General features: G+C 32.0%; 5 protein-coding genes across 8 annotated transcripts in view; 3 read left to right on the plus strand and 2 right to left on the minus strand.

The window, feature by feature from the left end:
* Window positions 1–9,188, minus strand: part of LOC143059447 (fibrinogen C domain-containing protein 1-like) — a 20,505-nt gene extending 11,317 nt beyond the window's left edge. Inside the window, exons 1-4 of the mRNA XM_076232948.1 lie at window positions 8,778–9,188; window positions 8,212–8,299; window positions 4,933–5,040; window positions 2,643–2,747 (exon numbers count right to left, since the gene is read on the minus strand). Coding sequence (XP_076089063.1) covers window positions 2,643–2,747; window positions 4,933–5,040; window positions 8,212–8,299; window positions 8,778–9,083 — 607 coding nt within the window. The 5' untranslated portion in view covers window positions 9,084–9,188. The remainder of the gene's footprint in view (window positions 1–2,642; window positions 2,748–4,932; window positions 5,041–8,211; window positions 8,300–8,777) is intronic.
* A 9,707-nt stretch (window positions 9,189–18,895) lies between these two features.
* Window positions 18,896–57,122, plus strand: LOC143059452 (innexin unc-9-like). Of its 3 annotated transcripts, none has more exons than XM_076232953.1 (2): window positions 18,896–19,082; window positions 51,924–57,122. In XM_076232953.1, coding segments are annotated over exons 1-2 (1,260 nt in total). In that variant the 5' UTR covers window positions 18,896–19,080; the 3' UTR covers window positions 53,182–57,122. The 3 variants fall into 3 exon arrangements, with proteins under 3 accessions (XP_076089068.1, XP_076089066.1, XP_076089067.1); XM_076232951.1 differs by lacking the exon at window positions 51,924–57,122 and adding an exon at window positions 26,225–31,009 and having other exon boundaries at window positions 18,906–19,082; XM_076232952.1 differs by lacking the exon at window positions 18,896–19,082 and adding an exon at window positions 40,200–40,323.
* An 11,837-nt stretch (window positions 57,123–68,959) lies between these two features.
* LOC143058097 (angiopoietin-related protein 7-like) lies at window positions 68,960–86,653 on the minus strand. Its single transcript, XM_076231560.1, has 6 exons — window positions 86,196–86,653; window positions 82,833–82,889; window positions 82,414–82,565; window positions 80,665–80,761; window positions 79,817–79,981; window positions 68,960–69,216 (listed from the first exon to the last, which is right to left on the minus strand). The coding sequence occupies exons 1-6, from the start codon at window positions 86,563–86,565 to the stop codon at window positions 68,969–68,971; spliced, it is 1,089 nt and encodes a 362-aa protein (XP_076087675.1). The 5' UTR covers window positions 86,566–86,653; the 3' UTR covers window positions 68,960–68,968.
* Window positions 86,654–125,693: 39,040 nt separating this feature from the next.
* LOC143059194 (innexin unc-9-like) lies at window positions 125,694–127,054 on the plus strand. The gene has a single exon (XM_076232684.1). The coding sequence runs from the start codon at window positions 125,725–125,727 to the stop codon at window positions 126,856–126,858; it is 1,134 nt and encodes a 377-aa protein (XP_076088799.1). The 5' UTR covers window positions 125,694–125,724; the 3' UTR covers window positions 126,859–127,054.
* A 6,370-nt stretch (window positions 127,055–133,424) lies between these two features.
* LOC143058200 (innexin unc-9-like) lies at window positions 133,425–135,903 on the plus strand. Of its 2 annotated transcripts, none has more exons than XM_076231661.1 (2): window positions 133,425–133,514; window positions 134,691–135,903. In XM_076231661.1, the coding sequence occupies exon 2, from the start codon at window positions 134,693–134,695 to the stop codon at window positions 135,872–135,874; it is 1,182 nt and encodes a 393-aa protein (XP_076087776.1). In that variant the 5' UTR covers window positions 133,425–133,514; window positions 134,691–134,692; the 3' UTR covers window positions 135,875–135,903. The 2 variants fall into 2 exon arrangements, with proteins under 2 accessions (XP_076087776.1, XP_076087775.1); XM_076231660.1 differs by having other exon boundaries at window positions 133,442–133,510.
* The last annotated feature ends 8,276 nt before the right edge of the window (window positions 135,904–144,179 follow it).

The following is a 144,179-nucleotide window of genomic DNA, read 5'->3' on the forward strand; positions in this document are numbered from 1 at the left end:
GAGCACCCTAGCAACAACGAGTCTCATAGCAACCAAGGATAACGGGATGATTTTCATTTAATTTTCGTTAACGTATTGTTCAAAGATCTACGAACGGTTTATTTATATTGATTTACAAATAAACAAGGAACTACAAATATTGTCTTACGCTTCAACTGCTTTTTTTGTCACAGTTACAGTTCACATTGGTGCATGGAGTATCTGAAGGAGAAAACCCACTTATTTTGAATCATACTCTAACTTATCTGAAGTATCTGTTTACACAAAACCACAATTTTAAAAGATTACAAAACAGCTTTGAAGTTCTTGGAATTATAAACCGAGTGAAACTATTTCAGTAGGAAGATACAATGAGTTATTCTAATGCAATTTGTCATGTAGCGACAATTTTGATTGGATGACGTCTGCCGTAGGTAACAGCTCTATTTACTTTCACAGTTAGTTCCATAATATCCGGCCTGGCACTGGCAAAACCAAAAAATCGATCCATCAATTACACAAAACCCACCATAATAACAGATCACATTGGTGCATGGAGTATTTGGACAACAAGAATTGAATTCATTCCAAGTTACAATTAATAACATGGGAAGTATATGTCTCGGTTTCAAAATCGTGTCATGATATGATATGATAAAATTGAGAATGGGGATGGGGAATTTGTCAAAGAGACAACAACCCGACCATAGAACAGAATTGATACATGTATTAAGGATTTTAACAGTACAAAAACACTTGATACTAATAATGAGTTAAGTGTTAAACTGATATGGTTAAAATCAATTTTCTATTTAGTAAAGAAAATTGTAACAACAAACCGAAATAAAAAAAGGCAAGCTGTGAAAATAGAAACAAAATCATTTGGAAGTGTATAATACGGATTGTTGATTTAAAGAGTTAAAATTTTACATCCTTAAAAATAAGTTGAATTTTAAAAGTCGATGAACTATAATGAGCAACATAACGGGTAGCATTTGTGGAGCTCGCCTACCCGCAAGCACATGAGTTCACCCCGAGTTTTTCATTGCTCAAACTTTAGTTTTCTATGTTCTGTGGACTTGCTCGGTATTTTAGGTGTATTCCGTTTTTGACATGGCGTTGTTTTTTCAAAGACTCTTCGTTTATTAGCCGCCTTTTTTCTTAAATGCGGTTAGGTCAAATAATTCCAAGCATATAAAAATCCTTTCTAATTGTTCTTTTTTATCTATCAATATTACAATTTATGACTAAAATTTGCTATCGAAAACCGTACAGTTGCCTATAACTGCTTATATTCACTTCATTTAAAATCTAGTGGATAGTTGTCTCATAAGCACATCTCCTTAATAATTTTCATATTAATGCTTTTTGATTTTTTGCCTTCCTTTTGTTTTGATTCGAGCGCCACTGACGAGTCTCGTATAGATGAAAACGAACGTCTGTCGTTCTACTCCGTTCCTGTTTGGATCATGATGTTCTTTTGTCAACTTCTTACTGTTTGTCTACTCCCCAACATCTGATTGACGTTTCAATAAACGTTATCTATCATCATGTATATCTATTATATGTTTGTTAATAGAGCCTGTAAATTTAGATTCCATTTGTATACACTTATTGGTTCTTTGAATAAACCTAATCTTAAAGAATATCAACTTAACACTATAGTAAGATCCTTAAATACAATAACTGTCTTGATCAGTTACTGTCATTCATTTGTTTTTTTTACAAATTAATCACAAAACCAAAATTAATATTTATTAATGAGGGTCTCGAAAGGGGTCCTTCATTTCTGTATCCTTTATTCTTTAAGCCAATTTCTATATTTTTTATTATTTTTCCGTTTTTCTGTATTCTTTACATTTCAGCACCCCATTATTCTCTATTCTTTATTTTGTTTTTTTGGCCTATTTTTCTCTATCTTTTAATTTTTCTGCCCTTTATTCTGCCCTTTTTGACCATTATTCTCTATTCTGTTTACCCTACCCAGACCCTCATAAACTGTAATTACTCTTATTGTCTTTTGTCTTTTTGTTATTTTTTTTGTCCTTCATGATGATCTATTATGAGTCAATTTAATTCCAACTGATAACGTTGTTCAAAAACCTTTTTTTTTTCAAAAAATTAACAGTCAAAATAAAAAGCTGAATTTGTTTGCAAAGTGAAGCATTTTATGCATGTTGACCTGAATTAAACATGGTCCCCATGACAAAGGGAATTTACTAAAACTCAAGTTAAGGCAATCGCATCATATGCTGATTTATTTTTATTTCTAGATATATAAAATATTTCTTACTCAGAAAAAAAACCATAACCCCATCCCCCCCCCCATTTTTGAAGTTAAATGGTTGCTCCCTTATGCCAAAAATGTAAGATACTGAACATGAGTACTACGATAAGTAAGTGTTTCAGAATCGAGTGCATTCTGGGTAATATTTTCAACAAGTGTACACCAGAACGTCTTGATTGGTTAAAAACGTCCTAAACAATGGAATTCAACCAATGACGTGACGTTATTTTCATTTTGGGGGTACGAACAATGTAATTACCCATAGTCCTTTAGATTCTGAAACGGCCAAGTGTAGAGTCGGTACCTTCTATCGTGCGGATTGTCACCAAAATTTAATATTGTTCCATAATAAGCATAACATTACATCTTTACTTACGTTCACAGTAAGTTCCATGATGACCGGTTGGGCACTGGCAACGCCAAGTAGATCCATCTATTACACATGACCCAAAGTTACAGTTCACATTGGTGCATGGAGTTTCTGAATGAGAAAACCCACTTATCTTTAATCACACTCTCAATTATCTGAAGTATTTGTTTACACAAAACGGTAACCACAATTTTAAAGATTCCAGAACTGCTTTGAAATAATTAGAACGCAAAAAGAAAAGGCAATACGTGAACCCCCCAGAGCGTCAAAAGTCATCTTTAGATATGTCTACTTATGAACCGCGTGAAATCATTTCAATAGGAAGATACCAGGGGTTATTCTAATGCAATTTGGCATGTAACGACAATTTTGATTGGATGACGTCTACCAATTCAACGGTTGACAATCGGCGTCATTGGCATTGGCAATAATGGTTGCGCAATCACAATCTACGTTTACGAGATATTTGAAATGTTTAATTTTGAACATTTTAAGAGTGTTGCATTAGAATAGGAATACCAATAATGTACGTATTCGAAGAGATATCACCGTCAAATTTGGATTTTACGATGGCAACTCTTCAAAAACAGTGCTATTATTCCTTAATTGAAAAAGGTAAGTTGTTAGGTAAAATAATTGCATTGATTTTTAAGGGAAATGACCTGCACTTAAATTGTGATTACCCCAAAAATGTCCATAAAATGTGTATATATTAAGAACGTAATTAACTAAGTTGTAAAATTTTAAAGGATAGAATTTCTTGAATCCTCAATGCTCTTCAACTTTGTACTTGTTTGGCTTTATAAATATTTTGATATGAGCGTCACTGCTGATTTATTTTTTAGAACCTGAATCCACAGATACTTTGAAAAGATATCCACGACGACTCATAGGTACCGAAATTGATCGTTTTCACTTGCAATGTTTGACATATCAGCGAGGTCCATGTCCAATGATCATCAATTCCAGATACAATTACACGTGCACGACGAAAAGAATGACGGAGTTCCTTTCTTAAAGTGTAACTGTCTTGACTTCGTAACAGTCTTTTTATCGTGGATCGTCCAACATTAGTGATTTTTTTTCACATCAAATGATAACCAATGTTACTGATCGGTGTGTTTTTAATTAATCTAATTCGTCTGTAAATCTTTCTTCCAACAACACCAATCGTTTGCACTAGTGTAACACATTTTTGGTACTTGGTTTATGTAGAATGCACCAATCCTTTAATGTAGATAAAACGTCATTTTTATAGTCATTTGGTACATCCATGAGCTTCACTTGATTGGACATCTTCCTAACCATGTCATTCTCCGCTATCTGTTTATACGCAATATCGAAATAAGTTTCTAAATGTTCCATTTTTGTCCACATTATATTCTCTATTCTGTTCACCCTACCCAGACCCTCATAAACTGTAATTACTCCTTAAGTCTTTTGTCTTTTTGTTATTTTTTTTTTGTCCTTCATGATGATCTATTATGAGTCAATCCAATTTCAAACGATAAAGTTGTTCAAGAACTTTTTTTTCAAACATTTAACACCAAAATACAAAGCTGAATTTGGTTGCCTAATGAAGAAACTTTTCCATGTTGACCTGAATTAAACTTGTCCCCGTGGCAAAATAAATTTAGTCAAACTCTAGTTACGTCAATCGCAACCTATGCAGATCAATTGTTGTTCCTTTGATATTCAATAGACAACGCTCTATGACAATGCGAACACCATTCAGACCCTCATCAACTGCAATTTCTCTTAATGTCTTTTGTCTTTTTGTTAGTTTTTTTTTTTGCCCTTCGTGATGATATGTCATTGGATAATCCCATTTCAACTGATAATATTCAATAAGCGAAGTTGAATGAGATATCTTTTATTTTCATTAAATATAAAAAAAAAAAAGAAGATGTGGTATGATTGCCAATGAGACAACTGTCCACAAGAGACCAAAATGACACAGACAACTATAGGTTACTGTACGGCCTTCAACAATGAGCAAAAACCCATGCCGCATAGTCAGCTATAAAAGGCCCCGATATAACAATGTTAAACAATTCAAACGAGAAAACTAACGGCCTTATTTATATAAAAAAAAATGGAAGAAAAACAAATATGTAACACATAAACAATCGATAACCACTGAATTACAGGCTCCTGAATTAAAGCTTCAAAATTTTTTTAACTAGCGTTGCTTACATTCACAATGATCGCCATAGTAACCTTTCGGACAAATACATCTGTAATCGTTAACTTTGTTTCTGCACACACCATTGTTATAACAAATAGAGCTACTTACGTTCACAATGATCACCAGAGTAACCTTTCGGACAAATACATCTGTAATCGTTGACTTTGTTTCTGCATACACCATCGTTTTGACAAGGGCTAACGTCGCAAGGTGCATCTAAAATAAAATAAAAATATTGGGCTCTTCAAACGAATATATCTTAAGGTTTCAGATTCTCCAAAGAATAAATAAAAAGAACCACTTAAGAGATTATTTCAGAGGCACTTGTCTCCAAACAAACAAGTTGTTTTTCTTAAAAAAAGGAGGGCAACATGTGAACCCAACGCTGATTCGTTACCTAAAAAACAATCCGTGTATTTTTGTTTTTTGTTTCTTTTATGTTTTAAATTTGACATAATTGACTGTAAATAGAATAAGTGATGATGTTTTACATTTTTAAATTGCTTGACTATTTCATTTATGACTTTGAAATGTATTTTTTTCTTCGTGTTTAATAAAGAAAGTCCCAAAAATGTAATCTTATTGCAATTTCCAGTTTCTACAAACCGGATGCATGTCTAAGGTTAATAGACTATTTTCATATTTCCAACTTTTGACTCCAAATTATATAATGTTTTGACAGGTTAACTACTCTGTGGTACATGTAGGACATCCTGGTACTCGGTCAGTCAGGAGTAAACAAAAGAAGTAAAATCAAAACAATTTGTGGGGAAAATTTTAATGTTATCTGAAGACTTTGTCGTGTATAGAAAATATGAATCAGAATTTTTGTCCCTGAAATTGTACGCTTGATTTTACTCCTTTATGTTGCTCATATTTGCGCGAGTACCAGGATGTCCTACCACATAGTAGATAACCTGTCGAAAAATATAAACCACGGAGTCAAAAGTCGTTTACATGAAAATAGTCTATTGCACAGAACAATCGCTATATAACTATAAGCACACAGTTCGCTTTATAATCTGGGATGTATTTATTTCATCTTTCATATCTTCATATTTTGTTTCCTGGATGCTTTCAATAATTCATCTACTCATTATTGAAACTATCTGTACTCGTGGTTGATGTGTTCATATAGAGTAATTAACAGTCCAATTTCAATGTGAAATGTTACTCTGTGGCATAAAACTTATTAGGAGGTTTCGTATTTTGTTCTGAAAAGTAAAACACCAGCTTCAAGAGGACCTCGTATATGCTGACAATTATATTGGTTTCATAAAACATAACAAAGTTAAAGGATTTCCTAAAGTCACTTAAATCAAACATTCTACAGGAAAACTAAGTCTTGAAGAATTCCTAGTTTTCACAAGTTTTAAGAATACATGAACATGCTCTCAAAAGAACCAATCTATTTAAAAAGATATGTAGATATTAGTAGTTATATAGTGTGCTAGTGAACTAATACGATATATATGGGGTCAGTAAATTCCATATGGGATGAGAGCGAAGCACCATGTTGTTTTTATAAAGGACCGTAACACAACTACTAGCTGTGTCTTGAAATAAGCCCCGCCAACTAACCCCATATGACATATACACGGTCTCCACGCGGTTGCTTTTAGCCAATTATATTCCAAGATTTGTATAGGAGGTAAGATAAATATAGATACCAGGATTGAAATAGTTTTTGCGCGTTTCGTCTACAAAAGACCCATTAGTGACACTCAAATAAAAAAAAATGTCCAATTTCAAAGGCCAGATAAAGTACAAAGTTGAGCATTGGTAACCCAAAATTTCGACACACAGGTGAGTTTTTGCCAAATACGTCTCAGATAACATATTCCTAGGGTAGAAAATACTTAGTATTTCAAAAAATTCAAAGTTTATTATAGAGCAGTCACTCAAAAAAGGACAAGAGAAACAGCTAAAGGTCAGGAGTAACGAGGCTACCATGCTTCAAAGTCACATGTCCAGCTCTTACTGCCGTGGCCTCAATTTAGATACTAAATGCCAAAAATAAATAGATATAAGAAGACGTGATATGAGTGCCAATGAAACAACTCTCCATAACTGATATTGATCCATGCACGTGGGGTTTTTTTTTTCTCGCAAGAAATAGTAATTAGAAACCATACGTACTGATACTCTGGATTAGAATACGCAATTTCGTTATCACGTATATCTATTCTAGGCTCAAATTTAATGTTAGTTGACTATTGGGGGTGGAGTGAGATGTAGGCTTTTAAGACTCTTTCGACCTAAGTTTGGCCTCTGATGAAGGCAAACCATGAGTTGTCCCACCTGGGCCTTTTGACCTAGTTTGTAAAAAAAGTATTGCAGTAGGGAATTTTTGACAGACTTTGAAAGATCGGAGATGGGGAGGTATCTTGTACTTTTTAAACCTAAGTTTGGACGAATAGTGAAGACAAACCATGAGTTTTTCTCTCCTGAGCCTTTTGGTCCAGACACCTACGAGTTTGTCAGCCTACGGTTGGGGAGTGGGTTATCTTGGTATATCACATAGTGAAAATTAACCATTGCCGGCTGGCCAAACTAAGAGTTTCTTCACGTGGGAAATTATACAAGAGGTAGTGGTATATATGGCCTCTAAAATGGCACATAACACTTATACCCTAGACTCGTACGAGTTTGTCAGTATAGTGTGCTGAAGAGGGTTATATATCACAAAGTCAAAATTAAGTATTGCCGGCTAGCCAAACTAAGATATTCTCAACGTAGGTCCTTATACCAGAGGTAGAGGTAGATATTGCCTTGAAAAAAGCCTCTTACATAAATGAGTATAAGTTCTATGAGCCATTTAAGAGGCTATGCCTACCTCTACCTCTGGTAGTATGTCCCACGTAAAAAATCTCTTAGTTTGGTCAGCCAGCAATAGTTAATTTTGACCGTTTTATATACTAGGTGCAAATTAAAATTAAAGGTCTAAGCTCCATCAGACCAAACGGTCCAGGTGGAACAACTAATGGTGTGTCTCCAACACAGGTTTAATTTTAGGTTTAAAGAGTCTACCTGTTCAATCCCCTATAAACCCAATCTTTTAAAGTCTGTCAAACATTCCCTACGGCAATATTGTTTTAAATACTAGGTGTAAATCATAGGTTAAAGTCTAAAGTAACGTCCATTGTACCGTAAGGCCCAAATGGAAATTCCCTACGGTAATACTTTTGTACATACTTAGATGAAAATGATAGGTAAAGGCCTAAGGTCAATTGGGCCAAAAAGTATAACAAATTGAGAAAAATGACCTTTATAAAAATAAAGACTATAAAAATGAAGGATCCCCAAACCAGATCCTCTTATAAAAGAAATTGAAGGTACTTGAAGAACTTCCAAGACATTATCTAATCGAATGAATATGTAACTTACCAAATTCTAGGCAGATATGATTATTGTACATGGCCAGGATACATTGTTCTCTAACATCACATGGGTTTGGAGTGCATTCATCTTTATCCTATAAATATACAAAATATTTTCTGCACTAGGGAACGACCGTCATAGATATTTCATATAGACTTTAATACAATTTGAAATTTAATATAAAATTTATTAAATACAAGGTACATATACAAGCAAAAACCTTATCCGAAAACAAATCCGGTATATACGTTATATATAAGAGTGCTGTGGATTGTGTTTACTGAATAGAGCATAATGGTTAAAATGTGCATAGAATAGGGGAAAAAAGTAGTTGGAATAAAAAAGACACAAAAAAAAATAAAGAATAGAGAAAAAAATGGTAGATATCAAAACAAAAAACACACAAAAAAAAAACCACAGACTACAATTTAGCCTTCAGTGCTAGCGAACGTTCCACGTTCACACGTCCACGTGACAATGCTACCACAAGAAGAATTTAATATTTTTATAATTCGTGTAATGTCTTCATATCCTGCAAAAATGGCAAGCCAAGAATATTTAAAAAGACCTACCTTTTTCCAACCACCTATCTCTGTGTAATAAGAACTGTCCATAGAAGTAATACTGTCACCCGGATAGGAAACGGCAAGCAATTCACATTCTAGTTTATTTCGGTTAAAATTCACTGCGTTGCATTCCTTGTACAGCAAACAGTCACTAACACACATCAATGGACCAGTATTGTTAAAGGCCAAGATAACATGAGAGTCACTATATTTGTTTTTAGTGAACGAACTACCAGCTATGTTCAGTCGAACTCCCTCACTAACGTTTATAATCAACAACGAAATGAAAATTTCAAATAATTTTAACAACATTGTATCCCTCAATTCAAATAATTACCTGGACCTATTATTCACGCGGAATTTTATCAAGAATTCATGTGTTTTGTTGATTAGACGAAGTTGTATTGACTACAACTGTGTCATTGCGCTGTAAAAATGTAGATGCCTTGTTTTATCCTGGTTTTTTTTTTTTAATATAAGGCATGTTCAATTTGACGACAGTAATATTAAATACAATATTGAAGTTTTCGTGACTTGGTTTTAACCAATAGGAATAGTTTAGCTGAAACTACTGTTCATTGTTATTTATAGACCAACCGTTTCAATATTTCCAGGAGTTTGATTTGTTAAGCTAATGTGTGATATGAGACATTACAGAAATTCAATAATAAACATAATGCATTTGTTTGCTATAAATTCTTGTTTTATATTTATGGGTTTTTAGAAAAAGGTTATGTTTTTTTATATATTTGTATCATTTTTGTGCTAAGACTTTTATAAGAAAAAATGTTATCCCCTTTTAAGGAGTCAGCACTTTTGTCGTGACATGAAACATCATCCTTTGTTTGTTTGTTTGTTTTTTGTTTTGTTTTTTATTAATTTTATATCTATAAAATGTTAAAATAATCGAACGGATCATGTTTTCTACCATTTTTCAGAATATTCAGTTAGCATGGTTCTTTTTTTCAAGACATTTACATTTCGTGAGAGAGTATGGCTAATAGCTAATACCTGGAACGTAATACCGGAAACCAGGATAGTTCTACTGCTATATATTCAATGAAACTATTCCTGTAAATTGTATGATCTAAAAAACCAACACACACAATACGCACAGTAAAACTCAGTTCAAAAGAACTCCGAGTCCGATGTCAGAATAGGTAACAAAAGAAACTAAATAAAATGACAATGATATTAATTAACAAAAGGGACAACTAGCAGTTACTGACATGCCAGCTTCAGACCTCAAATAAACTAATTGAAAGATTATGATTGTCTTCATCATATGAATATCAGGTATAATCCCTCCCGTTAGGGGTTAAGTATTATACCATCAAAAAAAATATAAGAAGAGTCTGAACATAACCCATATCATGGATTTTACTTTCTTGTATAAAGTTAGTCTCTTTAAATGTGTTTGGCTAATACTAGAAGTTTTATAAAAGCGCGTTACATCTTTATACGCGAAGCAGAAGTGATACTCAATGGAAATAGTTGGAAGGCTGAATCAAGAATGAGGTTAACAATGTACTCGGGTAAGGTTTATGAATGTTTGTCAAATGTTCGAACTACTTGAGTTGTTTCCCATCAAAAACTATTTTACCCCATTCATTGAAGACTTCACCACATCAAAGAAAGGTCATTACCAAATCGGTGATATTCATGTTAGCATATGTGCTATCCGAAAATCTCCTCATTCCCACTTTTTTTTCAAATATTTATCATTACGTATTGTATTTTTATGTTTTTCGAAGTTGAAACTGAATATTAAATTCGACAATACATAATATAAAAGAGCACTGTCGATGCTTTGTGATCTCTTAACAATATGTTTTTCGTCTTGCTCTAATAGCTTTCAATTGAATACATTTCACAACAGATGATTAAGATAAGGCTTGATTGGTTATTTTAATTAATTATTTAATAATTAGTAACATGGATTTCAAAACAGATGATAAAGATAAGGTTTGATTGGTCATTCTAATTAATTATTCAATAATTAGTAACTTGGATTTCTAAGGTAACATGGCAGATTTTTATCAATAAACGACGTAAACACGAAACTATTCAATATTTTTCAAAGGATAAACTTTTATGTGTTAATCCAGCTAGATCAGTATTGTTTTGGCTATTTTATCACTTTCATTGTAAAATTGAAAATATCATTTTAATATCATAAAATAAGCATTCATGTGTTAATCCCACTAGATCAGTATTGAGTTCGGTATTGTGTCACTTTCATTGTAAAATATAAAATATCATTTTGATATTATTAAATACATCTAATATTCCAAGGCCTACAATTACAGTGCAAATGTATTTTTCTAATCGTCACGATTTTGTTTTTATTTGAATGTTGATTGATTTTAACTAAATCTTTGAGGGTCTCTATATAGGGGGTCCTTCAATTCCATATATTCTTTAAATTTTTTAAGCCATTTTTCTTTTTTCTATATAATTTTTTTTCTCTATTCCTGATGTTTGATGCACAATATTACCAAGTCTTCATTTTCTTGTTTTAATGTTATTTATTGTTTATTTTTATATTTTTGCCATGTATTCTGCATAATTTATATAAACTTTCATGATCTACTCATGAAACCCCACCCAGACCTTCATCTATAAAAGACAAACTGAATAACAAATCAAGCAAACATTCCATATTGTTTTTCTTTTCTTATAAATATCTTTACACGATGGAATGTCGCATTTTTTTTTTTAGAATTAATGCTTATAACTTTTTTTTTAATGAATCATTAAATACATGTAGTTGACATTTAATTTCATCCCAACTCTTAAAATAAATATGAAACTTAAAATTAAAAAAAAACGATGCATATATTTTTATAACAAGATGGATAGTTTTCATTATTAAACTTATGTACATAATTATACTTTTTTCTGAAGAAAATTCTTTAAGTTGTCCACATTTAGAAAAATATTGCTTTTTTGTAATAATTATTGCTTGCTTCCAGGCAGCAATTCGCCGATATATTGCATTTGCAATTGCATTACACAATAAAATTTATCATTCGTGATGACACGAGGTCTCACAATAAAGTGCACAGCTAAATTAAATAAAAACTTAATAAAAATCGTGTTTTCATAATCCTAGCTAAAAAATGTAATTATAAGTATTGAATGCTTCTTTTGTAACTTCATAGGGTTGTAAAAGCGTTGGCCATGCGCACATTTTTAGAATGAAGCGCTTCCGCGCTTCATACAAAATGTTCTTTGGTCAACGCTTTTACACATAAATAAAGTTACAAAAAGAAGCATTCATGTTAAACACGTTCCCAATATTCATGCTTTTTTGTTTTTTGTTTACTATAAGGTGACACTCGTTAAACTTCGGAGTCAAAACACGGCATTTAATGAGCTACCATATTCGTTAAATCATAACAGACAGACAGGCAGACTGAATTTCATATACATATGAAACATGGGAAATTTGTAGTCTAGAACTCGAAAGTGGTCTAACACATCAACCATTACTGAAATCTGCATTCTTCTGATTGACTAATAATTTCGCCTTTTTAGAATCTGAAGGACTATGGGTAATCTCATTGTTCGTACACCAAAATGAAAATAACGTTACGTCATTAGTTGTATTTCAATTGTTTGAAACATTTTTAACCAATCACAACGGTTTGGTGTACGCTTGTGAAAATATTACCCAGAATGCATTAGATTCTGAAACGGCAAATTGCTGAACCAAAGTAAACGAATTTTGTTTAAAAGAAAAAATATGTGACAGAACATAGAAGCATTATGAAATTAACCAAAAAATCTATCTTCTTGAATGAAGAGCTATATGCATACGAATTATACTAACATCTTATATACATGAAATTCAGCCCGTGGAAAATCTTAGCCTCGCAGTTTCAACGAATAAATCACAGTTATTCTTCTTCTTAAACTAGCTAGCTGGACCACTGTTGTGTTCACTTTTCGGTACACTTCGGTGCGGAGAATACATGCTTAGTTTACAAGTTAAGAGTGATTATTCCCATGGCAAGCCGGAAAACAATTTGACACATCTCGGCAGAGGGTATATATAGCGGAATCTGCTGGACTAGGTTTGTCGATTGCAAGAAAGCAGCAGCTTTTCTGTTCCATTTTTTTTATTCGTAATACATAACAATGTTTTTTAAGTTCGGTTTTTATGGCAGCATCCCTGTAGTGGAGAATACAGAGTAGCAAAAATGATTGCCATGCAAAAACTAATGTTTGGAACTCTCCAATGTTTTTCAGCAAGTTCACTGCAAGGACGCCTCTGAGAATGAGTTTCGGAGAAAACCATTCTGGAAAGTTTTATAATGAAAGAAACTGAAATAAAGGCTGTCTAACGATATTAAATTGTCATTTCTTAAGTAATATAGCCATAAGTAATTGATTGATTGGAGGTCAACGCCGTTTAGCCCAATTAGTCATTTCATGTCGGTCATTTTTTATTGGTGGAAAAAGCCGGGTGACGTATTTATCGTTGGTGGGGCAGCAATGGTTAACTACAGGCCAACAAGATTGATGATTATGCAAATGATGTCATATTACCTTACATAAAATCTTGCATCTATAAGTATCCGAGAGTAGACATTGTATTTGATGTTTACTAAATAAATGATTTAAAGGCTGTGACAAGACAGAGGCAAAGTTCTTGTGCTAGACGAAAAGGTGTTGGTTCTGATAGAACACCAAGTTTCTTGCCGACAGAATTGCTACTTTAGAGACTAAAAAAAATGTGTATGTTACTCACGGTGAAAATATTCTTTGCAATTTCAATAAGGGAGCTACCATTTGATTTTTATGGGGGGGGGGCTAGGATGAAAAATTTTGTCCTGCATTTTTTTTTAGCTGAAATCTCTGTCCTGCCTTTTTATTTTTCACTCTGTTCGGTCCTGCCTTTTTTTTTAGTTTATCCTGACTTTTTTTTACCTAAATTGTCGTCCTGACTTTTTTTTTTGTAAGTGTCTCATCCTGCCTTTTTTTTTTACTCAAAACTCCTGTCCTGCCTATTTTTTTCAAATTTCATCCTAGGCCCCCCCCCCCCCCCCCCCCATAAAAATCAAATGGTAGCTCTCTAAGGATACTTCCCATTTATCCTCTTGTAATCATGAAGAAGCAGATACACAAATGTTTGTCCGTGTTCGTGTTAATTGGCAATCTTACCACATCCTCTTTTTTATATGATTATGAAAATTGTTGTAAAAAGTAATTTTAGGTAGTACTGACACAGATGTAGTAGTATTAAGAATTGCAGCACTCTCAAAATTAGGTGGAACAAATTATGGATAGATATTGGAAGGAATAAAGACTTTTGATGGCGTCCTGTACGTGACATATCTAATGCGTTTGGTCCTCGTGTAGTTGCTCTTCCTTTCGTCCATGCATTCAGTAGATGTGACACTTTGTCGGATTTTCTTGGGGAAGAGAAGAGGTCAGTTTGGCTGCCATGGGAAGTATTTCCAGATGTAACGGACGTTTTTTTTTTTTTTTTTTTTCTCGCTTAAGTATGAAGACACAGACATGGACATCATAAAAGCATTTGTTTGCATCACGTAAGATAAAACAACATCACCATTTGCTGTTCAAAAGGCACGATGTGAATTGACTGCCAGGAAGCATTCCGCCTACAAGAGTTTGTTTTTCCGGAGCAATTCAAAAGAGAAACTATTAAAGAGAACATGTTTGGGCTTAACCTTATTCATTTATTCGACAGGTACATGTACCAAGTCATGAACACTGGGGTTGGATTCAAGAAAACATCAATGACAGTTGAAAACCAAAAATGGACTCTTTGGTTGCAGTTTCATTCTCGTGTCAGGAACTTTTGCGATGCGGAGGCTAAAAATGCCGCTGTTTTTGGTATAGCTGTAAATGCTACCGTCCTGGCCTTCCTCGTTCGGGTTTTTGTATTGGCAACTGTCGGATAATTATAAGATAAGCAACGTGTCTTTCGAACCAATCTATGCATTTAAACTTAACAAAGAAAATGATACCACTTGTAAAGTTGATTGTTTTAAAAAAAAAAACGTTTTTGCCGCCATTTTGGAACAGGAAGTCACCCTTTTCTTCACTGTTTATGTGTTGTGTTGTCGTACTTTAGGATTTTTTATTTACGTTTTATCAAAACTTACATTGGATTATACCTATAACACAGCTTTCAAGGATTTACGAAATGTAGCTAATTGGATATGACGCCATTTGCAAAATGAGCGGTGGCCATCTTGAAAAATGGAATTTTTATATGGCCAGCAGCTGATTTTTTTTTTAAATATCATTTAGTCAACCTTTATACCAAATATCATTCTTGTAACACGATTTGCACAATTATTTCCGTTATATCTCCCACTAAAGGAAATCATGGTTATGATGTTTCATGATGAGAGAACAAATTGTTTGACAAATATGTTAACATTTACAACCATGAGTTTAAGGATCCTTATTTGAGACACATCATTACACGATAAACTGCTTCATAACGTGTGTGGTAAAAGTTGATTGATATGCATGGCTATTCTGTATGCATTAATCTACAAAGCGAGAATACTTTCAACTTTCATCAGCTAAGAGACTGCTAGCTTTTTTTCGAAAAGCTATTATTTGTTTCAACAATTAAAAATTTCCGGATCGAACCCGATACCGATACCAATAGTATTTCTATTCGTCACAAGTAATTTCCAGTAGAAGTTACATGTTACTTCTGTAAATCCCTCCACTATATAAGGAGAACCTTGAATTATTCCAGTATATATCTAGGTTCCAATTTACGGGTACAGTTTTGAGCAAGTCTGTTTTCCTCTATTTCAATACCACTATCAATTTTGGTTAATTAGCTAAAAGATGAATTTAGTATATTAAATTGTTTACTCATGTTTATTGTAGTAAGAAAACCAGGACGGGTTCAAACAGAAAGATTCCGAAAGCAGAAAAACTGAATACCTTACAATTTAGTAGTTCCTCAGAAAAATGATACCAACATTTTGAGTTGGCTATCCTGACTTGTGTAAAATGATAGAAGTGTTCGGGAAGGGGGGAGTAGATAATAAATAAAGTTTAACCCTTAAACCAAATTTAAAAAATCCTTATATAGTAGTTCCTCAGAAAAATGTGACAAAAATTTTCAACTCGGCTCAGTATCATGTATAAATTGATACAAGTGTTCGGTAAACAGGAAGATGTTGAGTGATGTATCTAAATTCAAAGGCATCACACGGTATAACTGACTTTAATAAACCCTGACCAAATGTCAGATATCCTTGTAATGTACTTCCTGAAAAAGATGCGACTAAAATATTCCGTGATGGGACGGACTGACAAATGGATGGATAGACTGAGTGACGGATGGATGGACAGACGACATGGCCCTAAAAGGCTTCCGTAACAGACTGAGGTAGAACAGTATACCCCCACTTTTTTAAAGCGGGGTATAATTATAAAATATAACAAGCATGTGTCCATAGTACACGGATGCCCCATCCGCACTATCATTTTCTATGTGCAGTGGACAGTTAAAAAGGGGGGAAATTGTTAATTGGCATTAAAATTAGAAAGATTATATCATATATAGAATGAAATTCAAAACAGTGTGGCTAAATTCATCCATTGACTGGGACAATTTACGTGAACGTTTGTCTGTAACGACCACTGTTCACGACGTACCTACGATAGACATTTAAACTGTGAGGCAACCAAAGGTTTCTTAACGCCTTTAATTATAAAATAATTCGAAAAATTAATCAGGAATAACCTTTATGTTTTGATTTATATAATTGATATAAAATAAAACATCGTGTTATTTCTGATTAATTTTTCGAATTACTTTATTAAGGTGTTGAGAACCTTTGGTGACCCCATAGTTTAAGTGTCTTTAAAAGTACATAGTGAGCAGTGGTCGTTACATACAAACGTTCACCTAAATTGTCCCAGCCAATGGATGAATTTAATGTGTCAATCAATGGCCACAACCACACTGTTTTGAATTTCATTCTATAGGGAACATGCATGTTTACTAAATTTCAAGTTGATTGGGCTTCAACTTCATCAAAAACTACCTCGACCACAAATTTTAACCTGAAGCAGGACAGACGGACAAACGGACGAACTAACGAACTAACAGAGACACAGACCAGAAAACATAATGGCCATTAATAAGACATAAAAAATCTCGCTACAAAAGCTCACGTAAACTTATGATACTTCGAAGAACTCATACCTGAGGGGGAGGACAGGGGTAAGGGAGACAGGGAGAAAGGGGGTAGGAGAAAGGAGAAAGGGGGTGGGAGAAAGGAGAAAAGGGGTAGGAGAAAGGAGAGGAAGGCTGGGAGAAAGGAGAAAAAATAAAATATCTCTCCTTTTAAAAAATGATCTAATATTTCAAGAAAAAATATCTCAAAAGGAGATGTTTTATTCTAATGGGAGAAAGGAGAACGGGGGTAGGAGAAAGGAGAAGAGGGGTGGGAGAAGGGAGAAGGGTACCCCCTGTCCTCCCCCTCATACCTTCTTAGAAAAGAAACATTTGTATACTACTACTGATGTCGAACATTTGCCCAGGATGGCCAACATTATTTTGAATCAAATTCTAGGTATTTATCGGCTAGCCGGAAAAAAAGACACTCTGATTAGGATGGTCTTATTAAAGCGTATCACATTTGTGTGTACGCAGAAGAAATATATAATTTTACAAAATATACACATTTTTTCATGATAAATTTCAATTTGAAAAAATACAAATTATTTATGCAGACGATATCGTATATATACATGTATACTATGTAGATTATACTGGTCATTAAACTACTGTTTTCTCACCATGGTTATGAAATAACCGTTTTACAGATGATATCCGTATGTCGTAAGTACAATTCCTTTCCCTTTTCAAGAATGTGACCTACATTTACAGTATTCGACTATTTACGGGGTTTGTAATAACATGAGTAACACGACAGATGCCACATGTGGAGCAGGATCTGCTTACTCTTCCGGAGTACTTGAGATCGCCCCAAGTTTTTGGTGTGGTTCGTGTTTCTTAGTCTTCAGTATTCTATGTTGTGTCTTGTGTACTATTAATTGTCTGTTTGTCTTTTACTTTTGTTTAGCCATGGCGTTGTCAGTTTATTTTCGATCTATATGTTTGGTATATTTCGCTCCTCTTTCATAAAATCACCGACAAGTTGGAATCTCAAACCCGATGTCTTGTTTTTTTTTTAAATGCTGAAAATCAAATAAAACATGAAAATTTCAAGCAACTATAACATATAAGTTTCTTAAGCTTATGAACTCTACCAACAAAATATTGACAATAAATGACGCAAGACTAAAAAATTAGAAGGCAAAAAGTTTTGGATACCTTAAAATATTGGGTCCGAAAAAATTATGTAGACTTTGAAATGTCTATAGAAACTCTCTAGGACTACATCAAAGATATAAATACATGTATACCCAAACTCCGTGGAAACAGGAGCTAATTTTAAAGAATTATCATTTGCCAGATGATAAACTGTTTATTATATCTTCTACGGTATAATGGTTCAGAAAGGCTCGAAAGCAAAGGAAACAAATTATAGATGTGTAACATTAAGACTATCATGGTTTGGAAAAACTTTTTCGCCATCAGTCATAAAAGTTATGTGTTGTTGTACTTTTGTGGGAGATATCATTGAGTTGATTCTTTAGGATTTTTTTTCTCATTTGTAGATATATATAAAATATACATTATTGTTTTACATATGTCATTTCGGGGCCTTTATAGCTGATTAGGCGGTATGGGCTTTGCTCATTGTTGAAGGCCGTATGGTGACATATAGTTGTTAATTTCTGTGTCATTTGGTCTCTTGTGGAGAGCTGTCTCATTGACAATCACACTACATCATCTGTTTTATATATGGAAAATTATAATGTATTATTCATTACAGAACCTTTTTCTCCAAAATTACATTTCCTTTTTAAAAGGGGGAATGTCCGGTTTTTGTTTTTATTTTCCTTTTTAGGGGGAATGTAAGATCTAATTCTCTTTTTTATAGCACTTTTACAAGTAATTGTGACTTCAAAAGAACAAATATACACATTATTTAGCACGTATATCCTTCTTATAATGACTCGACGGCACTTGAGATTTCGGTGGTCACGTGATGTTTGTCAGCTGTTGAAGCAGTTTGACATCCCATCGTGTCACGAAATTTGATCCTCCCACTGGTTGAGCGTAAACAAAGGATTGTGAAGAAATTTTATAAGAAAGAAATCATCAGTAATTATAGATTTATACATCAATTAACACGTGGATTATTAAAAGAAAATATAAATAGATGAAATGTAAGTAATGTTTTTAATATTTTATATAATTATTATACATAAATCATATGATAGTTGTGTATGTGTAATAAGGTACTGGTGACGCTAGCAACTCGTGGGAAATTATTTCTTAGCTTATTTACCATGTTTACAGTAGAACAAAATCATTAATAACATGTTGACTCGTGTTATCATTTTTTGTTGAGAAACGAATAATTATGTTTATTATACGTTGATTTTTGGCGGCAACGTAATATTCAATGATTTTTATGATTATTCTGATTACAAAGTCAATTGTACATCTATGAGGGGAGATTAAAACGTAAAATCGACGTGTTTTAATTTGTCTAAAATATATCTATTGATTTAATATAATTTTTTTTCTTGATTTTTAAAACAAATATTGCTTGAATTTTATTTATAAATGATGCAAATCAATTTTTCTGATGAAATACTTGTTAATATCGAGAACCCCCATCATGAGAAACGTTAATTATATTATGTAATCGCTCCGTTTCGTTGCGATAAAGTTTATTTTACGTTGATATACTGTAAACTGAATATTTAATGACCTGTCCTGCCTTGAAAGACTATGATACGTCGCTAGTTTGAGAAAGAAGTGAGGGTGTATAGGGGCGTATATTCTTATTTATGTAATACTATTTTTATTGAACATTGTTCGCATTAGTTTTCCTTCTTATCGATTTCCTGTTAAGATTATTTATGACACTAATTCGTATTATATTAACACTGACGATGCAGAACACAATTTCCTTATGTGCAAATGTAAAGATTTGAATTAGAAAACATAATAAAAAAAAGTTAGATTGAAAATATCCCTTTGTTTTGATATCAGCTGTTGGATAATTTTGTTAAAAAAACACTTTAACCATGTAGTTTACTGGTTCATGTTAAACACGTCATCAAAATAGGTACATGATTGTCTCATGCACCTTTTTAACCTATTAAAATTGAAAAATATTTACTTATTATTAGTATTACAAAATTGGGATAGATTTTCGTCAAATATGGATAATGACAAAATGAATGATATTCCAGAAAGGATAAAATATTTAAAACCAAACCAAGATCTTAAGTTTTCTAGAAATTGTATATACATGTATGTAACATTAACTTATTTTGTTTCCGATAGTCCGTATGTTTCCGATTGACCTAAAACATAGTATTGGTCATTTGGTTTTAATAAATAAAATCGCATAACTACCATCTTTATAAGGAGAAATCCGTACTGAATAAATAAAGTTTATAAAATTGGAAATACGCCCAGCTTTTCTAAACTCGTGTATTTACACAGAAATAGAAATAGAAATCAAGATTTATATTTTCAATTGCATAACTACCATATTTTCCAAAAAAGAAAACCCTTAACAAATAAAGTGTGTAAAATTGGAAATACGGGCTTTTCTGAAGAAAAAAAATGTCTGAACTCATTTTCACACAAATAGAAATCTTGATCTATATTTTCACCTGATCATGATAATGTGACATTTTTGTTAATCTATAATTGATACAATTTTTTTTGACATTCTATCCCTAATATGGCTGATTAACCACAAGTACTTGGAAAACATATACGATTTCCAATTACTTATATATTGACAAGTGCATTTCGTATGTTTGTTAATGAGTGTATTTGTAACTATATATATATATCAATCCTTAAATGGTTAGAAAAAGTAATTAAGTGCTTTGGACTTTAATTCATGGTTACAAAGTGTCCTACACATGCATGACATGCATGCATTTGTCATGTCAAGAAGGTTTATTCTGAACAAAACTTGTTTGTCATGTCCAAACTACACGGTACTGTCGCGCTATCTTTTATGTAAAGTAAACTGGAAACCTGTTGTTGTTACTGATCGCTTTAAATGGCTAACGGTGCAGTTTTTAAATGGAACAAATACCCCCAGAAAAGTCGTCCTGAAAATGCATGAAATATTTGCCACTGGACGTTAAGCAACCAACAACCAACCAAATACCCAAAATACATTTAGAGTGTTGCAACAGATAGATGTGTATGCAATACACAAAGTTAATTGTCACGAGTCTGCACTAAAAACGAAACGGGAACTATTAAAAATACGACAAAGTACCAGATCAAAATGATGCATGAAGCACCAACTATTCTTCTGTTATAAAGGTGGTTATTTTTTTCAGTTTGATTATAAAGTTCTCTAAAAAAAATTTATTAAAAACAAAAAGTTTTATATAGGAAGTTAGGAAATAGTATTTTTTTATTTAAAACAAAATCGATTTAGACACAATTCTTGTTCCTGTTTTCATAAAATAAAAATTCTGAAAAAATAATTTAGTTACCAGCAACACGAAACATCAACACTATGTAAATTATGGGCGATGCCTAAGACGTCTACAAAAACAAAAGTGTTACATCTGGCATAAACATGATAAAAACTCAACTGAAACATGTGATTAATTAAGAAGTCATTTGAAACATCGAATTTCACAAGTGTAAGAATATTATATTACTCAGTCATACGCGTAAGAATTTGCCGATGCAATTTAAGAGGGTGGTAAAGGGTTATTTTCGTGCAACGTGGTCGCCGTTTTTTTTTAAATGGATTCAATTTTGTTTTTTGATAAAGCGGAAAGGCCTTTGATGTTGTTCCTTATCAAAGTCTTTATTTTTCGTGCAACGTTCATGACAGAAATTGTTTCACTTTCAACGTGAAATTATGTCTTATTTCACGTTTTTTTCGTGCAAGCACCCCCACTTTACCACCCTCATTTAAGTGAGGGTCAGTGTGGTTTAGTATTTCCAACAAAACTAGCAAAAAAGTTCTGTGGTTTGGTTTATGCAAACAATTTGTATCGACTATCGATATAACTGTAGATGCAAATTTGAAAATACTACACACATGATAAATTAGTTCAAATTCATTCTAAACAAAAAATTGAGAACAGAATAGATAACTCAGTAATCAGTAATTAAAATGTTACAAGGATGTGTTTACATATTCGTTCAACACGTGTACATTCGTTCAACACCTATGAAAATATGAAAATTCGTTGTCTTTTTAATTTGAATACTGAATACTCTGTTGACCATTTTAACTTAGTTTCTCTAAGACCTAGATAAATTTCAGTTCCTGACCTCTTCCAAAAGTTATACAATGACTGTAAAATACGTTCTCTTTCAACGTCCGAATTTGTTTTCATGGAAATACATAGTACATGTAAACATGTTTAAATGATCCCCAAACTGTGTTCGTCACTTACAATCCCGGTACCGATTTAAATGACCAAGGCTGTGAATGAATTGTTACTGTATATCACATGCAGCTGCATTAATTGCAAGTTAAGATTTTCTGTCTTATCATGAACTAGTGGCTGATGTACAACTTCAAATTTTCTATGTCTTATCATGAACTTTACAATTGGGACTAGTTGTAATGTTCTGTTAATCAAGACATATTTTCTGTGTTACCAATTATAATTCATCGATAGAGTAACTGCGGTTACTCTCTCGGTCTTTTGTTTTCGTTTCTCGCCAGCTCGCGAGAATGTATTCATTGCAGAGCGGCGGAATATAGACACTGGTTTAATTGGGTTTATCACTGTGGTTGGGTTGTGTATTAAGTAAAATGTGGTTAAGCTTTGCATAACTGCATTGTATTTCTCTTGATTTTGCACCAATCTGGAATATCGACAACCAATTCGTCTCAAGTGTCAGGTGTTTTAGAAAATAATTAAATAGAACAAAGAACACATTTATCGATCGAAAGGCAATCAAAATAAAGGAGCTCATTGTTCTGATTCATTACATGGTCAATCTGTCCAGTTAATGACCTCTTGAATGTTACCAGGGTTAACATCTGCTTATTAGATATCCATTGAAATAATTAAAAATTGCGCCTAAAATAATGGATACCATAAGGGCTTAAGTATGCATGACGGGTAAATGAAAATAAGGGTATCATTCTTGAAATAGAGGCTCTGTTTGGGGTTCTTATAACTACACCATCGATACTCTTTTTATCTCCCGCTTAGCATGCTTAGCGGCCGGAGGAATTGCAATGCATGACGAATAAATTAAAGCAAGGGTATCATCCTTGAAATAGAAGTATGATGCTAGTAAAAGAGGCTCTGTTTCCGGTTCTTAAAATTACATGATACATGCAGATACTCTTTTATCTTCCGCTTAGCGGGCGGAGAGTATGCATGACGGACGGTAAATTTCTCCGACCAGCATCCGTCCGGATGGCTTCTATTATTACAACACCTATACCTATTGTATGTATTATTAACTTGTTCCCGTCCTGTGTTATGCATGTGACACCTTAACGGTGAATATAAACCAGTATTACATAATATTTAATGGTATATTTAAATGAAATTAGAAGTGGTGAGACTTTAGTAAAACATTGAATCCTATAAGTCGGTTTAATAAGCTGACTTTTCGGTATGGGTTAGCTCATCAAGGAAGGCCGTATGTTGACCTATAGTAGTTTAAAACTTCTACGTAAGTTGGTCTCTCGTGGAGAGTTGTCTCATTGTCAACCATGCCACATCTTCTTATTTCATTAAGTTTAGCATTCTAATAATCATAAATGCCGTAAACATTGTAAACCGCCACAGTGGTCTCGTGGTAGCGTGTTCGCCTCGAGTGATGGTCCTCAGTCCCATTGGCCGTTTTAAAATGGAACCTAGATTGTTTACCTGTTGAAAATTTGATTGATTGAGTACACCTTACAGCTTTGTATTTTTGGAAAGTAATGTTTTTCCCATTTTATTATTTTTGCAATGGAAGATGACATGAAATTCATAACAGACATCCAGAATAGAGCAAAAATTACATGGTCTCTGCTGGTCTATTGGTATAGTTATGCTCATTGTTGAAGACCTATAGTTGTTAACTTCTATATATATACGTCAGTTGGTCTCTGGTGGAGAGTTGTCTCATTGTTAATCATACCACATATATTTAGGTCTCGACAGATGTTAATTTTATAATTTGTTTTATTATTATCTAGATCTGTTTCATACGTTCATTGCCTTGTTATCCATCTTTTAACAGGTATACCGAATGTAAAAAATACCATTGCAATTTGGAATTTCATTGCCGATAACTGTCAGCATACCTATAGTTTTAACCAACAACAATTTTTCTAAAAGTCAGGAATGTAACTCCTGTATGCATAGCTCTAATTCCTAGTATTGGTTTGGCTATACTTTTTTCCCTTCTTGGTTGTATCAGCTCTTTAACGTTTCTTTTAGATTTTAGATGTTATGTAAGCAGACAATGAACTTTTAACGGTATTTTTAAACGCATTGTTGCGTTGCTAGTTATACACCAGCTCCGTAAGAGGGTATACTTTTTTTTTATCCCAACCTGTCAACGTCCGTATGAAAGTACGTCCATTTAATCCCCGTTGAATTCTCAAAAACTACAAATAATAACTTCCTAAATTTGTATGCCCCCGCCGAAGCGGAGGGGGCATTAAGTTTTACCCTTGTCCGTCTGTACGTACGTACTTACATACGTCCCAAAATTGGTTTCCGTTCTTTAACTTAAGTCTGTCTCAACCAAATGTTATCAAACTTATACACAATGATTATTACCACAACACATAGATCAAGTTTAATTTTGGTGGCGTCACTTTAACCGTTCTAGAGTAATGCCCCTTTTTGCAAAATTTTTCATTTCCGTTGTCTAACTTAAGTTTGCCTCAACCAAATGTTATGAAACTTATACACAATGCTTATTACCACAATACACAGATCAAGTTTGAATGTTTTTACTGTTCTAGAGTTATGGCCCTTTACAAATGGAAAGATTTAGCAATTTTTCATTTTTTTTCTAAAAATAACAATGGTGTCATTGTTCAAGTAATTTTTATAAATATATTGTTAAAATTGGAGTTATCTTTCTTTGTCCATGATTATAGTTGAATCAACTACAATCAATGATTTATACAATGCAATGTTTAATTTTGCCTTCCACTGATAAAACACAGATCAAGTTGAATTTGGGTAGTGTTTCTTTGACCATTATTGAGTTATGTCCCTTTATAAATAGAAAAATTGCAAAATTTTTAGTTTCCGTTCTGTAACTTAAGTTTGCCCAAACCAAACATTATGAAACTAAACACAATACTTATTACCACAAAACTAAGATCAAGTACAAATTTGGGTAGTGTCACTTAAATTGTTCTTGAGTTATCATGTCTCTTTATAATGTTGTACAGATGTAAGCGGGGCATCATCTGTGTCCATGGGGACACATTCTCCATTTATTTTATCAGGCTTCATGTCGACATGCTTTACCGAATGACGAAGTTTCAAGTTCTTCAATCATCATTTTCCTGTTGACCAAATACTTATACATTCTAAACGTAATGGTCATATAAGTTTTTGTGGTATTTTTCTAGGAAAGTACAAATAGAAGCTTCCTAAAATTTGCTATTTAGGGAGCTACCATTTGATTTTTATGGGGGGGGGGGGGCTAGGATGACAAATTTTGTCCTGCATTTTTTTTTAGCTGTAATCTCTGTCCTGCCTTTTTATTTTTCCCTCTGTTCGATCCTGCTTTTTTTTTTAGTTTATCCTGACTTTTTATTACCTAAATTGTAGTCCTGACTTTTTTTTTGCAAGTGTCTCATCCTGCCTTTTTATTTTACTCAAAACTCCTGTCCTGCCTATTTTTTTCAAATTTCATCCTATAATAATATTATTAATAATAATAATATTATAATTATTTTAAAGAAACTACTACGTTCCTATCATAGGACAGATATTGTCATGATTATGATGAGTGACTGTAGTAGTTACGGTTGTTTAAAAAAAAAGAGTTTAATGACGAGTTAACTCGACTGATTCACTGAAACTGGTTGTTTTTCAAGGGAATGGATGAGTAAACACGCCAAGTAACGCTGTACAAATAACCTTTATTACTTAAAAAAGTATTATGCGCTAAAAATAATTAAATAAAAAAATATATCAACACTTACAATCTTATACTCTTTTCGCCATGAAACGGGTTTAATATACGTTGACATGTTTGCAATGAAATAAGATGACCAACCATTAAACATTGGAATAATGCGACCTTGAATCTAATTCAATCGTGGATCAGTCTTTACTTTTTGATATTTTTATTGATTTTTAAGTGTTTATTTCTTCAGGATTGGGGCATTGGGGAGTATTGTATCTTGGAGCAGTGTCTCGGGATCTGCGGACGATGATTGGATCGATAGAGTGAACCATATATGGACAGTTCTATTATTAGCCCTCTTTGCAGTTGTAGTAACTTCCGGTCAGTATATATTAGGCGATGCTATACAGTGTTGGACGCCTGCACAATTCACAGGACAATTTAATTCCTACGCAAAATCTATATGTTGGATTTCAAATACATATTACATTCCCCAAGGTGATACTATTCCAGAAAACATCGCCACAAGACAGGATGCAGAAATCACTTACTACCAGTGGGTACCTATTATACTATTGTTTCAAGCGTTGATGTTCAAAATACCAAATATAGCATGGAGATTGTTAAATGGATATTCCGGCATAAATATGGACAAAATTTGCACTTTGTCAGAGTCTACTCTTATGGCGGCACCTGACGACAGACTGAAAAATATATCGCACATTGCAAAGTATATGCACCGATGGATTGAAAGCCAAAGAGATTTTCATGACAACGCACTCGTGCGTATGCGTCGGCGTGTTTCCAGCGTCATAATTTTCTGTTTAGGAAAACGTGATGGCACTTTTTTAACTGGATATTACATTTTTATAAAGTTTTTATATGCAGCAAATGTAGTTGGACAGTTCTTTCTTCTAAATGCCTTCATGGCAACTGACTACAATGTGTTTGGTTTCGAAGTAATGAGCTACCTGTTTACAAATGGAGAATGGACACCATCACCACGTTTTCCTCGCGTGACTTTGTGTGATTTTGTTATTCGACAATTGAGCAATCACCATCGCTATACAGTTCAATGCGTCCTGCCATTAAACCTTTTCAACGAGAAAATTTTCATTTTTCTTTGGTTCTGGTTGTTTCTTATGGCCTTCCTCACATTCTTTAATTTCGCTTCTTGGTTATATTATACTTTATTCAAAGAAAACAGAACTCGCTATGTGAAGAAATACTTGAATCTTTGTAACGAGATTTCAACGGGATTTGACAAAAAGTTAGCTAGAAAGTTTGCTGACGATTATTTAAGAAATGATGGTATTTTTGTCTTGCGTGTGATAGAAAAAAATAGTTCCGGCATGGTGCTCTGTGATCTTGTTATAAGTTTATGGAAATTGTTCAAAGAGGAATATGGAACTGCAAAGAAACCGGAAGTGATAGATACTGAACCCGTAAAAAATGGAAAGGTAAACAACGACGGTTATATATCAAAGACCCCTTATGACGTTTCATAAGACATTGAGAACAATCGCTGGAATGTTGATGAATTAACAATTTGCCATCTTTAAGATTGTTCGTGGAATTAGGAACTCCGTTGTAGATATAGAAAAAAATACGTTCGATGAAAATTGTTGATGTTTTATCAGTTTGAAGGGAAATCTTCAAGTAGTTTTTTTAAGTATAATTGCGCATTAACTATAAGACTATAAATTGAATTAGATAACCCGTAGAAAAACAGTTCAACACTTGTCGGTTATTGACCATTGAAACAGACACTTGTTCCATTTTCACGTTAAATACATAACCAATTGTAACCTATGTTTATGTGTCATAGATTTAATAGAAAAGTTGTTCATTATATATAACAACTGTCAAGTATGGTAAGAAGAAGATATTTATTTTGTTTGAATGGTTATAACTGTTTTAGGAATATTTTAAGGAAGCGATCTCAATTTTTAAAATAGCTGCCATTTTTATTTTATGAAGCCGGGGACCACCAGACCATGTTAAATGTGAAGGAAAGGAATGATATATTTAAACAATACTTTACGAACAGTGTGCGTTCAAGCATTCATGGAATTCATTAGCGATCCTACTTAACCATGTTAACAAAAGTATTCTGTTCTTTATGATTTTTTTACATTTTCTAAACATTTTTTTTGCTTCAATAAGTGGATATTATGAAAAATTGCCAATGTCTGGTCATTAAGAAAACAACAGATAAAAGGTTCAATATATCTTTTCTAACATGAAAAGAAAGAAAAGAAACCCATTGAATGATTGAGATTCATTAGAACTCTAATTTAACTAGTATAATTTTTTTTTATAATTTCTATGGACGATTCTGTCATTGTGTGGAATTAACTTTTAAAAGGGATAAGATGCCATTTATCAATGATAAGGTTTCAAATTAAACTTTTTTTTTGTAGAAAATCCATTTTGGTCTGATGGTCTAATGCTTAACACTTTATAGATTCTAAAATGTGCCATGCGTTTTCTCATATACTTACACAGTCCTGAATAATTTGTAATATTCATTCCACATCACACAAATCATGCGCATAATTCAATCGGATTCAATATGCCGGCCATTTTCTGGCCTTTTTTTAATTTCATGTTCATCCAATGTTATTAAGAAATCGACCATTCATGTACAATGTATATGTTTGTGTTTATATATTGTTTTGTATGTACATATATTTAGGAATAATTCAACCTGACCACAATTTTTATTTTTATAACAAATTTTAGCTGGAAAGGGACCAATCTTTTTATACTTTTACAATGTGTATTTCATGTGTAGAGAAGTGTATTTTTTGTATTTTTGTATATTTGTATTATTTTTGCATTTTGGTTTAAAACGGAAATTTATTAATGTTTTTGCAAACTTTTATGGGTAGTAATGGTAGTGACCCCCTCCATAGAAGTAGTCGCAAACAACAAGCAGTGGGTATCCCGATCCAAAATCCGCGGACGGTTCCGAAATTTCGCGGAGAGTTCCGAATACCGAGGAGCAATTTCACGAGACTGCAACACGGCAGGTACATAAAATCTGAATCCGATTCCAACGGAGCATAATCTTTCGTAGAAATAGGATTCAGATTTAAAGGTGTAACACCACTATTTCGGGCCCGGCCAGAAAGCACATCAGAAAGTAGTACATATTTAACACAAAATAGTTCCTTCGCATGGGTGTAACTTTCATAATATGTAGAATATTTAGGTAATTTTGGTATCAAATGTAAAAAGCTGAATGACTGGTGATCATTGTAGAACACTTTTTGACTTATAATTTTGAATAAAAAAAAAATTGCATGAAATTTAAAAAAGAGGGTACATTTTGCCCGTTTGCCGTCAGATCTGAAGTATCCGAAGTTCCGGGAACCAGTTATTTCATATATGCCATTAAAGGAATGTTATTTTTTTTTTTCAGTACAAGGCACCTTAAAGTGTGTTTTGACATGCAATGATTGTCACTTTATTTGAACTAAAACAAAAGAGTTGTGCCTGCTTGAATTTGAGAAATTTAACATAGAAAGCAATGGGGCCACAAATTAGTGACATGCACTTCCTTAATTACGAATTGCACTAAAAATGTGTAATGTCTCCTCTGGTTTCAATGATTGGTTATGAAAATTTCGCAAATTTCGGTTCATTTTTTTTAACCTTTACGAGTAATGGGAAATGTTAAACGTCATTTATAAATACGGAACACCAATCACATCTTTTTTATCATGTTTATGTTTGTTTTATTTTTATGTGTACTTGATTGTTTTCCAGCTCAAATGCCATGATAGTGGGCATTGTGTTATATTTTTACAAGTACCTTGTTAGTTCTACTCTTTTGTTATAAACGATAATATTACAGATTTTAAATTTGTTGAATTATTTACTCGTACCGTGTAGAGAGTTGACCACTGTAAGTGTTGAGTTGAGAATTGACCACTGCCATCGTGTAGAGAGTTGACCACTGCAATCGTGTAGAGAGTTGAATACTGCTACCGTGTTGAGAATTGACCACTGCCATCGTGTAAAGATTTAATAACTGCAATCGTGTAGAGAGTTGAGCACTGCTACCGTGTAGAGAGTTGACCATTGCCATCGTGTAGAGAGTTGACCGCAGCCATAGTGTAAAGTGTTGACCACTGCAATCGTGTAGAGAGTTGAGCAATGCTCCGTGTTAAGAGTTTACCGCAGCCATCGTGTTAAGAGTTGACCACTGCCACCGTGTATAGAGTAAGGCACTGCAACCCTGTTTTGTAGACCGCAGTTATCGTGCAGAGAGTACTGCCGCCATATAGAGAGGTCGGCACAGCCGTCATTTTTAAGAGAACATTAAAATTTGCAGATCCGGTAGTTTTAATCCATCATTATTTCAAAATCAACAAAACTATGCTTGAACACCCCTAGTTTGACCTTCCCCTATTTTAAATGAAACAATCCTGAACCTCGCGGAGAAAAGAGGAAAATGATAAAGATGGTTTATTAATTCAAGCAAAATATATAGGGGGTAAATAATTGCTAATTTTCTATCTCCTTTCAAAACTGTAGTAATACAGATTTCTAATCATTGCTAATACCTTAATTGTCCATATGACCTAAAATCATGTTTACTTTTTATAACCAAAATTTACCCTAAATTGTTCAGATAGTACATTTCATATACTTCAATGATTAAACCTACATGCTCTTACCCGACGTTAAACAATCAATCAATCAATTAATCATTTTGGTTTTTTTATATATAAACTAGCTAGTTTTCGACATCTAATTTTTTTTTCTTATGTCGCAAAACCTTACTCAATTATTTATTTTCAGAATACAATCGTACTATTTGTTTATGAATATTAATTTTAAACGTACCGTATCTCCGAATTTTTTATTTTTACGTTTCAATTACAAATGTTCTTGTATGATTTATAATTCAGTTGACTCAGGTTTAAGTTCTGTGTGGCATTAAACCAAAATGTGATACTGATGTATACATGCAGTCATTTTCTATTATTTTGTTATATTTTCCCATTACTTGCACATGCATAGCTTGTTGATAAAAAAAATGTTGATATGTGATTTTTTTATATTGTTTAATTGTTTTGTTTTAAATGGACGCCGGAGCGGAGGGGGCATTAAGTTTAACCATTTTCCGTACGTCCCAAAATTGGTTTCCGTTCTCTAACTTTAGTTTTCTCAACCAAATGTTATGAAACTTATACACAATGCTTTTCAAGTTTGAATTTTAATGGTGTCACTTCTACGCTTCTTGAGTTATGTCCCTTTATAACATTATATGCAAGCGGGGGCATCATATGTGTCCCATGGACACATTCCCCATTTTTTTTTTATTATTTTTCCGATTTTGGTATGTTACATGAATCTTATTTTTTCTATACAACTGGGATACATACTAGTCTCCTGGTGTTCGATGTAACAAGAAAGCAAAAGTTCAGACAGGATGCAGCGTCTTCAAAATGCACCGTGATAGTTGAAGCCTCAACTCATTTGTTTTTATACGACCGCAAATTTTGAAAAAATTTTCGTCGTATATTGCTATCACGTTGGCGTCTGCGTCGTCGTCGTCGTCGTCGTCGTCGTCGTCGTCGTCGTCGTCGTCGTCGTCCGTCGTCCGAATACTTTTAGTTTTCGCACTCTAACTTTAGTAAAAGTGAATAGAAATCTATGAAATTTTAACACAAGGTTTATGACCATCAAAGGAAGGTTGGTATTGATTTTGGGAGTTTTGGTCCCAACATTTTAGGAATAAGGGGCCAAAAAGGGCCCAAATAAGCATTTTCTTGGTTTTCGCACCATAACTTTAGTTTAAGTTAATAGAAATCTATGAAATTTTGACACAAGGTTTATGACCACAAAAGAAAGATTGGGATTGATTTTGGGAGTTTTGGTTTCAATAGTTTAGGAATAAGGGGCCAATAAAGGGCCCAAATAAGCATTTTTCTTGGTTTTTGCACAATAACCTTAGGTTAAGTAAATGGAAATCTATGAAATTTAAACACAATGTTTATGACCACAAAAGGAAGGTTGGTATTTATTTTGGGAGTTTAGGACCCAACAGATTAGGAATTAGGGGCCAAAAAGGGACCCAAATAAGCATTTTTCTTGGTTTTCGCACTATAATGTTAGTATAAGTAAATACAAATCTATGAAATTTAAACACAAGGCTTATGACCATAAAAGGAAGGTTGGAATAGATTTTGGGAGTTTTGGTCCCAACAGTTTAGGAAAAAGGGGCCCAAAGGGTCCAAAATTAAACTTTGTTTGATTTCATCAAAATTGAATAATTGGGGTTCTTTGATATGCCGAATCTAACTGTATATGTAGATTCTCAACTTTTGGTCCCGTTTTCAAATTGGTCTACATTAAGGTCCAAAGGGTCCAAAATTAAACTTAGTTTGATTTTGACAAAAAATGAATCGGTTGGGTTCTTTGATATGTTGAATCTAAAAATGTACTTAGATTCTTGATTATTGAAGTTTTTTTGGTCCAGTTTTCAAATTGGTCTACATTAAGGTCCAAAGGGTCCAAAATTAAACTTTGTTTGATTTCATCAAAAATTGAATCCTTGGGGTTCTTTGATATGCCAAATCTAACTGTGTATGTAGATTCTTCATTTTTGGTCCTGTTTTCAAATTCAAATTCTACATTAAAGTCCAAAGGGTCCAAAATTAAACTAAGTTTGATTTTAACAAAAATTGAATTCTTGGGCCTCTTTGATATGCTGAATCTAAACATGTACTTAGATTTTTGATTATGGGCCCAGTTTTTAAGTTGGTCCAAATCAGGATCTAAAATTATTATATTAAGTATTGTGCAATAGCAAGTCTTTTCAATTGCACAGTATTGTGCAATGGCAAGAAATATCTAATTGCACAATATTGTGAAATAGCAAATTTTTTTTTAATTAGAGTTATCTTTCTTTGTCCAGAATAGTAAGCAAGAAATATCCTATTTGTGCAATAGCAAGAATTTTTTTAATTGGAGTTATCTTTCTTTGTCCAGAATCAACTTAAATCTTTGTTATATACAATATACAATGTATATACACTTTTTACTACCAACTGATAAATTTAAATAATCTTTACCATTCAGTGATAACAAGCAGTTTTTTTACATCTTAATATTTTATGATGTATTTAAATGAGTAGTTATTGTTGCAAACTCCATTAGAAATTTGAATTGATATCAGTTTTGAAAAAGGGAAACGGGGATGTGAAAAAAAAGGGGGGGTTAAATTTTTCTCATTTCAGATTTCATAAATAAAAAGAAAATTTCTTCAAACATTTTTTTGAGAGGATTAATATTCAACAGCATAGTGATTTGCTCAAAGGCAAAAAAAACCTTTTAAGTTCATTAGACCACATTCATTCTGTGTCAGAAACCTATGCTGTGTCAACTATTTAATTTTAGATTTAAAAAGTTTGAAGAAGAAATCTTTAATTGATTTGTAAAATCTTGGCATTTGTTTTGTGTAAAAAAAACACCATGTAATGTCAAAAATTTGATCACAATCCAAATTCAGAGCTGTATCATGCTTGAATGTTTTGTCCATACTTGCCCCAACTGTTCAGGGTTCGACCTCTGCGGTCGTATAAAGCTGCGCCCTGCGGAGCACCTGGTTGAAACATGATTAAAAGCAAACTTTTTCTGTCATTTTTTAAATATTTGTGCCAAAAATTCATTATTCATAGATCATACAATATAGCATCAAATAATCATCGAAGATGGGAATATATTTTTATTGATTTTTATTACATTTTTATAATTAAGGATGTTTGATCCTCTTGTTTTTGACTTTTTGTCAGATATTCAGAATTCTGTAGTTTTATCCATGTAGGGCTATTAAAAATTTTGCCGGCTAACCCCTACTTTTCTTTTGATAATTTTATAACGTAAACTTTGAAAGGCCATGAAAATGTTATATAATCCTAGTCATTTTTTTTCAGTTTTTGAAAGAAACAAGATGCAATTGTTAAATGTATGAAAACTCTAGAGAGATTCATTACCCGGCAAATTTTCAATAGCTTATACCTCAAAAACAAGATCACGAACCTTTCATATTTTTATGTTCTTAAAGGTTCTGTTATTTATTATACTACCAATCGATATTAGTCTTTTGAAAAGCTTGTTAGCGAGTAGCGAACATCCTTAAGACATTGTTATGCTTTTTTATGCAATACATTACTGTCTTGTTTGAAACGTCATTATATTCACGTAGCTCAATTTTCTTTTAAAGATGTAAATAAAATTTATTGGCAAATGTGTGTTTCTTTTTCATATTGACGCATGAACCAATTAAATAAGTAACGAAAAGACGCATGAACCAATTAAATAAGTAACGAAAAGACGCATGAACCAATTACAAGTAATTGAACAGAAAGCAAGGGACACGACATTCACAATCAACAATCGGAAAACCTCGGCTGATTTCGGTACCCTACGTTAGAGTGTAAGATCGACCGAAGTGTGCCGAATGACAAACTTGCAAGTTGAAGAAGGACAGATAAAACTCATGACAAGAGAAAAGGCTGAAGAGCAACAAAAAAACATGTTCACAAAACAGAAAACACAAAATTCAGCAACAAGAACCCCTTCACAAATTGTCTGATTGGTATGATTCGTCATATAATTATCTCGCACGACAATTCGAAACAAACCCGGATGTTGTTAAATAACACAATTTCATCCAGTTAAAAACAAATCCGGATGCTGTAAAGAAAATCCAACTTCATTAACATTACTACATAAAATGATACAGGATAAACACTTCAAAATGACGCATATATATGATTAATACTGAAACAAAAATAGCCATTCTTTCCCCGTTGCGTAAATTTAATATGACCAATTCTTTTCATTTGTTAGTTGAATAATGATTGAAGGACATATTTCACTTAAAAGTGAGAAAAAAAATCTGATTGCAAAATATATCATGTGTCCGCTTTGCTTACCAGGGTCTGGCAACACTCAATTATTACATCAGCCAAACAAATGTTTGCCTCAAATGTTTGAAGGTGTGTATCATTTAGACGAATCAAGAGGATCCCGAAATGAAAAATAGAGCGGAAATAGGACCATCACTGACAAATCCAATTTTCAACTATCTCTTGACAATCGACAATCCTCGGATGAATCCGCAACTCTCCATCTATCGGTAAGATGGAATGGAGGAGCGGAATCTACCGAGTTTATACGAGTTGATTTATTTGCGTCGTTTATTCCGCTCGGTAGATAATGATAACCAGTGTTAAATGGAAAGTTCAATTTGTTTAGTCATGATTGTTGAAATAACTTTGTACTGTTTATTTTGTTCATGATAATCTATATACATAAAGTTTAATAATTCACATTGGAAACTTGATTGCTCTTGTTTAACGTCCATTGACAAATTTCTCATGCGTATAATAATTCATCTTATCCTGCAATCAGCCAATCATTGTACAAATAACAAACAAACTTTTGTTGTATTGGCACTTTAACAAATAATGTGACCTGTTACTGCGCTTCCATATGCTAGTATTGAGCAAACGGTAATGTGAATATTTCTTTGGCTTAAATTGATAGTTCATTTCAATGTCCTCTTCTCGGTCCGCACTTAAACTATGTCGATTTCTTTTTAAAATCAGAGACAACTATTTGAATTTATTCAACTAAACATTAAAGTGTCGTGTATAAATTGTAGTATAGAACAATACATGTACTCGCTACTCATCAGAAGAAAAGCTGGGCAAGCAAGCCTTGCTTTTCTTCCTGTCTCTAAAGCTCGTACAAATAATTGTATAGTATACATTGTGTATATTTATGTATGGAATTAAGAACCATTTTATTTCTCCATAAAAAGCAGGAAAAAGAATGACGATAATGACAAGAACTTCAACCCTAGTAAGCTATTTCCCCATGTACGTTTTTCCTTTTCCTTGTGAACGTTTTCCTTTCCCCTTTGAAAGTTTTCCTTTTCCTTGTGAAATATTTCATTTTCATTTTCCTTGTAGCAATCAATATTAAACATGTTAAATATACAAAAGAAGATGTGGTAAGGTGGCCAATGAGACATCTCTTCACAAGTGATTAAAAGACACAGAAATTAACAAATAATAGGAAAGTATATTAATATGATTTCCAGTTTTATCCGGTTCGGACGTACATGTAGATAACAATATATGTCCTGCTTTTATAATTCTCAAAAAATAAAGTAACTTTCGTTTTCTCGTTATCCTCCGCTTAATTTGAACTCGATACCTTCAACGTCTGCAAAAACGAGTGTTACATCTGGCATGAAACCTCAACTGAAAATTGTGATACATTAGAAAGTGATTTAAATCATTTAATAGTATGAATTTCACAAGTATAAGAATATTATGTTACTAAATCATACGCGCAAGAATTTGCCAATGTACTCTCAGTTAATGTAGTATTGAGGGTCATTGTGGTTTTGTACAGAACATATTTATCAAAGTGGGTTTTTGTTTTTGTTTCTACAAAAACACTGTATAGGGTCGATATGGATGCGAATTGATGTACACATGATAAATTAGTTCAAACTAATTCTTAACTAAAAAATAAAAAAGAAAATATGCTGAATAATACGGTTATTAAAAATGTTACGAAAATACGAAAACGTGCAATGAATGTCCGATATATGGGTCCGGATTGGGTTGACAGACGATATAGAATAATGGACAAAACAATAAATATAAAAAAAAGAAAATAAAGAATGGAAAATAAACATGCTAAATAATAAAGAATACGAGATCATTTGGTTCTGAAATATACAAAATAAAAAACAATATATCCAAAAAGTATAAAGAATAGAGAAAAATGGGGTTAAAAAATAAAGAACAGCAGCCAGACTTTTATGGATATCGGCTGATCTCACGGATGATTCCAATTACAATTAATTTTGATGTTCAAGTTGTGAATAACTTGCTAGTTGCATTTTGAGCACTCGATATATCCCAATCTTTGCTAGCCAAGTTTAACGATCCGGTCCCTCTTGTCTTCTTGCATGTCTGGAGATGACTGGGTCGTAACCCTTGGCTTGCGAAGATGGCATATCACTAGTGGCTGATGGACAACTTCTAATTTTCTATGTCATATGATGAACTGACAATTGGGACTAGTTGTAATGTTCTATTAATCAGGACATAGTTTCTGTGTTACCAATAATAATAATTCATTGATACAGTAACTGTGGTTACTCTCTCGGTCTCTTTGTCCGTTTCTCGCACGCCCGTGAGGATGTAGACGTTGACAAGCAGCGGAATATACGCTGATTTAATTTGGTTATAAAACCGAAGATCATGAAGATGTGGTATGAATGCCAATGAGTCAACTCTTCTCAATGACCAAATTACACATCTATTGAGACCTATAGGTCACGGGACTGCCTTCAATAATGAGCAAAGCCCATGCCGCATAGTCAGCTATAAAAGGTCCCGAAAAGACAAAGTAAAACAATTCAAACGATAAAACTAACGGCCTAATTTATGTACAAAAAAAGAACGAGACTCCTGACTTGGGACAGGCACATCTATACGGGTTTAATATGTTATGACTGCGTATGTGGTTACAGTTCTTGAATAACTCCATTAAATTTATCATCATTTTGCACCAATCTGGAGTGTCGACAATCAATTGGTCTCAAGTGTCAGGTGTTTTGGCAAATAATTAAATAGAACAAACAACACATTTATCGATCGAAAGGCAATAAAAATAAAGGAACTCATTGTTCTGATTCATTACATGGTCAATCTGTCCAGTTAATGACCTCTTGAAGGTTACCGGGGTTAACATCTGCTTATTAGATATCCATTAAAATAATTAAAAATGGCGCCTAAAATAATTGATACCATAAGGGCTAAAGTATGCATGACGGTTAAATGAAAATAAGGGTATCATTCTTGAACATGTTGAAATAGAGGCTCTGTTTGGGGTTCTTATAACTACACCATCGATACTATTTTTATCTCCCGCTTAGCGGGCTGAGTAATTACAATGCATGACGGGTAAATGGAAGCAAGGGTATCATTCTTGAAATAACCCGTATATTTCAGTCCCTCTTTGTAATCGATCGCTCCTACTTGTTGATGTAGTAATCTTAGATCAGCGGAATATATCATAAAGACTGAATTATTCGGGTTATTCTTGAAATGAAGTATTATAGTTACAGTTGTTATTAATTCGTTTGATGTGTTTGAACTTTTGATTTTGCCATTTGATTTGGGACTTTCCTTTTCCTCGGAGTTCAGTATTTTTTGTGTTTTTACTTTATACAAGTAAAAGAGGCTCTGTTTGGGGTTCTTATAATTACACGATTGATACTCTTTATCTCCTGCTTAGCGGGCGGGGGAATTACAATGTATGACAGGTAAATGAGAACAAGGTATCATTCTTGAAATAAAAGTATTAAATTCGTAAAAGAGGCTCTGTTTGGGGTTCTTAAAATTACATGATACATGTAGATACTCTTTATCTTTCGCTAAGCGGGCGGACGGATAACAATGCATGAGCGGTAAATTTCTCCGACCATCATCCCGGATGGCCTCTATTATTACAAATAAACTCCTGTTGGTGACCTTCTGTTGTTGTCTGTTCTATGGTCGGGTTGTTGACTTTTTGACACATTCCCCATTTCCATTCTAAATTTTATCATCATAGATACAACACATACCTATTGTATTAAATTTTATTATTAATTACCTGTTTTCGTCCTGAACATAGTTACATGAAATATTTGATAGACGTAAAGCAACCAACACTCAATCAATCAACCATGATGATAAATGTTTAAACCTATCCTAGAGATGTGTGGTTGAGCTCCATTCTACTCCAGAGTCAGACATCTTTGTATATAAGTACATGCAGGACAGTTTAAACAATCTCAATATATAGTATATACCTATGTCATTGTTTATGCCAGGAGACAGGTATTAAACTCTTCTAATATGAAACCAAGTGAAAAACAGGTTCCTTAATAAAACAGTCTTTAGAGCTGACGACAAGAGACTCTTAGTTAGTTTTACTTGTATATATATAGATATGTGTGTGTTCAACTCAGTTATTTTATTGTTGTTGTTACTTTTGTTTATGTCACAAGTATAATGTTACTTATATGACAAAATAAAGATTATTATTATTATTATTAAATATGTATTTTTTACCTTATTTTAAGAAACAGAAAAAGTAGTGGCGTTTAGAACTGATCACTGGGTTGTTATATAATACAATATAATAGAACATATTTTAAGAGTTCAAATTATAAATTGATGTATAAATAAAACACAATCACGAGCTTGTCTGACATGGATCTGACCCCCTCAGTTCTAAAGACTGCTTAATGAAGACTCAAATATAACAAACAATATAAAAAAGATGTGGTATGATTGCCAATGAGACAACTATCCACAAAAGACCAAAATGACATTAACAGCTATAGGTCACCGTACGGCCTTCAACAATGAGCAAAGCCCATACCGCATAGTCAGCTATAAAAGGCCCCGATAAGACAATGTAAAACAATTAAAACGAGAAAACTAACGGCCTTATTTATGTAAAAAAATGAACGAAAAACAAATATGTAACACATAAACAAACGACAACCACTGAATATACAGGCTCCTGACTTGGGACAGTTTAATACAAAAATAATTACACGGACATTATCGAGTGCGTATTCCTATGAAAAATAAGGATAAAGTTAAGTGGTTTTCCTTTAAAAATCATTTTAAATAAGTACCATTTCAAAACACGAGAGGAGTAGTTGTCTAAACCACACTTTGGCACAAACATACGTTATAATTAAAATCCTTAAATACATGTATATTGTAGGAAGGATTAATTAAGTAATCTTATTTAGAACCGTGCAATCGAAATTTATTTTAAGCGTAAATAAATTGAACCCCCGCTATGGCAGATTAGCGCTTTGTTTTACAAGGGAAATACACAAATCTATATGATTTAATCCGTATTAATCTTAATAGAACCAATTATTTTGATTCTTCTATGTGAGGGGGAGGGGGTATCTGGAAGACAGACATTTAGATTAATTTAGTGTAAAAAAAAATTGTATAATTAGATATTTTAGACAAGTGCCAAATCTGAATCATTTAAAAAAAAAGAAGAAATTGAATAATATTTTAATACAGCTTTATGGTCAGTTGACACCTAATCTAAACTCCCACGACGAGCCTCATTTACAGATGCCTATGAAACATAAGAATAAAGTTAACTTGTTCTCCTTTAAAATCATTTTCAATAAGTACCATTTCAAAACACGAGATGAGTGATGGCCTAAAACAATAAATATGCTTGACTATTGGAAAAAAATAGTTAGAGTTTGATAATGTAAGTATACATTATTTCTTTTACTTATCTATGTTGTTACAATTACAAGATCAAATTTGAAAGCCGGTTTGACGTTAAAACGCAAATCAAAGAATTCAATTTCATATAACAGCAACCTCGTTTACATGGATAACTGGGACGTCATAAATCTTTCGCAGTATAAATCACCATTTCTATATTTGTTTATACATTTGTGTATCTTGAGATAATTATGAAAATATTGCCTCTTGTAAGACATGATATGTATCTTAGTGTTCCTAAAATCAATATTAATACAATTATTAATATTATTAATAATATCATATTAGCATGTTGTCGGCCTGATCTGCCCCAAATATTTGCTACTTGACAAGAAACAACAAATTCCATCTGCATCTATCTCTATTTCTTTGTTGTTGTTGTTGTTGTTTTAGAAAACTGTTACTTGATTACGGAATCAGAGGTAAACGTTTTAACGAAATAAATTTTGGAGTTTTTAGTTTGAACCTAATAATTTGGCTCATAAATGTTCATTCGGTTTGATTCGTATTTCGGTCAAACAACATTTCGACATTACACCCTAACACTTGAGACAGATCATTTATAGATTCACGTATCTAAATTTTAAGAGATTTGTCGTGTTATTGTGTAATATTTTTAAAATCTGATCTCAGGAAAAGTACATACACTAGCTATAAAATCATCACAGTCCGTTTTACCGGAAGCTGTCGATTGCCTACCGGAAGCTATTAGTAGTCACAAGTTTAAGTAGTAACATGTCGTATTCAAATAATTACAAGCTGACTGTTATAAAGTTTAAAGTTTCAAGTGATAAATAATATTAACATTAGTCAAGTTTTTCGATCCTAATTATTTATAGGGCAGTTTGAGGTAAACACTTTCAAATTGCAATTGACAACATACTTTTAAGTGCGTTATGCACTGAATCCACTTCAACTAACCGCCGGTCACTCAGTCTGTCCTTTTCTTTTTGCGTAAACCTCTGAGGGTTTACGCAGTATATATTGGACGATGTCCGTAGTCTTTCGGAACACCGGATGTTATTCGGAATATATCTGTTCTTTCTATGGCCATCTTTCATGTACATGCGCAATAGCTTATTAATTGACCTACGCATTAGCATCTTTAAGTTGCTATAGAGATATGTTACAAATGATGCGGAATTCATTATGACAGAAGCTACTTTAATGAGCATTTGAATACTGCCTTGCACGCAATTACAAGCTGCTATAATATTTACCTTACATATATGCGTAGTTACTTCAATTAGAGTCAAACGTTTAAACCAGCTGATTTTAGATATGAGATAAGATTTCATGTAAACCATTTGATTTATATTCGAAACGAGATTTGTCAAAACTAAAATCTATAAAAATAGCATTACTAACATTTCATTTAAGATTCTGAGTCAAGGGAAGATGTACATGATATACAAAGCAGGCTATTTCAATTTTTTATACGACCGCAAAAATTGAAAATTTTTTGGTCGTATATTGGTATGACGTTGGCGTCGTCGTCGTCGTCGTCGTCCGAAGACATTTGGTTTTCGCACTATAACTTTAGTATAAGTAAATAGAAATCTATGAAATTTAAACACAAGGTTTATGACCATAAAAGTAAGGTTGGGATTGATTTTGGGAGTTTTGGTCCCAACAGTTTAGGAATTAGGGGCCAAAAACGGCCAAAATAAGCATTTTTCTTGGTTTTCACACAATAACTTTAGTATAAGTAAACAGAAATCTATGAAATTTTAACATAAGGTTTATGACTACAAAAGGAAGGTTTGGATTGATTTTGGGAGTTTTGGTCTCAACAGTTTAGGAATATGGGGCCAATTAAAGGTCCCAAATAAGCATTTTTCTTGGTTTTTGCACAATAACTTTAGTATAAGTAAACAGAAATCTATGAAATTTTAACATAAGGTTTATGACCACAAAAGGAAGGTTGGGATTGATTTTGGGAGTTTTGGTCTCAACAGTTTAGGAATTAGGGGTCAATTAAAGGTCCCAAATAAGCATTTTTCTTGGTTTTTGCACAATAACTTTAGTATAAGTAAATAGAAATCTATGAAATTTTAACACAAGTGTATGACCACAAATTATTGTGCAAAAACCAAGAAAAGGGTCCAAAATTAAACTTTGTTTGATTTCATCAAAAAATGAATTATTGGGGTTCTTTGATATGCCAAATCTAACCGTGTATTTAGATTCTTAATTTTTGGTCCTGTTTTCAAATTGGTCTACATTAAGGTCCAAAGGGTCCAAAATTAAATTTAGTTTGATTTTAACAAAAATTGAATTATTGGGGTTCTTTGATATGCTGAATCTAAACATGTATTTAGATTTTTAATATTTGGGCCCGGTTATCAAATTGGTCCACATTGAGGTCTAAAGGGTCTAAAATTGAACATTATTTGATTTCATCAAAAATTGAATTCTTGGGGTTCTATGATATGCTGAATCTAACCATGTATTTAGATTTTGGATATTGGACCATAATAGGTAAATGTCCAATTTAAAAATTTTAAGTTTTTAAGTTTAATTCTTAGATTACATTCATTCTGTGTCAGAAACCTATGTTGTGTCAACTATTTAATCACAATCCAAATTCAGAGCTGTATCAAGCTTAAATGTTGTGTCCATACTTGCCCCAACTGTTCAGGGTTCGACCTCTGCGGTCGTATAAAGTTGCGCCCTGCGGAGCATCTGGTTTTTCATGCTGAAATTAAAAGGTAGTCTTTCTTGCACTTTATCAAAATTTTACGTCTAGGATAGACCAAGGACGTATATAATCTAATATACTTCCTTGAATAGATGTTAAAAACGAAGATTTTTCAAAACAAAATAATCGTTTATTGAAAATAACGTTAAAATGCAAATTGAAATACAGTTATTTTCTTTGTTTAAATATTGCAACATTATTTCCTTTTTATTAAAACAAGGAGGTAATATAACCTCCTTGATTAAAATAAAAAATCTGGATCCTTTTCGTTATCAAAATATGAAGCCTCGGTCACACCTTAACGGATAGCTCGAACGGATGCCTAACGGATAACTTTTTTTCAATCCGTTTATGTCCTTTAGACGTCCGTTCTTATCCGTTAGACGTCCGTCAATATCCGTTGCATGTCCGTTTAGCGAACGTTTTATCCGTCGACGTCCGCTCTGTCCGGTAGAAATTTTCGAGCATGTTCAAAACTTTGAACGGACGTCCAACGGATTAAATGTCCGTTGAAAGCCCGGTAGCCGTCCGTTTTGTACGGTATTCGTCCGTTTCGTTTCCGTTTTGTATCCGTTACGTGTCCGTTATACATCCGTTGGAGGTCTGGAAGATAAATTCACCAACGGACTTCTACCGGACGTTAAACGGACAAAACGGATGTTGAAAGAATGAGAAACGGACTTCTACCGGACGTATAACGGATAAAGCGGATGATGGACGGATCTGAAACGGATAAATGCCAATGGAAAACTTTGGGTCAGAATTGTCAATTATTGGTACGTCAGATTTCTTAAGGTTCGTGAATTCTTATTATTCATAATCGATCTTAGAGTAAGGGCACGTCTTCACAATCAATCATCTTTTTCAGGCCAGACACTGCCCTTTGGTGGCATTCTAAAGAACAAACAAAAAACAGTTACACAGAAACATTTTGAATATTTATGCGATTTACATGTGTTATTATTGTCGCCTTTAATTTTTCCGTATATCTTGTTCATCCGTTTTATCAGGTACGCTTCCGTTATGTGTCCGTTTTATGCGGTACTCGTCCGTTGGATGTACGTTCGACATCCGTTCTGCCCGGTACGTTTCCGTTTCTCGTACGTTATATCCGGTGTGTGTCCGTTATGCATTCGTTACACGTCTGTTTTATTCGGTCAGTACATCAACGGACTCCCAACGGATAACAAGTTTGTCAACGGATAACTTTTATTTTCACCCGTTAGCCGTCCGTTCGTGCTATCCGATAAGGTGTGACCGAGGCTTGAATAAGTAGATATTAGATATGAAGAAAAAAAAACTAAAACTGAAATCTGAATCTAAAATATATTTTAGAAAAGTACATTTTACTATGCAGATGAAAGAAAGAATACTTCAAGCAATGAAATAACGAATTGAATGTGCCGCTTTTAAAAAAATTACGATCGATAACCTTAAAATTAATCAGGCATGCAATTTTAGCAGACTTGACAGGGTTAGCGATAGCTATCAAATGTCTATTTATAGACACCGAGTGATGACAGATGCAGACAGAGATAAGAAAAAATAATTTCTATTATATAGGTATATGGGTCAAGGAACAGATTATCTAACTATATGTTCCTGCAGTAATTAAGGCTCTTCAAAATGTTCGTCAAACAAAAATAAATAATTATTCTTCCTTGAAGACGGTCAGATGATGGATTTTCGGCTTTAATACATTAAGGCAGCAACCATTTGATTTTCGGGGGTGGGGTATGCATTTTTTTTCCCGGACAAACTGTTTTTCGACTGCAATCTAATTTTTTTTCGGTTTTTGGCGACAAGTCGAAAACAATGTTTTTCTTTCAATTTGAGCATTACATATAGTGGCAGCTGAAGGTGAAACAAACATTTTTTTTCTCAGATTCCAAAACAATTTTTTTTTCTCCAAAAACTGGAGAGAAATTTTTTTTCCAAGAAAATCCAAAGCCTCCCTCCCCCAGAATATCAAATAGTTGCTGCCTAAGTTCGAAAATGAAAAACAGTGGAAGGAGATTTTTAGCCATCTCACTGATCAGTAGGCCACACAGTGCCCCCAAATTACCGGTATAAAACTATCCAACAATCTAATTCTTTTACCACGAAAATAATATAAAACAATACATTTTTATTAAACAATTATCTAATATTTAATGCCAAACAAGCATTTGATTTGGGTTTACGATTGCATTTCTTTTTTTAAAGAAAGCAACTTGTCTTTTCTTTTTGCATGTCATTGTGCATTTTATTCGTTTAAAAAACATGTAAATGGTATGATGCATACTTGAAAAGCAAGATGGACTTTGGATTTTTGAAAGTTGGGCGGTATCATTTTATGACAATTTTATACTAAACATTTTCACATATCACCATGATCATGGAAACATGAATTTTTTGTTGTTTTTTTTGGTGATCAAACGAGGAGCGTATCGCCTTCTACGATTCCCCTGGTTCCGCTTCAGTGTGGCGTGATTTTTTTTTTATTTAATAGAAAATATCGTTAATAGGGTGCTTAAATTTAAAGAATAAAGAATAATGAACCAAAAATACAAAGAAGAAAGAAAAATTGAGAAAAGAAAGAATTAGAAAATTGAAGGCCCCTTTTAAACCCTCAAACACAGTGTCTTTACTAAAGAATACATGGTTGCTCAGTTGAAAATCAAAACAGGTTGCTGTGAGAATAAAAGTATATTTAATGTGTCATGCTACGGTTGATAGTATAAACATATTTTTCAAGAGTTACGTAATATTTTGCTGATAAAGTGAAACAATGAAAAATGTAAAACAGATTTTAAATCTCTTATCGGATGACGATAACTTTGTGCATGTATTATATAAACTAGAACACACCCGCGAAATCGCGGGCATTCAGAGCGTAGTTTAAAGTATGTAAAGTGTTGTTGGAAGAATTTTGTAAAATATTGAATGACTGGAGAATTTCAGCAAATGTATCATAAGTCATAGGTTATTGGGGACAGGAAAATGTTTTTTTTTTATCCCTCCTCCTTCATTTCTAAAATTCCCAATTTTTGGTTTTCTATCAATTTCAATATGAACATACATTTAGTATGTTATGAACATTTAAGTAAGGAACCTGTAATTCAGTGGTTGTCGTTTGTTTATGTACGTGTTACATATTTGTTTTTCGTTCATTTTTTGTACATAAATATGGCCGCTAGTTTTCTCGTTTGAATTGTTTTACATCGTCATTTCGGGGCCTTTTAAAGCTGAGTATGCGGTATGGGATTTGCTCGTTGTTGAAGGCCGTACGGTGACCTATAGTTGTTAATTTCTGTGTCATTTTGGTCTCTTGTGGAGAGTTGTCTCAACATGGCAATCATACCACATCTTTTTCTGTTGTTGAATGATAATAAATGAATTTTGTAAAAGATTTAATGACTGGAGAATTTCAGAAAAGGTATCAAAAGTTCACATGAATAATTTTAGCGCTTATCTGTATATTATGAACATTCATCACTATATAAATTCAAAGTTACTAAGGCTGCAACCATTTGATTTTCTGGGGGGCTATGGTTTTTTTTTGGAAAAAAAAGTTTGTTTCCAGTTTTTGGAGAAAAAAATAATTTGTTTTTGATTCTGAGAAAAAAAAAAAATGTTTGTTTCACCCTCAGCTGCCACTATATGTAATGCTAAAATTGAAAGAAAAAAATTGTTTTCGATTTGTCGAGAATAAAATAGATTGTTTTTCGCCGCAAATTTGTCTAGAAAAAAAAACCATAGCCCCCCCCCCCCCCAGAAAATCAAATGGTTGCTGCCTAATCGATCCATGGTGGTCAATTGATATAGTATACAGACCCTCTCCATTTAATAAACTCTGTGACCGCCGTGGATAGTAAACTTGAAAATGATAGCAGATAGAATTAAAATACACTTTATTCGTAGTATATGTATGTTCAAAGTATACAGAAAAACGAATTAAAATACACTTTATTCGTAGTATATGTATGTTCAAAGTATACAGAAAAACGCAAACCGGAAGTCTAATCTGACTTAAAATTTCGTCCAATGACGGGACAATATCCGGATGCCTTTTTTCTCGTTTTTCTCCCAAAATAACTCAATCTGAATAATCATATAAATGGATGACAAATGCGACTATGCACTGTACCTATAGGACACAGAGCCGTGTTGATTAATTTATTGTGGAAAGAAGAGAAGCGACACCCAAAATGAGGTCTTCTCGTTTAATAGTATAGATAACAAGTATTGTGGTCAGGTTGACAAAACCTGCTTCAGATTTTAAGGAGGCTGCATACCTTTAAACAATCTCATCTTGAAATTATTTTACACAATGTTAAGTTTTCTGAGACGATATATTAAGGTGGTACCAAACACCTTGTTTAATTTTCATAAAAACTTCAGACATTTTACAAAAATATAAAATAATCAAAAAAACTTGAACCACATATTTTTATTGGAAAATGTCGTTGGCTTTAGCAGTTTGTCAAAAACTTGGTCATTGAGAAGCTTAATATTTCCTTAACAATAGAACGTGATTATAACGTTTGACTGATTTTTACTAAATGTAGTGTTATGTACACCTAAACAGTATTACAAAATATTTAATGGTATCTATTAAACATTATATCCTTCTTTATTGTGTTTTTTTTTTAAAGCAATGATAAGTGGTGAGACTTTTTAAACTTGGTTAATAAAACATTGGATCCTTTAAGTCTGCTAAATAAGTTGCATATGCGGCACGGGTTTTGCTCATTGTGGAAGGCCGTATGGCATGTATGGTCCCCAATAGTTGTTAACATGTGACAATTATACTATAATAATCCCAGTGTTAACATATACACAAGTTCATTTCTGGTGGAGTGTTGTCACATTGTCAACCATGCCTCATCTTCTTATTTCAATAAGTTTATCATTAAAAAAGGTCGTTATTGCTATAAACCGCCTCTAAGGTCTCGTGGTAGTGTTTTCGCCTAGACTAATCATGTCGTCATTCCAACTGACCGTTTTAAAATGGAACCTAGTTGTGTACTTAATGTGATGGATTTAGTACATATTAAAGCTTTGTATTTTGGGAAAGAACTTTTTTCCCATATAATATTTTTCGCAATGGAAGATGACATGAAATTCATCATTGACATCACAAATAGAGCAAAAATTGCATGGTCTCTGCTGGTCAAATGGTATAGTAATGCTCGTTGCTGAAGATCTATAGTTGTTTACTTCTATATATAAATAGGTCTGTTGGTATCTTGTGGAGAATTGTCTTATTGTCAATTATACCATATAGAATGAAATTCAAAACAGTGTGGCTAAATTCATCCATTGACTGGGACAATTTACGTGAACGTTTGTCTGTAACGACCACTGTTCACGACGTACCTACGATAGACATTTAAACTGTGAGACAACCAAAGGTTTCTTAACGCCTTTAATTATAAAATAATTCGAAAAATTAATCAGGAATAACCTTTATGTTTTGATTTATATAATTGATATAAAATAAAACATCGTGTTATTTCTGATTAATTTTTCGAATTACTTTATTAAGGTGTTGAGAACCTTTGGTGACCCCATAGTTTAAGTGTCTTTAAAAGTACATAGTGAGCAGTGGTCGTTACATACAAACGTTCACCTAAATTGTCCCAGCCAATGGATGAATTTAATGTGTCAATCAATGGCCACAACCACACTGTTTTGAATTTCATTCTATATATATATGGTATAATTGACAACAAGATATATATAAGTCCCTACAGCTGTTAATTATATAATTTGTTTTGCCATTATCTAAATCAGTTTCATACGTTCAATGCCTTTTCATCCATCTCTTAACAGGTATACCGAATGTAAAAATGCCATTGAAATTTCATTGCCGACAACTGCCAGCATACGTGTAGTTTTAACCAACATTTGTTTTTCTCATGTTAGGAATGTTACTATGTATAGCTTTACTTCCTTGTAATGGTTTGATTATACTTTTTTCCCTTTTTAATTTTATCAGCTCTTTAACGTTTCTGTTAGATCTTAGCTGGAATGAACGCAGATAATGAACCTTTAAACGGTATTTCAAGTTAAAATACATCAGCTATGTAAAGAGATATACTTATTATCCCGACCTGTTAACGGCCGTATGCAAGTACATATTATCAAATCCTCGTTGAAACTACAAATAAAAGCTTCCTTCTGTCGGGCTTCGTGTAGACATGCTTTATCGAATGACGAAGTTTCAGGTTCATCACTCATCATTTTCCTGTTGACCAAATACTTATATATTCTAAACGTAATGGTCATGTAAGTTTTCGTGGTATTTTTCTAGGAAAATACACATAGAAGCTTCCTAAAATATGCTATCAATTTTCACGTGAATACACCTTATTACCCTACCCTGTAACGCGTTTTCCGATTCTTTTCTTTCATCAACTTCCTGTTTACAGAATACTGAAAGCGAAGGTATCATTTGTAAGCAACTATAATCATGATAATCAAGATTATAGTTCACAGTTTTACATGTTCTTGTTTTCACTCCACTTGTAAATTTATAAATTCAAATTCAAATATTTATTGCCATATAAACTTTAAACATTAAGTTTGTGACATACAAAATAATAAACAATATATAACTATATTTCACACAATCATTCATTTACAGTAAATATTCCTCAGTGTTAATGATCTTTTGATGTAGGACCCCAATTTATTTACTTGTGATGGTGTTGATGGATTGAGTATAAAAATCAACTGTTCTTCATCAGATAAATCTTTAACAGAAAAATTTAAATCCAGATTGTTAAAAAAGTTATTTCTTAGTTCCATATTTAATTTACAATCTAATATAAAATGTTTTTCGTTTTCTAATGTTTTACATTTAAGGCATAATCTCTGCTCTCTAGGAATATTAGTATGTCTGCCTTTTTCTATATTTAAATTATGGTCACTAATTCTTAGTTTTGTTATTAATTTTCTATAAGTAAAGTTTGGTGTTCTTAAATAGTCTTCAAAACATAAATTTTGTTTAAGATTCTTATATAAATAAAGTTTACTTTTTTCATCAATGTTTTGCATCTTATCATGTATCAAATTTTCAAAGTATTTTTTATACGACCGCAAAAATTGAAAATTTTTTGGTGGTATATTGGTATCACGTTGGCGTCGTCGTCTGCGTCGTCGTCGTCGTCGTCGTCGTCCGAATACTTTTAGTTTTCGCACTCTTAACTTTAGTAAAAGTGAATGGAAATCTATGAAATTTTAACACAAGGTTTATGACCATTAAAGGAAGGTTGGGATTGATTTTAGGAGTTTTGGTCCCAACATTTTAGGAATAAGGGGCCAAAAAGGGCCCAAATAAGCATTTTCTTGGTTTCGCACTATACCCAAATAGTTTAGGAATTAGGGGCCAAAAAGGGGCCCAAATAAGCATTATTCTTGGTTTTCGCACCATAACTTTAGTATAAGTAAATAGAAATCTATGAAATTTAAAGACAAGGTTTATGACTATAAAAGGAAGGTTGGGTTTGATTTTGGGAGTTTTGGTCCCAACAGTTTAGGAATAAGGGGCCCAAAGGGTCCAAAATTGAACTTAGTTTGATTTCATCAAAAATTGAATAATTGGGGTTCTTTGATATGCCGAATCTAACTCTGTATGTAGATTCTTAATTTTTGGTCCCGTTTTCAAATTGGTCTACATTAAGGTCCAAAGGGTCCAAAATTAAATTTAGTTTGATTTTGACAAAAATTGAATCCTTGGGGTTCTTTGATATGCTGAATCTAAAAATGTACTTAGATTTTTGATTATTGGCCCAGTTTTCAAGTTGGTCCAAATCGGGTCCAAATTAAACTTTGTTTGATTTCATCAAAAATTGAATAATTGGGGTTCTTTGATATGCCAAATCTTACTGTGTATGTAGATTCTTAATTTTTAGTCCCGTTTTCAAATTGGTCTACATTAAAGTCCAAAGGGTCCAAAACTAAACTAAGTTTGATTTTAACAAAAATTGAATTCTTGAGCATTTTTGATATGCTGAATCTAAACATGTACTTAGATTTTTGATTATGGGCCAAGTTTTCAAGTTGGTTCAAATCAGGATCCAAAATTATTATATTAAGTATTGTGCAATAGCAACAAATTTTCAATTGCACAGTATTCAGCAATAGCAAGAAATCTTCAATTTCACAGTATTGTGCAATAGCAAGAAATTTTCAATTGCACAGTATTGCACAATAGCAAATATTTTCAATTGCACAGTATTGCGCAATAGCAAGAAATATCTAATTGCACAATATTGTGCAATAGCAAGAAATTTTCAATTGATTGGAGTTATCTTTCTTTGTCCAGAATAGTAGTTGAATCAACTTAAATCATTGTTTTATACAATATACAATGTATATTCACTTTTACTACCAACTGATAAATTAAAACAATCTCTACCATTCAGTGATAACAAGCACCTTTTGTTACATTTTAATATTTTATGATGTATTTAAATGAGTAGTTATTGTTGCAAACTCCATTAGAAATTTGAATTGAGATCAGTTTTGGAAAAAGGGAAAGGGGGATGTGAAAAAAAGGGGGGGGGTTAAATTTTTCTCATTTCAGATTTCATAAATAAAAAGAAAATTTCTTCAAACATTTTTTTGAGAGGATTAATATTCAACAGCATAGTGAATTGCTAAAAGGCCAAAAAAATATTTTAAGTTCATTAGACCACATTCATTCTGTGTCAGACACCTATGCTGTGTCAACTATTTAATCACAATCCAAATTTAGAGCTGTATCCAGCTTGAATGTTGTGTCCATACTTGCCCCAACCGTTCAGGGTTCAACCTCTGCGGTCGTATAAAGCTGCGCCCTGCGGAGCATCTGGTTGATATTTAAATCCATTTATGTTTTTTTGTTTCAGGATTGGGGCATTGGGGAGTATTGTGTCCTGGAGTAGTGTCTCCGGGTCTGCGGACGATGATTGGATAGATAGAGTGAACCATATATGGACAGTTCTATTATTAGCACTCTTTGCAGTTGTAGTCACTTCCGGTCAATATATATTAGGCGATGCTATACAGTGTTGGACGCCTGCAGAATTCACAGGACAATTTAATTCCTACGCCAAATCTATATGCTGGATTTCAAACACATATTACATTCCCCAAGGTGATGTTATTCCAGAAAACATCGAAACGAGACAGGACGCGGAAATAACTTACTACCAGTGGGTACCGATAATTCTTTTGTTTCAAGCGTTGATGTTCAAAATACCAAATATAGCATGGAGATTGTTAAATGGATATTCCGGCATAAATATGGACAAAATTTGCACTTTGTCAGAGTCTACTCTCATGGCGGCACCTGACGACAGACTGAAAAATATATCGCACATTGCAAAGTATATGCACCGATGGATTGAAAGCCAAAGAGATTTCCATGACAACGCCCTCGTACGTATGCGTCGGCGTGTTTCCAGCGTCATTATTTTCTGTTTAGGAAAACGTGATGGCACATTTTTAACTGGATATTACATTTTTATAAAGTTTTTATATGCAGCAAATGTAGTCGGGCAGTTCTTTCTTCTGAATGCTTTTATGGCAACTGACTACAATGTGTTTGGATTCGAAGTAATGAGCTATCTCTTTACTAATGGAGAATGGACACCATCACCGCGTTTTCCTCGCGTGACTTTGTGTGATTTCGTTATCCGACAATTGAGCAATCACCATCGCTACACCGTTCAATGCGTCCTGCCGTTAAACCTTTTCAACGAGAAAATTTTCATTTTTCTATGGTTCTGGTTGTTTCTTATGGCTTTCCTCACATTCTTTAATTTCGCTTCATGGCTATATTACACTTTATTCAAAGAGAACAGAACTCGCTATGTGAAAAAATACTTGAACCTTTGCAACGAGATTTCAACGGGATTTGACAAAAAGTTAGCTAGAAAGTTTGCTGACGATTATTTAAGAAATGATGGCATTTTTGTCTTGCGTGTGATAGAAAAAAATAGTTCCGGCATGGTGCTCTGTGATCTTGTTATAAGTTTATGGAAATTGTTCAAAGAGGAATATGGAACTGCAAAGAAACCGGAAGTAATAGATACTGAACCCGTAAAAAATGGAAAGATAAACAATGACGGTTATATATCTAAGACCCCGTATGACGTCTCTTAAGACATTGAAAACAGACGCGGGCATTTTTAATGAATTTGCCATCTTTAAGATTCTTCGTGGAATTATAAGACATGTAAAAACTTCGTTGTAGATAAAGAAAATATACCTTCTATAAAAATTACTGATGATGATAAATTTGCCATAGATTGTACGTGGAATTAGGAACTCCGTTGTAAATATTGAAAAAAATACTTTCGTAAAAATTACTGACTTATGATTAATTTGCCATAGATTGTGCGTGGAATCAGGAACTCCGTTGTAGAAACAGAAAAAAAATACTTTCGGTGTAAATTGCAGATGTTTTATTAATTAAAACATGTAAAAGGAACATTTCAAGTACTACATGTTGAATTAGGTGACCCGTAGAACAAATAGTTCACGAACCTGTCGGTTATTGACCATTGAAACAGACACTTGTTCCATTTTTCAGGTTAAATTCGTAACCTTAAATTGTAACCTATGTTTATGTGTCATAGATTCAGTACTGAGAAAAGTCTTTTAAGTCGAAATGTTCATTTAAGGTTATAAGTATTACTGTCAAAAATAGAGAGGCGAAGATTTTTATTTTTATTTGAATGATTATCAGGTTTCTACATTTTGTTAAACTATTTTTTTAGATAATTGTAAGGAAGCAATCTCAATTTTTAAAATTGCTGCCATTTTGTTCACTTACGTTTAACAGAGAACACCAGATATTAGCCATTTTTTTAAATTTTGACGGGAAATATTCTCTCTTGACTTTTCATAGCTTTATCATTGACAAGTTTAAGTTCTCAAAAACTATTAAAAAAATAAAATTCTATTATAAGACGTTTACAGATGGCTTGTCATTTCACATGTAAAAGATTTATAAAAAGAAAAATGGGGGTCAATTGGCATTTTTTTAAGGCATTCAAATGGATAAAAACAGAGAATTCCGAAAATCTGATAAAAATCCCAAAACATGACAAGCGAACTTCCGACATCACACACGTTACTTTACGAATTGTTTTGCATTTAAGCGTTCAAGGAATTTATTAACTATGGAAAATTAACATGATTTAAAAAGAATATACATGATTTATTTTTATTTTCTAAAATAATTGTTTGGCTTCAACTTGTAAGTAAGTCAATATTATTAAGATATGAATGTAATATTTGCCACTGTCATTGTGTGGTATTAACTTTTAAAAAGGGAAAATAAACTATTTGTTGAGGTTTCAAATTGAAATAGCTTAATGCAGAAAATCCTATTTGGTCTGATGATTGAAGGTTTAACACGTTTATGACTTTATAAATTCTAACATGTGCCATGCGTTTTCTCATATACTTACACAGTCCTGTATAATAATTTGTAATATTCATTCCACTTCACACACATCTTGCACATGCATAATTCAACGGGGTTCAAAGTTTAATCCCGGCCATTTTCTGGCCTTTTTTTATTTCATATCCATCCGATGTTATCACGAAATCGACCATTTATATACCATGTATATGTTTATATATTGTTTTGTATGTATATATATTATATATTATATTTAGGAATAATTCAAGATGGCCAAACATTTTATTTTTATAACAAATTTTTGCTGGAAAGGGACCAATCTTTTTATACTTTTCAATGTGTATTTCGTGTGCATTTAAGTGTAATTTTTGTATATGTGTATTATTTTTGCAATTTGGTTAAAAAAAATTGAAATTTATTTATGTTTTCGCAATTTTTATGAGTAGTAATGTTCGTTTAGTATCCTCTATAGTCATGTAATAGTCGAAACAACATACAGCAGGTATCCCGATCCAAAATCCACGGAGGGTTCCGAAATCCGCGGAGAGTTTCGAGTACTGTGGAACAATTTATTGAGGCTGTTTCACGGTGTGTACATTCACTCTGGATCCGATTTTCATTGACAATAAACCTCCGCGTGAATCGATTTCAGACTAAAATTACGAATTGCGCCAAAATGTGCAATTTCTCCTCGGGATTCCAAGGGAGTTTAACCAATTTCGATGAATGGTTATAAAAGTTTAACCAATTTCGGTTAAGTTTATTTTTAACTTTTACGAGTGATGTGGAATTTTATACATCATTTATAGATATGGAAACGTATCTTATCTTTTATATCATGTTTTTATTTGTTTTATTTTTAAGTGTATTTAATTGCTTCTAGCTCAAATGGATAGTTGAAGTAAAGAGTTGACCACTGTCATTGTGTAGATAATTGACCATTGCCACAATAGTGTTCATGATGTAGAGTTGACCACTGTCGTCGTGTAAACAGTTGACCACTTCAAGCGTGTGGAGAGTTGACCATTGCTATCGTGTAGAGAATTGACCACTGTCGTCGTGTAGAGTTGACCACTGCCATCGTCTAGATAATTGACCACTGTCGTCGTGGAAAGAGTTGATCACTGTAATCGTGTAGATAATTGACCACTGTCGTCGTGTAAAGATTTGATCACTGTAATCGTGTAGATAATTGACCACTGTCGTCGTGTAAAGAGTTGATCACTGTAATCGTGAAGAGAGTTGATTACTGCTACCATGTAGATAGTTGAGTAGAGAGTTGATTACTACAATCGTGTGGAGGGTTGATCACTGTCATCATGTAGAGAATTGACCACTGTAATCGTTTCAGTAGAGAGTTGACCGCAGCCATCGTATAATCATAGGGGGGAGGGGGGGGGGGGTAAAACATTGTTCATTTTATCTCTTTTAAAAACTGTAGTTATACAGACTTCTGATACTTTAATTTGTCTTTATAACCTAAAATTATGTATTTTCCTTTTCTATAACCAAAATTTACCGTAAATTGTTCAGATAAACCTCTTTGATTCCGCCTATATCTTGTATATGCTCCTTTTCGACGTTAAACACTTGTTAGCAATCAATCAGTCAATCAATCAACCAAGTAGTCAATAATGAACCAATCAATCAATCAATTAATCGTTTTTTTTTTAATTACATGTTCTCGACTACTACATTGTAATTTTTATTTTTACGATACAAATGTTCATAATAATTCAGTTGTCTTGGGTTTTTTTTTTATGTTGCATTCAACATGCTAGACCAAACAAATGTTACTGGTCGTATACTTGCAGTCATTTTCTATTATTTTGTTTTTTTTGCATAATAACTTGCACATACATTGCCTGTTTATATGTAAATTTATTGTTTTGTTCATTAGACATGATTTCTTTTTTTTTCTGATTTTGGTATGTGACATGAATCATATGTTTTCATACCACTGGGATACCTACTCGTCAGAATACAACATCATTAGAATGCATTGTGATACATACATATAGTTGACTCAATTGTTTTGGGAACATAATGAAAACAAAAAACTTTTGTTCCGTCATTTTTTTAATATTTGTGCCAAAAAAAATCATCAAAGATGGGAATATATTTTTATTGATTTTATTACATTTTTATAATTGAGGGTGTTTGTTACTCTTTTTTTTTTTTTACTCTTTGTCAGATATTCACAATTTTTTTGTTTTATCTATGAAGGGTTATTAAATATTTTGCCGTCTAACCCCTTCTTTTCTTATAATAACTTTAATTATTATTATTATTTTTGAAAAGCTATTTTTGAAAATGTAATATAATCGTTTTTCAGTTTTTGAAAGAAAAAATATTCAAATGTTAAACAAATTGAATGCTAAATGCAAATGAAATGTATGAAAAATCTAGAGTTTCATTTCCCGGCAAATTTCAAAAGCTTATACCTCAAAAACAAGACCACGGACCTCTCGTACTTATATGTTCTTTAAGGTTTTGTTATATCTTAATCTACCAATCGATACTATAAAAAACTTGTTAGCGAGTAGCGAACATCCTTAAGACATTGTTATGATTTTGTTATGCAATTATACATTACTGTCTTATTTGAAACGTAGTTATTATATTCACGTAGCTCAATTTTCTTTTAAAGATGTAAATAAAATTTATTGACAAATGTGTATTTCTTTTTGATTTTGATGCATGAGCCAATTACAAGTATGAAAAGATACATAATGATGAACCAATTACAAGTAATTGAAAAGAAAGCAACGGATACGACATTCAAAATCAACAATCGGCAAACCTCGGCTGATTCCGGTACCCTACATTAGAGAGTTAGATCGGCCGAACTGTGCAGAATGACCAACTTTCAAGTTGGAGAAGGACAGACAAAAATCATGACAAGAGAAAAGTCAGAAGAACAACAAAACAACATGTTTACAAAACAGAAAACACAAAATTCAGCAAAACAAACCCCACAAAAAAGGAGCGAATACTTATTAGAGACATATAAACTACTCTGTGCTGGTAAAGAGGCCCAACCGAGTCGAACCAAACTATGTGAAACGATCCTGGTAAACTTATCGATCCTTTGAATAAACTTAATTTATTCTAAAATGTTACCAATTCAACGCTGTAATTAAATCTTTGAATATTGGTTTTATTAGCTCACCTTTCCTAAAAGGAAATGTGAGCTTTTGCCATCACTTGGCGTCCGTCGTCGTCCGTCCGTCCGTCGTCCGTCGTCGTCGTAAACTATTTCAAAGATCTTCTCCTCTGAAACTACTGAACCAATTCAAACCAAACTTCATCTGATTGATTCCTATGGTATCTAGAATAAAGTTTGTGTTTTAATTCCCATTTCATCAAAAAACATGGCCGCCATGGCTAAAAATAGAACATAGAGGTAAAATGCAGTTTTTGGCTTATAACTCAAAAACCAAAGCATTTAGAGCTAAACTGACATGGGGTAAAATTGTTTATTAGGTCAAGATCTATTTGCCCTGAAATTTTCAGATGAATCGGACAAACTGTTGTTGGGTTGCTGCCCCTGGATTTGTAATTTTAAGGAAATTTTGCTGTTTTTGGTTATTATCTTGAATACTATTATAGATAGAGATAAACTGTAAACAGCAATAATATTCAGCAAAACTAGATCTACAAATAAGTCAACATGATCAACATGGTCAGTTGATCCCTTTAGGAGTTATTGCCCTTTGTAGTCAATTTTTAGCCATTTTTCGTAAAACTTAGTAATCTTTTACAAAAATCTTCTCCTCTGAAACTACTGGGCCAAATTAATCCAAACTTGGCCAAAATCATCTTTGGGGTATCTAGTTTAAAAAATGTGTCGGTGACCTGGCCATCCAACTAAGATGGCCGCCATGGCTAAACATAGAACATTTGGGTAAAATGCAGTTTTTGGCTTATAACTCAAAAACCAAAGCATTTAGAGCAAATCTAACAGGGCTAAAATTGTGTATTAGGTCAAGATCTATCTATCCTGAAATTTTCAGATGAATCGTACAACCTGTTATTAGGTTGCTGCCCCTGAATTGGTAATTTTAAGGAAATTTTGCTGTTTTTTGGTTATTATCTTGAATATTATTATAGATAGAGGTAAACTGTAAGAGCAATAATGTTCAGCAAAGTAAGATTTACAAGTAAGTCAACATGACCGAAATGGTCAGTTGACCCCTTTAGGAGTTATTGCTCTTTATAGTCAATTTTTAACCATTTTTCGTAAATCTTAGTTATCTTTTACAAAAATCTTCTCCTCTGAAACTACTGGGCCAAATTATTCCAAACTTGACCACAATCATCATTAGGGTATTTAGTTTAAAAAATGTGTCCGGTGACCCGGCCAATCAACCAAGATGGCCGCCATGGCTAAAAATAGAACATAGGTGTAAAATGCAGTTTTTGGCTTAAAACTCAAAAACCAAAGGATTTAGGGCAAATCTGACAATGATTAAAATTGTTTATCAGGTAAAGATCTATCTGCCATGAAATTTGCAGATGAATCGGACAACCCGTTGTTGGGTTGCTGCCCCTGAATTGGTAATTTCAAGGAAATTTTGCCGTTTTTTGGTTATTATCTTGAATATTTATATAGATAGAGATAAACTGTAAACAGCAATAATGTTCAGCAAAATAAGATCTACAAATAAGACAACATGATCAAAATTGTCAATTGACCCCTTAAGGAGTTATTGCCCTTTATAGTCAATTTTTAACATTTTTCATAAATTTTGGTAAATTTAAAAAAAATATTTTCCATTGTAATTACTGGGCCAAGATCATTATAAATAGAGATAATTGTAGCAACAAGAATGTTCAGTACAGCAAGATCTACATACACGTCACCATCACCAAAACACAATTTTGTCGTGAATTTATCTGTGTCCATTGTTTAATATGCACAAAGACCAAGGTGAGCGACACAGGCTCTTGAGAGCCTCTAGTTGGTATAAATATTGGTTTTGTGTCATTTGGTCTCTTGTGAAGAGTTTTCTCATTGGCAATCATACCACATCTTCTTTTTTATATATACTATATCTTTGTCCACCTGTCCTACCATCAGTCATGCAATGTTACGGTCGTTACACAATAGTCTCAGTATATTTGTTATCCAGTTTAAAAGTTGTCTCGTGTTCGCATGATCCAACATATAATTTACTCATACCACGTGACTTAACTCGGATATGTTAAAAAACGCAACTTCATCCAGTAAATAACAACCCGGATGGTGTAAAGAAAACCTTACTATAAGAAAAAGACAACAGAAAATGATACAGGATAGACACTTTAAAATGACGCATATATATGATTAACACACAAAAAAATAAATATTCTTTCCCCGTCGTTTAAATTTGATATGACCAGTTCGTTTCATTGGTTAGTTGGATTATGATTGACGAAAATATTTCACTTAAAAGTGAGAAAAAAGATCTGATTTCAAAATATATGATCATGTGTCAGTAGGGCTTTGATTACAAGGATCTGACAACATTCAATAATTACATCAGCCAAACAAATGTTTGCCGCAAATGTTTGAAAGTGTGTGTCATTTAGATGAAACAAGAGGATCCCGATTTTTTTTTAAAAACAAAATGAAAAATATAGACTGGTTCCCTGTCCTTTGTTTGGCTGTGAAAGATTACTCGTATGTTGCAAGGGAGAGGACCAGCCTAATGAAAAAATAGAGCGGAAAGAGGAGCATCACTGACAAATCCAATAATCAACTATGCTGATCTCTTGACAATCCGCAATCCTCGGGTGAATCCGCTACCCCCCTTCTATCCGTTAGTTGGGATGAAGGAACGGAATCGGCCGAGCTTAAACGATTTGATTTATTTGCGTCGTTTATACCGCTCGGTAGATCATGATGACCAGAGAAAAATGCTAAATTCAATTTGTTTATTCATGATTGTTGAAATTAATTTTAACTGTTTATTTTGTTTTTGATAATCAACATATGCTTAATAATTGACATTAGAAACTTGACCGTTTTTGTTTAATGTTCTCATACATATGCCGAATGAGAACACATTAGCATAGCAACGCTTATTGGAATTCCAAAAAGTAAAATCCTGAAGGGTTCATTAAAATGGGAAAACAATCTTATGCATACATAATAAACATACCATACATGAAAAAAGTTATAAACAAGTCAAGTTAATATCAATGATAAATAAGTATATAGATATTTGACCTAATTGAACCTTACTTTTGCAACGACATGAATTACCTTATGTAGCCAACACCACTTGACAAAATAAATTAAAAGTTAATAATTTGAGTGAAGCTGATTCGATTTTAAATTGCATTAATAATGTTTTTTTTTTTTTATTATTTTACTGCTGATTTTTGCAATGAAGGAAAAAGTGTTCCTCATCATCTAAAAGTTTGCAAACTTTACATAATTATCTCTATGTTTTCTAGAAAATCGGTCGACCCGGATAGAGAGTGGAAATTTTGACAGCCTCTCCAGAAAAAAAATGTGTTTCCTTCCAGCGTGTCAGTAATGAACCCCTTGTTCTAACATCTTTTATTCGGAGAAGTAACTGAGTTGAGTTCGAATAAGTAAATAATCATGATAAAAAAAGAAGATGTGGTATGATTGCCAATGAGACAACTCTCCACAAGAGACCAAATGACACAACAATTAACAACTATAGGTCACCGTACGGCCTTCAACAATGAGCAAAGCCTATATCGCATTATCAGCTATAAAAGGCGCCTAAATGACCAAGGTATATTAATTCAAACGAGAAAACTAACGACGAAATATATAAGACAGTACTTAATGTTTAAATCAAATTTTAAGATCCGTATTATGAAAACATTTAATAGTTTGTATGATATTTGAGAATTGGCTAATTAAAATCTGTTCATTATGAGGGTAGGAGAAATTGTGTTTTTTTTTTATTTGCTGGAACTTGAGGATCAGTTTATACGACGGATTTATTTTAAAGAAAAGTTTCGGGGTCTGTTTAGAAGACAATACTAGTATTGCATTATTATTAGAAATGATTGATGGTTGTTGTTTGCTTAATGTGCAGTGGAAAATATTGCAAACATATTCAAGACGAAAACAAATTAACAAATACTATAGTAGGTAGGTTCTGCAAAGTAGGGGGTCGACAGGGATACAGATTGCGAAATTTGAACTGGAACTTGAAATAAGAGTATATGGATAAGGAAATAGTTGTGACTTATGCCGTATTTTTACATCCCACACATTCAAATGAGGACCTACTTGAGCACCAGTATTGTTCCCGGAATGGGTGAATTGCAATACATATTTTAATGGAAATTTTCAGTTCAGAAAATATAAACATGCATAGGACGAATGGAACGGAATGGATATTTTTTCTGATGAAAGTATATAGTCAAGGAGGCTAGGCATTTTTTAAGGGTTAAGAGGAAACTAATTTGCCCTGTTAAAATCGTAATTTGACTGTCCCTTTGGTATCTTTCGTCCCTCTTTGATTACTTTCATATCAATAGAAAACGATAAACGTTATTAGAATTTCCCCCATTCCTGAAATCAGGATGATGAATTGCGATTAAGACAAGAACTTTAACTCCGAGCCCTTCCCTATGTATGTTTTCTTTTCCTTGTGTAAGTTTTCCTTTCCTTGTGTAAGTTTTCCTTTCCTTGTGTAAGTTTTCCTTTCCTTGTGTAAGTTTTCCTTTTCCTGGTAGACATCTTTTATTTTGGAGATTAAAACCCAACATGGAAGAGGGGGCGGGACCATTTTCGGGACGTCGGGATTGGTCGATTTTAGCTACGGGAAATTGGGATTGCCTTGTTTAGAGATCGGGAATTCGGGATAGAAAAACATCGGGATACGGGAAACCCACGTTTTTAGCCATGGGAAATCGGGATTTTTATGTTGAAATATAACGGGATTGACAAAAAAATGTACAGATAAAAGTGCCATTTTCATTATACTTCAATCAGAATCGCATCTAGAAACAGAAAAGATCCAGATCTAGTTGTTATTTTCCGCTCGTTTTTTTTTTTAAAGTAACCGTAGCCAGTGCTATATCTAATATCCACTGTACGCGAATGAAATGCTAACCCAAATTCATGATAAATGTCTAAGCTCCTTGGTATTAGTGTCGTTCTGATTTAGAGGATCAGTATACTCAAAGAGGGTGGTAAATTTTTTTTTCGTGCAACGTGTTTTGCCATTTTTATTTTCAACCTTCCGTGAAAAAAGTTCGTGGTCCACTGTGAAATTGGTAAAAACGGCACCGTGCAAGCATTTTTTTAATTTTTCGTTCATCGTGAGATTGGAATTTTATTTCGCGTTTGTCCGTGAACATATCGCCTCTTTACAACCCTTCCCAAAAGTTAGACTTGATTTGGATATTTTCAATAAGAGTAAGATTATGTAAGACCTACAAGAAAACACATGTGTTTCCGGTACCCCTATATATATCTTCCCTAATTCTAAGTACCTAATATCTAACTCTACTCTTAAAAGGTTTTTGGATGTTATGTGGGCAAGTACTTAGAAAGTCAGAATTTTTTTCCCATATGAACCAGTCAAAAACGTTTGAAAAAAAACTATTTTGCTTTCCTACCGATCCTAATTTTTTAGGGGATGTTACCTGCAACACATGTAATTTTTTCTTGGCTTTACTACACAGATAATTTCACAGACACAGTCTTCTCTATAATCGAATATCATATAAAAATATTTATGGCATTCTGCAATTTTGAAGAAAGCAAATACCCCAACTTGACCTGTTTAAAATGTACGTACTGAATATATTGGTCAAAATGCACAAATTGAAAGCAAATAATTAAGAACAACATTACTCAGAGGGTTTAATTTTCAAAGTTTACCAGGACGGCCTCCTTTCAAAGTTGTGTCAGATGTGTATATTCTTTACCTAAAATAGTGGAGGACCTCTTTATTAAAAAAATGGTGATTTCTTGTTTATCGGGATCGGGATTTTTAACAAAATATGTCCGGGATTTCGGGATTTTCTTATATTAAAACCGGGAAATCGGGATGAGACCACCTCTAGCCCCCCTCAAGAAAGTCTATTAATTTTATTTATAATTTCAGGATTTCCGGCTTGGGCGTACATGTGGTTATCAATATGGATAAATTTATTTTATTAAAGTGTCACGTATTGATCTTATACAATCTTATACAATAGTAAAATATTTACACAAGTACAATCACATGAAAAAAAGATAAAAAAAACCTAATCTATAAAGACTTATGAGACACTGTTATATACATATAAAACAGCTCAATCACACAATGTAAAAAAAAGAAAAGAAAAAAAGAAAATGATTAGAAATTTCATGTATTTATCTTGCAAACTTGATAAATATATTTACAGCTTCTGTAATACTCATTTGATATAGTAAATTCCTGAGAGTCGGTTTTTCCTACTCATTTAAATTTTATGCATTTTTAATGTTTTTAATGTATATTATTTTTTAACTTATATGTAACCTTTGTATTTGCGTGATTTAATGAGTATAAACTATCTATCTATCTTAATCTTTTTTTAAGCAAGAACGCATGACATTTCCTGATACAAATAACGATCTATTATAATACGTTCGTTACAACTCGGCCGATTCCGTACCTTCAGCGGATTCACCCGAAGGTTCCCGATTGACGATCTACAATGTTAAAATGATTATAGTAATAATATGATAACGACTTTTGTACATCAAAATTATACGTACAATGTGGACAGTGACTTTTTCAAAATGTTAACGACTTGGCACATTGCACCCCCTTTCGAAATGACCAACCAAATAAATCAAAGAACCACGAAATGGGGTCTGATGAGATTCGATAATTTATGTGGTTTGCATTTTTCTCCAGCCTATGATTTATGTCGCGAAAAGGGAAATTAGAGAGCCTGAATTTTCGTCGGCGGCATCAGTTTAGGTTCAGTATGTGGTTAAATTTTTTTAAATATCTATAACTTTGTCAAATCTTTGTGAAATTTTACGGAAGTTGCATAGAAACTGTTTATGATCAAAAGATTATCTAGAGTTTAATGATGAAATTAATGTTTAATTTCCCCGTATTTCATTGAAAACAAATAATTTCTTTTTGCAGGTAAAAGGTAGTTACATTTTGGGGTTAATGTTTCTTATGCTACATCAATTACTTCGTCAACTTTAGAAGAAGCTTTTTATGATTAATACTTAAAGTCAAAATTTTGACAAAAAAGATCGTACATTTTTCAGTACTAAACTGTCAGACTTATCTTTACTAAATTAACAAACGGTCTCTGGTTTTGTTTAGGAAGTTACCCTTTGATTTGAGGGGGAAAAGGGGGAGCTAGGATGAAAAATGTTGTCCTGTAATTTTTTTAGTTGTAATCTCTGTCCTACCTTTGTATTTTTTACTTTTTTCGGTCCTGCCTTTTTTTATAAGAACATCCGGGCTTTTTTGTTGTTTTTTTACATAAATTTACATCCTGCCTTTTTTTTTTTGCAAAGTTGATCATCCTGCCTTTTTGCTTACTCAAAACTCCTCTCCTGTCTATAACTTAAATGGTAGCTTCCTTAACTTTGAAACCTGCATAGATGGTCATGAAACTTGTGCAGATATCAATATTCCAGATTAAGAAAAAAACATCTTTAAATAATGATTGATCTTTTTAACTTCTGTAAAGGACTGATAAATGGATTCACTTTTTGCTGCAAATCTCAGGCGAGAACCAGGGTTCTACAGAACCCTTAAAATGCAAATTTTAATATTGAACCTGAAAATTTCTGGAAATTAATTATTTCAAGTTCATTAACGAATTTTTGGTTGATAGAATGCTTGGCCCCACATGCAGCTCCTTTTACTCATATTTGAAATTAATTGCATGGTTTGGACGACTTCTCTAAAACCAATGACCATTAGATTCCAAATTAACACAATGAATAGATCAAACATAAAAAAAACACATTTAGATTCCGTGCACAGAATAATAATATTGATGATTATTTAATGACAGGAACAGTATCTCAATTTCGATACAATATTGCTTTCGTTGGCTTTGCCCCCTAACTTGGACCAACTACCGGACGACAGGTCCTTACACTCCTCGCCGAATTTCGGGCGTACACGTAAAAATGACCTACTAGCTACGGCACTGGTTTTAAAGAATCTGAAAACTGATTCTTGAAATAATTGATTTAGACAGCGTTGATGTCTTCAGAAGTATGAAGCTCCTCTTGTTAGCGAGATTTGTTGATTTTTTTTTTTTGTAAGTTAAATTGATCCCTTTTAAGAACATTTTCCAGCGCATTGACCAACACATTAGGGAAATCATTAGGTAAAAAGAAAAGATGCATTTGCAATTCTCAAGTACTGCGTTGCTATATTAATCTTAAAAATATTAAAGTTTGTATGATTCAAGAAAGATAATTCAACCTGAACATTATCCGTTTATTGCCAATTTCAATCATTGAGCGCGATGTTTTTTGAGTATGTGATTACTTGACCCGTTTTAATAGTGATTGTTTGAAAACAAGACCAAATCCTTCGTGATTATTCGAATATTTTAAACTAATCAAAGACTGTATATTAAAAAAAATCAATTATAATAATTATGTGATATATTGGCCAAAAAATTGTCATGAAGTGATTATTTGGACACCCCACCGAGGGGCCTCTTTACTACACGTGAGATTTACTTTGTCTCCAGGTAATTATGCCGATGACTGCGGTATTATATTTAATTATAAGAACAGTACTGTATACACCATGTACACTATATAGAAAGATACGAAATATTGCAATACCTAGTTAAGTAGTAAATGTTTAATCAAACATGTTTTAGGTCAATTGACAAGATCGGCGCATGTCTACACAAATGTTATTTATGCCTCTGGTGCCTCCGTAATGTACTTATTTTAATTCTCCATTTTGATGCTGAACATTAATCTGTATCCAGTGACAATTTGTACGGATCTTTTCACAATCTTCATGTTCTATTTCATATTTTAATCATACATGTATATATATATACCTATTGCTGTGTAGCTCATTCTACGTGGCGGACAGTGGCGTAGGTAGGTCTTTTTAACGTGAACGCCCGAACCTTGGTAAGGGGTCTTACGGCCCCACGTGGGTCCTGATCAAAGCACCGGTTGGTAGTGGGCTAGAGGGGGCGAATCCACCAAAAGCTAACGGAAGAATTTATTCTATTGGGGTCTTTGACCTTTAACTGCATGCTCTCGTTAACCATGCACTTATTATGATAAACCTGCACTGTACTATACTTTTTAAAAGGTTATCAACACATGTTAATAAAATGTTCGTAATGGTTTTTGTATACCTTTGTAATTTTTCCGAGAATTTTCTATCCTATGAGGAACTACAATTTGAGTTTTGCATGAAGCTTGACAAAACCTAAACTGGACCCCTGCTGTTGTTTCGCTCTTATCTACGCAGTATCAATCATCGGGTGGCCAGTTTAAACAAAACCCACAAAGACCAAATCCAGCATTGACGATTGTAAAGCTCAAGTTTTCGATGAGAATTCAGAAGAAATGATGGTGTCGGACGGAGTGGTCTAGAGCGATGGACACAGTACTAGTGCAGGCGATGCTGAATCGATATCACAAAAGCATGAGATCGAATCTCGACGAAAACAAAAATTTGCTTACACAAAATTGCAGATTTAAGAGTAGTTATGTTTCTTCTATTCTCTTTAATATGCAATCTCTTTTTCTTGGTATGTTATATCTTCTTAGTACTGTAATTCTACTCTATTAAAGCCATGGCAACCGAAGAATTACCATGCCACTTCACATTTGCTATTACTCGACAAACGACTTCATCTATATTACCAACAGATTTATATATTGAACCATCATTGATAGATTATAAGTACCAGCACAACGACATGAATAACATTAGAATTTGAAACATCACTACAAGAGCAGTCACCGTTCCACCAAATGCTATAATTCGCCGTTTCAAAATCTTATGCATCCTGCGTAATATTTTCAAAAGGTATACATCAAAACGTCGTGATTGGTTAAAAATGTCATAAACAATAGAAATTCAACCAATGACGTAACGTTATTTTCGTTTTGGTGTACAAACAATGAGATTACCCATAGTCCTCTAGATACTGAAAAGGCAAATTGGTGAATTATCCAAGATCAACCTATCAATAAAGAGAAAGAATTTACACCGACCTTATTACAACACATAGATATATCCACCGATAATAAAACACCACATCAGCTTTAACTTGAAAATACAGAAACAATAGATGGTAAAAAAACCTTTCATTCAATGGCACGGGCAGTTCTCAAGTCAGTAATGCAAAAGAATCTTCTATTTAACCGTCCATGGTGAATTGTGTCAAGACATTGTCTGTATTTGTATAGGAAAATCTATGTGCTCATAAAAATGTGTTTACTGTGAGCAGAAGATTTATAGTATATAAAAAAGTCAAAATTAAAACCCTTCAAAATTTTGACAGATTTGTAAAGATGACCTTTCGCTTCAATTAAAAAAACGACCATAACAGGTCCTTACAACAGGCATATTGTGATAGTACTTCGAATGATTTATTATAAAGGTGGTTGTTCGCACTTTTTGTAGTAGTTTAAGTTCATTTTGTGTGATAATTGTAGTTCAATACAGTGAAAGATAGTTAATAATAACTTTATTACAAAAATTAAAACCCTTACGGGTTAAAATGCAAACATAATATACACAAGAAACATACAATATATGAAACAAGTGATAAACAAGTCAAATTATAATAATATTAATAATATATATACAAGTATAAACGTCAGGTAATTGACCAATGTGGACCTAGTTTTCTCAATTCAATGGGTTGCTTTATATACTATAGTAGCTCTACAACAAATCTTTATTAGGACCTTAAATAGTTAAGAGTTTGAGTCAAGCAGGTTAACATTTTGATTTTGGGATTTATTTGCATTTATAAGGGGATTTCTAATATAACTGTTGATTTTGCAATGAAGGAAAAAGTGTCCCTCTTCATCTAAAATTTTACAAATTATACACACTAATTTTAAAGTTTACTACAGAGGTAAAGTTTTGAACTGTTATCAATATTTGAAAGTTTTTCAAGTGTGATTTCTTCCTACTTTTCTATAACAAGATGTTTTAAAAAAAATTGAGCGAGTTTTTTTAAAGTTTAAAAGGTTTATCAAAATCAACATATTCTTCTTCATAAATATTAAAATCTTTAAAAATATGATTGCAAAAGTGTAGCAAGTGTATATTTCATCTTCAGACATAGAATACAGGTATATACTTTTGTAAATGAATATATAGACGACAACAAAAAATGTTCAAGTTAAGGCAAAGTGTATTATCTTTTTAGTTATATACCAATTGCTGGTTATAGTTTAACTGAAAGCTATTGCTAGAAGGAATTTCCTAAATTCCTGAAAAAAACAATAAATGTTAAAAATTAACCACTGCTGATACAGATCTAACAAACAATCCTTACGAGTGTAATAATGTTACTCAGGTTTATCTATTGTTTGCGGATCATCATCTCTGATTTTTTTAGTGAATAGCTGAGTCCTTTCCAGTGATACCATGCGACACCTCTTTCTGCATGTTTATCGTCACTGGTTTTTCCACGAAGATACTCTCCATTCAGATTAGAGAAACTGCAAATTCCATACCACCAAGCCCCGACTAACTTATGTGCACATTTGTTGTGATCGTCACGGTCTTTTGTTTTGAATGAACGACCATTGTTGTAACTCATTGAATCTCCTAAAGAGTAATAACATATAGCATAATATTACACAGTAATCTTATTTATTTGTGTTACATCCTTAATTTGTATGTATGAATATCATTGGTGCTTTAATTAATTATGTAATTTTCAGGGTTTTAAGTTTTTAGTTTTAATCTTTTATTTCTCACTTATAAAAAGTATAAAAAAAACAAATGTACAAGAGGAGCAAATACAAAATAGTGTAATCCACATGAATACGTAATTTTGATCACGTGCTTTCTTGCTTTGGCGGAATTCGTCTTTCTCCATCTGTTGTTGCGTAAACCCCTGAGGGTTTACGCAGTATATATTGGACGAGTGATGTAGTCTTTCGGAACACCGGATGTTAGTCGGAACACTTCTGGTCTTTCTATGACCACCTTACAAATACATGCGCAATAGCTATGACCACCTTAGCCTGGGATCCGGCCCAATCTAGCTGCGCGTCGTAAGGGCCAGGTGGGGAACAAATACCATGTGATCGATTCAGTGCCAGTTGACTCTGAATCTAAAGTGAAGCTGAATAAATATTTGCATAAATTTTGATGTTTGATGTAAACCAGCACAATTGGAATCCAATTGACACCTTGGACATGTGAAATCTTAAACTTTTAACTTTCTCACCAGTCGATTGCTGATAAGAATAAACTCTTTTCTGCTTACTAATTATCATCATACTACTAATTAGATATGATAACACTATACATCAATTCATAAAGAAAAATAATTACAGTCTAATTTTTACTAATTGATGTTACACAAGAATTGATTGGATACAGATGTAAAACAAACATTGAGGACAAAATTAGTATTAACCAATCATTGACAGGCAGTACATTGATACACGCCTGGCTATACTGCCAAGATTAGCCAGGACCCCAGGCTATGACCACCTTTCAAATGCATGCGCAATAGCTTACAAATCTGTTGAATATGCATTAGCATCTTAAGTTGCTATAGAGATATTTTACGTATGATCTGAAATTTATTATGATATAATATTTTCTTGCACACGATTACAAGCAGCTAATATTAACCTACATGCGTAGTATTTTAATTAGTCAAACGATGTAACCAGCTGTGTTTAGATATGAGATAAGATTTCATGTAAACAATGCACTTTATATTCTGAACGAGAATAATTAAAAATAAAATCTTTAGAAAGAGTTTTAGTAGCATTTTATTTTAGATTTTACGTTTAGTGAAGATGTACATGTTGTAAAAAGCAAGCTATTTATTTTTTCATACTGAAATTAAAGGGAAGTCTTTCTTGCATATGATTAAATTACAGTTATTTTTTTTGGTTAAATATTGCAACTTTAATAAAAAAAAAAAGGTTATTAAAAATAAAATTAAATAGATATTGAATATGAAAAAATAAAATATTTTGAACGAGAACAATTAAAAATAATATCTTTAAAAAAAGTATTAGCACTTTTTGAAATTTTACGTCTAGGATAGACCAAGGACATGGAAATATAATCATAAATACGTGCCTCAAATAGGTGTAAAAACGAGGATTAAAAAAAAAAAATCGTTTATTGAAAATAACGTTAAAATTAATTATGAAAGTTATGTCCGTATTTATTTTCATTAATATTGCAAATTTAAAGTTATTTTCTTTGTTTAAATATTGCAACATTATTTACTTTTTTTAATAACCTCTGAATCCTTTTCGTCATTAAAATGCGACTGATAAGTATAGATATTCAATATGGAGGGGGAAAAAATAACCGTGACTGAAATCTAAATCTAAAATTTATTTTAAAAAAATACACATTTGACCATGCAGATGTAAGAAATGATACTTCAAGCAATGAAACAACGAATTAAATGTGCCACTTTAATTACGACTGATAACCTAAAAATGAATCATGCATGCATTTTTACCAGACTTAACCAGGTCGGCGATAAGATATCGAATATAAAAAAAGAAGATATCGGGTTTGGTGTCAATGAGACAACTATATATATATCTGCAAGAAACCAAAATAACACAGAAATACAAACTATGGGTCACCGTACGGCCTTCAACAACAGGCAAAGCACGTACCGCATAGTCGGCTATAAAAGGCCCCGAAATGACAATGTAAAACAATCAGTCAAAAAAGAAAATTAACAAAGTCCGTATCATCGTATGCGTAACTTAGTTGCTCACCAGAGGAACTTTACGCAAGCGTTTAAACACGCGTTCCATAAGTTTGAAGTACGTCGAAATGCAAAGGTATACGCTTGGTGAACGCTTTTACTTCAGGAAAATTTTAATGGAACATAAAAAAAATCATTCAGCTCAAGCGTTTGTCAAACGTATATACATGTACCTGTAAACTGCACGCACATAATATGGTCCGAGAACACAATTAATTCGTAGTGCATTTCTTTTAGAACATAAATGAAAATTAAAAAAATCCCACCTGCGCTTTCTCAATGAAATGTTTACAGTGTGTTGTACTACTTTTGGGACAAATTATATCAAAATTATAGAAAACTTCATCGCCTCAAACTCAAAATATGGACAATTTTGTGTTTAGGGTGTCTTGAAATCTTTTGACAGCTTCCGAAGTGCTAATTTTTAACCTTTTTCAGCTGGACCGAATCACTACTTTCCTGTAAAATTCTGGACCCAAATTTTTTTACAGTGTAATTTCACCCCCTACTTACAATTTGAGGCATTAAACATGGAGAAATAAATTTGGAAGGGGTATAAAAATTATTGGCAAGTAACCCACTGTTAACACTAGGGACTATATTCGTGAACAACGAAAATCAAGGGACGACAATTGTGGTCTCGGACCATATACACGCTACACGAGCGTTGAAAACGCTACAGATAAGTTTTAGACACGTTAAGGGCACATTGCATACAAAAATACTCGTCGCCTTAAAGCTTTCATTTAGGAAAAGAAGTCCGATACGGGTGAAACTTCATCAAACCTACAGAAGATATTACACCCTCTCTAACCATGCAACATGGGACTAGACATAGAAGTACAGGAACTAATCACATTAGTTTGAGCTGTACAAGATCTACAAAAATATCCCGCCTGCCTCAAAGGTGCATATAGGATCGACCATGGTCCAGCACTTATGATACAAATACCAACCAGAGTTACAATGACGTGGTAGTAAGTCTTTAAAGGCCACCGAGCGGCCTCAAAAAATGAAAAAAACCTACTATTTAGTCGGCTATTAAATGCCCCGACCATTAAGATTTAAAAACAAAAATCAAACAAAACTAAACAGCCTTATTGATAACAAAATAATTTACGAAAACAACTTGACCGACATGAATTATGAACAACAACCACTGTACTACATGTTTCTGGCTTTAGAATGGACATTGGCACATAAACAATGTGGTGGCCATAAACCCAACCCTCCCAAATGAACCAAACCTTAAGGACAACACATCGCAAGAAAAAACTGTAAAATATCAGTTGCAATTCGCGTCCCTAAAATTATGGGTACGGTGCACAATAATCACTTACATAAAAACAATAGACACAAATCACTGAAATAATCGCACTTACCGAAAGCTATTTCAAAGCTAGTGAACATGTAGACGAACCAGTGGACATAGACGGACTGGTAAACATGTAAACAGACGGGCGAATGTGACAGACTTATTGACAAACATTCACATATAGACAGACCTGCAGTTGGGAATGTAGGAAGACCAGGAGAAACGCTAACTTTTAAGGTACGCTTTAAGCACACCCAATACACGCTTTAAGCTCGTTGTGCACACGATACAGATATGATTGACAGGTTGAATGCATCAAAATTACTAGCGTTTTGGTAGCGTGCATGATTTTTTTTACCTCGGCCTACGTACGTCGGATCTATACGTTGATGTGTGAAGCCGGTATTACATTATTTAAACCACTAAACAGGCAATGTCAGTTTCTAATTCTTATGCACAACAAAAGTAAATATAAGACAATACATCTTTATTAAACAATTATCTAATATATATATAATGCCAGACAAGCATTTGGGTTTACGATTGCATTTCTTTTTTTTAAAGAAAGCAACTTGTTTTATGCTATTAATCGGTATTTCATATAAGTCCTCTATGGAGAAATTAATTTTTTGCATCAACATTTCTTTATCATAATACTAAAAAAAAGTCCCAAAACAGTATTTTTTTATATTTGATGTGAAATCGTTATTTTTGGTGTAATAAAAAAATTGATGGACAGGTTTAAAACTAGTCTTTTTAATATTAGAGTTGTGTTTTAATTAGAAACAAGGATGGGCTAGACTTTCGACTTACTGTGGAGAGAATATAATATTTTCTATTGAAAACAAAACATGCACACATCTAAAATTGCGATATGAAAATCGAATTTTATAAACATGACGATCTCAACCTAGGTGCTGTTATCAAAATGACAACATTCAGTGTAATTTAAAATAAACCAGCGCTCTTAACACATCAAAATATTCACTTGAATTGTAATTTAGAAAATGTAAGATAGGCATGCAACAATATTGTCAGTTCTTGATGACATATAAAGAATCATTTGAGTAAATAGATTTTATCTTCTTAAATTACAACTTTAACAGTACCATCTTTTTAGACTGGGTCACCTCTGATAAAAAAAACCAGAGATTGATGATAGACTGTTGTTAATTTAAAACGTATGTGGCATATGTCTTTGGCATCTTATTATTTATAATTGAAAACCGGTTTTATTCTATCATTTTTTGTGCTGAATAAGAGTACCATATGCATGCATTTAATTCATCCCGTGTTTTCTTATTTTTAAATGTTTATCTTATAACTCCAACAAAAATCATTGTTTTTTATATCCTATTGAACATATTTTCTCAAACAAGAATGTGTCCCCAGTAGACGAATGCCTCATCCGCACTATCATTTTCTAGGTTAAGTGGACCTTAAAAATTGGAGAGAATCTCTACTTTGGAATAAAGATTAGAAAGAAAATATCATAGGGAACGTGTGTACTTAGTTTCAACAAAAACTGCCTCGACCAAAAACTTTAACCTGAAGCGGGACAGACGGACGAACGGACGGACGAACAAACGAATGGACGAATGAACAGACGGACACACAGACCAGAAAATGGGGCATCAAAAACTGAATTGAATCGACATACTTGAAAAATTATCCTGTTACCGTAATAAGACTAATTGTATAAGTATTCATCTCCATGAAGATGGAAGTATATTGTATGTTGATTTCAAAAGAACAATGCATCTGAAAAATTGTACTCGACACGTTTCTTGCATCTCAACAAATCTCAATAAAATTAGTGCTTACCAGTCTAGCAAGTCATTTCTGTAACCAACAATTACATAACTTAACAATAGCATATCTGTAAAATGTGCAATTACATTTTCGCGGACACAGATTATAACAGAAAAAGATATATTTTCACTTCAAACATAAACGAGTCCATGTAAATGAAAACTATCAATAATTTTATATTTTTGTAGGACTGATCAAGGTGTGCGTTAATCGTAAATTGTAAATTTTTTGACGTTTTATCATAGTCTGTTTGACTTCTGTAATTCTTAAAAATTCATTTTTACAAATAATTTTTGTTTTCTTCATGTATGTTAATGTATGATATACACGAACTCTGACAATGGATAACATAATTTTGAACCCATAAGGTCTCTATTTTACTTCTATTTTGTTTTATATAAAATACTCAATGGAATAAGTATGAGTAGTGTTACAGACTTCAATTCAAAACAAAAACATTAGACATGTGCTTTAAACCTGATTCAGACAGTGTACCATGTGTTTTTACTCATTTGGATAACCAGCATTCAGTTAAGTCATGTGATTACTTGAACTTTCTGTATACATGATTTTGTATTTTTCATTGTTCAATTTCCATAAGTAACCTAAGTCCTTAGTAATATTTTCCACTGAACATAACTAGTATTACATTTTTTAAAACTTCAAAGTACTTTGTTGGCAAAATTCAGTTTAGAAATGAAATTTTGTGAAAAATGAATAATATAAAACATATTTGTTAGTTATTTTACCTTCATTTAAACATTCAATACTTATAATTACATTTTTAAACTAGCATCATGAAAACACGATTTTTATCAGGTTTTTATTTAATTTACCTGTGCACTTTATTGTGGGACCTCGTGTCATCATGAATGATACATTTTATTGTGTAATGAAGTTGATTAAGGAATAACGCGAGATTACAGTGTAGCCAATCAAAATAACGTATTATAATGAACCATACATTACCATATTAATCTATTGCAATAAAAAATCATAATATCTAATAAAATTTGTAGATTTAGCTAACAAAGTCCTTATATTTGTATAAAGTAACATTCGTTTATAGTGGAAATATTTTTTAACGTTGAATAAGCTACAATTAAAAATTGCTTGCTGGTCCCTCTCTGTGATTACCATTATATTACATTGGTTCATTTCCCAATTTTTTTTTTATATCTTTATTATTTGGTTCATTTCCCAATCAATCTGTCACCAAGGGAAGATGATTAACTCGTTTTCGTTCATAGTCTTTTTCAAAAATGATGAACGGTTCTTTATATTGGTATGTAATCATTTTAAACGTTTCAAATTTATGAAATTATATTCGTACATCAATGTTTTTGATACACCAATAGCAAAAACTGAAATATATTGAATTGATACATTTTGTAATATTCAAAATTATATCAGAAACCTAAACTTAATTATAAAATAATGAACCTGTTAAGGGGAGAGAATACTCGCATAACTTTTTCGAATTGGCACATAATACAACGAAATGTCACTCTTGCATACAAATGGCACATCAATATAATTAATTATCTGCGAAATCGTCCCCCACCTTCAATGATGATTCTAAATTATAAATATAACCAAAAGTTGTTAATCTATAGATAGTTAAGACTAATGAAAGTTAACCCAATGTAAAAATATTTCTTTGCAATTTTTTAAAACTTCCTCAGAAAAATACTCGAGCCACTTGACTTTCATAGCTCAAAATTAACGTTTTTACACAATATTTAAATAAAGTAGTGGAAGATTATTCGCTTCTCAAAGTGTAAGACGCAATAAAAATCGTATGCTTGAACCATCCTACCGAAATACGGATTTAATTAAGTCCTGAACATTTCGACATTTCTTCGTATATTTTGAACAAAACCGGTTTTAACCAAATCACAAGTACGTGTTAAGATCCGACTAAATACCTAGTTTCCTATATGGTCAGGTAAAGTTGCTACATACATCAACCATACATATATCTATATCACTAATGGAAAGCTGAATACTAAAATTTATGATAAAAGGGATGATTTTTCATTTCCTATCGTTAATTATCCGTTTTTAGATGGTGACGTTCCCTTGTCACCATCTTACTGTGTTTATATATCTCAACTTATACGATTCGCTCGTGTATGTAACAATGTTTTAGATTTTAACGAGAGAAATTTATGTATTACTGAAAAATTATTACACCAGGGTTTTCGATATCACAAACTAGTCAAAACATTTAATAAATTTTATCATCGGTATAAAGACATCATTCGTAAATATAGCTCAACATGCAAACTTCTAATACGTTCAGGTATTTCACATCCAATTTTTTATGGAAATATTCTTTATAAAGCACAAAGGTGTCAGTATTCACATCAGAAACTTACAAAACCTTTGAATAGACTTATTAAGAAGGGATATAATTACGATACTGTTGTCAATTCATTAAAGATTGCATATTTTGGCGTTAATATTGAGTCACTGATAAGGTCTTTGCATCGGAACTAAACACATTTATTCTAAAAACAGTTGTTGGCATGACACGGGTTATGTTCTTCTCATATATGTTATGATGGTATGATACTAAACCCCTAACGGGAAGGATTGTGCCTGATGTTCATATGATGAAATCATAATCTTTCAGTCAGTTTAATTGAAGTCTGGAGCTGGCATGTCAGTTAACTGCTAGTAGTCTGTTGTTATTTATGTATTATTGTCATTTTGTTTATTTTCTTTGGTTACATCTTCTGACATCAGACTCGGACTTCTCTTGAACTGAACTTTAATGTGCGTATTGTTATGCGTTTACTTTTCTACACTGGTTAGAGGTATAGGGGGAGGGTTGAGATCTCACAAACATGTTTAACCCCGCCGCATTTTTGCGCCTGTCCCAAGTCAGGAGCCTCTGGCCTTTGTTAGTCTTGTATTATTTTAATTTTAGTTTCTTGTGTACAATTTGGAAATTAGTATGGCGTTCATTATCACTGGACTAGTATATATTTGTTTAGGGGCCAGCTGAAGGACGCCTCAGGGAGCGGGAATTTCTCGCTATATTGAAGACCTGTTGGTGACCCTCTGCTGTTGTTTCTTATTTGGTCGGGTTGTTGTCTCTTTGACACATTCCCCATTTCCATTCTCAATTTTATCTAAAGTAATTATATGTTTATGGAAACTTTTATCTACTAATTTTGATTAATTTTAAAAAAAGCAAACACAAAGTACTCGCAAAAAAAATATTATTAAAGCAATTCGTAATCTTCAGTCTCATTATCATGAGATTATCATTATCTTTTTCACTTTCAATTTCAGAGTCGGATTCAATATGAATAATAATTTTGTGAATTTCATCCTGTATAGCATCCTTTTGCCAATATTTGGAATCAATATTGTTTTTTACATGATTAAATGAATTTAACCATGTTGTGCAATTTATCTTTTCAAACCCTTTTTGAATCATTTAAATATAGAAAAGAAGATGTGGTATGATTGCCAATAAGACAACTCTCCACAATAAAGCAAAATGACACAAAAAATAACAATTATAGGTCACCATACGGCCTTCAACAATGAACAAAGTCCATACCGCATGGTCAGCTATAACAGGCTCTGAAATTACAATGTAAAACAATTCAAACGAGAAAACAAACGGCCTTATTTATATAAAAAAAGATGATTGAAAAACAAATATTTATCACAAAAACAAACGACAACAACTGAATTACAGGCTTCTGATTTGGGACAGGCACATAGATACATAGTATTGCGGGTTTAATCCAAGGTAATTTGTTTTGGATTTAATAACTTCATAAATCTTAGGTTTTGTTGTTTTGCATGTCAAATTCAACGCCAAGCTTATTTAGAAAGTCAACCATGTCACTTTTTCTTAAATTATATGTGGGACGTTTTGTACCCTCGACACACACACTATGATATGACGCATTGTTGATTACTATTTGACTGTTTTTGGCAAAGCTGGAACTAATTGGTCAAAAATTTTGCTGTTCATTTTCGTATGGTCATCGCGTCCGTTTGTACTGCTATCCTTAAAACTATATCACATCCTTTTTTAAAAAAAACTTTTCACATCCAGCATACAAAACAACGAATCTTCGGACTTGACCTAGGGGGTTGTTACAGACCAACGTTCACATAATCTGCTCCAGTCAATGGGATAATTTGAGGTCGTCAATCAATGGCCACAGCTACACTGTTTTGAATATGATTCTATCTTAAAGTGTGAAATTAAGACTAGTGATTCTCAAAATGAGCAAGTCTTCAATACTGTTAGCATTAAGAAAATACTTCCATTGATCCTACAAAAACAGATGCCAACAATAACGACTTGTAAGGTTTAAATGTGTTTTATGAATTTATTTCAATCTTAATCATCAATTTCGTTGTCTGTTGGAACTTTTAAGTTTTTTTCTCAGTACCGTTTTGTTTTTATAAAGGGACATAACACCATTACTAACCGTGTATGAAATAAGCCCCGCCCCGTTCTTACCTAATATGGAATATAAAGGGACGTAACTCCACTACTAACCGTGTATGAGATAAGCCCCGCCCCCTAATAACCTAATATCAAATATACACGGTTTGCACGCGGACGCTTTCAACCAATCATATTCCTGGAAATGTAAAGGAGGTAAGATCTTAATCCCTTTCTTTATTTATACGTAAGGGAGATAATGCATAATTTAACAAAAATATTTGAAAAGTCCTTTTTTTCATCAATAAAGGTCTTTAAGGTTATATTTTATCTAATTTTATTTGCATCTTTTTCAAGAAAAATACAAATATCAAATCTATTCTGTAAATTCTTATTTGTAAAACTTTTTAGAGCCTCTCCAGCTTGCTAATATTTTATTTCAGAAAATATTAATTTATATTCAAATTAAGGTTACAAAAACTAAGATATTGTAAGGGAATAATAACTTCTTTGTAGATACATGCAAGTGCATTTTATAAAATAAAAAAAAAACAGTTTTAAAAAAAAACTTAGATGATGGTAATGTTTCATGACATGTATAGTGTCCTTTAATATTTAAATGAGTAAAGTCACATGGTACAATGAAACAAACAGGTTTAAAGCACATGTCTAATGTTTTGGTTTACATACGAGGCAATAACACTTGTATTTTATATATTAAAAAAATAGAAGTAACATAGAGACCTAATGAGTAACTTTTTTGATAATTGGTTCAAAATTATGTTATTCATCGTCAGAGTTCGTATATATCATACATTAGCATACATGAAGAAAAACATATTTATTTGTAGAGAATGGTTTTCTGAAGATTTATAGAAATCTAACGGACTATACATACCTGCAGTGCCATTGTATCCTCCGATTGTCAATTTATAACCAGAAGCTTCGTTTCCCAAACTGAAAGTATTATATGTAGCATAGCGTGTGTCACCATTCCAATCTTCTAGTGTAATTCGGAGCTGATAACCTCCATCTGACGTGAGTTTGTAAATGTGTTCGTTACCTAGTATAAATGTGCACAAATTGTAAGAATCTGTTAAATTGCTGATCACAAGGAAGCTATTAAACCAAGAGTTCCAAATGGTGAAGTTGAAATCATCCCTTCGTAAATTTTACGGACGCCATCACGAGTTGGTTGATCGATATGGAATAACCGTTTCACAAATGATATATGTTTCTTACGTCGTAATTACAATCCCCTTCCCTTACATGAGTGTGACCTGCCGAATTAGACTATTTACCGGATTTGTTATAACATAAGGAACACGACGGGTGCCACATGTGGAGCAGGATCTGCGTACCCTTTCGGAGCACCTGAGATTACCCCTAGTTTTTGGTGGGGTTCGTGTTGCTTATTCCTTAGTTTTCTATGTTGTGTCATGTGTTCTATTGTTTGTCTGTTTGTCTTTTTCATTTTTAGCCAGGCGTTGTCAGTTTATTTTCGATTTATGAGTTTGACTCTGTCCCTCTGGTATCTTTCGTCCCTCATTTAAAGATATACTATTTTTAGAAGTAGTTCATAATTAACTTTTTATTCATTATTTCAAATTAATGCCAAAAGTGCATCAATGAATTACAATATTACAAATTTCAATCATTTTTGCAAAATGAAGAAAAGCGAAGAGAACTTAAAAATATTATTTTACTTCACCATTTGAAACCAAAATATAGTAAATAACTCAGTACCAAGCCAGAATTCTCCTGTTGGTTCGCCAAAACCATTTTTGTAGTCCTCCCATCCTCTGTAGAAATTTGTAGAACCGTCTTGTCTCCTTTGTATAACCTTGAAATAAAATTGAGAATGCAAATTGGGAATGTGTCAAAGAGAGTAGACAACAGCAGAAGACGACATTAAGTTGTAAACATTTGGATTGCTGATATTTTGCAAAGATTTTCACTCAAAATAGAGGCCGTCTTGAACATGCTGTTGGGTTAAAGCTTTTGTTCCATGTTGAAGACCTCACTATGCCATCGAAAAGACATTTAGAAATAAAATTGCTGTAAGTTGTTATGTTTTGTTATACATTGATAGCCTATACCTTATTGCAGTAGAACAAATAAAGAAAATTGTGCATCATCTACAATGTTCAATTTGTAATTGATATGGGAACAGAGGACGAGTAAATATGAACTACACATATCAGTGTTCCAGCTAGGTTTTCAAAAGGGCAGGGTGCCAATCCTGAAAAAGGGCATTTAACGCGCGATATGATAATATGAAAAGGGCATATTTTAATAAAAGATGTTAATCAAACATTTGTGTTTATTCGTTGAATCACGAACAACATTTTTAGCCCATATAGAACTCTATCTTTCTACTTTTAAGGCTGAAAAACTTGTCAAGCAGCTTGTCACACAAGTTTTTTTATCATTGCTTGGCACAGTTGAACTTTTTGTTTTGAAAAGAGATCTGTTTCATACTGTTTCTATGGTCTACCACATTTTACCAGTTTCACCTTCTACCCCTGCTGTGCTTGATGGCAATACAGCACAAAACAGCTGTGCTCAGTAAATTCACAATTTTAGGATATAAAGCAACAGTGAAAAATAGTATCAAAAATAAAGAATACAGAAAAAGATGACCAAGGCACCCTACCAACACTGCTACTAAGACCCTCTTTAACTTTTCCCATAACTCAAAATAAATACCTAAACATATATATTCTTAAGCAAGAAGTATGGAGACACATTTTAGAATATGTAAATGGGTTACTCAATGCTAGGAAAAAAATCAGATTGAGTTATCTTTCTTTATTCGGGTGTGCTCCTTCTTTGGAGGATTATAAACAGTACGTAAATGTGATGTAAATATGATCACAATATGGCGGCCGATTTTGTTATTTTCGTATCAAAAATGAAGGCAGTCAATGACAAATACGTCTGAATTTTCTGTTTATTTTACAGAAAACAAGTAAAACAATGTCTTCAACGAGTTTATAATAGTTTTCCAACTTTCTGTCATTACGTTTCTTCCATGAAACTACGGTAAACATCGCAAATTGTGCCCAAGTTGTTGTATGCACATTTCTTCAAAGATAATTGCCGACTGACCGATTCTATTTGAACGAATTAATGTTGATGATCATTAATGACCCATCCGATAAACGGATTACCTATAACAACAGATTATGACACCAGTTGTAACCATTGATTAGCTTGGGGTGGTAAACAAAGTCATAATCTTTTCCCCAGGTAAAATTTAGTAATTAGCGTATCATATCAATACGCAAATTAATATGCAATCGATCTTCAAAAAAGGCAGGGCGCCCTGGAAACTGTAAAAAGGGCACAGGGCGCCACTCGGAAAAGGGCGGGCGCCGCGCCCTCTGAAAACGGCCTAGCTGGAACACTGCATATCATATATATGCTACTAATAATAATATAGATATATAGATAAAACCAATGTTAAATTCAAATAAACAATGAAACACTTACTGTCCAGTAATCATCAATTTTACAGTAGCCTCTGAATGGTGGAGTACCTTTTGCAGTCAGTACGTACATTCCACTTTTACAGCTAGTTCCTCTCAAATCACCACAATCTTGTATCACTCCTCCGCATTTTTTCGGCGCATTTAGGTTGTCCCCTTAATTACAATGTAATGTAATATATTTGTTGTAAAACACGAGCATACACCTACGTTTATGAATTTATGTTATTAAAACAACAAGTATTCATCCTGTAAAATGGTATTATATTGAAACTGATCAAAAAGTATAAATATGATTTATATATAGTAAGATTTCAATTTAACACCGTGCCTACAAAAATAGATTGAAAAAAAACTTTTTAAAAATAAAAGGTATAAGAAAATTGTGTTTACAATTCATCAAATGACTTGTTTTCTACTTACTTTGATTTGCTATGAATTGCTGAACTTCTTGTAGTGATTTCCGGAAAGATGTCATATCTGAAACAAATATTGGTGAAATTTTATAATTTAATGTTATCAACCTTCGTATTTTTGTCTTAAAGCAAAATTACCGATCCGAAACTATTCAAAAATCCGAAGTTCTTAAAACTTGAACCGACTAAATCAAACGTTATGCTCTCTCAAACCAACGGAAGGAAAACATCTGTCATAATTCTAACTTGTTATATTTGTCTTCTAAAAATAAAGTGTTTCAACCTGATGTCATAGCTAGTTATACCTCCAACTGGTAATATAGTTGCTCGAATTTCCGTTGTGTGATTGAAAACAAATAACGAGCATTTCAACAGACATAATAGGTTAATGTGACACAAATTAGGACTAAGCAGTGTAAACTGCGTTAACATACATCACACACATACAACACATCTGACTCAAAGATTGAAACAAACACGCACTGTTTGTATATTTAAGTGTTAAATTAAAGTCATAAGTAACTTCGATTAATGAAAATATAAATATGTTCTATAAACTTGAATGGCTCAATTTTACTCTGAAAGAAGTGAACGTGAACATTTTTCTTAAAAAAAGAAAATCCTTTAACATCTTCATAAATGTATCGAACTTGATTAATTTTTATCGCCGAATTTTTTCCGTGTGTAGTCACCTTAACTACGAGACCTTTCGTTATAACTTCGGTCAGCGCACAGCGCAAGTGCGCGGAGAAACCATGATGAAAGTATGTTAACACACGTTATATTGAAGATATCGAAATATCAATAAGTAATGACCATGATGACTATTCAATATATATATATATCAAAACATCATACCGTAATGTCAAAATCATATTATGTAAAGAAAAACTATCATTAAGTAATAATAAAACATCAGAGCGTTATATCAGACAGTCGAAGCGTTCCGTATGCATGCATTCATTTGGTTCATTTTCTTGAAAACAATAAAATAAAATAAAAACTAATTGCAAATGACTATGATATGAAATGCTTTCAATTAAACAAAAGTTATCTAGATATTGATTTTAAAAAATATTTATTATATTGTGTTTACAATGACAAATTGTATACAGTGCAGTTGTTAATTATGACTTTTATACATTTCAACTCTAATTATTCTATTTCAACGTTTAGTTCTAAATTAAGGCAACATAAAATTAAAGTATCACAGTCTCACAGATTACCTTAACCGTATTTGGCACAACTTTTTGGAATTTTGAATCCTAATTGCTCTTCAACTTTGTACTTGTTTTATCATAAGATGATAATAATTGAACACATACGATCTTGCATTCTTTTCTTTATATATCTTGCAATACAAGACTTATGGGTTCGAATGCATTTACTCTTGAAATTCGAAAAAAAAATTATTTGTTATTGTTGCAGACTTATTCATTTATTTTCTAATATTCATACTAAACAATGTTCCAAAGCTAAATTTAATTTTTCCAGTTGTTTACCCAGACTGCTTTACTCTATAGTAATAATATGGCTCATGTACACAACAACTAGAACACACATTGAAAACCAATAAAATTCGAAACGTGCGCATTTTTCCAGTATATTGATAAGTGATTGATATTAAAAGGGACATACAATTTCATAATTCGACAATAAGCTAATACATTGTATATGGCTAAAAAAAAAAAGACACACAGACAACAAACATTACACATAGCATAACATATAAAAGCAAAGACCCCACCATAATCTGAGTGTAATCTCAGGTGTTCCGGAAGGATAAACAGCACCTGCTTCATATATGGCACCCATCGCGTTGCTCATATGAGTACAAACTATTTCGGTAGGACACATAAGCCATGATTATTTAGAAGTTAGATTAGTCATACAATCGTGTTTTGCGTCTACATGATGTGCACATCTTAAAAAAAACTCGTGAGAATTTCTACTGAGATTCACTTGAACATTGTAAGTGACATTTTCCTGTAGAGTACATAATTAGCATTAGGATATATTGAGCATAGGTCAGTTATTAATTGGTCACGTTTTATAAATACTCAAAGCCCGAGGAGTAGCAGAGAGTTATAAATGTTCATAAAACATAACACAGTATTGTCTGACCAACTTAGAACATGTTCAAAACTATGAGTGACATTACGACTTCAGCCTTTCCCATTGTATTAATAAAGCTCTATAATATAAATTCACTTTAATTGTTACGATCCATACTTAAAAAAAATTATTCATTTCAACAGATGGATTGAAACGGCAAAGATATAGTTTTGATTTAAAAAACGAAATATAGAGTTTTCTTCTTCCTCGGGTAAAATTAGATACTTATATATTTATAATTCATTCATTTTAAAACGCAGACATTGTGTTATAAGGCAGTTTTTCACAATTAATAAAATGACTAAAATTTTAACAATTAGTTTTTATAAATTACCATCTTTTCAACATTAGCCATTTTACTTAAAAAAAACAAACTAATTATTTTAAGGTATAGTATAAAAGTTAGATGAATTATTTTTTAAGCTACACCGTTGACCCCTTGTGGTTACTAGTATATGTTAACAAAATGTTGACTGAAGTTAACATTTTCAAATACCAGATCTGAAATTTTATAAAATCCAGTCTTAAATTACTATAATCGTTTTCTCGAAATTCAAATTAACATAAACCCATGATATGAAAACATTTAAATGATTTGGAAGTAAAAGGCGACTTACTTGTCTATTGGGCAGAGTGTATTTGTTTTGTATTGTTTTATATTTTGTACATGCTTGATTTGCACAAAAGACATGTAACTATTGTGAAAAATTATGGTAACTGCTTGTACCTGCCTCACGGTAGGTTTCATAACTTACTTAAAAAATTGGAATAATGTTAAAAAAAAAACAACAACCCAAAACATTTACTGTTTATTAAATATACTATTTGTGTGATTTACACACTTGAGTAATGATTATGAAGTTTTAATTACCTGCTACCCTTTACAATATAAGTGCGATGGTTCCCAATTTCTATTTTGAATGTGATGGTTATATTAAGACAGTAATTAATTGAAATAATTTTTTGGCGTCTAATAAGTGAAAGGCTTCGATATTTGATATTTGGGGGATATTTCGTATTAACGAATAATATTAAAATAATTTTTTTTGTAAAAACAGACGAATTGTCTAAGAATGAGGAGCAGTGTTGCATCAACTATGAATTAATATAACTAACACGTTACTGCTTTTAAGTACGTGATGTCATACTTTGTTTGAAAATATTGTCAAGATAAACTCCCATGCACTTATCAAAAGATACATGGTCGGAGCTTACGCAAAGACCGTTCTATAGAAAATATAAACAATACAGTTACCTTCAGATATGGTATCTGTCAAGTTCTGTTTCACAACATCAAAATATTCTTTAATCTCCTTTTCAATGTCCACCGTTAAATTTGCCTTCATGCTTTCAATGTATTGTTTCACATCCTGGTCTATTTTCAATGACAGCAAAACGTCTTCTAGTTTCATTTTAACTAAATTTGACATTTTCGTTTCGAATGTGTCTGAGATATATGTCATGATGCGCTTGTTAACTTTGGTCATATCAAACATTGCAAGCAAAGGGACGTTTTGGTTATCCACCACAGGAGTTTCTACTAAATCTCCACCTGAAGTGGTTGACTTTGCTTCTGCCAGTACCAAGGAACAAATTAATCCTACAAAAAGCAAACACTTTTCCATTTTTAGTAAATTGACCGTCAACTGTGACAACTAGCGTTTCCTCTGATTTTGAATACATTGTACCGAAACTTATAGAATATTATTTAATAGGAAACTAATCACAAATGTATGTTATAAGAAACATAAGTTCTTTTCTGAAACAGATCTCTTTAAAAGTAGCATATTAACATGAAAAACATATGTCTTTTATAAAAATAAAACGTTTTATCAAAGTAATGATATATATATTATTGCCTTCATTATCTGTAGAAAACACCTGTTTTATACGAAAAAAGTACTATGACGTCAAATGAAATATTGCACGGCAACCTATACTATTTGTTGTCTACCGAATGTTTTGTAATATAATAACCGTAATGATTTATTTTGATTTCTTGTAAAATCTTAGTCTAATAGGAAGTGTTTTGCATATGCAAGATGTTATTTTTTTATTGATCTTGTTTAATTTCCTTTAAATTAGTTGTTGTAATTCTACTCATTTGTTTTATTGCCTTAATATTCTAATATTTGTTTCTATAGTGCCAATTTGATTTACTCTACAATGTAATTCATTTGTTTATTTTCTAATAGGGATTTTCTACAAATCCATAGGTTGCATGTGCCTGTTCTGATGTTACATCAAAATGGTCTAATAAAACCTTATTACGTCATTCAATTAACTTCCTTGACACATTTAACATCCCACATATTGGTACTGCCAGCAACAAACAACAACCACTGAATTTCAAGTTCCTATCTAATTACAGTTTTATAGATTTAACACAATAATGAACCTTTGTACGTATACGCAATACTAACTTATTGAAAAGTTACTATCATGTTAGGCTGATTGACAGAAAAGGGTGGTGGCCCAGGCCGGTTTCTTGGTTCTGGAATCTGAAATCATGGAAATACCACACCTGTGTTTTGTAATACGAACATTCCAGGATGTATGATGTGAGAACTTATTTTTGTTTTATCATAACATAAGTTCCTCAAAAACAGTTTTTAATACTTTGCTATAAAAAATGTTCCTGTTGAAACACAAATGTTTTATACTCCTTATTCCGCAAGGTACAAAATGTTTAAACAGTAATATTCTTTCAGTGGAAACAATATTTTCTTATGAACAAATAACATTATAATTCGTGACCGATGGACAAACCCAAAGTCGTCATGGTCATTACAGATCATTGTTAGATAAAGGGGAGTAACTGGATTGCTTTTCATTTTTCAAACATCTGCCCACCTGATCTGTCATATAAGAGATGACAGGAATTCATTATTGGAAATATTTTAAACATTTTAACGTCATAAATATGAAGTAAAACGATAAAACAGTCACTGATTTAAAATTATACTTGCAAATGATAGAAAAAAAACTGATTAGAAATACAAACTGAAAAGAATAGAACTTTTTGGGTGCCAAATTGATTGTTTAATTTAATATCAGAAAATACTTTTCAAGTAATTAACGTATCTGGTTTTGTTGTCTATTTATTTTGTCATGGTTCTTTGTGTACGTAGTCCCGATCTGCAGTCACATCAAACGGGTTCAAACTTATTTTTAAAAGATTCATTGTTATGCTTTTTTACACTATTTTACCAGACCTACGATGTTCTAAATTTTAAATCGAAAAATGTCGTATACGGACTTGTGTGTTAACTTTATGGATCGGTATATGTCGGTAATTAGAAAGTGTGGTTAATTAAACGTAAGTGTGGTCATAGATGAGACACCAACAACAATGCAAGCGATATTGTTTACCACAATTTCAATCTGTCTGATCAATCAAATCTTTCTATGAAAAAGATACATGTTATGACTAATAATCCTTAGCTTATACCACCTCTCTGTATTAACAAAAATAAAGTCAACTGGGAACGATAATTAAAAAATGCGACACCTTAAGGATGCAATGACAACTTTGATGGGAAAGGTATTCTATCTAGTCCTTCCTGTAACTCGGTGAATGTGACAAACATTTTTAAATCCTCGACGTTGAGGCTGTTATGATCGTCGTAATTATACATCACCTTTTCTCGACGATGTCTATATCAATAACCTACTGCCATCTATAAATACATAAGCTGTTAGGTTTTCATCACATTCGCACGAAGCTTTGTTCTTTACCACTTTCAAATTTTTACTCTCTGTACAACTAATTATCGGAAACCACTGTTACAAAACCCCGTTCAAATCAAAACAAAATTACTTATATCATCGCGGATATGGCAAGTCACATACTTTTTGAACCAGTTCGCATTAGAAAAGATGAAAAAGACAAAAGATCATTCTGAAACTTTCCTTTGCCAACAAATTCAAAAACGGAAAGTCCCTATCAAATGGCAAAATCAAAAGCTCAAACACTTTGAACGATTGGAAAGCAACTGTCAGATTCCTGACTTCTCACAGGCATTTCTTCAAATTTTAGCTAATTTAAACTCTCACTTGTATGCAATAGGGTCGAAAGATACCAGAGGGACATTTAAACTGATAAATCTAAAATAAACTAGCAGCGCCATAGCTAATAAAGAAAAAAGAAAAACAATAGTATAAACAACACAACAAAGAAAAATAACGACTAAGCAAACACGAACTCCACCAAAAACTGGACAGTCGCATAAAGTTCCATTATGTTGGCAACGATGTTTGAAAAACAAAAAAAACGTAATTGTTATAAATGTAAAAAAAAACAGAAGGAACAGAGATCAACGTTGTGTTATAATCTAAATCACAATAAAAACAAACGAATATTAATATATCACAATAAAAAAAAAGGATATTACCAAACATGGACTTAACAGTGAAGGTTACTTATTTATTTACAAAGACAAACAAAGAACACTATAACACGTAATTAGGATTACAAACAACGTCAGTATCTAGAATCAGTATCTATACTTCAAGACCATCATGCATTATTTGTGAAATTGATACGAAATATTTATCAACCAAGTCTTGATATCTTCCGATGAATTCAAAAAAAAGAAACGTTCTTTGGCATTGGCCTAGTTTATCAATCAACGTTCTATTAAAACACTGGCGTCGTTTAAATCCTACTTGTATACATGTTTAAGTAAGCGGCTAAATTGTCAATATAACGGCTTCAACGAGGACAACAACGTATTTACAAAAGCTGTGTAATAGCTGGAAGGTCTTACATTCTAACTTAGTCTGGAAATGTATATCCCATATACAAGTGAAGTTGGTTAGTTGCGACTAAAAACAAAATAAATTTACGACAAAAGACACGAAAGATATGATTTCAGCTTCCCTATTGTTAACCTTAAATATTCTGGTTTGTTCAATTGGACAATTCATACTCCTTTTTTTCGAAAAACTAAGGATTTTCTTATTCCAGGCATAGATTACCTAAGCCGTATTTGATACAACTTTTTGAAATTTTGGATCCTCAATGCTCTTCAACTTTTTACTTGTTTGGCTTTATAAATAATTCGATTTAAGCGTCACTGATGAGTCTTATGAAGACGAAACGCACGTCTGGCGTACTAAATTATAATCCTGGTACTTTTGATAACTAATTATAGCTGACCCAGAGTGTTTGGTTTTCATTTGATGACAGAAAATGACGGTCTACAAAACTATAGAATATCTTAAAATAATGAATGCATTACTAAATATAAAAAAAGAAGATGTGGTAGGATTGCCAATGAGACAACTCTCCACAAGAGACCAAACTGACACAGAACTTAACAAATATAGATCACCATTCGGCCTTCAACAATGAGTAAAGCCCATACCGCATAGTCAGCTATAAAAGGCCACGAAATGACAATGTAAAACAATGCAAACGAGAAAACTAGCGGCCTTATCGAAGTTGATTCATTAATATCATGTCTTATATTTACTGTTTATTTTTATACAGACATTATTTTAAATCAACAGCTGACGATTATCAGGATATATATCACACATTGCATAGTATATGCACCGATGGATTGTAAGACAGCCAAATTTATGACAATATCTAATTGTATTAATGAAAGATAAAACACGAAGGTTATGACTCATTCACGTTTTTATTCTCAATAAGGGCTTAAGGATTGACACAAAATGGAACAATTTTTACTCTTCAAGTAGACACAAAGAATTTGTTATTCTTGTGGGGACTGAAAATGACGATCGATAATGATTGTGAATATTTAAAAAAAGAAATCGCCTACATTTCTTAGTTGATTTATTGATATCCTGATTTGCATTTTTTTATACAGACACTATTTTCGATCGACAAATGACGAGAGGTAATATGTCGCACATTGCAAAGTATATGCACCGATGGATTGTAAGTCAAACAAATTCAAGAGAGTATCCCATCGTGAAAATGAAAAGGGATAAACTACGATAAAGGATCATTCAGGTTATGTTGCGTCATAAGGGCTTAAGGATTGACACAAAAATGAACAATTTTTACTCTTCAAGCAGAAACATAGAAATTTGTTATTCTTGTGGGGACCGAAAATGACATTTGATAATGATGGTTTATTTATTAATATCATGATTTGTAAATAATATGCATCTTTTTTTTATATATAGACACTATCTTTAATCAACAAATGACGAGAGGTAATATTTCGCACATTGCAAAGTATATGCACCGATGGATTGTAAGACAGCCAAATTTATGACAATATCTAATTGTATTAATGAAAGATAAAACACGAAGGTTATGACTCATTCACGTTTTTATTCTCAATAAGGGCTTAAGGATTGACACAAAATGGAACAATTTTTACTCTTCAAGTAGACACAAAGAATTTGTTATTCTTGTGGGGACTGAAAATGACGATCGATAATGATTGTGAATATTTAAAAAAAGAAATCGCCTACATTTCTTAGTTGATTTATTGATATCCTGATTTGCATTTTTTTATACAGACACTATTTTCGATCGACAAATGACGAGAGGTAATATGTCGCACATTGCAAAGTATATGCACCGATGGATTGTAAGTCAAACAAATTCAAGAGAGTATCCCATCGTGAAAATGAAAAGGGATAAACTACGATAAAGGATCATTCAGGTTATGTTGCGTCATAAGGGCTTAAGGATTGACACAAAAATGAACAATTTTTACTCTTCAAGCAGAAACATAGAAATTTGTTATTCTTGTGGGGACCGAAAATGACATTTGATAATGATGGTTTATTTATTAATATCATGATTTGTAAATAATATGCATCTTTTTTTTATATATAGACACTATCTTTAATCAACAAATGACGAGAGGTAATATTTCGCACATTGCAAAGTATATGCACCGATGGATTGTAAGCCAGACAAATTTAAGGGATATCCCGTCGTGCAAATGAAAAGGGACAAAACTACGGTAAAGGATCATTCACGTTATGACTCCGGACAGTGATCGTTTCCGTTCCGGAACTATTTTCCTTTACTCCATCATTAGTGTAGAGTAGTATTCGGGCCCGTATGCGGATCGGAACTGGAACTGCCGGGGAGTTTGGTTATGATGCTTTATGGGGCCTGCAGGATATACGCAAAATTTAACAAGTTTTATCTTTTAAGCAGCCCTTAAGTATTTGTGACTAATTCTAGAACAGCAAATGACAAATCATTCTAATATTTGAAAATTTTAGATACATTATAAAGTTTATTTATTAATACTATGTACATGATGTACTATAGTATTGTATATAATATGCATTTTTAATATACAGATTAAATAGAGAACGGAAAAGGGGTATTTGTCAAAGAGACAACAACCCGAGCATATTAAAGACAACAGCCGAATACCATCAATGGGTCTTCAATGCAGCAAGAAACGCCCGCACCCGGAGGAGTTCTCTAGCTAGCCCCAAAACAAATATTTATACTAATTCAGTGATAATGAACCTCATACTGAACTCCGAATTATACACAAGAGACTTAAATTAAAAATCATATAAAACTTACAAAAGCAAGTCTCCTGACGATCGAGAGGAGTCAGACATACTTAAGACATCAAATCATATCAAGGAAAGAGGAATATGACGATAATGAAATATTCGCGATGTGAAGCTTTATGAGGGTTGAATGGAAATACACACAATAGAACAATATCTACTTCATCTACTCGTTAAGCTGACCCGACGAGTTTGGTACTGAGATAGGGACAGAAAATGTCGTAGGACAAAACATATTTCGATCATAGCGTAGTATATGCACCGATGGATCGGAAGCCAAACAAATGTAATGTACTATCCCATTAAAGAAACACTACGGTAATTAATCGGTAATAGTTTAGGTCATGGTGCTTCAGAAGGGTTTTGAACAGCGGTATACAAATATTACCTTTATTTATGCAGAATATACAAAACATTTTGAATTTCTACTATCGAGGAAGAACCGAATAATTCGTTTTTCATTTTGAATCAGAAAATGAAGATCGACCTAAGTTATGAAAATGTTTTTACTACATTCTTCAGTAGATTTATTACTATCACTATTGTATACTATTTGTTTTTAGTATACATACCAGAAAAGGGAGACGAGGAGACAGTGAGAAATACACTGAAAGGAATAATCGAAACGCTTGTTTCATTGTTAATTACTTTTTAAAAAACCAGCATGATTCAGTTGAAATGAAAGCAAAGAACTAGAAAGAAGTCGTGGAAATTTCAAGTTCATTTATATAGTGCATTGTACAAATGTTGTATAATATGTATGTTAAGTAAAAGATACTACTTTTAGCAAGAAAACATGTTCGGTGAGACCATTTTTTTTTTCTTAAAACATATTATAAAACCTATCTTCTCACAATCTATTTCAAAAATTTATCTAATAGATTTCTTTTTATGCACAACAATGTGTTTTTGCATGACCATTTAAAGCAAATTTATATCATTTTCAACGACTCGAAGCTTGCAACATAGCAGGGGACTCATCTTTTGTATTATATTTTTGAAAAGAGATTGGAAAAATCTTCCTTTTAGCTAAGTATAAAACAATTCTACCTCGGGAAACTTATACCTATTAGTTTAAACATATTTATTTATTATTGATTGGGAAACAAGTTTTGCAACTTAAATAAATCCCTTTCCACTTTGCTGGTGCGAGTGCTGCCTTGTAGCGGCGTTAACCTGCTCATTTTCGAAATCAACAAGGGTAACCTATTATCTATATTAATACGCCCAACAACTGAATTTTGATTTTGATTACGTAACAGAATCAATATTTTACGATTTTAGCTATAGACTCATAGTATCCACAAAGTTAATACTGGAAGATTATCCTAAAATTTTGTTTTACGTCCGGCATGGACTGTTTATTTTTTCATTTGAACGATTCTTGTTTAAAGTAGATAATTAAGCAAGCATGCTGATTGTTGGTGAATTTTCTGGCAGAAATGTTATCTTGGTTTTCACTTTCCAGACACTACTGACAAATGGAACAAAATACTTCGCACATTGCAGAGAACATGCAATTGTGGATTGTGAGAGACCATTTAATTGTTCGAATTAACATAAAAAAAAATCAGCATCAGGCCCGTAGCAAGGAATTTCCAAGGGGGGTGTCGTTGTACTCATGAACTCGACTTTAACAGTCACAATTTGAACAAAACGTTGACTTTAACAGTGCTTATTTGATTTCAAGGGGGGTTCGTCCGAACCCCCCGAACCCCCACCCTGGCTACGGGTATGAGCATTAATGGTTCATTAACAGTGTAACGCCCCACGAAGTCTTAATGATAAACACAACATTGAACAATTCCTTTTATTTTTGCAGACTTAAGAATGTGGTTCTCTTTGTCGCCAGAAATTATTTGTCTGTACAAAACTTTCAAATATCTAAAAATTGAGCATGTTATTTAGTTGAGTTGTTAATATCATGTATTGTATAATTTTTTTTTTTATTTTACATACAACCAGCCAGACAAATTGAGACATTATCCCATCATACTTATGAACGGATGAAAACTAAGCGGAGACGGTGATGAATAATCACAGTATAATGCTTCAACAAGGTTTAAAATTTATCAGTGTCTACTCTTCATGATGACTCAAAGAAGTTGGTACCTCTTGGGGGACTTTCGACAAACATGTTGAATCTTTAAGAAAAGTCAGGAAAATGGCCATTGTTATATTATAGTTCGTTTCTCTGTGTGTTACACTTTAATGTTGTGTTTCTGTTGCGTCGTAGTTTTCTTATATTGATGCGTTTCCCTCAGTTTTAGTTTGTAACCAGGATTTGTTTTTTCTCAATCGATTCATGAATTTTCGAAAGCATACGATTTTTATTGCGTCTTACACTTTGAGAAGCCAATAATCTTTAACTACTTTATTCAAATATTGTGTAAAAAAGTTAATTATGAGCTATGAAAGTCAAGTGGCTCGAGCATTTTTCTGAGGAAGTTTTAAAAAATTGCAAAGAAATATTTTTACAGTGGTTTAGCTTTCATTAGTCTTCAGTATCTATAGAATAACAACTTTTGGTTATATTTATAATTAAGGATCATCATTGAAGGTGGAGTACTCTTGCACAGTTAATTAAATATATTGATGTGCCATTTGTATGCAAGAGTGACATTCCGTTGTATTATGTGCCAATTCCAAAAGGTATGCGAGTATTGTCTCCCTTTAAGAGGTTCATTATTTTATAATTAAGTTTAAGTTTCTGATCTAATTTTGAATAATTAAGAAATGTATCAATATATTTCAGTTTGTGTTTTTGGTGTATCAAAAGCTTTGATATATGAATATAATTTCATAAATTTGAAACGTTTAAAATGATAACATACCAATATAGAGAACCGTTCATCATTTTTGAAAAAGACTATGAATGAAATTCGTAGTAGATAACTCCCCTTGATGATAGATTGATTAGGAAATGAGCCAGAATTATATAATGGTTATCACAGAGAAGGACTAGCAAGCAATTTTTAATTGTAGCTTTTTCAACGTTAAAACAAATTTCCACTATAAACGAATGTTACTGTATATTTGTATACAGTTGTTAGCTAAATCTTCAAATTTTATTAGATATTATGATTTTTATTACAATAGATTAATATGCTAGATTAATTGTTCATGTGTCATTTAGTATTACTAGCTATTTGAAAAATGATACAGTTGAAATGAAAACATAACACCAGAAAGGGGTCGTTGGAAAATTTAATCTAGTTAATATCATGCATTATAAAATATTCATATTTAGTACACATAACTGCTTATGGGATGAGTAGTAAGTGAAAAATACACCTCAAAAAGATTTATAATTGAGATAATTTGTTATTATCATGTGTCATATGATATAACAGACTATTAATATTTGAATAAAAAAAACTAAAGTTAAATGTCATAATGAAACTAGAAAAATGGCGGTTGACGTTTATTTGTTGAACTATACTACTATTTCTGAAATCTTATTTCTAAAATTCCTTGAAAAAGCAATGACACTTCTTGAAATAGAAGGAGTGAAACATATACATGTATGAAAAGTTCGAATATTAGACACGTTGAAAATTAAAATCATTTTATATAAGGCGTGGTCAAGCGATTTTTGACGCCAAAGAATTCACTTTTATTCCATTACGAATTCAATATTGTCAGACATATATTAGTTTAAGTGTGTGTATGTAAAATTGAGAATGGAAATGGGGAATGTGCCAAATAGACAACAACCCGACCATAGAACAGACAACATCAGAAGGTCACCAACAGGTCTTCAATGTGTATGAGTATGTGAATATAACACCAACACGAAAATGTTGCTGTTATAGCATATAGATGATCAAAGGTCTTTGACTAACGTTAACAAAATTAACATGTGACATCCTTGTTATAAAAGCTCAGTCAAACACACTCTGATGATCCTATAAACAGTTTATAAAACTTATGGTTTGCTTAAGAACCATTTGTGATTTTGCAAAGAAGGAAACATAGATTGCTACTATTTCCATCTTGCAGGTTTATTGCTTTTTTGTATATTTCTGAAAATGTGTTTGAATAAAACACACAAAAAGTAGAGAAAATCGGAATACTTGAAAATAATAGCTAAAACTTTCAATAAAAATTTGATATGTTCATTACAAAACAGTGTTCTACATGACTTGCAAATTTAACATGAGTTATTGACGAGACCATACATGGGAAAAATGTACTGGAGCCATTTCACATAAAATAAAACATCGGGCCTCTTAATATTCAATACTGAAGAGAAGGAAATACAATTGTCGTTATTTTTACTTAAATCATATCAGTTTGATACATTCAGCTGTGTTCATTTCATCAATACAGCTTCTATACAAACGTTGAATTAATTATTAAAATACATGTATGCAATGACCAAAAATAATTTGATAGATTTCGGTTTGACAAATAGTAGTACTTGCATTCAGGAAATACAATCATCATATCTATTTACATGTAAGATGTATAAAATAAAATTAGAATTTGGCTATGTATGTAACAGATGGACAATATTTTACAATTTTATTAGAAGAAACGGTTAAAGAACAGATTATCTTTATATCTACTGTAAAGATAATATACCTATCCATATATTTTACTTGCAATTTTCATATCTTTTAAATTCTAGTACGATATCAATAGTGAATATATTTAAATAACTTTTTTTATGTTTTTGTGGGATTTGGACATTCAGCACAACATTTATTTAATCATTGAGCAAATTCTAAGGATATACCGAACTTTACTTTATAAAAAGAGTAAAGCATAAATAAACAGTTCGAATATGAAATGTGTTAAAAAATTATAGCACGTGGGCTTCATATTTTACACAGAATTGCACAATGCATACTCCCTTAAGCACATAGAAATAAATTGGGTATAATTTGACATCAGAAAAATGATGATCGACAAAACTTTTGTTTATGTTTTGATATGCCCCCAATATATCAACTTAAGCTGTATTGATAAAAAGAAAAAGAAATGTTTTCGATATTGGATATACACACTACAAAGGGATAACATGTTACTTTGTAACTAGAAGAAATATTTTGAGAACAAATTTTCTATTTTATCGATGAAAAAATAGTACATCTATCCACATGATTCAACTGCAGTTTTTACAGAATACAAAAAAATAAAAAGTAATTGCAAAATTGTCGAAAAGTTTAATGATTTCCAAAAAAAAACGAAATATTTATTTTTAAATCACAGAAGATTAGCATGCCGTTTATTTATTATACAAATTGGACATTATAATAAACGTAATTTTATCCATATTGACAATATAATCATGTCTTAATTACCCCTCATATTTTACCCATACTGCCTTAAAATGAATAAATACTTCTTTAAAGAGAGCGAAAGATACTAAAAAGGACATTCAAACTCATTAGTTCAAAATGTCGTAGTAAATAATATTAATGAAAAAAATACAACTTCAATCATTTCGTCACACATCTAGTAAGTATATATATATCATATTTAACTGTTTCATTTGGGAAACAGGCTTTAAATGAGTTGCTGCAAATATATTTGCATTTAAATTTACAAAACGAACATTCAATTAAAAAGAAAAAAAGTTTAATATTTAATTTTGTGGCAATGTAGTGTAAAAATCTGAAAATCAAAACTGTCAACAGAATAAAAGAACCATTAAAAGCACATTATTTATCTTAAACATCGAAAAATTTGTTTCACACTTACAAAAAAAAACAATTCCACTAATTTCCAATATTTTATTTCAAACGATAATTCCCTTGGTAGTAATTATGGAACAAGAAAAGAACACTGAAAGATTTGTTTTAGAAGACTTTCTAGGGGCAGAGAAAAAATACTTCTTTACTAGACAAGTTTATTTGTGTTGTGCAGGTGACTTCAAATGATTAGTAGAGGTCTAAAGCTGGGATGTGACTATTATATGTTAATTTACATATCTATTTAATCTTCCCCGAGGGTATCACCAGCCCAGTAGTCAACACTTCGGAGTTGATATTAATATCAATAATGTGGTCATATTTATAAATTTCCTGTTAACAAAACTTTGAATTTTTCGAAAAAACTAAGGATTTTCTTATCCCAGGCATAGTTTACCTTAGCTGTATTTGGCACAACTTTTTGGAATTTTGGATCCTCAATGGTCTTCAATTTTGTACTTATTTAGCTTTATAAAGATTTTGATATGATCGTCACTGACTGAGGTCACTGATTAGTCTTATGTAGACGAAACGCGCGTCTGGCGTACTTAATTATAATCCTGGTACCTTAGATAAGTATTTACTATATGATTATTGATTTTAGTAGAGACAGACAAGTGATTTCTTTGGTTGTATTTTGGCTGATTAAACAAATACATAATATTGTTTCTTATCGTATCTATTTTTAACTAAGTCATGTTAGGAGAGATAACTCTAGTACTTTTTAAATAAAATTGCTTTGTCATAACTATAACAAATTGGACACAAATGCATGTTATGTAGCTTGAAAACTAGCACTATGGTGCCTATTTTTTATTATGTGTTGAAAAAATAACATTGTAAAATCTACCTTTTGCATTGTAGTAAAATATTCACTAATGATATATATATAACGAGAATCCATGTTAAAATGCTATTTGTTTATATCGTTGGCATTTCCTCTTACTACTTGACCAACATATTTCACCTACATCATGATTATTTTTAACACTTAAAATATGTCAATTAGATTTTGTGTATTTATCATGTTTATAGTGTAAAATACTTGTGCGTTTTTTTTTCTTTTTATTATCAACCAATTATGTCTCAAAATATTTTTGTTTTCTAGCATGAAATATTTTTCACCGTTACCAGGTTACACATAATAAGAATGTTTTTTCTTTTCTTTTGGAAAATGCTTTTGTATTTAATAAATGAGATGCAGATATTGCGAAATATGATTTGGAAAAACATACAATTTTGTATTTTTTTTTTTTAATGTCAAATTATGTCATTTTTTGTATGTACGTTATGTTGTTTTTATGAATTTTGTGATAAAATCGTTTTTGTTTTGCATCTTTATGACCAAGTATTCATGAAGTCTTATATATACACGAATGTTACTGTATATTTGTATACAGTTGTTAGCTAAATCTTCAAATTTTATTAGATATTATGATTTTTTATTACAATAGATTAATATGCTAGATTTTTTATTACAATAGATTAATATAGCATTTTCCAAAAGAAAAGAAAAAACATTCTTATTATGTGTAACCTGGTAACGGTGAAAAATATTTCATGCTAGAAAACAAAATTGTTCATGTGTCATTTAGTATTACTAGCTATTTGAAAAATTATACAGTTGAAAAAAAAATATAACAGCAGAAAGGGGTCGTTGGAAAATTTAATCTAGTTAATATCATGCATTATAGAATATTTATATTTAGTACACATAACTGCTTATGTGATGAGGAGTCAGTGAAAAATACACGGCAAAAAGATTGATAATTGAGATAATTTGTTATTATCATGTGTCATATGATATAACAGACTATTATTATTTGAATTAAAAAAAAAACTAAAGTTAAATGTCATAATGAAACTAGAAAAATGGCGGTTGACGTTTATTTTTGAACTATACTAATATTGCTGAATTCTTATTTCTAAAATTCCTTGAAAAAGCAATGACACTTCTTGAAATAGAAGGAGTTAAACATATACATGTATAAAAGTTCGAATATTAGACACGTTGAAAATTAAAACCATTTTATAGAAGGTGTGGTAAAGAGATTTTTGACGCCAAAGAATTCACTTTTATTCCATCACGAATTCAATATTGTCAGACATATATTAGTTTATGTGTGTGTATGTATATGAGGATGTGAATTTAACACCAACACAAAAATGTTGCTGTTATATCATATAGATGATCAAAGGTCTTTGACTAAGGTTAACAAAATTAACATGTGACATCCTTGTTATAAAAGCTCAGTCAAACACACTCTGATGATCCTATAAACAGTTTATAAAACTTATTGTTTGTGTAAGAACCATTTGTGATTTTGCAAAGAAGGAAAAATAGATTGCTACTATTTTCATTTTGCAGGTTTATTGCTTTTTTGTATATTTGTGAAAATGTGTATTGAATAAAACACACAAAAAGTAGAGAAAATTAGAATACTTGAAAATAGTAGCTAAAACTTTCAATAAAAAATTGATATGTTCATTACAAAACAGTGTTCTACCTGACTTGCAAATTTAACATTTTTCGGTTTGACAAATGGTATTACTTGCATTCATGAAATACAACCATCATATCTATTTAAGATGTTTAAAATCAATTAGAATTTGGCTATGTATGTAACAGATGGACAATACTTTACAATTTTATTAGAAGAAACGGTTAAAGAACAGATTATCTTTATATCTACTGTAAAGATATTATACATATTCATATATTTTACTTGCAGTTTTCATATCTTTTAACTTCTAGTACGATATCAATAGTGAATATATTTATCAAACTTTTTTATGTTTTTGTGGGATTTGGACATTCAGCACAACATTTATTTAATCATTGAGTAAATTCTAAGGATATACCGAACTTTACTTTATAAAAAGAGTAAAGCATAAATAAACAGTTCAAATATGAAATGTGATAAAAAAAATTAAAGAACGTGGGCTTCATATTTTACACTGAATTGCACAATGCATACTCCCTTAAGCACATATGAATAAATTGGTTCTAATTTGACATCAGAAAATGTTGATCGACAAAACTTTCGTTTTTGTTTTGATATGCCCTCAATACATCAACTTAAGCTGTATTGATAAAAAGAAAAAGAAATGTTTTCGATATTGGATATATACACTACAAAGGGATAACATGTTATTTTGTAATTAGAAGAAATATTTTGAGAACAAATTTTCTATTCTATCGATGAAAAGATAGTACATCTATCTACACACAGTTTTTACAGAATACAAAAAAAAATAAAAAATAATTGCAAAATTGTCGAATAAAGGCAACAGTAGCACTACAAACCATTAAAAGTCTGAAATAGCCTATATTTGTACTCGACTGTACTGATTTTTACTCGACCAGTCTGAATTGGTCTGAATTTTACTTGATAATACTCGACTGTAGTCTGAACCATACTTAACAGTCTGCATTTGTGCTTGACCAATACTTAACCATTTTATATGAGTCTGAACCATGCTCGACCTAGTCTGAACCGTACTCGACCTAGTCTGAACCATACTCGACCTAGTCTGAACCATACTCGACCAAGTCTTAACCAACCTAGACCTATTCATTGTATCTATCAACTGAATTTTATCAATTTAGGAAATATTTTTAATAAAAATTGAAATTAAAAATGTATTCAATATAGTATTGAAATTAAAATTTCACAATAATCAATCATAATATAACTTCAACTCAATATAAATCAACACTTACATAATAATATATATCAACTTTTAAAATATGAATAAAACAAGCGGATCAAGTAATCTAAAAAATGAATTGTGACTTATATTTTCAATAATATTCAAAATTTATGAATATTTTGGAAGCATTTTAGGGTAACAGGACTATTTTCACCATTAACTTAAGCCTAGTACAGATTTATGGTGTCAGTTGAGTTTAGTTAATAATACAGTGAATGTTTTTTTTTATTAATATATATATATATATAAAATAGTATATAAAACAACTTAATAAATTTTAAAAAATGAGTCTTTAATTGTTATGTTTTATCATGTTTATTAAACCAAGAATTTAATATAATCATGATAATAGAATTTCCATAACAATCCTTGATAACCTTTTTAAAAAAGGAAAAGGAAATAAGTAACTGTAAAAATTAATTTCAATTAATTTAATTAATTTTTGTCAAATTAAAGATATGGCATACATAAAGCACTTTAATATGGTCTAATTAAATCAGTACATGTGTGTTTTATAGGTAAAAATAAAGCCCTATTTTCTTAAATTCGTGTATTTCTTATCTAGTACATACATGTATATTCGAAAGGTCTTGTTATTTAAGTGAAACAGAATGTTGCAATTTTGAATCAATGTTATTTAGAATTTAATACCTCTGACCAGGTGTGGTTTTATTTATGAGTTTGCCCCCAAGCAGAGGTTATACTTTATATTTCACCACAAATCAGAAAAAAAAACAATTTTATTTATTTCTTTAACATGTTTAATTTTATCCCTTTTTGATATGAATTATATACAATATATATTTTTTTATTCTAAATATAATCATAGATATAATTCTAATATAAGGTTAAACAATTTATAAATTTAGTTGGCTGTTGTGATATATGTCAGTTAAAAAGAAATTTATTTCAACAGTTAAAAAAGTAGAGGTTTTTTGGTCAAGTATGGTTCAGACTGGTCGAGTGTTGTTCAGACCTTTGGTTAAGTATGATTTAGACTGGAAAAATAGGTCAAGTACAGGTCGAGAATGGGTTAAGACTGTTTCAGATTGGTCGAGTAATAGTTCAGACTATTTTCAACGGCAAAGATAAGGGTCAAGTACGATTCAGTACAGTCAAGTATGGTTCAGACTGGGGTCGAGTAATGTCAAGTAAAAGTCAGACCAATTCAGACTGGTCGAGTAAAAATCAGTACAGTCGAGTACAGATATAGGCCATTTCAGACTTTTAATGGTTTGTAGTGTAGTATACCGCTGTTCAAAACTCATAAATCCATGGACAAAAAACAAAATCGGGGTAACAAAATAAAACCGAGGGAAACGCATTAAATATAAGAGGAGAACAACGACACAACACTAAAATGTAACAAACACAGAAACGGACAAAGCATCAAACAAAATCCCACGAGAATAACAAATATAACATCAAAACCAAATACATGAATTTGGGATAGACAAGTACCGTGACACGCCTTATCGCAATGTGAAATTACACTAAAAATAAGAGAAAACAAACGACGCAACGTTAAAATGTAAAACACAGAGAAGTTTAATGATTTCAGAAAAAACGAAATATTTATTTTTAAATCACAGAAGATTAGCATGCCGTTTATTTATTATACCAATTAGACATCATGTTAAACGTAATTTTATCCATATTGACAATAAAATCATGTCTGAATTAACCCTCATATTTTACCCATACTGCCTTAAAATGAATAAGTACTTCTTCAAAGAGGGGAAAGATACTAAAAAGGACATTCAAACTCATTAGTTCGAAATATCGTAGTAAATAATATTAATGAAAAAATTACAACTTCAATCATTTCGTCACACATCTAGTAAGTATATATATATATCATATTTAACTGTCTCATTTGGGAAACAGGCTTTAAATGAGTTGCTGCAAATATATTTGCATTTACATTTACAAAACGAACATTCAATTAAAAAGAAAAAAATGTTTAATATTTAATTTTGTGGCAATGTAGTGTAAAAATATGAAAATGAAAACTGTCAACAGAATAAAAGGACCATTAAAAGCACATTATTTATCTTAAACATCCAAATATTTGTTTTACACTTAAAAATAAATTTCACTAAATATTTTTTTTTCAAAAATTAATGATAATTCCCTTGGTAGTAGTTATGGAACTAGAAAAGAACACTGAAAGATTTGTTTTAGACCTCTTTCTAGGGGCAGAGAAGAAATACTTCTTTACCAGACAAGTTTATTTATGTTGTGAAGGTGACTTCAAATGATAAGCAGAGGTCTAAAGCTGTGATGTAACTATGATGTGTTAATTCACTATATGATTATTGATTTTAGTAAAGACAGACAAGTGATTTATTTGGTTGTATTTTGACTGATTAAACAAATACATAATATTGTTTCTTATCGTATCTATTTTTGACTAAGTCATGTGAGGTGAGATAACTCTAGTACTTTTTAAATAAAATTGCTTGGTCATAAATATAACAAATTGGACAAAAATACATGTAATGTAGCCTGAAAAAATAGCACTACGGTGCCTATTTTTTATTATGTGTTGAAAAATAACATAGTAGAATCTACATTTTGCATTAATTAATTGTTGTAAAAATATTCACTAATGATATATATATAACGAGGATCCATGTTAAAATGCTATTTGTTTATATCGTCAACATTTCCTCTAAATACTTGACCAACATATTTCACCTACATCATGATTATTTTTAACATTCAAAATATGTCAAATAGACTTTGTGTATTTATAGTGTAAAATACTTGTCCCCTTTTTTCCCCCTTTTATATCAACCAATTATGTCTCAAAATATTTTTGTTTTCCTGCATCAAACATTTATCACCGTTACACATAATAAGAATGTTTATCCTTTTCTTTTGGAAAATGTTTTTGTATTAAATAAATGAGATGCAGATATTGCGAAATATGATTTGGAAAAACATACAATTTTGTATTTTAAAAAAAAAAAAATGTCAAATTATGTATGTTATGTTGTTTTTATGAATTTTGTGATAAAATCGTTTGTTTGCATCTTTATGACCAAGTATTCATGAAGTCTTATATATACATTTGATAGTTATTAAACTCAGCAATGACATTCAATTTATATCGACAAGGCGACGAAAATTATATTTTAAGAGAAACAAAAAAAATATTGAAAAAAACTTTGCTTGAATTTGTATGCACATATATTTATTAAATTTTGTTATGTGAACTGTTATTAAAAATTAGGGTACATCTAACATTGTATTGTGAATTTGTATCAGATCATTGTCATATACGGTTCATTTGGAGCGAGGTTAGCTGCAACGCTGGTGTTGACATTTTTGAGAATAGACCTCATCATATACACGTTTGATTTGATCATTTTGATACTGTAAACCTACTTATTTAGCAATTTTGGCGAGAAAATAAATAACGCGAATATCCTTATATAACTCCATCTAACAAATTTGGAAAATCTCCGCGTAATGGGCTGGACAGTGTAAAACGCGAAATGAAGTATCCGCGAAAATAAGTTAGTTACAGCATGTATCTTTTCTATGGTCTTCTGATACGACCAGATCCAAATTGTTTTACCATTTCAATTCACGCTCGTTTCTCATTTCAATGAGGTCTTAAACTTCAACAGTAATCATGATCAACATTATTTAACTATTTGGGTGTTAAGAATGTGTTTTACAGAATTTAAAGTTTCATATTAAATTGATATATTTCACCGCAGCTAGAGGAAGCTCGATGTCATGTTGCGTCACTTTTCCTTATAATTATGTTAGTTTGTTTTAGTGCATGCTCTAATATTATTATTTTTGTGTTACCATTTTCATAACTAGATTTAAAGCTGCAGCATCAGATATAATTTTTGATCAATGTAAGAAAAAAATATTTTCTTTTGTATTTGGCAGACGAAGATATCGCTTTATCTTGACTTTTAATAGTTTTAAACTTTTCTCGAAGTTTTGGTCCTCAAAGCTCCTCAACTTTATACCTGTATTGCTATTTTGGTCCGAACTGCAGTATGAGTATTATGAAAACGAACGTGTATCTTGCGTACCTTTGATAACTTTTATTATTTTGCTTAATAGTTACTGAGCAGGTGATACCCTCGGGGACGAAACGTCCATCAGCAGTGGCATCGACCCAGTGGTGTAAATAGTTATCAAACGTACCAGGGTTATAATTAAGTACGCCAGACGCGCGTTTCGTCTTCATAAAACTCATCAGTGACGCTCATAATAAAAATATTTATAAAACCAAACAATTACAAATTGAAGAGCATTGAGGATCCAAAATATCAAAAAGTTGTGCCAAATTCAGTTAAGGTAATCTATGCCTGGGATAAGAAAATCCTTAGTTTTTTAAAAAAAATCAAGTTTTGTAAACAGGAAATTTATGAAAATGACCACATCATTGATATTCATGTCAACACCGAAGTGTTGACTACTTGGCTGGTGATACCCTCAGGAACGAAACATCCACCAGCAGTGGCATCGAACCATTGACGTAAAAGAATTATTTTGCTCTAAAATTTGACTTTTTACTGATGTTAACGTATACCTCACTTGGAAGTATATTCTCTATATATTAAAACAAATTGTAGATTAAAGCCGTTGTGGATTAAATTATATTTTGACAAAAGATTCAAAATCATCCAAAACAAAATATTTGTATTTATAAAACGAACATTTAATTAAAAAGATAAGAAAATGTTTAATATTTCATTGTGTGGAAATGTAGTGTAAAAATTTGGAAAAAGGATCATCAAAAGCACATTATGTATCTTAAACATCCAAATATTTGTTTTACACTTAAAAAAATATATTCCACTAATTTCAAATATTATTTTTTTCAAACAAAAGCGACAGAAATAACATGTTAAATATAGTTATACTATAGATAACAAAATCTATTGAACTTTGCAATTCTATGAAAATTATATAAAAGCAAGGTGTATATAAATTAAAGCATGAGTTCATCTTTTTTTTTTTTTTTGTAAAAGTGTAATATTAAAACTTTATTGAATTTTTTTTACCACATTATCAAATGATAAAGTACATGAATGTCTACTTTTTTGATATTTCATGCAGAAATATTTATTTATTTTTCTTCCAATTAGATGTATTTCTCTTCAGATAAGACAATGTGTATTATATTTGAGCGGTAAATTGAATATACATGATATATACATGTACATGTAATAATAATAATTTTGGTTTGAAACAATTTTTAAGAGTATAGAAACAATATGAAGAGAAATGATATATTCTCGGTTATTACATTTGTATTATATATTATTTTACAAATCTTTGCCATTAGAATATATTTAAAAATCTAGTTACAACTTAATTAAAACAAGTTTTCTAAAGGATCGATAAGTTTACCCGGATCGTTATTAAATTTACGGACTCGGTATAAAACAATATTTCTGTAAAAATGAGGATGTGCTTTCCCGTTTTCTACGGTACATTACACTTTAAAAATAAACCTTCATGTCTTTGGTAGAATTTAATAAATGTTTTAAAGTAATTCGTGGAACGAAATCCCAAATTTTTGAAAATAATTAATGTAAACGAAAAGTCGTGTCTTTTGTCGTAAATTTTATTGTGGAGATTCCTGTGTAAACCTGAAATCTAAATCTAGGATTTGACAATTAAGACTTTTTGTTTTATTTATTTTGACAGTATGTCTAATATTTAACCAAAACAAATGTCAGAAAGATAACGATATAAATATTGTTAAATTCGTTAATAAAATGCAATTTAGACGGGTCTTTCTTTAAAGGTTCGCAATGCATGCCCGTATGAATACCTACAGATTGTTCAACTTACAACAACTTTAGTACCAAAAAGTACATAGATTGAAAATTATCAGATTCCATCATCTCATCACACATCCAAAAAATATATTTAGCATTTACTACTTTCTGACTAAAAAGATGGCTTTAAATGATCTGCAGCAAATATATTTGCATTCAGATTTACCAAACAATCATTCAATTAAACAGGGAAAAATGCTCTGAAGAATTGGGTGGAATTGTAGTATAATGATGAAAAGTAAAATCTGCCAACCGAATCAAAATTACCATCAAAAGCAGGTAATTTATCGAAAATAGCAAAAGTATTTGATACACTTCAAAAATGGTTAATTCAAACTTCTTTTAAATATCTAATTACAAAAGTATGAAGAATAAATGATAAATTGTAAAAGAAACTGGGAATTATTAGTTGATGAACACTCACTAGAGATGAAACGATATTTTACTGTTTTGTGTAGTTTTAGTAATCATAGCAGGGACTTTCAATTGTCCAGAAGAGGCCTTAATGTTATAATATGTTTGTTAACTATAAGACTGGTTTTTTTTTCATTTAAAACAAACAAATCACTAAGTTTTATATTTTGACTGATTTAACAATATAAAGTATTTGTTGCAATCGTATCAATTTTTCAACTTTTTGAAGTTTTTCCAAAATTATATACTTTTCATATTCTTTTTCTTGTAGCAAGAAGACAAGTTCGGTAATTCTATTTTTCTATTTTTAATAATTATTTTCTCTAATCATATCAATCAAAACCTTCTTTTTTAAATTCTATTTCATAGATTTCTTGGTCTTCACAAATAATGTCGTTTAGTAATCATAGCAGGGTCTTTCAATTGTCCAGAAGAGGCCTTAATGTTATAATATGTTTGTTAACTATAGGACTGTTTTTTTTTTTCATTTAAAACAAACAAATCACTAATTTTTATATTTTGATTGATTTAACAATATAAAGTATTTGTTGCAATCGTATCAATTTTTCAACTTTTTGAAGTTTTTTTAAAATTATATACTTTTCATATTCTTTTTCTTGTAGCAAGAAGACAAGTTCGGTAATTCTTTTTTCTATTTTTAATAATTATTTTCTCTAATCATATCAATCAAAACCTTCTTTTTAAAACTCTATTTCATAGATTTCTTTGTCTTCACAAATAATGTCGTTTTTCCGAAACAATTATAAACAAGTGATTCGACAATTTTGCAATGTTTTATTGCTTGAAAAATAGCACGGTGGTCTATATTTTTTATTTTATGTTTGAAAAAAAAAACACGGTAAAATTGACATTTTTCAATGTAGTAAAAAAAATTCTATGAGGAATATATACGAAGATCAACTTCAAACTATCATTTGTCTATATCGTTGACATGCCATTTACGTCTTAAGCAAGAAATTTCAAATACATCATGCATAATTTTATCATTAAAAATATGTCAAGTAGATATTGTACATTTTTCGTGTAAGATACTTATGCCTTATGAAATATCTTTTTTCAATTTAACATCCCCCAACTATGTCTAAACATAGTTTTGTTTTCTAGCATCAAAACTGTTTCAATGTTAATCATAATAAGAACGGTTTACCTTTCAAAATCTCTGTGCATGTCATCTTTCTTTAGGAATATGTTTAAGTATATGCTATTGCGATGTAGTAGATTTTACGAAATTTGTTTTGGAAATAAAACATACTTATATGTAATCTATTTATAAAAAGGTCAAATTATGTATGTTTTGTGGTAAAACCGGTTTTCAATCTAAATGACTCAGAATTATAAGGTCGGTTATATTAAAATTTGACATAATTATTACATTCAACAGTAGTAAAACTTTGTATTTTAAATGTCTTAATAAGATAGAAAAAACATTTTGTAAATATCGTTAATTGATATACAGCATTGCAGCTAGAAGAACCCTATTGTAGAATTAATGTTGTCTCACTTTTCTTCATAGTTATCTAATTGTTGTCGATAGGAAAAACAATATATTTTTGTATTAACATTATCATAACTATTGTCAAGTAATTATTTAAGCTGCATTAAAGAAAATCATTTTTGGTCAATGTCAGAAAATGTATTTTCTTTTGTGTTCGTCACAAAAAGATGAAGAGTTTGATAAATTCGGCCTATTAAAAAAAATTATAACGTCACTGATTAGACTTTTGTAGACGTCGAATCGCGCGTCTGGCCCGTATATGAAATTTTAATCCTCGTATCTTGATGAGTTTATTTACAACTACTGAGTCAATGTCACTTCTAGTGGAGTTTAATTCCCCGTGGGTATCACTAGCCCAGTAGTCAGCACTTATGTGTAAACTTCAATTACCATTTACATGGTTATACTTGTAAATAAACTGTGTACAAACCTTTCAAGTTTTGAAATACTTAAGCTTTTCTACATCAGGAATACATTATCTTATCTGTTTTTGGTAAAACGTTTAGAAATTTTAGGTCCTCGATGCTCTTCAAATTCGTACTTTATATGGCTTTTTTAACATTTTTTTATTCGAACACCTTTAATGAACTGACAAATGAAAAGTTTCTTTGTCTAAAATAACAGAAGCACAGCCTTTAACCATCCAACGTGTTTAACGTCCATATATAACCAGTATATCCCAAACCATACTAAGAAAGTCAAACGAAGATAAATGTATTATAAACTTATTTAGTCCTTTCCCAAAAGATAAGCAAATGAGATGATTAATTATGAGGTGTATCATAAAAATAGTAATCCAATACATATGGCCGTCCTATAAATATGCATGACTTTGATAAATATAGATATGGAAATTTCTAAATTCAAACGGAAACATTTCTTTGTACATTAAACATTGTTTTTTTTCAAGGTAAGTGTATATTCTTCTAAGTAAACATATATATATAGTAAATACAATAAAATAAGTTACAAAGCTGAAGTCAAAACTATCAATTGTTTTTTTTCCTTCCTTTTTTGTTCTCTGATACGTAGTTATGAATGCAAATGTGTTCCCCTGCCCTTTCTCCAAACAGACAAATAAACGAGAGAGACTTCTTACTTACCCATTCTGTTATTATATATCGTAGTGAATTGTGATGATAATTTAACCAAAGAAAAAAAAACAATGATCAGTTTTCAGTGTTTCTATTATAGTCATAACTATACAGTTTGTCATCAGTTTGATTTCCTCATCATTCTGTGAATTTCGTACGGTGACCAAAAGTTAATAATTTCTGTGTCACTTGGTCTCTTGTAAACAATTTCTCAAAAGCAATGAAATATACCACATCTTGTTTTTATTTTCGTATATTATAATTTTTTTTTCTCAACAGCACATTGTTGATAATTGAGACTGAAAAATATTATAAATGTTATTATCTTGAAATATAGTCTCAATTATTTTCGGAATGTCCTCGGTTTATACTTACAGCTGCTTTCATTTGTGTTCAATGCTTTAATTTAAACTTATGCAACATACAAAATATCCCGGCAAACGAACTGGTATGATAAACTTCTCCCAATCGTGTTATTGGTCGAATCATCATTTTGCGACTTCACAGTGGTTAGAGTAGAAACGTACATTTGTGTTGCTCTAGAGAAAAACTGTAAATGCGACTCACTGACGTTCATGTATTTGGTTTTGATGTTATATTTGTTATTCTCGTGGGATTTTGTCTGATGCTTGGTCCGTTTCTGTGTGTGTTACATTGTAGTGTTGTGTCGTTGTTCTCCTCTTATATTTTATGCGTTTCCCTCAGTTTTAGTTTGTTACCCGGATTTTGTTTTTTGTCCATGGATTTATGAGTTTGAACAGCGGTATACTACTGTTGCCTTTATTTTGTAACTGGTCACGAACAAAAGGACTGTTTCATATAATAAATCAAAGACCATTCCGTTGCATCTTAATTCATCATTTTTGCCCTTAATTGATTCCATGATGTATTTTTAAAATACTCGTCAACATTAGACTTTACTTTATTTTGTGTTTTAAATGATGAAAGTATAATGAATAAGTAAATGAATAACATTTCTCTAATGTTATGGAAAATTCAATAAAAGAAAAATATATCATATCTTTTGTCTTATTTTAAGTATTAGTTTGATTATTGTAATAGTATGTTTTGGATCAATGGTTATATCTGTACGGGTGTATATCAGGATAAAACATTTCTCTTCACAAGTAAATAAAAGAAAACATAATTCTAAAAGTTTTACTGTAAATTTTAATATATCCAAAGTTTTGTCAAGATATTTCCGATTTTGAAGAGTTAACATTTCCGTTTTTTTCAATATAAAAGCAACTAGTTTTCTTCTATATACTATGCGTTTAAATATACCTTTGAGAATTCTTACCTAATAACATATGAGAATCCAAGCTAAGCTTGAACGAGGTTCTTCTTTCTTACTCGATCTTGTTTGAATTTTGACGTGGTTGATCTATTTCTCGCTCATGGAAAATAACATGCGTGCAGGTTAATCTTAAGAGTAGTTGGGTTTGAACGTTGACCAATCATTCATTAATTAATCATCTCCTCTACCAAGAAATTCAATGATCATTAAAATGTTAACATTTTAAATTTCAAAATGGTATCGAACAGATAAGACAATGCAATAATACGATATGTATAATATATGCATAAATGTATTAAATATTTAAGCACAAAAAAAAAAAAAAAAGAAAGACTCTCACAAACGACAACTCGTGCATTGACACGTTACTGTATCATCATTCTTTTTAAGTTGGTACCAAACTACTTTACTTAAATTAATTTGGTTCGTTTAAATTTTATTAAATCTTGACAAAATATCTACTTTGACCTTATAAAGATGAATTTTTGCAAAACATTTAACCTCACATGAGTGCTGAAATAAATCATTATTTCAATGTGTACCCTAAACGTGCATAACTGTCAATGCATGCTAACAAATTTGATGTCCGTATCATGGGAAAAAAGCTTCAATCGTTAATTTATAAAATATATAGTATGTCTTGGTTAGTTTAATTTAGTTATTGTTTTTAACTTGGGAAGATTATCTTCGACATTTGAACGTTCTTAAATATGAAAATATTGCAAAATCACAATTTAAAATGACAACAAAATCAGAGAAAAAAGGAATAGTTAAGAGTTTTCTGAAGAAAAAAATTAGAATCTATTCCGGGTGTGAGGTTATAACACTGGTGGATGTAACATCGTTGTGATGAACTAAGCCTTTAAACTATTGTGGTTATTACATGATAGTTGTAGCCACTTAAAAAAACAGTCACATGCATGGCCAATAACACTTATCACTTTTTAGATCAAGGACTTTTCAGTTTTCGTTTTCAACAGCAGCAAATGCTATCGTACGGTACTAGATCTGTATAACAAGTATTATGTTATCATCTAATATTTCTTTGTTTGGGTCTACTTCTATTTTTACCTATGAGCAGGTGCACAAGAACGACAAAAAGTGCACTGCTAAATCTAGTAAAGGTTTTATTTTTTTTATTTCTAAATTTTCTTAATCAAGGGCATGCAGATTTAATTTACATTTTTTGCTTTTCTGATTCAAGCGTCACTGATTAGTCTCTTGTAATCTGGCGTTCAAAATTTTAGGCCTTATTTTATGATGATTTATTTCTTTAAGTTCAATTGTCATAGAGAAGACATGTTAAAGCTATACATAGATAAAAACTGAGCGAAAATAATAATCGACAAAACAAAAGTGACTGTGTCGACTGGTTAGTCGTCCACTAGTATGCAAACGTCGCCCAGCATGGATAAATGCTTCATTTCTACTCTATCTGATTACTATCGAAGGATTTTCTCATTTACCGTTACACCACTGTCTCAGGTTTGGGGAGGGAAAACTATGTTTACCCCGTCACAAACTGTATTTGCCTTTTCCAGGTCAGGAGCCTGTAGTTCAGTGGTTTACGATGGTTCATGTCTGTTATATTTGTTTTTCGCAAATTGTTTTGTTATAAACTATGATTAGGCCGTACGTTTTCTCAATTAAATCATTTGATATTTAGCATGTCCTGGTCATGTCTGGGCCTTTAATAGCGCCGATTACACGGTGGGAAATTTTCTCATCTTTTAAGGCCGTACATTCGCCTTGTATAGCTTACGTTCACTTCATTTGAACTTTGGATGGTAGTTGTCTCATCGGCAATCATACCACATCTCCTTATGATCATATGCAATACTGTTTGGATAACAGGATATGATTCTTGTGTGCAAAATAATGATGTCATTCTTCGTATTAGAACTTTTTTTCTCCAGAAGTACATTTTTTAAAGGAGGTTCTCTGATATAATTTTTTTTTTGCGGGATTATGAGTAAAATTCATTTTTGTTCAGAGTTTTTACATGTAGTTGTGAATAAAAAAAACATGTACACTTAAGCAGATATATCCTTCTGATAGTGACTCAGCGGCACTTTATATTTAGGTGACCAGGCCATGTTTATCAGCTGGTTAAGCAATTTGCTCCATCCACACTTGAAACTCTTAATACAGGATTGTTAAGAAATTCCGTTATACAACAATTTACACCTGGGGTCTGGTTTTTGAAAGTATCATAAGATATGACATAAGATATATCTTAGGACATATTTTATGATCATCTTATGACTATCATATGATATCAAAGCTGTCTTCAGAGAGTCATAGCTATGATGCTCTTATGACTGTCATAAGTGAATATTATTTTCTATTATTTTTAAATAAAGATTATAAAGTGATAAATATAAATATAAAAATGAAAAGTATGAACATATTGATTATTAACATCCCTTACATTTACGAATATTTTATTTTTTTCATTATTATAAACATGAAATTTTATTCAAAAAGGAATTTAAATATGAGTTTCATTTTTATAAATACTAAATACTTTTCAGATTCAGTACATCGAGTACCCGCTTTACGAAATGCCCGTGCACATATGTTAATAAAGTACTATTAACTATACTAGGAACGAAATGATATGTATATTTATTATACAAAACCATGAGTTAGAAAAGAATTCCAAATTGTATGTCGCAGGAGATTCAAATTTTAATTTACGTAGTTGAGAAAAATAAAATCTTTACTGAGAAACACAACGAAGTATTTTATTGCAATAAACATGAAATTATACATGAAAAGTATAATTAAAATTTTAGTTTACAATCATAAGACCATCATAAGTCATGTCGCGAGGAGTCTTAAGGTTACGACAAAAGTTATGACAAATCGTAACTTGGGACACTTTCGAAAACATATCTTACGACTATGACATGTCCTAAGACCATCATAAGACATGTCTTAGTCATAAGATACTTTCGAAAACCAGGCCCCAGAATTATTACTAGCAATTTGTAATAGATGAAGGTAAGTTATGTTTTTTCAATATTTTTGTATAACAACTATACTTTATTCATGTGATACTTGTTTGAGTGTTACTGTGGATTCATTAATATTGGTTTGATACCAATTTTCTTGGATTGCGAAATACATATTTTTAATAAGCTTTGAATACAGAGATTGTGAAAACCACGAAATAAAATATCCACAATAGGTGTTCAGCAATCAACGAAAATTGATACACACGGAAATTAATAAATCCACAGTACATATGGAGTATTGTTAACCATAGGTAACGCGATTAAGTCTTGGGAAACTATAACCTAGCTTATTTACAGTATATTTTTTTTTAAATCAAAACATTTATATTCATGTGTAAATTTTTGTTAGAAACGAATAATTTTGTTACTTGAATTTAAGCAGCCACATGTTATTAATGGTTCTTATGGTTATTGTGAGTTTGTTTCTTTTGTTTTTTTTCGTTTATTTTATTTTGCACTTTTTTTTCTATAAAACCGGGTTTTCTTGGGGTTTTTTTCCTTATTATTTTTAGTTATTTTACATATAAATGAAAACGAAAATGATTAAAAATATAAATCAATTGCTTTAAAAAAAGCAATTGTAGGGGGTCTTTCCCCCTGTAAAATTAATTGAATTGGGGGGTGTTTGTTTGTTTGTTTGTTTGTTTGTTTGTTTGTTTCTGTATGGGGTCTATATTATTGTTACCGGAGAAGTTTCATGTTTAGTTTGGAAAGTTTTTCTTTTATTTTAGGTACAGCGCGCGCGCCACATCACGTGACACGGGTTTATAATAACGAAAAGATTTTTATTTCTTTTTAGGTGGGGACGTTAAACAGACAACATCTATAGAGATGGAATGTACACAATGTAATTTCTTTTGTCATTGTAGGAAATTGACATTTTGATGACAGTTCACAAGTAGTGCATGTTTTGGATTTAATTGATCCGGTGTAACTTTAAAACACATTTATTGATTATTTTCTGATAATGTACATTTTTCAGCACCTGTTTGTAACACAGATTAGTATTTCAAACTCGGAGCGGACATTTTATTGTAGGTTTTTACTAAGATTTACGGACCTAGCAAGCTATTTTTACGGCATTGCCATTTCTTTTCTCTAGGAAAAGCTTTGAGAGATATCTGCACCAAGTTTTTTTATAAACGTTTAGTACATGTATGCCCTGCTGACTGCAAATTTTGAGGTCGATTGTACTTGTAGTTTCAGAGAACATGTGGATTTTTTTTCAGAAGTGACGTAAGAACAATATTAAATTTCAATTTTTCTTGAATAATTGAGAGTTTGTTCCTTCAATAAACTGTCATGATTAAACAGTCATACAGATTGATTGATTGATTGATTGATTGATTGATTGATTGATTGATTGATTGATAAGTTGGTTAGTTGGTTGGTTGGTTGGTTGGTTGATTGGTTGGTTGGTTAAACACGTTGGATAGGGTCAATTGAAACACGGAAAAAGAAACAAAGAAGATCTTGGACCCTATATTAAACACATGAGACGGAAACATGATTGATTGATCATGATCATGATTGATTGATTAATTGATTAGTTGGTTGGTTGGTTAAACACGTTGGATAGGGTCAATTGAAACACGGAAAAAGAAACAAAGAAGATCTTGGACCCTATATTAAACACATGAGACGGAAACATGATTGATTGATCATGATTGATTGATTGATTGATTGATTGATTAATTGATTAGTTGGTTGGTTGGTTGGTTGGTTGGTTGGTTGGTTAAACACGTTGGATAGGGTCAATTGAAACACGGAAAAAGAAACAAAGAAGATCTTGGACCCTACATTAAACACATGAGACGGAAACATGATTGATTGATCATGATCATGATTGATTGATTGATTGATTGATTGATTGATTGATTGATTGATTGATTGATTAGTTGATTGATTGATTAGTTGGTTGGTTGGTTGGTTGGTTGGTTAAACACATTGGATAGGGTCAATTGAAACACGGAAAAAGACACAAAGAAGATCTTGGACCCTATATTAAACACATGAGACGGAAACATGATTGGTTGATCATGATCATGATTGATTGATTGATTGATTGGTTGATTGGTTGGTTGGTTGGTTGGTTGGTTGGTTGAACCCTATAAGAAACACATGAGACGGAAACATGATTGATTGATTGATCATGATCATTATTGGTTGATTGATCATGATCATGATTGATTGATTGATTGATTGTTTGATTGATTGATTGATTGGTTGGTTGGTTGGTTGGTTGGTATGTTGGTTGGTTGGTTGAAATTCAAACACACATAAAACTGTTTAAATAGTGCCAAAACCACATAATTTGATGACCTTGACCTTTGACCTTGTAACCTTCGTCAAGGTCATTGCTCCACAAGGTCATTGCAAAAGACCCTATGGGTCAAGGACCTTTTGTTTAAGAGTTTTGCCTAAAAATGGCCTTTTAAAAACCATCGATGGGAGTTATGTCCCTTACATGATGGTAAAATCAATATAGTCATAATGTAAAAAAAAGTTGCCCCTTTTCACTGCTTAATTTTTTTGTATCTATAACCGTTCAAGAGTTATAGGGAAATCAAAGACATATGAAAATCTAAAATATGACCTTGACCTTTGACCTTGACCTAATTTTCTAAGTTAGGAATCAGGGGACTCAAATAAAAACATTCCAGGGTTATACGGTTAACGGTTTATGAGTTAAAAAAACATACCGACAAATTTATTCCGAAAAGATAGATAACTCCTATAAAATTTCTTCGAATCGCTTCGATCCAAATACGCCAAAAATTACTGAGGATGTAACGAACAATTTTGTAAAATAAATTTGTCATAATCTTTAACGGTTGCGAAGGAGATGCCATAACAAGGAAAACAGTGTTTGGGGAGATAACTCCTACAAAGAAAAGTATTCGTTTACCCAGGGTAAATTTCAAAAGCGCATAAACTGTTCGATATCATATACAAAATATCTAAGCGACATATTGCGAAACAAATGTTTATCGCAAGAACAAAATTAGGCGGAAGAAAAAAAAAATAATCAGAAGAAAAACAATAGGTCTTTCCACAGAAAAGTGGAAAGACCTGATAAATGTGTTAAATTTTTTTGTATAAATATAGTATGATTTTTTTTTTGTTAACTACATAATTTTCCAGATGTTTATTCACAAATCTCCATGCGAATAAAACATCATATACATACAAATACGATACTGTTAGAAATTTCGGTCTAATGGTTTTCTTTTCAAGAATAAACTCTTATTCGTTGAATCTTACTACTGAATTCACGAAATAAAAAAGAAAATATCATAAAGTATAATTCAAAATTTCATATATAATAATAAGTCGTTAGAAACAAGACATTTGTTTGGTGATGATGAGGGGTGGGTTGTTATTTTGTTTTGTTATTGTTGGCTTTTTCGATTGTGTGTTTGCCTTCCATACAAAATCTTGTATTTTATTATCAGTGCGAAATTTAGGAATATTTTGATGTGTTAGTTTTTCAGAGAATAATGGGAATCTTGAATGATTTAATGTGTGATATCCGACTCCTTTGACTTAACCAATTTCCAAATATAAAGCTCAAAATGCGAATGTTTGGTTAATTTATGTTTTGTCATCAAAATAAATATACACAAGGAGTATGGTATATGGTTTCTTTCGTCTTATTATTAAAACAGTACTTTTCAATATAGAAAAAAGAATAACAAACTGGATAAAAAGAAATTGAGGATCGAAATGGGGAATGTGTCAAAGCGACAACAACCCGACCATAGAGCCGATAACAGCCGAAGGTCACCAATGGATTTACAATGTAGCCAGAAACTACTGCACCAGGAGGCTTCCTTCAGCAGGCCTCTAAAGATAAAGGCATACTTTAGACCAAATTTTAATTGGAATCTAATTCAAATTTATCCTCTTTTTTCTTAAATGTCACAAAAGTTTTTCTAAATATATAACAAATACTTTTAACGAGTTATTTATCAAATACCAATCCTTAAATGGTTCGAAAACTCAAGTACTTTTAACTTTAATTCAAGGACATAATCACCCCTTCGTTCGACGTGTTTGACATGAGTGTATTAGTCATACAATGGAAGTAGTCAAGATAATTCTTCAATAGTAAAACCAAGGAGTTTTGTTTTGATTATAAGCATTAAGTGTCATCGTGGTACCGTTGTGCCTTCTACGTAATGTAAACTGGACATCTGTTGTGTTAACTTATCGCTGCACTAACGAAGCGGAGCTTTAAAATTGAACAAACACCAGCTGACTATGTAATGCTGACTTATCTAGCCTGGTATCATGACAAAACCTCATCTTCGTGTCCACTGTCGAGCAGTGAACTAAGATCCCATTTACGTCGCTGTTTCGTTTATCTTTAAATCGTAGGATCATATCGATGACACAGCGTTGTACCCATAATGACGAAAAACAAAGGAAGATATTGGGCAGGCATCAATGCCGCGATGGCAACCCAACGAAACAGATATTCAAAAGACATACAACTGTTTGTTTATAAATTACGGTGTTTCAAAAGGAATGTAATAGAAAAATGTTGAAAAATGCTAAAATAATGAAAAAACCATTTATAACACGATTTTTGTGTCTGTATTGATTACTGTCTATTGTTTTGTTTTTATCGAAACAAAAATGTAGATATTCAGTGGTTGTCGTCTGTTCATGTGGATAATAAGTATTTCTTATTTCTTTGTTTTTATATAAATTAGACCGTTGGTTTTCCTGTTTGAATGGTTTTACACTAGTAACTGAGTACAGCCGATCACATCATTAAAGCGTTTGTTGATAATGGACGTAAAACAATATGCAACGGTAAACGATTAAAAAACTATCATTGAAATATCATAGTATCAAATTGGGATTTCGTTATAATCACATTTTTCATCAGATTGACATTAATTTTTAACGTATGACAGTACAGTTCAAACTTTGGATAGCAGTTCTTAGAAGATATACATTCAAACGAATATATTGATACTTTGTTTCTCATTCAAAGGTTCTCGGAACACGCTGGACTTTTGAGTTTAATAAGCGATTTACGACCTTCAGTGGGGACTCGGTTCACGTGACTACTTTCATCTTTCGATATGAAAAACCATTGCAAGATTAAATAAAGGTCTTTATGTTTCATTCTACGACCTCTGTTTTCTTGGTTTTTCTTCTATTTTCTTATGATATGAATTTTCATTTAACATGCGGTTTTATGCATTTTTCTTGTAAAGTGCCTTCATATCACTGCGTTGAAGGCTGTAACTTGACCTATAATGGTTTACTTTTATGAATTGTTTGTTACATGGTTATAGAGTTGCCTCATTGGCACTCATACCACATCTTCTTATATCTATTTATATCTATATATGAGAGTGAAAATATGATTTAGGTACGAAATCGGTTTACACCATGTTCACTCAACACCAAACGATTACCAATCGACAAACACAAGTATTGTCCATGTGTTTGGCTTCAAATACGTCGTTTTGGTTTCTTCTGTTTAGATGGTGTATGGTTTTGTTTTTATTTATGTTTGCTTATTATATTTCAAACATGTTTGATACGGAAAGATATTATCGATAAATGAAGAGCTTAAAATATGACAGAAAAATTATCTTCTTGGTTAAAAAAAATAACATTTAAGTTTGATAGGGATGTCTAAATCAGCGGCGTAGATACCAAATGCAAACAGTTTAGAAAATTCAACAAAGAAAACTACAGAAGAAGCAATATTGACATACCAAAAACCGTTGGTATATTCAAAAGGCTTGCATATCCTAATCCCCATGTTCCACCTCTCCTGTTGTTCATTTAAATACAATCATGTTGATGATATTCGGTAGGTCACATTTGATAAAAAAAAATGGACGAATTTCAATTATGACGATGGTAATGTACCTGTCGTAATTTGCGAAAAAGATATTTAATAACGGTCTACAACTTTTTTCGAATGGATGATTAAATGATCACTTCTTGAAACTCTTAAAAATTTAAAAGTTTGTTTATAAGCAGCAACTCTCTTTTATGACAATCATCATATAAAATGCAAGCTCTAGAATGTCGTATCAACTGGGAGATGTACATATAATGCGCAAGCGCCGATGAAATGTTGGTACATAAAAATGAAAAATTCACAATTGAGAAGCTGAAATAATCTTTTTTTTTGAAGTCTTGGTCTTAATTTACCCTCGTCATGTTTATTTTCAACTGCTAGGATTACTAGTTTTCCTAATAAGGGTCGATTGTTCTTTTGAGGCATTTCGGCTTCCCAAACTTTTAGGAACAGACTGTCGCAATCCTAGGGAATTCTTAGTGAACATTTGGTGTTAAACAACAATCAATCTATCAATTGCAAGATGTAGGTAAAACAAATGAAGCAGCTTTAGCTGTATCTGTAGTATCCTTTACTTGAAATTTGATGAAATAAATGCGTTCAGCACAATTACCAAACTTTTATAAATTTAGAAAGAATCAATTATTAATAAAGAAGAACCTGACGTTGAAGGATAATGAAAGCTTCTTTGTTCTTGATAAGAGGCTTCTATATGAAGTTAACCTCATACTAATATGAAACACTTCGACAGGAAGAAGAGCACAGTCGGATCCAATGAGAACGTCAAATATTACTAAAAAAAAACTGTACTTTGAATGTAACATTTTCATTTTTGTTGTTGAGTTCACTTCCATTCTGATGCAAACAAAAAGCTCGAAAACTCTAAAACAGTAGTCTTGGTTCCTGACACAATATTCTCAATACTGTAAAGAAACAAATACTTGAAGGGTATGACCATGACAAAGAAAACAGAAGAGAAAAAATATTGTAACAAATCTTGAGCATTGGATAAAAGTTTATAATGCCTTGTCACTATTAGGCTTATTGTTTTTTTTTAAATTATGGTCGTTTAAGCACTTCAATAATACTGTAGCCGATGGGTCTTCAAAATGTTTGCATTTAACTGATGAGTCTTATGTTAACTAAACAGGTGTCTGGCGTATTAAATTGTACTAAATTTGATGCGATTCTCATATAAGTGAGAGGTTTAGCAAGCTTTAAAACCAGGTTTAATCCACCATTTTCTACACAAGAAAATACTTGTACCAGTCAGTGATATGACAGTTGTTATTCCTATGTTTGATGTGTTTGAGCTTTTGATTTTGCCATATGATTAAGAACTTTCCGTTTCGAATTTTCCTCGAAGTTCATTATTTTTGTGATTTCACTTTGTAATCATCGTATCTTTCTTAAATTTTCATAATGCATCTAACATGTCTAAATTAGATAACTCGTGTTCATAAGTAAAGCTACTCGTATTTCAAAGTATCACCGGTATGAAACCTACCATTAACAACTAATTATGTCTTTGGATTCAGAATTCAGACTTATCGCCTATGATAAAATGTCTTACTTTTGCATTACCAAAAGTCAAAGCACTTAAAGGATCATTGAATGCATACAATATTCAGCCAGGTTTATAATGCACGGTCATCAGTGAATAAATGATTTAAACTCTCTTTCTGTCTGAAAATTATAATTCCTCCTTTTATTATCGAATATGATGGTCATTTAATGTGATAGGGTATTTTCACTGGAATATTCCACGAGGTCTTTTTCATAATCATTATTTATTTTCTAAATAGTAATTTCTGTTAGGCTATTTATATTTTGTAGTAACTCTTAACAAAATAAAAAATCATTTAAATTACATAGACATTTTTAATCTTTAATTTCTCTATAATAATTGTTCATTCATTTAAGGGGGTAGACCTTGGTTCAGGGAGATAACTCTTTAAATCAGTTAAGCGCTTGCAACAGTCAAGTTCATCAATGTTTTTTAAGCATTTACCTGAAACAGATTAAAAATAATCTATGTAACCTAGAAGCTTAAAATATGTTTTTGAAAATGGTTGACACAAACGTACTGATGATTTTAAGAGTTATTTCCCTTAACCTAGGTCTACCTCCTTAATGTTATATTTTTTTTATGTTATGGAGGGATTGTAATAAACAATGAAGAAACGTCCTTTTATTTTAGCCTAATTTTTACCGAAAATAAATTCGTTCCCATTCCCACAAAGGAGTCTAAAAATAAATACATGTCAAGGTCATATCAACAAATAGAAATCAATTCTTTAAATGGTTATACAATATGCATATTCGAGAACAATAAATATCATGTGTGATACCAATCGAATAACATCATATTTGACATATGTATGTCATGAGTATGTCAAATCATTGTTTATTGATAAAAACGATGATTGTGTTAGCTTTTTGAATTTCCTGAATAGTTCTTTATTCATATTATTTGTTAATATAAATCCGTATGTATTTATTTACCATGTAATAACACATTGTTTACTTGAAACATGTTCTTATAGATAGGTGTAACCTATAGAAGAACATATATTATTTTCGACGGTAAGTCAATTTTTGAAATTAGGAATTAAGAAAAAAACACGGGAGACAATCGATTCATACGATAAGCAATTTGAATTGAAACAATTATTTTCTGAGTAAATCAGCATAACAGAATCAAGTCCAAATTTCGAATTTCGATGTGTAATGTCAATATATTGGCAATCATACCACATCTTCTTTTTACATATATAAAAACAATTCTTATCATGACATTATAGAATATATAGACAATAACTGTTAAGTGTCTTTAAACATAACAAAACATTGTACAATTTGAAACAGAAGTGTACGAGTTGTTGTCCTACACTTCAGAATTTTGAACTGACAATGTTGTACCAATTTATCGACAAAGCATCAGTTAGAGGTACTAGACAACGATTTTTAAAATGAACAGCTCTAAAATAAAACGCTCACTAAATTATTAAGTGATTGTTCAGTCTTTAGGTCAATTTTTCAACATATGACAGCCGTTAATTCAGAACTATATAGATACTTTGCTTACAGTCATTCAGCATGATCAATATCGGCTCAGATGATGTTCAGACTGTTCTGTTGTTGTTGCAATGCATTTATTTTGATACATCAACATCATACTAAATTTGTTTAAAAGCACATGCACAGTAGCCATATAGACTTTAAAACAGGAGTACATGTAACGTGAATAATATTGAAGACTCTCATTTTTATAAGAGGTAAAATAAATTGATAAAATCCTTAATTTAACAGTATTTTCTATTCCTCATATCAATACATTGCCTATACCATTGTTTAAGAATTTAACAGATGAGAAATGTTTCAGATTATTTTACCGTCTGTTTAGTTTTAAGTATCATGTTGCAGAAATTTCCGTCCATAAAACTAAAGCTTTGATTAACACTACTACATGTATTTCTAAATAGATATGGAAAGATATTGTACGAGTGCGACAACCCTCCATCCAGTCATAATTTATAAAAGTAAATCATTATAGGTCAAGGTACGGTCTTTATCTCGACGCCTGGGCTCACACCAAAAAGCAAGCTAAAAGGTTTTCAAAAAATTAATTTATGTAAAACCATTCAAACGGAAAAACAAACGGTCTAATGTATATTACCACAACCAGTGCAGTTACAATTTAAAGTTTCAAGACTCACCTACATGTGCATATAAAAAAATGAAGGAATAAAAACTCACTAGTAAATTATTTTTATAGTCTTACGTTGTCATTTTTTTCTCAAAATCACAAGAAAAGTGTACACAACAATGATATTATTGTATTTGTTTAATCAATTTTCAAACTTCTACTTCTACCATTTTGTGGTCATCGTCAATCAAAGTACTGATTATTTTGCCATTTTTATCGGCACATGTAAATGTTTTATATGAAAGTTATCTGAATATTCCCGCGAAACATTCTTTATACAGAAACAGTGAGTTTAAAAACAACCTGGACGGTGATTTAAATCACGTGTAGGCGAGTGTTGAAACATTCAATACTACCTGGTGAGGGTGAGTGGTAATACGTCCCTTATTCTTGGATAGAACGATTATTTCGTCACATTTGTTCTACATGATAAAAATTTGGATCGATTGCTGTTCAGGTTAACTGCTCATTTACTGTTCAACTCACCAAATGCAGTAAATTGTAGAACTCCTAAGTTATATGATGAAACTTCCTTAAATGAAATTATTTTGAAACTCCCTTAAATGAATTTATTTTGAAACTCCCTTAAATGAATTTATTGCTGTACCGAAAAAAACTGCTTCAACTAGTCCTTATCTTCATGCAAATCAAAATCTCTGGTTATGTTTTCTATACACACATGTATATCTCTATTGTTTGTACGTCATTTTTATATAGTAGAGCCCTTGGCTTTTCAGAAAAGCACAAGTGGTAAAGCTATCATTTCAAATAGGAACATGTCAAATATCATTGAAAATCGCTTTGAATAACTGCATTTTTAGAAAACATATAAAAAAAAAAAGAAAAACCTATACATTAATACAATTGGGTTGATTTTCAAGGCAATTACTTGCTTTACTTTTTTAAAAATAAAGAAATAAACTATTGATTAAAAAACTCAGGTACACTACACGTTTTGTCTTTGATATAGTCAAATTCAATATTTTGTGTTTCATGTTTCTACTGAAATTTTGGAAAGTATATAATAATAAAAAAAAAATCTGATTAATATATACATTTTTCTGTTTTGTAACATGCATTTGTTTTTTGTCTTCTAGATGTTTCGAGGGAGGTCGAATGGTGACCAGATTGACCGAATGTCTTATGTCTATACAACCTCGTTGTTTATCGTCTTGGCATTTGTAGTTGGTTTTGCTCAATTTTTTAAAGATCCGATACAATGTTGGGCTCCTGCAGAGTTCACAGACTCGATGGTTTCTTACACCAAAAACTATTGTTGGGTGCAGAAAACATTCTATGTTCCTATGTTTGATCAAATTCCAGGAAATATTTCCGAGAGTCAGGATGCGCAAATTTCGTATTATCAGTGGGTTCCATTGATCTTGCTTTTCATGGCAATCTTATTCCAACTTCCGAATTTCGTTTGGAGTATCTTAAACGGCAGATCTGGAACTGATTTAGATAATGCAGTACAATTCGCAGAGGAATCACAGCTTGGGTCGATAGAGGATCAAGAAAAGTCGATACAATCCCTAGCTTATTTTATAGACAAATGGTTGATCGCCAACAATAAAAAGACTGGTATAGCAAAACAAATTGCATCGAAATATTTAGTAGTTCTTTACCTATTCGTCAAGATATTGTATGTTTTAAATGCAATAGGACAATTAGTTTTTTTGAGTGCGTTCCTTTCTACTTACTTTAACTTTTATGGTTTTGAGTTTTTGGAAAATTTTAGCAGCAATAAGCCATGGCGGGAATCATCAAGATTTCCAAGAGTAATTCTTTGCGATTTTCAGCTGAGACAGCTTCACAATGTACAGATATTTACCGTGCAATGTGTTTTACCCATCAACCATTTCAACGAGAAGATCTTCATCGGTATATGGTTCTGGCTATTTTTCATTGCTATTTTAGCAATATTTAATTTTTTCAAGTGGTTTAAACTGATAATGCTTACCTTCAACAAGACACAGTTCTGCAAACAGTACTTGCAATTAAACAACGCACTTCACACAAGTTATGACAAAAAACGCTGCGCCCAGTTCGCAGAAAGTTACATGAGTGAGGATGGAGTGTTTGTATTGCGAGTGATGGCAATAAATTCTATGGATTTAGTAGTTACAGGTCTTGTTAAAAAACTTTGGAAATTGTACACAAATAAACAAAGCACAACCAAAAATGACGAAAACTTCGAATTTAACATGTTTAAACTAGTCGGAAATAGTGACGATGAAATTAAAAAGCCTCAAAATAATGAACATTTATGAAATTGACACTAAGAGACTTACTTTCCTATCAAAAGTCTTCCGTTCAAATTGTTTGAGGACCAAGATCATTGTCGTATTTGTTGTATTTTCATGACGACGAGTTTTTTCAAAGCAATGCTAGGAAAGGTCAATGTAAATGGATCATTTTCTATCTTACTTAAATTTTTCTTATGGTACAAAATATTGAATAATAAAAAGGAACTTCATTATTTTCCTTTTTTGTTAACTGTAAAAATGAGTTGCTCTACAGAGCAATGAATTATATAGAAATTTGTCACGATTTCAAAAAGTTACCTTTTCGGTGGTCGTTTGGTGTGTTTCAGCGAACTCCGAAACAGCGGTTACGTCCTCTTTACTACGCTACGTTGACATGATAGTTTAGCGAAGCAACGTCACCACTGTTTCGGAGTTTGGTGTTTCAGCTGTCAAATCATTCAAAGAAAAAATATGTTTGGCAGTATGCAATCACTTCATTTTAACATATTTAACGGATACCACATGTGCAGCAGAATCTGCTTACCCGATCGGGACCACCTGAGATCACCCCCAGTTTTTTCTGGGGTTCGTGTTGTTTAGTCTTTAGTTTTCTATGTTGTGTATTGTTACTATTACTTGTCTGTGTGTCTTTTTCTTTTTTAGACGATTTTCGATGTATGAGTTTGACTGTCCTTTGGTATCTTTCTGCTATTAGTTTTTAATGCTTATAAAACGCAAAAAGTACAAGAGAATAGATAATGAACTCCAGACAAAGTTTTTTTATCATATTCACAGAAGACTAAATTTGTGTGATTGGTGTATTAGTGTTGAGTTATTTGAATTATTCGTGTAAAATGGTCGTAACTGAACTCGTTATAGAACTTTGAAAAACCCAAAAACTCAAGAACGATCATATTACGACAGTGAAGGAACCAATCACATTATTGAAAAACTTATTAGGCTAACCTGTAAATTTTCAAAGGTTCTCTTAATTTTCTTCCAAGATTACTATTTTGCCCTTTTGCAGATTACCTTAGCTGTATTTGGCAATTTTTTTGGGGGGGGGGGGATTTTGGGTTCTAAATGCCATTCAACTTTGTACTTGTTTAGCTTTACAACTATTTCGATCTGAGCGTTACTGATATGATGAGTCTTATGTAGACGAAACGCGCGTCTATCGTATAACATTATAAACCTGGTACATTTTATAACTATTGTGTATCAATTTATCTATGACAAAATTATTGAAGCTTACAAATTTAGATATACAAAAATGTAACGTGTGGTACAAGGCCGTATTGCTACTCTGTTTTCTAAGTTACACAAAATGACAAGATCAGATGTGTGCTTTATAATGCATATATTTATACTCAGCTTTAAGCCATATGATACTTAAATACTCAACATTCATTTAAAAGAGGGACGAAAGATACCAAAGGGACAGTCAAACTCATAAATCTAAAACAAACTGACAACGCCATGGCTAAAAATGAAAAAGACAAACAGAAAAACAATAGTACACATGACACAACATAGAAAACTAAAGAATAAACAACACGAACCCCACCAAAAACTAGGGGTGATCTCAGGTGCTCCGGAAGGGTAAGCAGATCCTGCTCCACATGCGGCACCCGTCGTGTTGCTTATGTGATTACAAATCCGGTAAATAGTCTAATTCGGTAGGTCAAATTCATGAAAGGGAAGGGGATTGTAGTTACGACGTGAGGAACATATCCGATATCATTTGTGAAATGGTTATTCCATAACGGTCAACCAACTCGTGATGGCGTCCGTAAAATTTACGAAGGGATGATTTCAACTTCACCATTTGGAACTCTTGATTTAATAGCTTTCTTGTGAGCAGTAACCCTCTATCAAGAAAATCATGATAGAAAATGCAAGCACGGGAATATCGTATCAATTGAGAGATATATACCCCGTATGCAGGTGCTGTGAAATTAGTATGAAAATTAGACGCGCAATATCATACTTAATTTGGAATTAGATTATTAACCGGATTTGTAATAGCATGAACAACACGGCGAGTGTTACATGTAGAACAGAATCTGCTTACAACATCGGGGGCAATTGAGATCACCCCAAGTTTTTGGTGGGGTTCGTGTTGCTTAGTCTTTAGTTTTCTATGTTGTGTCTTGTGAACTATATTTATAAAACATATTTATTTTTATCCATGGCGTTGTTAGTTAATTTTCGATCTATGAGTGTGGCCGTATCTAACTTCTAGTATATTTCGTCCCTCTTTAATGAACCACACCAACAAATGACAATCACTGAACAACAGTCTTCTGACTCAGAACAGGTACATACATCAGGTTTTACAGCTCACTAATTCTCTCACGTATATAACCGTCGCATAAAATTCCAATATATTGACAATAATGTGTAAACAAAACAAACAAACATGAAAGGTAGAAATGTCAAAATACGGATACATTAGTCAACATCGCGTTAAAATCTTAACCACTATAAAGCAATCAAAGATTTAACAAATGACAAATATTATATATAGACAAAGCACATATATGCTGATTTATCGGTAATTTGTATATTTTTCCTTTGATGCGTACTCGCTGATAATGTCAGTATTGGTGGACTGGCCGTGATATAAAAATTATTGGGTCAGTACGCAAATTACATGAGCAAATGCAACGCGTAAGGATCTACTATCCCTTTCATTCACAAAATTGGGCGAGATTTTTTTCGCAGAAACGCAGGAGTTTTTCTGACGAATGAAACACTTGTCATTGTTTGACACTTTTCAAAAGTTAGTATCCTACCGTAGTCTATAGATATAGGAAGATGTGGTATGAGTGCCAATGAGACAACTCTCCATCCAAATAACAATTTATAAAAGTAAACCATTATAGGTCAATGTACGGCCTTCAACACAGAGCCTTGGCTCACACCGAACAACAAGCTATAAAGGGCCCAAAATTACATGTGTAAAACCATTCAAACGGGAAAACCAACGGTCTAATATCCTTTTTGAACGATTGTTGTGAAATTGTGAACAGAAATAAATAAAAAACCCGATAAACGTTTTAAAAAAATGCGTTATCTACACTATTCATTTATAAATATATGAAGCTCTCTTTACTATTCAGATCTATTCACAAGGACGTACAACTTACATATCGTCCATGCTCATGATGCTGTTCCAATCTGAGTTTTTGTCCATACAATACCAATACATAGCCTGGTGCTGTTCCAAGTATAGTTTTCTTGCTCTGTTTCTCGAGAAGTATTTGTTTTACCTGTTCAGTCACTGTAAAGTGTTTCAATTCATATTTAGACGCAACACATATATAGTGATCAAAAAGGTACCGCTATCGCATGAGAGAAGCTAGAGAAAAAAATGAAATGTACGCATTTTCGATTTTTTTTTAGGGACTTTGTGGGCCCTTAATTGGAAATAAGATATGTCTTATCTCTTATACAATTTCAAAAAATAGGGTTTCATTGTTAATATAAAGACAACAGAGAACAACATTTTTAAAAAGGGGGTCTTCAAATGCAGATCTAGGATCATTTTTTTTAAAAGGGGGTAACCGAGGGTACCAAACTAGAAAACGTTTTGTGTGGAACAGACATGAGGCAAAAAGTTTGCATTAACCATAATTGTAGCCTTTATAAGGGTGACTGACCCGGGTCGCCCTCCCCTAAATTCGCTTCTGAAATATTAAAGGTAATCGCAAGTTTCATATTTCTAGTTCGTGTTAAAAATAAATGAACATGACTTTGAAAAAAGCAAGAATTTTAATTTAAAGTTGAGTGACGTCTATTAAAATGTTTGAAATAATTATGAAGTCGACAAGAAATATGCTTGTTCGGATAATTTACAGTCAGCTTACATTGCCTCCTGAAATGTCTGCTTTATACTGTGCTTTCTTAAAATTATTTGAAAGCAATGTGATCGTTTTCATGACGAACAATTGAGCAAATAATGAGAAGATTAGTGTAATTTTATCCACTTAACTAAGTAAAATATTAATCGATGAAATTACAACTTGTCGTTGAACTTAAAAATGATGATAAATCTGCTGATTAATATCTTATCATTCTAATTTCTGACTACTCTGATGCTTTGTGAAAAATTAGGAAATTTGACTTCCCGGTATGTTACCATTATATTTGGCATTGTTAGAGTTATGTCCAAGCATAATGTTAATGAAACAACGCATGCAATAATTCCTTTTCAATACTTTGTACAAGAGAACGCCATGTTTACTGCACTGTGACAGAATTTCAAATGACGTATAAATGCAGCCTGTGACACAACTGTGATTCGCCGTTATTCGACGCGAAAAAGTAGTTCGTTTGTTATTTTCTCTTTTATTGTAATAATTTTCTTCTTTTTTTCGTGCTCACCGGATATTTTACTGTGATAAAGTCAGTGTCAAAAATAAAAAGTCCTTTATTTTATATATATCGGACGAAAGAGGAAATGGCAGTTCGAATATCTATTATATCGATACTGTATTTATTTTTTTAGAGAATAAAATATCTATCTATCTATGTATCTAATGACTTGCAGTTAGCAAATGGAGACTATTTTCATTTGTAAAGACAATATCTGAGGTCCCGATGAAAAATATAAAAAATATGATTTTAGCTCTTTTCTTACGATATTTTACTGTTAGAAGATCTACAATTAACAAAAAGTAAAATCACAAAAAACTGAACTCAGAGGAAAATCCAATCGGAAAGTCCATAATCACATGGCAAAATCAAATGACAAAACACATCAAAAACGAATGGACAAGAATTGTCATATTCCTGACTTTGTACAGGCATTTTCGAATGTAGAAAATTGTGGATTAAACCTAGTTTTAAAGCGCTAAACCTCTTACTTTGATGACAGTCTCGTCAAATTCCGTTATATTTACAATGATGCGTATTGTTTTGTTTATTAATTCAAACTAACCACTGTTAAGGCATTTGATTAAATTCCTTACCATCGCGATTACCCAGAAAAATGAAAACAAGTTGAAAGCGCAAGGCTTGTTATTGGACGCAAAAAATATTCAACTGTGCTAATGAGAATCGATAATTAGAGACACAATTAAGACGTCTGTTGACTGTTTGAAATTATAGTACTTCCTTTCACGGAATATTAGGGTCAAGTTATGTGGTATTGTATTTTAATTTGAACTAGAAAACACCCGCGAAATCTCGGGCATATATATACAGCTTGTAAACTGTTGTAGGGTGAATTTTTGTAAAGACAATTATTATGACTGGAGAATTTCATATAATGGATCAAAAGCCCTTTCCCTTTTTTCCAAAGTCCGTTAGGTGATTTCTTTCTGTTAAATTCAATTATTTTCGTATTTCTGGCCTTATACCACAATTATTCTTCCCCTTTGCTACAATGCATGGCCAAATCACTACTTTCACTTTACACAAAATAAATTTGTATGCCCCATTTATGGGAATTATGTTTTCTAGTCTGTTCATCAGTTCATTCGTTTGTACGTCCGTCTGTCCCGCTTCTTGTTAAAGTTTTCGTCGAGGTAGTTTTTGATGCAGTTAAGCCCAACCAACTCGAAACTTAGTAAATATGTCCCCTGTGATATGATCTTTCTAATTAGAGATTTTACCCCATTTCACGGTCCACTAAACATAGTGAATGCGGATAGTGCCGATGTGGCATCCGAATACTATGGACATATTCTTGTTTCCACATGTTTTACTTATTTCAATATATATGCAACTGGTATGATGACCCTTTAGATAAATATTTCAGAAAAAAAAGTAGATAGAATACACAGAGTCTCAATATATTATAGTAGTATAATCGTAGTTTACATGTGGATAAACGCGAAAAATAATTGTCTCTAAGGAGGTATAATAATTGTGGTTCTTGCGATCTAAAAACCATGATATGGAGAACGCTCTGGTTGGCTTATTTATTTTTCATTTTTGTAATCTATCATACGATTGGTTGTTCTTGTGTGAATGTTTAAAACCGGAAGTCTTATCCATGACTAAAAGTCAGTCTATGACGGAAACAATATCCGGACACCTATTTTGTCGTTTTTCTCCCAAAATAACTCAATCTGAATAATTATAAGAATCGACTTTGCATGTTACCTAAAGAACACAGAGACATGATGATTAATTTATTGTGGAAGGAAGAGAAGCGACACACAAAATGAGGTCTTCTCATAGTAATCTAATAGTATAGATATTTAAAAGTTTTTCTCAGTCTGTAATTATATCCGAAATATCAAATTTGTGTTTAGGCTAATTATAAAATATAATAATACTAATGAGAAATCATTGGTTTTTTTTATACAGTCATATATTTTAGGAAGTAATAATAAATAATGAAGAGACATTCTATTTGAACCAAATTGTAACGAGATTTAAAGTTTATTCATATTTTTTTAAAAAGACGTATTAATTAAATATAAACACCAGTTACACTATCAATTGTAACACATTGTAAAAAAAAATATTCATCTGAAATTATGTCACACGTATAATAGTATAACTTCCTTATAGAACAGACAATATAAAGAGATAATGGTATGTTATTGAATTTGCCTTATTTATTTCATTTAAATCTTTGTGAGAACTCATTCAAACGTTTCGTTATATAAAGATTTTATGTCCATATACACCAAAGAGGCACACAGGGATATTTTCGACGGTAGGTAGGTATTCATTGTTAATATTAAGAATTTACGAGAATAAGAAAGTAGAAAATCAAATTCATTCCTCTGATCATTTTTTTCTGTACGTTGATCTGGACAGCTCAAAGACGAATATTTGAACGCAAAAGCTGTAAAACCAAATTTTGTAAATATATTTGACGACGACAATCAATCATCGGCTTCACCTCTCAATTAGTGAAATAACAAATGGCTACGTAAGGTACTGGCGAGGTCCTGAGTCTACGTGTGGTACATGTAAATGTGGCAAAGATAACCTAGTTTGTTTTGATTTTAATTATACACTTTATAAAACACAGCGTGGATCTCCGTTTTTATATTGTATGTGTTTTGTCGTCCTTTTTAATGTGTTTTACATTATTCCTCTCGAGCTCTCATATCTGCCTTCTATTATTCTTCTATAAAGGTACAAGTTTTGTACAATGGGGAAAAAATAGGTTTTGCACCTGTCCGAAGTCAGGAATCTGATGTTCAGTGGTTGTCGTCGGTTTATGTGGTTCATAAGTATTTCTCGTTTCTCGTTTTTTATATAGATAAGAACGGTTGGTTTTCTTGTTTGAATGGTTTTACACTAGTAATTTTTTGGGGCCCGTTATACATGTAGCTTGCTGTTTGGTATGGGCATAGGCTCCGTGCTCAAGACCGTACCTTGACCCACTATTATGGTTTAGTTTTATAAATTGTGACTTGGATGGAGAGTTGTCTCATTGGCACTCATACCACTTTTTCCTATATCTAATTCATATCGATTTTTTTCGTAATCCAGAGCGTCATTATTTGTTTCAGTTATTTAGGAATTTTTGGCAGTACTTTAGCTGGTATATCTGTTTCCTTAAGTCCTTTATGGATCTACATTACACCCTATTGAAAAGGGAAAACACTCAAGTGTGTGCTGAATCGCAATGTTAGGGATTTGATTTTGACTGGAAAAAAGTACTTTAAAAGAGTTTGACTCGTTAGATGAGCGATTTAAATCAATTAGCTTTCATGTTAGGCATGTATCTTGAAAATGCATAAACTTCTTTAATTAGCCCTTAAGCCAAATAATCGATGTGAGTTTTGACATAGAATTTAGTAGAGTTTCGTTATTACACTTTGATACGTGTATTTATTTATAACCAGTAAATTGTTGTTTAATGACTATTTTTCGTTTTCTAGACATGTTAGAGCTTCTCACATTTGTACCTTCATTTTCAAAGCTTCGAGGAAAGCCAAATGATGATTGGATAGACCGGATGTCACATGTTTATACAACATCGATATTGATAATCTTCACAGTTGCAGTCAGTTCCGGTCAAATTTTTAAACATCCAATACAATGTTGGGTTCCGGCGCAGTTCGAGGAATCGATGGAGAGGTATACAGAGTATCATTGCTGGATTAAGAATACGTTCTACGTTCCAATGCTGGAAGAAATCCCGGAAAATATTTCCGAACGTCAGGATGCCGAGATAACGTACTACCAGTGGGTTCCATTGATTTTGATTTTCATGGCATTCTTATTCAAACTTCCGAATGTCGTTTGGAGAATATTTAATGGCGGATCTGGAATGAATCTTGATCAAATGGTACTCTTTGCGGAGCAAACTCAACTTGGATCGCCAAAAGATCGCGAGAAGTCGATAAAAACTCTGGCTCATTTTATGGACAAATGGTTGGACTCCAATGTTGAAAAGAACTTGAACTTTATTAACAGGACATTGGCTGGGATGTATTTAATCATTCTTTTCCTTTTTGTCAAGGTCTTATATGTTTCAAATGCATTTGGACAACTATACCTATTGAACGCCTTCCTGTCAACTAAATACAGCTTTTATGGTTTTGATTTTTCCGATAACTGGAAAAGCAATAGACCATGGAGAGATTCCCCAAGATTTCCAAGAGTAACGTTATGCGATTTTCAGATAAGACAGCTTCAGAACGTTCAGAGATTTACTATTCAATGTGTTTTACCTATCAACCTTTTCAACGAGAAAATCTTCATTTTTATCTGGTTTTGGTTAATTTTCATCACTTTTTTGGCAGCATGCAATCTACTCATGTGGATTTACTTGATCCTATTAAACACCAACAAAATACGTTACTGTAAAAAGTATCTGAAAATGAATCACGAGATTTACAACAAGTTTGATAAAGTACTTTGCCGCAAGTTTGCAGAAAATTACATGCGTGATGATGGAGTATTAGTGCTGCGAGTTATTTCGAACAATTCGTCTGATATGGTTGTGACCGATCTCGTTAAGGAGCTATGGTCAACATTCAAAAACAAGTACGGTCAGAATACCCATACAGGTGAAGATACCGCATTATTGAATCCAGTTGTTAACGCAAACCATAAATGATGAGAATTATCAGATTTCCCAATAAAATATTTATTAGGCTTCTAACTTTTAAAAAAAAATGTTTTTCCTTGATCAATCTATGACTTTTAATATTTTGTTTATTAATTAGTCTATGAAAGCAATTACTTTACCATCTACTTGTATTTTTGTCCATCTGATGAGTTTAGCCTTTTTCAACTGATCTTTATAGTTCGTTCTTATGTTGTACTGTTATAAAACTGTTAGGGGGGGTGCGATCCCGCTAACATGTTTAACCCCGCCACATTATTTATGTATGTGCCTGTCCCAAGTCAGGAGCCTGTAATTCAGTGGTTGTCGTTTGTTTATGTGTTACATATTTGTTTTTCGTTCATTTTTTTTTACATAAGTGAGGCCGTTAGTTTTCTCTTTTGAATTGTTTTACATTGTCTTATCGGGGCCTATTATAGCTGACTGTGCGGTATGGGCTTTGCTCATTGTTGAAGACCGTACGGTGACCTATAGTTGTTAATGTTTGTGTCATTTTGGTCTTTTGTGGATAGTTGTCTCATTGGCAATCATACCACATCTTCTTTTTTATATATTAAACTTAGACTTAGAATGAATCAAATTAGTTACAATATACACAATAACAATTTAAAATAATATCCCAATAAAAATAAACGAGAAGTTAAAAAAAATAAAACCATTTACTCTAAAAATATAAAAAAAAACCCGTTTATTATGAATGTTCATTTCAATCATTTTGGTGTGAACTGAATATTTATACGATAGTGGTTATAGCACAACACTTTTTGAAAACTGTGAAATAAGCATCCATATTCTAATTAGATATGTCTTCAAAACTTTTGAATTCTTGAAATACAAAGGTTTTTCTACCTCAGGAATAGATTACCTTAGCTGTGTTTGGCAAACGTTTAGAAATTTTGGTCCTTAATGCTCTTCAACTTCTTGCCTTTTTAACTTTTTTGGATTCGTGCGCCACAGAAGAGTTTTTTGTAGAGGAAAACATGCGTCTGACGTGAAAACAAAAGTTTTATCCTGGTATTTATGATGAGTTTATTCACTCGTTACGTACAAGAACTTTTTAATCATAGCTAATGTAGTTTAAGATTTAAATTTCATGTGTTTATGTGTTTTACTTTTTTTGGTCACAAGTTGTTTAAAAAAATGTCAACTATTAAAATTTTACTACATGTATACCAAATCAACATAGCAGCTTCAATCGTAAACTCCGGCTTTAACAGTTGAAAAGAACAAGAAGATTCTAATAGATGTATGGTGAAATCTATAATTCACTATACCTCTGTGATTAAAACATTTCTTCTCATACTATGATCTACATACTATTTCACTCCGGGTGTAGAGGAGACAAAACATTTATTGGTTTATTATGCAATACCAATGCATTTGCGATCTAAGTCTAGTATTTGAAAAGTTAGATTAAGAGATCTAAAAAAGCGCAATCATTTTTTTCAGTTACAAATATACGTAACCCTTACTATAGCTATTAATTGCCTTGGTATTATATGTCTAAAAGCTATGACAGATAATAGTCTCCGAACACACTGAATATCAATTTTTATTAAAAAGTAAAATAAAAACATCCAGGTTCCAAGAAAACTACAAAACGGAAAGTCCGTTATCAGACACTTCAAACGAATGAAACAGCTATTATATTCCTACATGTTTTTCTTTTTTTTCAGAAAATAGAGGTAACAATTAAGTTATATTTAACTTTAACAACTTGCCGATTACCTGAACATATCTGAATAAAAGAATTTCTCTACTTCAAGATCTAGAAAGTAGTCTGATCTCATTGGTTCAAACTCGGTTGACTCTAAATTTCGGTTGAGTCGAAATTTTCCCGTAGTCCCAGTTTTGGGTGATATAAAAAATGTATTACTACTCCTGATGAGTCGAAATTTCGGATGTCCAGAACTATATGTATAGCCAAAAGGTAAACAAAATCATTTAAATTCTTTATGCCGTAACAATACACATGAAACTGTCAAAACATGACCTCGTGGATTTAAATTGATTGTATAACGAGTTTATCTGACACCACACTTGTAATTAATTTTTCGCTTTTAAACACTGTGTTGATATATGAAATTCCTTTGTCACGAGAGTTAAAAGTCTCTTATCAAATGGCAATATCAAAACATATATACATGAATATAAGATTTGGTATAAGTGCCAATGAGACAACTCTTCATCCAAGTCACAATTTGTTAATGTAAAAGTAAACCACTATCAGTCAACATATGGTCTTCAACACGGAGCCCTGTCTTACACCGAACATGTATATATTCTACAGAATGTTTCCACATTATTCCTACATAAAGAAATAAGGAAAACCCCATTTAAAATTGCAAACACGGCATTTGTATGAGAGAATACAACTAGACAATTCAGATGAAACATGTTAAATGTTCAAAAATGTTTCCTGTATACTTTGATAAGACTGTTCAGAAAAAGTCTTGACAATATCAGACTGAATAAGATCTGCTATGAATGACACTAAAAAGAAAAGAAAGTGTTGTGAACTAGTTGAGACTAGGCATTGCTTAGAATGTGTAGAATGTGCTGAGATCTATTCTGATAAATTGGGGTAATTTTATATCTGTTGGTTTTATAAGACAAAATTACATAATATGTAATATAAATTCAGAAAAAAACAAATGGTTCTTTAATAAACTGGTATATTTAGTAGTGTAGGGGAAATAACAAAAACGTTTGGTGTAAAAGAGAGGCGAAAGATACCAAATGGATATGCAAACTCATTATGCCATGGCATGGTACAAAAAAGGTAGAAAAACAAACATAACACATTGCATACAAATAGATTTGTCCAAATGAATTGTATCCTAGAACTTTAAAGGTGTCGTCGAATAACACTCTAATTGGTGTATACGGATCACTTAATTGTATTCGTGTTTGTCTAAATTAAAGAGAATGTTTTCATTAGAAATTCTACAAGTATAGTGTAAAAATTAAATTAACAAAAATACAGAACTCAAAGAAACATTAAAACACAAAGTCTCTTATCAAAATGACAAATCAACAGATCAAACACATTTAACGATGATAATGACTTGTCGATGTACTATCAATGACTATTTCTGTGCTTTAACATTTATGTGTGTTGTGTACGATAGCTGTATAGCATATTTTTTAAGGATAGTTTTTGAGGCACAATTGAGATTTAAGAATAGTTCCAATGACAACTAAAATAAACCGTTTTATAAATAGGAAAATTGTGCCATATTACCCAATACGTTATCTTTCATTTGTTTTTCAAGAGATGCATGAGCTTTTCGAAATGACACTTTCATTTTTGAAACCATTGAGGAGAGACAAATGATGACTGAATTTACCGAATGTCAAATGGTATACGACCAAGGTTGTTAACTAACTTCTCAATTGCAGCCAATGTTTAGCAGATCCGATAAAATGTTGAAATAGTTTAAAGACCGTTCGATGTCAAATACAGTTCTCTCAGATTTGTATTTTGCGTCTTTTGTGTTTTTGTTAGGTTTCTATGTGATTTGAACCCATGTGATGAGTTAAGCCCTTTCAACTGAATTTCATAGTTTGGTCTTATGTTGTACTGTTACACCCCTTTCTCAGGTGAGGAGAAGAGTTCGGTGCGAGCAAACATGTTTATCCTCGTATCTTCATGTATGTCCCTGTCCCCGGTTAGTAGAAGAGTTTAGTTTAATCAAAATAAGTTTATAAAATGCTGACACATTTGGTATGTGATTGTTCCAAGTCAGAAGCCTGCAATGCATTGATTGTCGTTTGTTCCTGTTTTTCATTTACTGTTTTTGTTTGGTACTTAATTTTGGCCGTTTGTTTTTTCTTTTTAATAGTTTTACATTTGCCATTTTCGAATTATATTGTTAAAAGGTTAGGATATTTCTAATTGTTGAAGGTCATTCAGTGATCTATAATAGTGACCTACTAATTTCAATTGGTCTCTGCTGGAGAGCTGTCAATCAGACCACATCTTCCTTATTCTCATATAATATGTATTATCCTATATAGTATTATTTGATTTTTCATGTTCATTGAAGAAAAAAATATCGTTTAAACCGAAAAGTTGAAATCTCATTTGTGTCTTCTGTGTCCAGTTTCGGAAAATCTTCGTGTTGCATTAATACCCGCGTTCAAATAAACATAACGATACATTACACCTTTACGCACTGAAATTATATTACACATGTATACGTTAATTTTGTACACAGCAAAATTATGGTTTCGATACTAACTAATGTATTCATACAGTTAAATTTCATGAAGCGTAGAGGACACTAGACCATAGAAATTGATAAATGTTATAGAAATATCCAGTCTTTTTTATATGCTTCTTTCAAAGGGACAACATCAAAAAAATTAAAGGGCAAATAATATAAGAAAAAAGAATTGTACAAAAGAAACCAAACCATAATTAAAATGATGAAGCCAAATAATTTGAACCAGTCGCAAATGGTGATGATGACGACATTAAAAAGTCTCAAAATAATGGATATTCATAATATATTGACAATACGTGACCTATTTGTCTTCCAGGATCCAAGATAAGGAAAATTGTCGTATTTGTTGCATTTGACATATAATTTCTATGGTTTTTTTTTAAGCTACGAAAGGTCAATATAAATGAATCATTTTCTATCTTACTTTATTTTTTCTTGCTTATGGTACAAACATATTGAATAATGAAATACACTTCGTTATTCATCCAGGTTTTTAACTTAAACATGAGTTGTTCTACGGAGCATTGAACCATAGAGAAATACGTCACAATTTCCAAAAGCTACCTTTTTGGATTAGCAGATTTGACAGCGCAAGAATATTAAAAGATTTGACGTTCGATGTGTTTTACCTGTCAACCTATTAAGAGAGAATATTTTTTGACAGTATTCAATCACTTCTTGTTAACATATTTAACGGGTGCCACATGTGGAGCAGGATCTGCTTACCCTTCCGGAGCACCTGCGATCAGCCCTAGTTTTTGGTGGGATTTGTGTTGTTAAGTCTTAAATTTACTATGTTGTGTCTTGTGTACTATTATTTGAATGTCTTTTTTCTTTTTTATCCATGGCGTTGTCAGTTTATTTTTCGATTAATGAGTTTCACGGTCCCTTTAGTATGTTTCGTCCCTCTGTTTTAACGCCTATAAAACACAATACTGCAAAAGTACAAGAAAATAGATAATGAGCTCCAAACAAAGTTTTATATCATATTTGCAGAATACCACATTCGTGAGATTGTTGTATAAGTACTAAGTTATTGTGAGTTATTCGTGTTAAATGGTCGTTACTGAACTCGTTTCAGAACTTTGAAAATCAAGAACGATCACATTATGACAACAAAGGAAATATATCACTTAATTGAAGAACTTATTAAGTGAACCTTCAATATCTTTTGTAGACTAAACGCGCGTCTGGCGTCAATACAAATTTTAATCCTGATATCTATGATGAGTTTATTTCCAAGGCTCTCTCAATTTTCTTCAAAGATTACTATTTTGACCAGGCATAGATTACCGTAGGCGTATTTCATGTATTTGGCATATTTTTTTGGAATTTTGGGTTCTCAATGCTCTTCAAGTTTGTAATTGTTTGGCTTTATAACTATTTCGATCTGAGCGTCACTGATGGGTCAAATGTAGACGAAACGCGCGTCTTGCGTATAAAATTATAATCCTGGTACCTCTGTAACTATTGTGTATCAAATTATCAATGACAAAATTATCAAAGCTTACAAAATTTAAATATACAAATATGTAACGTGTGGTACACGGCCATATTGCTACTCTGTTTGCTAAGTTAGACACAATGACAAGATATATTTATACTCAACAGAAAAAAAGACTTAAACATACTGATTTTTATTGTTTTCAAAATAGAGTTGTTGCGCTTATCATATTCTTAATCTTTATGTTGTTGTTTTTTTTTCTATCTGTTTTGTTTTAAGTCGTATGACAGTGATGCTTATAGTCGGATTCTCTACATTCAGTAAACTGTTGGGAAATTTAGTATGAATTTTAGACGCGCAATAGCATACTTAATTTAGAAACGACAATATAAGTTTGATTCACTTGTGCCTCATTCCTTTTGCAAACTTTTGAATATATAATATTTAAACTGAACTTATTTTTAAGATTATTACAACAACAACGGATTCCAACATTACTTTTATTTCAGATTATAGCATGTGTGAACATAAATTAAAACACACAAATTGTTCGGTCAACCCTTTGTCTCGCCACTGTCAATAAAACTGTAAAATGTTGACTGCTGAAATCTCAATGAGTTTATAACATGATTATAACTGATTTTTTTCTTTAACCTAAGACTGTATCTAACCATTGAATGCAAACATCACACATTTATCAGTAACATACGGTAGAAAATTAGAAGATGAAAAAAATAAATAACGGATTGACAGCTCTTCCTGATTATAACTGACGATTTTTTTTAATGAACCCTTAATTTTATTAAAAAAAACTAGTCCACGGAAGAAACCAAAAAAATTCGAATGCAAAACATATCCCTTTTTAAGCGTACATCAGAGACGCTGGTACAATTTTTAAATTACCAAACACTACACAAAGACTGCAAAGATATTCCAAAATAAAAATAGGAATTTGCGATCTGAACTAACACAACTAAAAAAATCCAAAAGTGACGACAGTTAAGATGTTACAACAAGTGCGGGGAAAACAGTCCCAATTAACTGCCCTAATTGATCTTAGTTGGTCTAATATTGACAACGGTAGAGTAATTACAACAGAGACTGCGTGTATATTTAATGCGTTTCCCACAGTTTTAGTTTGTTACCCCGATTTTGTTTTTTGTCCATGGATTTACGAGTTTTGAACAGCGGTATACTTCTGTTGCCTTTTTTTAAGCCTCCCAAATAAATAGCAGTTTAATAATAATTAGAAAAACAAGTAAAATTTTATTTACTAAGTTAAAATAATTGAACGTGGCTGCGTACTTATACATCCATCCCAAAATGAATGTAACACTGTAATTAAGACCAGTGTGCTTTTTAAAAATCCTTAAAACTTTAAGTCCAGTACGGAAGCCATAGTTACTGGAAATAGGTGATGGTAGAAAAAACAGTGATGACAGGACAATGAGTGATGGTAGGGAAAATGAGTGACTCATCATGGTTTTTCATTTAAGCCTTCTGAAACTGTCCTTAGCTTTCTAATCCAAAACTTTTCCCCACCAAGTCTGTCGGCCCTCACTAACCCTCTTTGTGATCTATGATTGTGATTAAACGGTTTTTGAGATCAGCTTGGGCTTGGGAGAACGTGCTTGCAACTGTAGTCACTTCGATGACCATTCATGCGTTTGTTGAATGGATGGTCTGTCTCGCCAACATGCCCCATCGACACTGAAGAAGGTATCAAACATTCAGACCCAGTGGAGTTGCAAGTAATTGTTTATATGAGACCTTCCTTTATAGATGTAGTTGTGTCTAAGAAATATATTTTCGGAAGTTTCATAATATGTAAATTTAATTGACTGGTGGGCGTTGTTTGCATGTTTGATAAAATCATCCAATTTGTGTTGGGATTCAATCCATTTCATGTCAAAATCATCAATGAAACGGAACTAAGACAGAGGTTTGGATAAAGATATTGAAATAATGTTGGCACCGTCTAACGCCAATATTTTAATGGGAAAATTACAAAATCGATTGTTTTTCTTCTTAAAGTTATAAAACAAATAACATGAACTGTATGCGGTTGATAATAGACCATAGATATCCCTGCAAATATTTCCTTAAGTTACACTATTCGATCTTAAAATCAGGCAACTTCAAAATATATCAAGATCTACCTTTCAATGTTTTCTATTAATCAATTTATCTTCATTTTATTTAAAGTGATGTTTCTGTCATTTTAAAATTAAACAGAATAGCATATGTCCTATGCACTATTTCCTTATTGTCTTGTGGAAATACAAATTTGCAGACCTACTTTTGATTTGGCCGCTATGACAGGACTTACATTTATGCTGCTTTTATGTTTCTTCCTCATATATGGTCTAGTATCATGTATATATATATTTTTATTGAAAATTCATCCGGGTTACAAACTAAAATTGACGATACACATCAAATATAAGAGAACTACTACACTATAGGAACATAACATTAAAATGTAACACACACAAAAAACGAACTATAATATATATATAACAATAGCCATTTTCCTGACTTGGTACATGACATTTTAAGAACAAAATGGAGGGCTGAACCTGGTTTTGTGACATGTCAAACCTCCCGCTTTTATATCAATGTT

Source organism: Mytilus galloprovincialis, chromosome 14 (genome assembly GCF_965363235.1).
Source record: "Mytilus galloprovincialis chromosome 14, xbMytGall1.hap1.1, whole genome shotgun sequence".
Lineage (NCBI taxonomy): Eukaryota > Metazoa > Mollusca > Bivalvia > Mytilida > Mytilidae > Mytilus > Mytilus galloprovincialis.

Coding starts and splice junctions, on each gene's coding strand:
- LOC143059194 (XM_076232684.1), top strand. CDS start 125,725: ATGTCTTATGTCTATACAACCTCGTTGTTTATCGTCTTGGCATTTGTA.
- LOC143058200 (XM_076231660.1), top strand. CDS start 133,468: ATGTCCATATACACCAAAGAGGCACACAGGGATATTTTCGACG. Junction 133,511..134,690: donor ACACAGGGATATTTTCGACG/GTAGGTAGGTAT, acceptor TTCGTTTTCTAG/ACATGTTAGAGCTTCTCACA.
- LOC143058097 (XM_076231560.1), bottom strand. CDS start 86,565: ATGGAAAAGTGTTTGCTTTTTGTAGGATTAATTTGTTCCTTGGTACTG. Junction 82,566..82,832: donor GCAATTCATAGCAAATCAAA/GTAAGTAGAAAA, acceptor ATTGTAATTAAG/GGGACAACCTAAATGCGCCG. Junction 80,762..82,413: donor AAATTGATGATTACTGGACA/GTAAGTGTTTCA, acceptor TTTTATTTCAAG/GTTATACAAAGGAGACAAGA.